At 41.1% G+C, this 109,421-nt stretch overlaps 4 protein-coding genes across 9 annotated transcripts; 2 read left to right on the plus strand and 2 right to left on the minus strand.

The window, feature by feature from the left end:
- Positions 1–11,158: 11,158 nt before the first annotated feature.
- On the minus strand, positions 11,159–19,171 carry LOC131217187 (uncharacterized). 2 transcript variants are annotated; one of them, XM_058211997.1, is made up of 4 exons: positions 18,823–19,165; positions 18,209–18,306; positions 11,657–11,724; positions 11,159–11,561 (listed from the first exon to the last, which is right to left on the minus strand). In XM_058211997.1, exons 1-3 carry the CDS (start codon positions 19,070–19,072, stop codon positions 11,671–11,673), a joined length of 402 nt encoding a protein of 133 aa, XP_058067980.1. In that variant the 5' UTR covers positions 19,073–19,165; the 3' UTR covers positions 11,159–11,561; positions 11,657–11,670. The 2 variants fall into 2 exon arrangements, with proteins under 2 accessions (XP_058067980.1, XP_058067981.1); XM_058211998.1 differs by lacking the exon at positions 18,209–18,306 and having other exon boundaries at positions 18,823–19,171.
- An 11,080-nt stretch (positions 19,172–30,251) lies between these two features.
- LOC131217188 (mediator of RNA polymerase II transcription subunit 21) lies at positions 30,252–50,705 on the minus strand. Of its 3 annotated transcripts, none has more exons than XM_058212002.1 (5): positions 50,547–50,705; positions 41,563–41,818; positions 34,910–34,987; positions 34,221–34,272; positions 30,252–30,506 (listed from the first exon to the last, which is right to left on the minus strand). In XM_058212002.1, exons 2-5 carry the CDS (start codon positions 41,767–41,769, stop codon positions 30,478–30,480), a joined length of 366 nt encoding a protein of 121 aa, XP_058067985.1. In that variant the 5' UTR covers positions 41,770–41,818; positions 50,547–50,705; the 3' UTR covers positions 30,252–30,477. The 3 variants fall into 3 exon arrangements, with proteins under 3 accessions (XP_058067985.1, XP_058067982.1, XP_058067983.1); XM_058211999.1 differs by having other exon boundaries at positions 30,252–30,511; XM_058212000.1 differs by having other exon boundaries at positions 30,252–30,511; positions 41,563–41,810; positions 50,547–50,704.
- A 10,649-nt stretch (positions 50,706–61,354) lies between these two features.
- Positions 61,355–103,271, plus strand: LOC131217189 (protein KAKU4-like). Of its 3 annotated transcripts, none has more exons than XM_058212003.1 (9): positions 61,355–61,675; positions 77,862–77,959; positions 78,165–78,280; positions 79,141–79,513; positions 97,807–97,989; positions 99,361–99,785; positions 100,135–100,277; positions 101,850–101,940; positions 102,467–103,271. In XM_058212003.1, exons 1-9 carry the CDS (start codon positions 61,432–61,434, stop codon positions 102,966–102,968), a joined length of 2,175 nt encoding a protein of 724 aa, XP_058067986.1. In that variant the 5' UTR covers positions 61,355–61,431; the 3' UTR covers positions 102,969–103,271. The 3 variants fall into 3 exon arrangements, with proteins under 3 accessions (XP_058067986.1, XP_058067987.1, XP_058067988.1); XM_058212004.1 differs by having other exon boundaries at positions 61,355–61,669; XM_058212005.1 differs by lacking the exon at positions 97,807–97,989.
- Positions 103,272–104,924: 1,653 nt separating this feature from the next.
- LOC131217190 (pentatricopeptide repeat-containing protein At2g18940, chloroplastic) lies at positions 104,925–107,823 on the plus strand. Its single transcript, XM_058212006.1, has one exon. It carries the CDS (start codon positions 105,063–105,065, stop codon positions 107,562–107,564), a length of 2,502 nt encoding a protein of 833 aa, XP_058067989.1. The 5' UTR covers positions 104,925–105,062; the 3' UTR covers positions 107,565–107,823.
- Positions 107,824–109,421: the final 1,598 nt, after the last annotated feature.

The raw sequence follows: 109,421 nt of genomic DNA on the forward strand, positions 1-109,421 counted from the left end.
AACTCCCACCACTAAAAACTTCACGGGGCCACCAAAACACTAGAAGGTTTTTAATGGTGGACATTCAATGACTTCTTTTTTCCATAGTGTGGTCCACCTGAGATTTAGATCTACCTCATTTTTAGCTTAAGCCCTGAAATTATCTTTCAAAATGGATGGACAGCGTGGATAAAACACATATATCATGGTGGGTCCACATAGCACCGATCACTAGCCACCTGGCTGGTGGCAGCATCACTGCCAAAACCGCGTCCTACCCAAATGAAAGTAGTGGGGTGCTTCCCAGACCATGGGGCCCACATTCATGTATGAGTTGCAACATTCATAAGTTTTTACACATCATCTTAAGTGTATGGTATAAAAAAAATGAAGAAGATATAAATCTCAAGTAGACCACGTCACAAGAAACAATAGACATTTAGCGCTTGTCGTTAAAAACTTCCTAAGGTCCATCATAATGATTTTTTGCCATCCAACTTGTTGATAAGATTAGAGAGGCTTGGATAAAGGTAAAACACAAATATCGGCGTGATTCAAAACTTTTTCAGCCCCCACAAAGTTTTTAATGGTTAATCACCACTGTTTTCTGTGATGCGGTCCACTTGAAATTTATATTTATTTCATTTCTGGGATCATGCCCTAAATTGAACTGTAAAAACTAATGAAGCGTCCTTTATATATAACACATGTGTCATATTCACCGTTCATCCATTTTCTCAAATTATTTGTGCATGAGCCCAAAAGCCAGTCAGATTCAAAATTCAATTGGACCACACCATAAAAAGTAAGTGTGACAATGATCTCACTGTTGAAATCTTCCTAGGGTGATCCACTGTTGCGCAGCACGCCAACAACGTAGTGAACCGAGATCTAATCTCCAGTCTCACCCACAAACGATAAACGATAAACAATAAGCAATATATACTAGAAATAGATCAAAGTAATCCAAACAAACTACAAGACAAGATATACGTGGAAAAACTCCAAATTAGGGTAAAAAACCATGGATGCAAACTTCCACTATGAAGAAAAACGAAGATTACAAGGCAATATACTAACCTCTCCTTTGAAAGTACATAGAAAACCCTTTGCCCACACCTTAAAATTATTTCCGATCATACCTAGAAAAGCCCTAGGGACCTCTATTTATAGTTTAGGCAACTTCCTTTCGCACCCTTACGAAAACTGACTCAAATTTCCGCAGTCCGCATCAAATCCGGAAACGACCGGTCGAGCAGACTACACGACCGGTCGAGTGGACCCCACGACCGATCGAGCATGGCCCACGACCAGTTGAGCACCTCGGACCCCAAAAATTGATGCTCGCTGGACTTTGAGTCGAGCCAATCTACAACTGCTCATGACTGGTGGTGTGGGCTCCATGATCGGTTGAGCAGGGGCCACGACCGGTCATGCGACTCCTTGATGTGGCTCCACATCTTAACAATCTCCCACTTGGAATCAGAGACACATCGCCATAAACCTTCGTCTTTTACATCCGGAGTGCACCACCTCCCCGTCTTTAAGCCTGAAGACTAATCAAAGCTGAATAGAGCTTCAGCTTCTCCCATGTGACCACCTTGGTAAGCATATCCGCAGGATTCTCACTTGTATAAATCTTCTCCAGAGCAATCGATCCATCTTCCAGTAACGAACGTATGAAGTGATATATGATGATAATAGGCTTGATCCTTGAATGAAAGGCTGAATTCTTAGCCAAGTGTATTGCACTCTGACTGTCACTGTACAGCTTGCAATCTGCTTGCTTCTTACTTAACTCTTCCATGAAACCTTGCATCCACACCATCTCCTTGCATGCTTCTATAGCCGCAACATATTCTGCTTCTATTGTACTAATATATACTATCTTTTGTAACTGAGAGACCCAACTGACTGCAGCACTATCCAGAGTAAAGACATAACTTGTAGTGCTCCTTCTGCTGTCAATATCTCCTGCCAAATCTAAATTCACGTAACCTTGTAGCTGATTTTCGATCCACCATAACACAACCCTACATCCTTGGTACCTATCAGGTATCTAAGAATCCACTTCACAGCTTCCCAATATTCATTCCCGGGGTTGTTCATGAACCTGCTAACAACTCCTACTGCTTGAGCAATGTCTGGTCTCGTGCTCACCATAGCATACATGAGACTCCCTATAGCTAATGCGTATGAGACTTTAGTCATGTAGTCCCGTTCCTCCTGCTTCTTTGCACCTTGCTCCTTAGATAACTTGAAGTGGTTGGCTAATGGAGTGCTAACTGGCTTAGCACCTCTCATATTGAATCGATCAAGTATCTTAGCTATATATTCTTTCTGTGACAAAATCAGCTTCTTGTTTTCACTGTCACGCTTTATCCTCATGTCCAGGATTTGCTAAATCCTTCATGGCAAATTCTCTAAACAGTTGTCTTTTAAGATCTGAGATGTCCTTCATGTTTGAACCGGCCATAAGTATATCATCAACGTACAGAAGAATGATGATGTACGACGTATCAAACTTCTTCAAATAACAACAGTGGTCTGCATGACATTTCCTAAAACCGTTTCCCGACATGAAACTGTCGAACTTCTTGTACCACTACCTTGGGGTTTATTTCAGGCCATATAGACTCTTTTTCAGTCTACACACCTTGTTCTCCTTTCGTGGTACCACGTATCCTTTCGGCTGATGCATATATATCTTTTCTTCAAGGTCCCCATGAAGAAAAACTGTCTTAACATCTAGCTGCTCTACACGTAAGTCCTCTGTAGCCACTATATTCAAGACCATACGAATCGTAAACATTTTCATCACAGGTGAAAATATTTCAGTGAAATCGATACCTGCCTTTTGTTGAAACCCTTTCACAACCAATCTAGCCTTGTACCATTTCGAACCATCATGCTCCTCCTTCAGTCTGTAAACTCACTTGTTATGAAGAGTTTTCTTACCCTTGGGTAGAGTGACTAGCTTTCATGTAAGATTAGATTCAAGAGAGTCCATCTCATCATCCATGACTTACTCCCACTTAATTCGTGTATCTGACTGTAATGCCTCTTCAAAACACTCTGGTTCACCATTATCTGTCAGCAATAGATAATGTAAGGAAGATAAGTATCAGACCGTGGGTCTCCTCTCCTGAGTAGACCTCCTCACAACCGGTGTATGCGGCTTTACCTCATAATGCTCATGTGCATGATCATCCTGTGGCGCTGTAACACCCGTGTTCGGTAACTCTTCCATCTCTACGAATTTCTTTTTCTCGGCCTTATTTTCCTGCACAATCTTTATGCATCACTTTTTCATTGAAGACTACGTCCTTGCTTCTGATGATTTTTTTTGTTTTCTGCATTCCAAAACCTGTAGCCAAAATCATGCTGCCCGTAGCCTATAAACGTGCACCTCATGGACTTCGCATCCAGCTTGTTTCTGTGCTTTGCATCAATATGAACATATGAAGTGCAACCGAACACTCTAAGATGTCCAAGGTTCACTTCTTTCCTAGTCCACGTTTCTTCTAGTAACCCATCATCCAATGGTGTTGAGGGACTTCTATTAATGAGATATCCAGCAGTATTCAAAGCATTTGCCCAAAAAGTTTTAGGCAACCCTGCATGTAACCTCATGTTCATGGCGCGCTCAAGGATGGTCTTGTTAATGCGCTCAGCCACACCATTCTGCTGTGGTGTCCTTGGAATCATTTTCTGATGTTTGATTCCATTTGTTGCACAATACTCCTCAAATCTCTTATCACAGTACTCTCCCCCATTATCAGATCTGAGACATTTTACCTATCTCGTTTTCTACTATAACTTTCCACTTCTTAAATACATCAAATACATTAGATTTATGTTTTAAGAAATAGACCCACAGTTTTCTACAAGCATCATCAATAAAGGAAACAAAATAACGTGAGCCACCAAGAGATAATACTTGTGCCGGTCCCCACACATCAGTGTGTATAAGCTCCAATAGATGCGTCTTTGGAGCGCGTCCCGTCTTCTTGAAACTTACCCTCTTCTGCTTACCATACACGCAGTCCTCGCAAAATTCCAAGTCAATAGACTTCAACCCTGGTAGTTTTCCTTTTGACAATAGTACTTTCATCCATTTCTCACTCATATGTCCCAACCTCTGATGCTATAACTGTCCATTCACTCCAGTTGATGCGACTGCGAGTGAACTATACGATCCTAAAGTCACGTACAAAGTACCTTCCTTCTTACATCGAGATATCACCAAGGCACCTTTTGTGATCTTATAGGAATCACTGGTGAATGTCGTCACATAACCAGTATCAGCCAACTGCCCCACTGAGATCAAGTTACATTTCAAACTCGGTACATGTCAGACATCCTTCAATTTCAAAGTCGTTCCGTCTTTCTAATTTATATGAACGTCCCCCTTTCCAACAATACTGCACGACTCATCATCACCCAGGTAGACTCTTCCGAAGTCACCTGATATATAATTACGCAGAACTTCCTTACATGAAGTGACATGAAACAAAACACCCAAGTTTATAACCCAAGACTCATTTCTCGCATCAAGAGACAATATCAACGCCTCTATGTCATTCTCCTCAGATAGATTCACTGAATCCTTTCTACCTTAGGAGCTTCCTTCTTGTTTCTTGAACGCCCTGCAATCACGTTTCATGTACCCCTTCTTGTCGTATTGCCAACACTCGTCTTTGTCTTTTGGTCCCTTAGACTTCTTCCTCGACTTAGAACGCCCATGTTTATTGTCTCATTTGTTCAGCGATCTTCCTATTCCTTCAATGTTTAAAGCATTTCCTGAAACTCCTGATGCCTTTCTTCTAGATTCTTCGCTGAGAATTAGACCGGCCACGTCATCAAATTTCAGCTTTGTCGACCCTGAGAAATTGCTCACAGTAATCACTAAACCATCTCAACTGTCTGGCAGACTGGACAAGATAAATAATGCCATAACCTCATCCTCAAAGACAATGCCAATAGATTCTAACTGGCTCGTGACTGTATTGACCTCGTTTAAATGTTTAGTCATGCTCCCACCATCTAACATCTTCATGTTAAATAGCTGTTTTATAAGATGAACCTAGTTGGACTCTGAGGGTTTTTCATACGTGGTGGCTAGGGTTTCCATTAATTCTTTTGTGGTTTTCATCTTGAATATATTGAAGGCGACGCTCTTGGACAAAGAGAGTCGGATTGTTCCTAAAGCCTTTCGATCTAATAAAAACCATTCATCATCTGTCATCTTCTTTAGTTTCTTCTCTTTTCCTCCTAGAGGAATATAGAGGTCATTCTGATACAGATAATCTTCCATCTGCATCTTCCAGAAGACAAAGTTTGAACCATCAAACTTCTCAATTTTAGTCTTCCCTTCTTCCGTCATCGCTCATAATAGAACTAAACCAATAGGTCTGTACCAGTTGTTGCGCAGCACGCCAACAACACAGTGAACCGAGATCCAATCTTCGGTCTCACCTACAAACGATAAACAATAAGCAATATAGACTAGAAATAGATCAAAGCAATCCAAACAAATCACAAGACAAGATATACGTGGAAAAACTCCAAACTAGGGTAAAAAACCATGGATGCAAACTTCCACTATGAAGAAAAACGAAGATTACAAGGCAATATACTAACCTCTCATTTAGAAGTAGATAGAAAACCCTTTACCCACACCTTAGAATTATTTCTCATTATACCTAGAAAAGCCCTAGGAACCCCTATTTATAGTTTAGGCAAATTCCTTTCACACCCTTGCGAGAACTGACTCAAATTTCCGCAGTCCGCATCAAATTCGGAAACAAATCTACGTAACTACGACTGGTCAAGTAAACTGCACGACCGGTCGAGCATAGCCCATGACCGGTCGAGTACCTCGGATCCCAAAAATTGATGCTCGCTGGACTTTGAGTTGAGCCAGTTTATGACTGCTCACGACTGGTCGTGTGGGCTCCACGACCGGTCGAGCAGGGGCCACGGCCGGTCGTGTGACCCCTTAATGTGGCTCCACATCTCAACATCCACTTAAGTCTTGGATGTACCTCATTTTTTAGTTCATACTCTAGAATGATCTAGCAAAATGGATGGTCAGTGTCGATAGAACCCATATATATCATGACGTGCCTCATGGAGCCCTCTCTAAATCAAAGAGAGCTTTGTTTGATTCCATTTTATTATTATTATTTTTTTAGTGGGGAGAGATAACATTAAATAAGAGTGACACATTCTTCAAAGAAAGAGTATAGAGGAAAATGCTTCTTATCTAAGAAAATGGGATTGATAAAAAAAATTATACACATGTGATGCATTTGGATGAATTGTTTTGTATGTAAGAAATCTGATCTATTAATTAGGTAAGGTCCCTTGTAAGTAGGTGAAGACATTTTTATTTTTATTTTTATTTTTTTGTGATTTATAATATGATATTGTTTTACAAAAAAATTGGACCGTTAAAAATCCATTCCAACGGTCCATATTTAGCTTACACGTGTGGTTGCAATGATGAGAACTATTTACTAATTTTTGGTAGATAAAATTTAATTAGTAGACTCTATTTTGATGAATGAGTTGCATCCTTAACACATTATTTCGATGACATTTATGTATGTCTTGATGTCACACATCCTCATGTGGTGCATTACATTGAATTGAAAAAGGAATTTGTGTTATTTAATACACACCTTAGTCCAACGCCTATTAAATAACACAAATTCCCCTTTCAATTCAATGTGTATGTACATTTAATACACGTTAGATTAATTTGAATGGTCCAACTAATTGTGTGATATATATATATATATATATATATATATATAGAGAGAGAGAGAGAGAGAGAGAGAGAGAGAGAGAGAGAGAGAGAGAGAGAGAGAGAAGGTTCTAGTCGAGCTCATAGGAACTTCCCATGAGGTCGAGCTGTGTGGGCCCCGAACATCTACCTCATCAGCCAAATGCACCATTCCATGGTGGGCTTGGGGCTTAAAAATCAAGTCTATCCGTGACTTGTGTGGACCACACCACATACAAAAGTTGAGAGGGGTTACCCTATAGCTCAAGTGGTAGATTGAGTGAAAGATACCACGTGTTGAAACTGAGGTCTTGGTATCAATTCCCTAGTGGGGGTAGCTAACACTGAAGTGTGAACTACTAGTGGGTGTACTAACAAGCTAACAAAAAAAAAAAAAAAAAAACATTCATAATCATTTGTTGGGCCCACTGGGATGTGGTTCACAAATCTAGCCCATCCATTATGTGTCCCACTTGGAGGAGGGATCAAACCGAGTTTCAGATGCATCCAAATTTCAGGTGGGCCCCACCAAGTGCTTTAAGTGATTTTAGATGATATGGCCCACCCGAGTTCCATATAGGGCTGGTTTTTGGGATATCCCATAATTTAAAGGGGACCCATCAAATGCATATTGTTGATTTTTGCCACGCATCACAATTACTATACATATCATCCAACCAAACCATTAGATGACACAAATTAAGCAACTTAAAAATCAAGCCCATCCATGATACATGCGGCCCATAACTAGTTAAACAATTTGGAGGGCAAGTTTCACCCTCATACTATTTCCATTCTTATGGTCCATTTGAATCATGGTTGGGGTTGGTTTTTCACACGTGGGCCTAAAACTAAGGCATTTACTTGATAGTCAGAGTAGATTTTTTAAATGCGTAACGGTGGGACCCACCGGAGGTGGAGCACCCCTTTCGTGAATGGCTTTCACGACTGTGTAGTTGTAAATGGCTTTCGCGTAACCTCAAATGGTGTCCTCCTGATTTTTGGTCGCATGTCAAGAAATGAACTCCTAGAATGAATGGACGGAGTCAATTTCTCACAAACATAGCGGTGGGTCCCACCTACCATCCTTGAGCAGGAACTTTGTATGAAAGGCTTTCGCAGGAAAATCCCGCTCCTCTTGTGGTGGGAATTAGACCGCAACAAGGTATCCTTCGGGATTTTTATTTATTTATTTATTTTTTATAATATTATTATTTTTTTAATTTTTATTTTGGGTTAGCTTGTTAGTACACACCCATGTCAGTACACACACTCCGTGATAGCCACCCCCACTAGGGATCGATACCAAGACCCCTCTCTCTCTCTCTCTCTCTCTCTCTCTCTCTCTCTCTATATATATATATATATATATATATATATATATATATATAAGGGCTTAAAAATCAAGTCAACCCGTGACTTGTGTGGGCCACACCACATACTAAAACATTTATAATAATTTGTTGTGCCTACCGAGATGTGGTTCACAAATCCAGCCCGATTATGTGTGTCCCCACTTGGATGAGGGGTTAGACCAAGTTTCAGATGCATCCAAATTTCAGGTGGGCCCCACCAAGTGCTTTTATATATTTTAGACATATCTTCATGTGATTTTAGATGGTATGGCCCACCTGAGTTCCATATACGGCTGATTTTTGGGATATCCCATAATTTAAAGGGGACCCATCAAATGCACGGTATTGATGGTCGACACGCATCACGGTGGGGCCCACACGGCTCGACCTCATGGGAAGTTCCCATGAGCTAGACCGCATGAAACCTTTTCCATATATATATATATGTGTGTGTGTGTGTGTGTGTGTGTGTGGGCCCCACCGTGATGTGTTTGCAAACATCAACACCATGCATTTGATGGGTCCCCTTTAGGTTATGGGATATCCCAACAATCAGTCATATACATAACTTAAGTGAGCCATACCATCTAAAATCATGTGAAGACATGTCTAAAACTTATAAAAGTACTTGGTATGGCTCAACTGTGTTTTGGATGCAGTTGAAACTTGGACTGACCCCTCATCCAAGTGGGACACACACGATGGATGGTCTCGATTTGTAAACCACATCTAGGTGGGTGCAATAAATGATTATGAATGTTTTAATGGGAGCGTAACCCTGTCAATTGTTTTAGGTGGTGTGGCCCACCTAAATCATAGATTGACTTGATTTTTAAGCCCATGGCCCACCATGGAATGGTACATTTGACTGATGGGGTAGACGTCTAACACACATTACGATGGGCTCACATAGCTCGATCTCATGGGAAGTTCCTATAAGGTGGACCACATAGTACCATATATATATATATATAGTCATGCTAACCGATGCACTAACGCACAAGCATGCTTTTGCACGTGTCATGGGCGTCCAATCCGAACGGTCCATGTGATGTGAAATCCCATGAAACCCTAAGGGACAAATTTTTGCCTTGATTTAAAATTCTAGTGGGCTGTAGCAAAGAGAAATGCAAATTAAGGGAGGAAACTATTTTCATTTTTCATGGCCCACCAAAGTTTTGGATCAAAGTAAAAATTGGACTCGGGGTTTCAGGAGGTGCTGCTTTACGTGGACCATTTGGATTTTGGAGTCACATTCGTATAATGAGTTCTCAAAAAAGTTCACAGGGTATATATATATATATATATATATATATATATATATATATATAGAGAGAGAGAGAGAGAGAGAGAGAGAGAGAGAGAGAGAGAGAGAGAGATATGCAATTTCGCATGAGAACTCGTGAGAACTTTTTCAGAACTCATCACAAGTGATGTGGGCTAAAAATTTGAACCATCCAAGTGATGCAGCACCCGTGAAACCTACGGCCCCACTTTCACTCAGACCCAAATTTTGGTAGGCCATGGAAAAAGGAAACAGTTTCCTCCCCTTGATTTATCTGTCTTTTTCCATGGCCCACCAAAATTTTGAATAAGAGTAAAAGTTGGGCACCGAAAGTTTTATGGGATGCTGCATCACATGGATGGTTCAGATTTTGGTCACACATCACGATGAGTTCTGAAAAAGTTCTCACGAGTTCTTGTGAGAATGGGTGCGTAGTGTGTGTGTGTGTGGGAGCGCGCGTGGTACCTGTGAGGATGAGTTGTGTGGCCCCACTGTGATGTGTGTCAAACATCTACCCCATCAGTCAAATGCACCATTCCATGGTGGGTCGTGGGCATAAAAAGAAAGTCAATCCATGACTTGGATAGGCCACACCACATACAACAGTTGAGAGGGATTAATCTCCCATTAAAATATCTATAATCATATATTGGGCCCACCAAGATGTATTTCACAAATCCAGCCCATCCATTGTGTGTCCTAATTGGATGAGGGGTCAGACTAAGTTTCAACTGCATCCAAAACTCAGATAGGTCCCACTAAGTGCTTTTATATGTTTTAGGCATGTCTTTGCATGGTATGGCCCACCTGAGTTGTGTATAAGTCTGATTTTTGGGATATCCCACAACTTGAAGGAGACCCACAAAATGCACGTTGTTGATGTTTGACACACATCACGATGGGAGGTGGGGGAACGGTACTATGAGGTCGACCTCACGGGAACTTCCCATGAGGTCAAGCTGTGGACCCCACCATGATGTGTGTCGAACATCGACACCATCAGTCAGATGCACCATTCAATGGTGGGCCACGGACTTAAAAATCAAGTCAATCCATGACTTGGGTGGGCCACACCACACACAACAGTTGAGAGGGGTTATCCACCCATTAAAACCTTCATAATCATTTATTGGGTCCACCGAGATGTGGCTCACAAACCAGCCTATCCATTGTGTGTGTCCTACTTGGATGAGAGGTCAGACCAAGTTTCAGCCGCATCCAAAACTCAGGTGGGCCCCACCAAATGCTTTGATTTATTTTAGGCATGTCTTCACATGGTTTTAGATGGTATGGCCCACATAAGTTCCTTATATGGCTGATTTTTGGGATATACCACAACCTAAAGGGGACCCATCAAATGCACGGTGTTGATGTTCAACACACATCATGGTGGGGCACACACAGGTGGACCTCATGGGAAGTTCCCATGAGGTCTACCTCATTGTACCATTTCCACACACACACGTGAAATTTCATGACATTCTGTTACAACCAAAGGCACTCTAAACCTTCATAAACTGGGAAATTATCCAGCATGAGATGCATTGAAAGATGGTGTGGATGTACTTTAACCAGTGTCCAACCAAGAATGGAGTGATGTGAAGTGGGCCCCACTCAAACTGGTATCCAATGGCGATAATGACAGTCCCACCATAGTGGCAACACCTCACATGGCTCAGGGTCTTCTAGTTACTAAGACAATTGCAAATGGCATTCCACTCGAAGAAAAATAGCAACAAACAAGAAAACTAAGCAAAGGCAATCTATGGCTTCATTCACATGTAAGTCCATATAATTTAAAACAAGCATTCTTCAAGATGAGAAGTGCCACAACAACTATTCTTGTCGTGGCTTTTGATTCAGAACAACAGCTTAACAAGCATCCAGCATTCAAGACAAGTACAAAATGCGGCCACCACGCGCTAATTCCAAAGTGAAAATATGCCGCACCCTGATCACCCGCTGCGGCATGATAGGTGGAATAGCAACAAGAATAAACAACAACATCAATCGACCCCCTGTGACCAGATTGGAGATCGCCTCCCACGCTTCCAAGTAAATCATAGACATGGCATTCATCAATTTAAGCCGTCTTAGATATATGATTTAATCATAAGAGGAAAGACCTTCTCGCCCTTGCTATATTAACATTCTGCAAAAGCCGGGGCGACCCATGTTCAGAAACTTGGAAATGAAAACAGTTTCGATCCCTGATATGCAAAACATGGATTTGAAAAGTACAAATACCATTCTGTTGTATGTTACACGCCCAGCCCTTTGCCTGACTGCTCTTTAGGCTTCCCAGCTTCTTTCTCCTGCAATGGATGACACCAAGTTATGCAACAGACTAAAATCATCCGATATCTCAATCTACCTATAAACATCATGAAATTACTTGAAAGTGAAAGGCCATGTATCATTATGTGTCATTTCAATATTATCAACGATATTTGGCAAACCAAAGATACCAGCGATATTTTGGTCTTTGTATGGTATAGAAGTTCCTTGGTGTCACTGATACCAGAAATACTTCCTAAAATACAATAAATTAAGGGGGAAAAAAAAATCCCAAAAACCAATAATAATTTTTTTTTAAAAAAATACCCATCATTTTTGTGGGATTCCCTCTTTTTTCTTTTTTTTTTCTTCGAGAATCAAACCTGGAATTTAGGGGAGAAATCTTGACTTGAAGTGGAAACAGGCTAAAACTCGAAGGTGAAAAAAAATCATAGAAACTTCAAATTTTTTTATGCAAATGTTAGCATGGATTGCAATGTCTATGCATGATTCTCATGCATTGACATGGAATTGTGCTGAATAAATCAACATTTGGGCGAGTGAATGGGAAAATTGGGGAAATCCTAATTTCCTAAATTTTTTTCTTGATCCATCAAGGTCTGGCCCTTACCCCCCCCCCCAAAAAAAAAAAAAAAAGAAGAAGAAAGAAAGAAAGAAAGAAAGAAAACACATGGTATAAGCTCCCTATAAAATAGAAACTTGCCATATAGTTGTTTTTTGCACTATTTTGATTCCTAAAAAATTGCTAGTCACTCCTTTCCATCTGGATTGTCTTGTACACTAATGGCAAATTTATCTGGATAATGATGAATGACAAACCGTGCATGGTGCCACTATCTGGACAAGGCTACCCAAATGAAACTTTTTGGGTAACCAAACAACCTCTAAGAGTTTGTAGAAGGATTTTAAAACAATTTCAAACTGGTTACAATTGCTCAGACTGCTTCATTGGAATTGCCAACAGCAAAAGATGGACAATTTGGTGTCTCCTTCACCATTACTCAGAACTCATCCACCCATGTTCCTAGGATTGCCTGATAAACTTCCATCCCATTAGGCTTCCACACGCCTGACTCCAGGAAGAACCCACCTAGCAAATCTTTGGGGTGGGCCACAAACAGACTCCTGACATCCAAACTTTTTCAAAGCCCCCTTAAGCCAACATGCTGGTGTTTGGCCTCTCTTTTATGACCAACCTCCAGTGCAACTCCTCGGAAGGCAATCATCTTCTGTGAACCCCCTCAGATAGGCCTGGAATTGTCAAGAAAGAGCCATAAAGGCACTTAATTCCTTGGAACCTGCTAAAGAACACAGTGCTGGATATAGAAGTGTCGACTCTTGTTTGACTTCTAATAGTAATAAACAACATCTCTGTAAACAAAGACAAAAAACTGCCATTGTAAACAAGAATGCAAGTTTGTATCCGTACGTGCAGCTACATAACAATGCATTCATGCATGAAACATGTATGCAGCGTTCATAGCATCGGTATCGTTACATGTATTGCTGGCTGGGGATATGAAAACATGTATGGATATGGCCAGTATTATTGCCAATACCCAGAAATGTATCACTAACCAAGAAAAACATGAGGAAAATGGTGGAATTTCTCAATGGAACTTCAGAAGATGCTGAAATACACATATTTGCATATTTAATAATCAAATAATTGCAAAAAAGATGGATACATGATAAGTTTTTCTTTAATGAGAGCCTAAAAGTACGTAACATTGACTTATGGAAACATTGGGGAAACATGGGGGAAATGGTAGAATTTCTCAATAATACTTCAGAAAATGCTAAAATACACATATTTGCATATTTAGGAATCAAATAATAGCAAAAAAGATGCATATATAATAGGTTCCCCTTTAATGGGGTCCTAAAAACATGACCCACTAACTCAGGAAATCATTGGGGAAACATGGGGAAAATGGTAGATCCATCATCCATCCAGCCATCCATGCACGCATATACATACATACAAACACACGTGCATGATCCATCCATCCAGCCATCCATGCATGCACATACATGCATACAACGACACATACATATATACACACATGCATGATCCATCCATCCATCCAAGCATGCATGTACACATACACACATACACATATGCATGCATCCAACCATCCATCTATCCATCCATCCATCCCTGCATGCATATACACATACATACATGCGTTTCATCATACAGCCATGCACTCATGAAAAATTTTGAAATGATTTTTTTTTTTTTAATAAATAGATTTTTGGCAATGTCAATACATTGGCAATATTATCAATAACATCGCGGATACATTGGCAATACAAGCACATTTGGAATTTATACAATTGAAAATATCGCTACTCATTGGTGTGGCACTTTGCGATATATCACTGATACCTGAAATTTATTATATCACCAGTGTTATCAGTATTTTCGGGCTGGCAATACCAATAATATCGGCAATATCATCGATAATATCAACAATACATGGAACAATGTGTATGTCCTTGACTGAGATGGGTATTACCCAACAAGAACATGCATGCTACCATGCATCAATACATACATTTTTCTTTGAAAGATAAATGAATTTATTAACAAAGGGAAAGAGATAACTTAAGAGAAGGGGTGCTATGAGTACATGGATAGCTTGTATTGATTTCAATACACATACATATGTCAATGCTCAAAATCACTGACCAGACCCAAGTCTCTAATTTATGCTAGATTATGTCAATGAATGCCTGTTGTCATCCATACAACAGAGACCAATGCAATAAGCAATGGAACATTTATGTCCACGCCTTGAATAGAAACAAATGGAAACAGCCACATGAGAAACACCACATCAGAAGACGGAGAGACTATTGTTAAGACCTCTAACACGAAGATGGGAAGACTATATATTAAGACTTAAAATATGGAGACAGAGAAACTATAATATATATTAAGACCAGTAACTCATCACAAATGCATTTGTGATTTCAAAGATATGTGAGTGCAATGTTCAAAAACACATAATCAGAGCCGGAACTCTTGTTTAAGCCATGGTTCAAAATCTCGACTTGATTCGATGGCCAGTCCGGTCGGATTGACTCGAAGATTCGATTGAGTCTTCACATGACTCGGCTCAATATTTAATAATAATTACATAAAATATTAATATTAGTGGTAGTAATAAACGTTTAGAAAGATCAAAAGAGCTAAAATATCATAACTTGACATCAGCACTAGTGCATTGGTTAAAGATCTTACCTCAGAAAAGGTGGGGTTTGAATCTCACTCACTGTCTGTTTACATTTTCTGAGAGAAAAAAAGGTTGGATGGGCCGAGTGACTCAGCTCAAGTCATTGCGAGTCGAGCTGCATTGACTAGCCAGTGAGTCAACTCAATGAGTCTCTCTCAAACTCGTCCAGGTCAAATTGAAGAGCAAGTTTCATACTGACCTGGCTTGAAATCTCACTGGTGCAAGTTGACTCTGCCAAGTTTCGATTCAAGTCAACGGGTTTTAGAACTACTGTTTAAGCCAGGTTACTCTCAGTCCTCATTTCAAGCTTGTTGGTAACGGGCTACAAAAGAGGAAGTTGATACCCTTAATCAAAACCATATCCAGACCATTTTACTCTACATCTTGGGAAGCAAATTGCAGGCCGTCGTTGGGTCTTTGAATCATGATCAAGACATTTCTAAAAACATAAGGCCCAGTTGGCAGTGAAGGGAAATTCTCACTCAAATAAGGTATTAACTAAGATGAGATTAAGCCATGCTCTGTTGCCAACATGACAACCATCCCAACCGTGTTGGCTCCAGTTGCTCTAAAGGAATGGGTTCAAAACTAGAAAACGCTCTCTTCATGGCAAATTAATGAGGAAGGCTGCTTCACTGGTTTTTTTCTATTTCCTCTCAAACAATGGCATGTCACTTCCAATGGCTCTATGTCACGGGCTCCTACTTGAGCCTTGGTGCAGATTAGGAGTATTTTAGCATGCAACTAGGTTGAAATGACTTGTAATTGGTAAGTCATTTCGGCATTGGCCGAATCGTATCTCGAAACTGATTTTTAAAATGTAGCTGCAAAAGGACTCTTTGTTGAAAGAATCACAGCCATTGATATCTCTAGATGTAGAAGCTGAATATGACCAACAATGCAAAAAACAGAGAAGAATGGAGGTGTCATAAACCTGTAACTGGTAAAGGCCTCAAATGCCAGGATTTATGTTCTCCAATATTGTGTTCATAAACCAATGATAATGTAAAGTTCTCTCCAATTAATGTGCATAAAGAATACAACTGATTTTCATTAAGTATAAACCCATCTCGCAACATACAGATTAGATAATTAAGAGAAATGCTTTAACCTTTTATAAACAAAAAAAAAAAAAAAAGAATTAAGAGAAACGCTCTAGTCATTCTAGTTGCATCTGTCATTTGGCAGGCCAATCGATTGATCTGTCTCAACTATCTATCAAGTCCAGGACACATTTTGTGGCCTACTATGCAAAAATCAAACTGATCAGATGATCCGATCCAATCCAATCACTGATTTGTCCTTCTGTAGCCATCCTTTCTTTGAGCCATACATCAGGTGGTTAGGATTGCCTGACAAAAGTGACTTTCATAAGCAATCTATGATGGGCTCCAACAAATAGATTGATGAAATTATTGACTGGACCTATTTCTGCTTAAATGATCTGGACCGTACAAATTAAAGGCTAATGATCAGATAGGTACGTATTTGCATGGTAGCGCATCAAATCTGTGTCAGACCTAAAGTACACTCTAGATCGAGCGATTGGATTATCTAAGTGTTCCATTGCAACTAGGAGCAGTATAACTTAATAGTGCTCTGAGAGCACCGGAGAATTTCTCAAGAATTAATAGTGAAGATTCTCATCCTTATCCGTGGTATAAGTGTTTGGGAGCAGATTCCATGCCGCAATGTCATTCTAAACATGTGGCACTCATGGATGAGATTGAAACTGTCCATTTCGTGCGTCCCTTAGTGAATGGGCCATGGTCCAAAAATCACAATGTTTCTAGCCATCTAATTGGTGGCAAAAAAATAACACTAAAATACAAAAACCAACAGGGTCTCCCATTAAGTGAGCAAAGGCTCATTTATTAGATGGTTAAGATAGTCCAACCAAAGAAAAATTTGGTTAAGGGTCAATCGACAGCCAAGACCAGAGGATATCTGGTTCCGCTTGTCATAAACATGTGCCACGTCAGTGGCACACAATCCGGAGGCACAAAATGTGTGCCTCCTAAGGCTGAACTCGCTCCTTATTTGTTTAACCCTTTAGTAACAATTTTGAGACACAAGGGCTCCTACTCCATTGTGGCAATAAGTTATTATAATGAATTTCATATTTGACACATCAATCAACATAAACTACCAACATACAATTCATGATCAAAGTAATATTTCAAACAAGGAATTCAACTACCAACATGATGATTGAATGGGTCAAAAGATTATAGAACCAGATGCATGCCTTTCAAAACGACGTCCAACTTCGTGCACACATCACTGACTTATGGATGCCAAAATGTACAACCAAAACTGGAGCTAGAACACCACACAACCCAGCGATGGGGTTTTAGTAAGGAAGATAACCCCAAGACAATGTAGTCAAAATATAGGATACATTCACAACACCAATTTACAAAGCACAAAATGGAAAGCATCACCGTTTCTTGTTGAAATATGTTATAACAGTCAGGATTACTTCAATACAAGCATCAAAGCATCACTCAAGCTCCAATATCAATTATTTCTAAACACGTCCTGCCAACAGATGCATATCAGGAGATTACGTTGGGACCCAAGGGTGCACGAACCACTGAGGCACCACCCACCCTTAAGATCCAGCCAGTTCACCAGGCAGGCCCCACCACATAGAACCCCTCAGATCCTCATCCCCAAAACCAGGAGAGTCCACAGATTAGGTCAGGTGGGCACACATGCACCACATACGTACAGAAGAAAAGGCCAATGATCCAAATTCAACATACACATGGCCGCTGTAATGAGTGAAAAAAGCCTGACTTCACTGGGCCCCACCTAAGAGTGGCCTATATATCCCACACATGTGCCATGCGTCCCAATATGTGAGACCATGCTGCATTCCTGTTTTGAATAATTAATCTACTAGATAGATTTTTCTTACATTCATGGCAAAGTATTAAACCAAAAGGATAAAATAGAACGCTTGCCAATTACTCCAAAAGAAATACCCAAAGCACAAAAGCATCATTGATTCCTTCGCTTCCAAGAACACTTACTACTACTTTCCAAAATCTTATCTACCAACCACTCTCACGCAAGTGGCAAAGAAACACATTGTGCAAATTCATGAAAAGAGAGCAGATAAATTCAGCAAAAACCTCATAAGATCAGAGAAGAATCACAAGTAGAATTCAGAATCAGATCCCAGAATACAAAATTCAAAAAACCAGAAAAAAAAAAAAGAAAAAAAAAAGGAAAAGTAGATGTTCAAACTCACTATTCCCTTGCTCTCGTAGTAATCGTTCAACGCCCATTGATACTTGGATTGATTCAAACCAAACCAGTCAGCCAAATACTCATCCACACTCGAATGCACTGCCGAAACCACATCAGAGCAAGATCAAAACCCTAGAAACCTCCTCTGCCCAAAAACCCAACTGACCTGCACAGCGACCACGCGAAATTGTATCCCGCAGGCACTCGCTGTTCAGCCCCGTGATCGGAACCATCCATCCGTCTGATGCAAAAACTTCACAGATCACATGAATGATCTAAACTTGAGTAGATTTTCGGGAAATAATGTGAACAATGTGAACCGTTTCTCTATCTAATGTAACCGTACATTTTCAGGCAATAATGGGATCCACTGGACAATCCAACCAACGAGATCCTCGCAGCATGGCCCATCCACAACGGCTCTCACTGGATAAACGGTTCTGATCACCACCGAAAGGGGCCAATGAACGGCGAACGGCCCAGCGGACTACAATTCCGAGTAGTCCGTCGGACCATCGTCCTCCTCCCAACCAACCCTAAAATCTCAAAAAACCCAGCCCAAGAAGGAAAAGAAAAGATAAAGACAAAAGTACCCCTAGATCAGCATGAAATTACCATCTTGCACTTTGGCGATCGCATTCCAGAAGAACCCAAGTCCTGATGAAGATCGGGCTACCGATGCTGGCTTCTCGAACTGCTGAGGCGGAGGTTGCACGGGCGGTGGCGTTTTCGGAGATTCCGCTGCATTTTGAGGGGGTTTTGGCGTTGACGGAGGGGTGATGAAAACGGTATATCTCCCCGCCTTGCCTATAACGGGGGGCGGTGTTGTAGAAGCCTCTCTCGTCGTTCTGGTAGAAGCTGCCATAGCGAAAGCTCGTTGTAGTAGAGAGGAGAAGAAGAACGGAAGGTGGGACAGTGGGAAAAGGGAAGATAGATGTTGGGTTTTTAAAACGAAGCATCTCATGCTCTGCATCTCTGTCTTCGTTTTTCTTGTATGGAAGTTTTGATACACTGCCGGATTATGTAAATCATACATACGCACACAGTCATTTGGTTCAATTTCAGCCGTCTATATCTAGATCAAAATCCTGAATGAATGAAAATAAGTGGAATTTTGGTATATATCAGAAGTAAGATTAAGATAAAAATTATTCAACGGTCTGAAATTATTTATAGATTTTTTTAGATTGATTGAAGGGTAGAATTGTCTAATCATTTTGATATTGTGTTTGTGGCCCAATTTAAAATATTTTAAGATATTTTAACTGTTTAGACGGTTTGGATTAGGTTTTTTTTATGTTATTTTTAGTTTTATTGAGTGCGTGAGTATTTTTATAATCATGTGGCAGCGTATGGTGAATGATACTCTGCTGTTCTTTTCTTTTTTTAAGTTGAAATCTGCCCCTGTTTTCTTCGGAAATATCAGAAATGGGTTTAGTTAGGCGTTGTACTTTTGTCTACGGGGAAATCATGGTACATGGGCTGCATCTTTGTAGGGTATACACGTGCTTCTATTTCTGATAAGTAGGGCCCATTTTTCGATAATCTTGGCCGTTCATTTGTTTTATGTCGTGGTGGATTGATAATCCCAGAACTTGTTAGCTTTGAAGGTTCTAGAAATTGATACTAGGACCTTTTGAAGTTGGATGTGGACTATCTTTCTGCTTCCATTAGATAATACGTACACACGTACCAACGGTCTGGATTTTCAAAATATTGGCGCACTTTAGAATTGAAACGCGTGTACACCGTACAAATATGCAGCCGTTTTTCGTTCCTGGGCGTGGGTTCGGTCGTGTCGGGACCTGATTGATTTCCTCTGGTCTTTTCTGTGGGGCCCACCTAGATGTATATGTTGTATATCTACGCCGTCCATCACTTTTTCCAGCTCATTTTATGTCCTGGCCCCAGAAATTTAGCAGATTAATTCTCAGGTGGACCACACCAATGGAAACAGTGGTATTGACAATTAAAAACTATTTGTGGGCCATAAAAGTTTTGGATCAAGCTGATATTTACTTTTTTTCCTTCATCCAGATCTTTGTAACACTTTAAACAGGTTGGATAGAAAATAAACGTTATGGTGGACCTTAAGAAGTTTTTAATGGTACGCTTTCAATAATCACTCTTTCCTGTGGTGCGGTCCACTGAAACTTTTACCTGCTTCATTTTTTTATCGATTATCTAAAATGAAATGGAAAACGGGATGGACGGTGTGGATATACAAAAAATATATCTATGTGGGTCCCACTGAAAACACCGGACGGAACTCGGTCCGGTCAGAACCTGACTGAATCCGCGCCCCTTTCATGCTCGGTTGAAGTGAGGAGATAAGAGGAGTAGGATTTGAAAATCCTACTTTCGATGCGCGTGCCATTTTGGTGACTTTGTATATCCGTCCATCAGGTGGTCACTAGAATATATGTTTATCGGATGGGCCGTCAAATCTATTAAGTGACCGATATTTGAAGAGATCATACGAATGTAGAAAGGAATGACCAATACACATTGAGCATACATGTGTGACCCACATAATTTCTGGATTAGAATGAGTTTCACTTCAAATGCCTGGAAGGTGGATATCATCTGATGAACGGACAAGATCTCATATCCAAGTGACACTTGGCATGTTTGACGAGAGTAGAATTTGTCATCCAACCCGCGCGTGTAGACACGCGAGGGCTATCAGTTGAAGTCTATTTGACTGATGACCTTGAAAATTGCTAAAATTACTCCCGACCATGAATCGTGCTTCCGGCATTTGCATGGGTATTTTAGTCATTGCAGTGGAAAAGTAGGAGAGCGCATCAGGTGTGGCCACGACTTTGCCGAATACAGTACTACCCAGACGGTGGAGTCCACTATGATGGATATATTGTATATCCATCCGTCAATCCGTTTTTAAATATCATTTCATGGATGATCCAAAAATAAAACAGATTAAAATCTCCGGAGGACCACTCCACAGAAAACAGCGGTGAATGACCATTACAAACTTCTTGTGGGCCACAAAATTTTTGGATCAAGCTGATATTTTTTCCTTTCATCTAGGTCTATGTGATATTTTAACAGTTTGGATGGAAAATAAACATAATGGTGGGCCCTATGATTTTTTAATAGTAAGCTTTCATTCACCACTGATTTCTATGTTATGGTGTAAATGAGATTTTGATCCGCTTAATTTTTTTTATCATGCACTAAAATTATCTGAAAAAGTGGTTTTATGGAGTGGATATACAATACATACATCAAATTGGCCCCACGTTAAGGGACGCACCGTGGTTAGTAAGGCCGTGGCCGCACCTAATCTTCTCACGAAAAGCAGATGCTTCGTTTTGTGCAGCGAGGAGCTGGAAAGTATGGCTTTACGCACTCACGCACACGTGTGCATGAGGCATATGTGTGATTCAATCTTAACCATCCAAATCATAGGAACGTTGTGATGGATCATGATACAAAAATTTACAATGATTAAGTTCTAAAAATATCAAATGAACAGTTGGATGAAAATATTCAGTGATCCAATACAATAATACAGAGTCTATTGATCCGAGATTAAGATTTTTCAGCTAATCATTCTAGGATTTACCAGTATTAAACTATGGCCCATAAATAGGACGGTCTGGATTGAGATTTAAATATGCCATTCGCAATGTGGATGTCTGCAAGGGTATGAATATGATAGTCAGTCTGCCGGAGTATCGTCGTTTTTTTTATCCGTTTTGAAAAGACCGGCTCCCTTCGAATGTTGAGCACTGTCTAATCCAACCGTCCAAATCGCTGAGCCGATTATTGATGAAAGATAAACGAATATTGCACTAAAAAATAATACTAACCATCTGATTTTTTTCCTTCAAACTTGACCGTTCATTATTTTATTTTTAACGATCCATTTGATAGCCATTGATTGGATGGTTAGAATTACCTGGTCAGTGTGATTATACATTCATGCTCCATCCACAATGGGACCCACAATTTGGATGGTCCGGATAAGTGATGGTGTGAGAGTAACGTACGAGTCAAGCGCTGATAAGACATGAGCCTGTCTACACTTCGTCGTGATGAACAGACTTGGGTTAGTCACGGCCACCAATGCACAGGTGTCCCGATATACAGAAAATCTGGACCGTTCATCCATTAAGGATTACTATTTATGGCCATAAAGAAAAACCTAACGGATCGATTTGTTTTGGCCTTCAAATGGACGATGGGATAAAATGGATGGACAGTTCACAGAAAGTTATAAATTAAACTATCAGAGTCATTCAGTCGATGAAAATTTTCTTCTTATGGATCATCCATATTAGATCCACTATTTGGACGGTTCGGATCCATCAATGAAATCGCAGATTTGTATGCGATCATCTGCAATTAACCTTCCTCCAAACTGAATAAAGGTATAAGAAGCATTTACTAAACAACGACTTCGGCGTAAGAATTAGGTGGAGAAAGTTCACATACAATGTTTCATTTTCTGCTGACGTGTCGCTTCACTGGATAATCGGAGCCGTGAAAATTGTTACGTATGCCATGATGATCACCTGGAGAAGAAACTGGAACCGTCCACTCATTTCTTACTCCACAAATGTACATCATGTTGAACCATCAGCTGTCCACTCATTTTCTGTCCACCATCTGCCAGAAAACCATTTCACGGCTAGGATTTTATAAATAACTAACACATTGGAGGAAAATAACCGTTGTATTTTAAAATTTCCATCCAACGTTCTACTTGAACATTTCTACCGTCCCACTAAAAGATCCCAGCCTTTGGATGGGAATCGTAGATGTATCTATTTTGAACTGTCCACATGTGAATATATAGGAGAGCCCCATCTTATTAACGGTCCGGATCACAGAAAGATGGGTCCCATGCACCGTATTCAGAGAAAAGCAAATCTAGTAGTTTTGAAATAGAATGGCATCATTGTAATTTTAAGAAAAATCAGGGGCGATATCCTGAACGGGCCTGTATTTGAAAAAAGACAAGGTTCTTCCTGTGGTCTCTCCCAGAATCTACAGGCTTCCGTTGTTTTTTTATTTTGTGTTCTCGGATGTGATATTTTATTGACGAAAGTGCCCACCGCTCCTCTTTTTCTAATCTCCAAGATGGTTAGGTGGGCCCCACAAGTACTGTGATGGACGGACCATGCTCATGCACTGACGAACACAAAGAGGGCTGCTGCTTTCACCCACGTGCGTAGTCCGGCCCTTCTCTAAATCCGAGCCGTCCATACAGGTGGGGCCCACCGTCTAGATGCCCTTACCCAGGATCAGGCTACTCACCCAAGTAAGACTGTTCTGTAACACTGGCAAACCTGATGAGCAGAACGGTCTGATTTTTCTATGGGCCCACCTGATTTTCAACGGCTAGTATACGCGTGAGAAATCAGCAGACCAAACATAAAAAGGTAATGGGATGCCCATACCAACGGACTCGGTTTCGGTAGTCACCATGATGTATGTGTTTTATCCAGGCGGTCCATCCATTTTGCTAGCTCATTTCAAGGTATGATTTAAAAAATGAGTCAGATCCAAATTTCAGGTGGACCATACCACAGGAAACAGTGGTGATTGAATGTCCACCGTCAAAAACTTTCTACGGCCCACTGTAATCTTTATTTTCCATCCAACACGTTGATTAGATCGCACGGACCTGCATGAAGGTAAACACAAATATCAGCTTGATCCAAAACCTTCGTGGCCCAAATTTAAAATTTTGATGGACGGCGTGGATAAAGCGCACGCATCATGGTGGGTCCACCGCATCGACCAGTACCACGTCCGTACTGTTGGGGTCACTACCGAGTCCGAGTCCCATCCCAACGTCTGTGTAGACGATGTTACTTCTATCCAGGCAATCCTCGGGTTGGGACCCATCTTGAGTAAGCCATGGCTCAGTAATAGAATGACGAATCCAATCCGTCCAATCAACGGTGCATGCATGGACGGGTAAAAAATAACTGGACACGCCCTGCAGCGTATGGTCCACTTCACGAGGGAGACCCCAACGCAAATAGGCCATGGACACACCTGATAATCCACATCAATGGCTCAAACAGCAGATTACAAAACTCACTTCAGTACTCCGCAGACTACTGAACTGAAACCCTTTACAAAAAGTCGAGGGTCCTTCTTTCCTTCTTTCTCAAATCTCAATCTCTTTTACGGAAAGAATGACTTCGATACTCTGGAGAGTGTGATAGATGATATGCAGGCATTTAGAAATAATTAAGAAACAGCATACGTGGCATAAAATTAAGTCAAAATAAAATTTAGATATTGTAGGTTCCAGTTTAGGTTTATGATAAATAAAAATTACACTTATTTGATTAACTGATAATTAGATTGGTGGACATTTATTGGACGGCCAAAAATCAAAACCATCCAATGGTCCTATTTCAATAAGTGTTGATGAATCGGAGGTTAGGATTGTTTAAACAGTATGATTTTGGAACCTTGAGTTAGAAACAGTGGTTTATACAATTTAGTCGGTTTAATTTGAGTTAATTTACTCCACGTTTACGAGTTCTGAGTGCCCGCGTATCAAGCGTCATTCGCTTCCCGAGCATCATGTAACTTCGCTTTTCTAAAGAATCCAAACGTGGCCGACTCGTATGTTAGTTCAACACCATTTAAAAAATGGTGGTGATTCTTCAATCGTATATATGGCATGGTTTTACGGCAATCCAAACCATATATATCTCTGAAACAATTGTGAAAATAAAAAATTACACAGATAAAATGATATGAAACATCTGATTTTCACTCAAAATTGAAACACACATAACTTTACTCCTATCAATTTTATAGTCATTAATTAGATGGTTAGGATTTCTTGGATCACAGCAATATTAGAGATATCTTCCATCCAGAATAGCACACACAATTTGGATGGTCTAGATAACTGTATGTAAGTGCCACGTGGGGAGGAGAGTCACCACTGTTTTAAATGTAGTACATCAACAAAGCGCAACGAAGGAACAAACCCCAAAGCAGATGTTTGGATAGGAAGGATAGCGTACTGAGTAACTTAGTACGCTAAAGGGTACTGAGTAAACTCTGTGGAGCCCACCGTGATATATGTATTTTATCCACTCCGTCCATCCATTTTAGAAGTTAATTTTAGGCCTTGAGTATAAAAATGAAGGATATCCAAAGCTCAAGTCAACCACACTAGAGGAAACAGTGTGAATTCAACGTCTACCGTTGAAAAATTCTTGAGAATCACAGAAGTTTTGGATCAAGCTGAACTTTGTGTTTTCACCTTCATCCATGTCTGCGTGATCTTATGAACAGGTTGGAAGAAAAATAAACATCACTGTGGACCCTAGAAAGGTTTCAACAGTGCAAATCATTATTCTCACTGTTTCTTGTGGTGTGGTCCACTTGAGCTTTGGATATGATTCAATTTTTGGATCATTCCCTAAAATGAGCTGTAAAAACGGATGGATGGTGTGGATAAACCAAATACAATCACAGTGGGCCCAACAAAGTTTACTAAGTAGGATAAAAGGTACTTGGTAACTCAGTACGCAATCCGAGTTCGGTTGGATAAATCCCAAAACCTAAAACCTAGGTTTTCCTTTGACGTTACGGTTTGTTTTGTTGGGATACTGTGTCTGTCTGATTTTCCATGTCCCATCAAAATCCCTTTTAAATTAAGTAATTAGTACTTTTTCATTTGTTACGAAGTTGGTGAGTAATTCCGCTTCTAAAACCACTCCAAGATTACCGGCTTAAATTTGTACGCCGACCATGATGTATATGATATATGACATATCCACGCCATTCATCCATTTTACCCTAACATTTTAGGGCATGACCTGAAAATAAGACAGATCTAATACCCAAAAGGAAACAGTAACCTTAACACGTGCACTATTGAAAGTTGTTTTCTTCATTTTGCACAATGTTTATTTGTCATCTAACCTGTTCATAAGGTCACACAAACATGAATAAAAGTAAAACACAAATATCAATTTAATCCAAAACTTCTGGTGACTTGAAGAAGATTTTAATAATATATATGATATGGTCTACTTGAACTTTGGATCTTCCTTATTTTTGGGTTCATGCTCTAATTTTGACTGACATAACGAATGGATTGTGTGGATAAGCCACATACATTAAAGTAGACTTCACGTTTATTTCATAACTTCTTTGTTTTAGGGTTCAAAAAGTAGGTGGTGTATGAGAAAATTGCCTTAATTACCTAAGTAAATAAATATTATCCATTTACAGGATAATTACCCGTTGACATGTAAAATCAAACTGACCTTAAATGAAACTGTGAATTTCAATAAACAACCATCACACTTCTTCGTAATTAAAATTTTTTTAATAAAAAAATATATATGTGAAATTTTTACTTACTATCCAGGCAAAAACTCAAAAAAAAATCCATGTTTTTCTTAATTTGAATTCATTTAATGGAATATATATATATATATATATATATATGACAATAGGGTGTCTTCATTCCTTTTGAAGGCGAGACTATTCCCCGTGGATGTACAAAGCCATGCACGAAAATATATGCAATTTTTAGTTACTATCCATACAAAAATTCAAAATAAAAATCCACGTTTTAATAATTTTCATGAAAATCGTCATTAAATAATTATTGCCTTTTCCCGTCTCTGGTCCTATTGTGTTGGGCCTATTTCCACTCCCAGATTGCATCTTAGATGATGATCTGAATCATTCATGTCATAGATTTTATTACATACAAACTATTGTAAGAAATGCTCATCGAACATATGATTCTCCATGGAAAATGAATATGAATATTAATAAGAAAATTGAAAAGTAATTCTTTTTAATGACTCACATATTAAAATCCAAGATTAAAGGTCAAGATCATCAATGAAAAATTATTATAATATCATAGTTTGTATATGCTAATAAGAATATGAACTGTTCAGATCAATCTAAAGATGATATCCGAGGGTGGAAAACAGCCTTGTACTGTTGCAAGAGGGCAGGGTACCCATCAATGCCCGATCTTAATAAAAGTCCAGGGACTGGATAATTTCAAATATTGTTAATCCCTTCTCCCCTTCAAAACACTTTTAACCGTCCAAAAGGTGGGCCACACCACAAAGACCACCTAGAGAAAAAACCGTACTAATCCACCTATTAGGTGGGCCATACTCGAACCCTAAGCCATGCTGTCCACAGTCCATTGATTTTAAGCGGACCAGCTGTTTTTCGGCTCAGGTGATCTCTATGATATGGCCCATCTTTTTAACGGCTCAGATGTTCCACGCAAGTGACGCACTTAAGGTTGCATCTGAACATCTCTCATTTTTTGAGTTGATTTTTAACCAGATTCAAAGCATTCATGAGAAAACATTGTCCACGTGTGACGTGCATAAGCGCATTTTAATATATATTAATTATATAGGATTCCTTCCCCCACAATACTTTAATACTCATTAATTCCATACTAATCATACTCGAAAGATCTAGATCTATATATTTTATATATGACCATACCTCACCTGACTTCATTGAATTGGACCACCCATCATGTGGGGCCCACCTTTTGGATCATCGTATCCGTTGATTCAATGTTTACTAAAAGGATGTTCATCTCCAATATATTAGAAAGGGTCTAAGCATCGATAGGAACTGTCCACCATATGGGGCCCACCATTGATTGTTCATCCTCCTTAAACCCATTTTGACCAGACAATCTTAACCATGCTATCAATGGCTTGAAAAACGGATGGTCCACTTGATTATATGGACCGCCCATCATAAGGGCCCACCTTTGTTGCCCTTCACCCTACTGTTCATCCCATCAATGCCTAGAGAAACAGAGGAACCATACATATTGATTACAATAGAAAAGGTCTAATTATTCATACGGATTGTTTATTACATTATCAGTGGCCCACCTTTGATTACACATCCCTCTTGAATGATCGCTTCAATCAGGCGAATATTAAAAGTGGATGATTCATATGCATACACTAGAAAATGTCTGGTCACTATTTTAAACAATCTATCATGCAGGACTCATCTTTGTTGCCTGCCACTCATTTGATCAAATGACCTTAACCATTTCATACATTGCTTGAAACCGTTCATCATGTAGGACACACCTTTGATAGTGGAGTTTGATGAGAGAAAAATGGACCATCAATGGAAGAACGCAGAGGGAAGCTAGGAGGATTGGTACATGACCACTAGATTTGTGGATTTCAAACCCCACCCATTTTCCCATGTAAATGGGTAAAAAAATATTTACACCGCCCCATGAAAAAACACATCTCAATCGTGGCAGAATGATGTATGTGTTGTGTCCACACCGTCCGTTGGTTTTGCCAGATCATTTTAGGGCATGAGCCCAAAAATGAGGCAGATATGTACCTCAAGTGGACCACACCACAGAAAGCAGTGGGGATTGAACACCTACCATTGAAAACTTCTTGGGGGCCACAGACATTTTGGATCAAGCTGATATTTGTATTTCCCCTTCATCCAGGTCTTTGTGACCTTATGAACAGGTTGGATGGCAAATAAACATCGTGGTGGGCCATATGAAGGTTTCAACTGTGGGCATCATTGTCTCCACTGCTTTCTGGTGGTGTGGTTCACTTGAGCTTGGGATCTGCCTCATTTTTGAGCTCATGCCCTAAAATGATATAAAAAAATGGATGGGCAGGTGTGGATATAACACATACACCACCGTGGACCCACAAATATTTGCCGCATTGACAAAACACTGACTACGATCCATGGGACTTTTTTTTTTGAAAGGTGAGAAACACACACTCTTACAGCCCCAAGCACATATGGTTCTTGAACCCATGACCCCAGAGTTGAAACACAGTCTACCATAAGTAAAGTCCCACTACGGTCCATGGGACTTGAAGTTCAAATACAACAAATGATCCATGCTCTACCAAACGGCTAGGTAATGTCATGAATGCATTAATGCAATACATGACTTCCAAAATCCACCTTCCAAACACACCCTTATGACTTGGACTCAGCTGGATCCAATCCAATTTGACACCACAAGTAACCCCAACTCGGACAAGTCGAATTGATTCAGACTCGAACCAGGACAAGTCAGTCAGAGTCTCCTAAAATTTAACCATGACCTGACATAAGCAGATTTTCTGGAGAAAATGGGCAGGAGTAGGTCCGGCTGGAGAGGTGGCTGGACTGATCCATCCATGAAAGAAAGGGGCAGGCAGAGCTTAAATCATTGATCTTGTTGGGTTCTGTTTTCTGTGAGCCCCAAGTGCCCAACAAGTTTAAAACAAAGTCACCCAACCTTTCTAATTTGTGATGGTTAAGACAACAGTCCACAACCCGACAACATCCAAAGTTCAGTCACTGGGATCTTCTGGTCCAGGAGATTTTTGGAGCATGGTGCAACCATGGTGGGGTGCGATAGACCAACAGTCAGGGTTACAGAGCGATGGGCTCCACCAATCAGAAATGAAATCCTACATGTACTTCAGTAAGACATGGGTCACACATCCTATAATTCCTCTTTAGGGGCATCATAAAGAGGAACTGCATCACATAGAAGACTTTCCACCTGGCTTTGACAGAAAAACATCCTGTCAAATGCAATTTCATGGGGCATCCAAATGCAGCCCTAGTATAAAAACTTGAAAAATCAACTCAATATCTAGACAGGTTGGGCTAACTCGAAGACCTGACTTGACTCAACTCTTTTTTTTCTTTTTCTTTTTTGAGAGGTGATATTTAAGAATTAAATTATAAATAAGATTTTACTAGTAATAGGTACTTAGAATGATATTGGTATGAAAAAGGACATCTAATTGCCAAAGCAACATTAGCTTGCTGGGAGACATTGTCCCAAAGTGCCAGGAGTGGTGAGTTTGAATCCTACCACCGAGTAGGCAAGCTGACTGAATGAATCATGCTGAGTCTGAATTAAGTCAAGCTCACCAACGAATTTTGTAGTGATTCGGTTCGATTTGCAGCCGAGTCGAGTTGACTTGGTCGGGTACCAAGTCAAGTTGCCGAGTTTTAGAACTATGAACAAGGCCTCAAAGACAATTCGAAATGCCATTTCCAAAGTATACAACACCATGTCAATCTTCACAAGAACATTAGGGAGAAAAAAGAAGAAGAGAATAACAAGAAAGAAGCAAGAATCACATCATTCTAGAGATTACCGTGGAGTCTGAACACTGATAAAATTCTGAAATCACGCCCACCGTACATGTCAATAATCAGTCAGGTTTCTTCAAGTTCAAACAGTTGTCTGCCGCTTGGTTAAACAGCTCCTGGACCTGCTTTAATTCCTGTTCTGGTAACAGAAACACCACACAATTCATTAGCTAAGTTGGAGTTGGTTCCTTGTCTTCCGTTCCCAATAAAATCAAAAGAACAAAAAAGCATGCCTGACCCTGCCTGTTCTTTTTTTAACAATTTAACTTTCTGAAAGGATAAAGAAGAGAATTCGTGAATTTCATTAAAGATGTTGGAAGCTTTGATCATTTGGAGTGCACTCCTTGGAAGCCCAACAAGTGTTTGGAGTCCCCTTGAATTATAAGCCTTCCGATTTTGGTTAAGGACTCTCAAGGACCTCCCTACATGCTTAAACCTCTGTGATATTTGAGTCCCACCACCCAGCCAGACCAGAGAGTTCTTCAAGCTATACTGTTCTCATCTCTACTCATCTTATCTTCCAAGCAATTCGGGGTTGGAGTAGACTGGGCCAAAGTTCTACAAATCCACTGCCCACCAGGCATCAACCTAACTGTTTTACCGGGCTTAGGCATGACCACGGCAGAGGCTATACTCACAACAGTTGTCTACGGACACGGTCCCACCCAGTACTAAACCCATGACCAACTAATACATGCAAGCAAAGGAGGGTAATGGAGAGGCAGTTGCAGACAAACCACTGAGTATGAGATACACATACACAGATGCAATTCCCTCGGACCCAATGGAGTCCAATCATCAACAAAGACCATTTGATGAGTGGTGTTGTAGATTGCACATGAACCAAAATAACAATGACTAGATAATCAAAGCCATATATGGGAAAGCAAAATGTATGGTATGAGTAAAAAACGTCTCACTTTTCTAGGTATATTTTTCCCCTTGCTAGTGCTTAACCTGTTGTACAATTCATCATATGCTTTTTACACTGGTCGTACTGCTTTTACTCCCTTTTTGTTACAGGTGCCCCAGCTGAGTCGCGGAACAGCCTAAATTTTGGCTTGACCTTTCATCTGGAATGGATGAAGTGTATGAATGGCCTTGATCATATATATACAACACGTGGATCCCCCAATCTAATCACCAATGGGTGTTTCCTCTCAATATGTTCCTTTTCTGTAGCCCATCTGAGTTTTGGATCCAACTGATTTTTGGGATCTGGAGGCTTAAGGTGACACATCTCATGGACGGCTTGGATTCCATGAACACATCACTGGGCCCGTGTCTGCCTGGTGCCACTGTAAGCTTACGCTGGTACCAGTACCACTCTCCCCATAATACTTACCCTTTGAAGTTCCACGTCTTATTCTTGGACAACTATTCTCACCTCCTCTTTACGGCTCTTAATGCACAGATCTAGGACCACTAGCCTATGTACCACAATCAGAAATTTACCTGGTATAACTTTACAATCCTTGGATTTTGACCCATCCAAGAAGGAAAAGGCCTATTTATATACGAGTGGTCTTCTCTCAAAAATTTCAAATGTCCATCTATCTTTTTAAAATAAGGTCTATTTATATACGAGTGGTCTTCTCTTAAAAAATTTCAAATATCCATCTATCTTTCTAAAATAAGTATCAGTTACTCAAGAATCATTGCAAACTCAAGATTCTTATCTCCCAACTTATTTTTATCCCAAACCCATATACCACACTCACCCACTCATAACTGCCACCTACTATCCTCTCGTAAATGTCCATTTAAGCTTCCAACTACATACCTTTACCCAATTGGTAAACCTTGTAATATCTCATCCAACATGTCACAAAACAGTATTTTAATACTTTCTTCTTGCTCCACCTGAGGTGCATGTGCACTAATGATATCATCACCTTACCAGAATCAATAACTGCTGTAAGTCCATCCCCCATTCTCTTAATCTCTTCTATCCTTCATATCTTTATCCACAAATACTCATTAGTGCATCCCCAATCTTTTTAGCATTATCTGTTTTCCGATTCATTTCCTCCAAGCTTATTCAGTCTACTTTTCATTGTATTCACCAACTCTACATTCTTACTTGACAACTATCCTTCCCATTCCTAGTATCATCTTTCAGCAACAATTTATAGCCATTGCCTCTTTTCCACTTCATTTCCTACAAGCTTATTAACTCTACTTGATGCAGGGACATGTGATGACCTAATCCTAGATGGATGTATAATCAGGTTAAAGAACGTTCAAATAAATACACGAATCAACTAACCGTTTCCAATCAAAGAAATTAGGTAAATTTCAACACAAAGATGAGGTCATTTCGTCAGGATCATGCCCCTTAGCACAAAATCACGTAAACAGTAAAAAGGGAGGACCTAGGGATATGAGGATATCTCAGATCTAGTATAAGTCAATCCACGGTCAAGTTTGGATCTGATTTTACTGACTAATCATCCCTCTTTTCTATTCAAACTAGAAAGGGATATCCAAAGATGAACAAAATGGGTGAAGAATGAAAGGTTCGAGATGAAGAAAGTACAGGTCCTTTTGTTATCAAAAAAAAAAAGGAGGATGATTCTTACTTTTTCCAGCACCTCGAAGATCTAGAATGAAGGAAACCTGAAATCGGGGTAGAATCCTCAACACCAAGGGTCAATCTTGAAACTCTAATCTCTTGAATAAAGAGGAATAAAAGATACAAATTTCTATTCATTCAATAAAAATGAAAATAGGGTTTTTCACAACGTATATATAAGCTATGGAAAAAGTAAAAGTACACTAAAGTCCCTGAAAACAAGAAAAATAACAATAAGACAAAAAAAATAAAGAAAGTGCATTAAAGCTCCTGAAACAAGGAAAAAAAATAAAACAAAAACACCTAAAACTAAAACACTTGTGTGATAGGGTGTGAAATCTGACCCATGGATCTATAGTTAAGGTGCAATCATGCCGCTCCTACACTCGTAGCGTGTCAGAAAATGGGTCCGATGGACCCAACGTCCATCCACATCAACTCCTCCGCTCTGATACTCTACCGATGACGCCTCCTCCTCTAGTACACTCTAAAGGGTGCACCACTGATGTCCACATCACTACTTTTCATTATATCCACATTCCGCCAACTCTACATTCTTACTTGAAAAAGTTCCCACATTTCGAGTGGTGAGAGACTACTACTTATTTGGCCTTTCTTACCAATTACAAACTATATATTAAAATAGTGTTGTCAAACCCACACATGCCTCAAAGTGTGTGGAAACCGACCGGTGCATTGGGTGATCATGGATGTCCACTCATCAGGCAAGTCATACATGAAGGTCGATTGTGGATTTCCATTGTTAACACACAAGTGATCTCCAAATGACTTGATCGGACGTGACTCTTGGGCAGGTTCTACAAACTGGGTCTGCCCAGTGCATGGCTCAGACGTCCAAAATACACACCAAGTTGGGGTGATTGGTCACATGACGAGGTACATGGGGACTTAGCGAAGCACACATCAAACTAGCGATGAAGGGGATCAAGGGCTTGATTGCTCAAAAAGGTCACTATGAAACCTTAGGTCAATCATGGGGGGAATTGAGGAGCTCCCTCATCACTTTGCACAATATGTGGAAATAATATTAAATCACAGCAAAGGCAAAATGAGGCATGAAATCTTTACCTATTGATAACAAGGGTTCTAAATGGGCCAGCCGCAACCAAACAAACTCAAAATATTTAATAGGTCCAGCCATATCGAGTTCAAAAACTGGGCCCAAACCAACACAGTCCATCATGTTGTCAACTTGATCACTAACTACACATTATTAACTAAACGTTCTGGAAGAAAAGACCAGAATGATCACCTGCATACTCCAATTGCTTCTGAAGCTCTTGTCCTACTGCTTCATTTTCCGCCTGTATATTTAGGAAAGTTCATATGAAGAGATTTTAAGTTCGAGCAAAATTATATTGGTAGGAAAAGGGCAGGTGTTGCATCTTATTTAACTTGAGGCAATAAACACTTAGGGTGCTTCTGGATGCACAATCCAATTGAATTGAATAATTAGTATAATAAGTAGAGAAAACCAAATTCTAATTTCCTTCCTCAAGCATTCCAGTCAAGTGGCTGGACTCCAAATTGCAATCATGTTACTTCAAGCTGGACTTGAAAAGGAACAAAACTGCAAGTTGAGGACGGCAACCTTCCCTGAGCACAATAGGAAGTATCTTAATTTTTTTTATATGTGAGCTGGACTCAAACCCGAGACCTCAATGTTGAAACATGCCGTCTACCATTGATCTATGGGCTCAAACTCGGGAAGTAACTTTGTCACTGCCTCTTCATTAAACTAGATGTTCATAATTCAATCCAATTGTGTATTCAGATGCAGCCTTAGGGTGCTTTTGGTTTACAAAATAGAAGCTAAAGTTTAGAATAGCTTCTATTTTTGTAAGAGAAGCTGCCAGAAGTAGCTTCTCGTGGTGTTACCAAATGCACCCTTAAACTTAACTCTGATAGGTCTAGTAAAAAGCAAAATATAGATCAGTGTACCTCGAGTTCTGCAATCCTTTTCAATTGTTCCTCCTCACCTCCCTCTGCCAATGGCAGTGCCGTGACAAGCACATCAAACTGCAAGTAAATGGGTACCTTTGCTCCATGAGTATGTTGAAGCTTTACATCATTCCAACATTAGTGTAATATCATTAAGTATTGGATGCTGTGAAATGCTTGACTGTCTTGGTACTCAGTAGTCTTATATTCTAATCACAGAGAGAAGTTATCACTACAGATTTTAGAAAGTGGGCTGCTTGATCAGCAATGCAACATGTAAGAGATGATTTTAACTAATGACTGAATCATTTGTGAGTAATGTCTAAAACTATTGATTTTAACTAACGAATCAATTATTTAAACCAAAGAATTAAAGAAATTATCTTCTTTGTAATCTTTCAGACTTGTATATAATGGTGTATCAGACCATTCTTTGATAAGAACGTCGTCTGTCAGCTTGACTTGTTGAAAGGCAACCAAATTGGCTTTAATTGAACACAAACCAAGCATAAAGGTGAAGCAAGTCTCACCACATTGAAATACAGCAAAAATAAGATTAAAACATGAGAAGAAGGAGAATGTTTACCCTTTTTCTTTTCTTTTTTTCCAATTTTCCCATAATGGTCACCAGTTTGATTCGTCAAATCCCACTCAAATCATTTGTTTTTGTTAAATCTGTCAAAACATAAAGTGGTTGTCTATGGAGTGTTAATTGGACCTTATTCTATGGGTCGTCTATGGAGTGTTAATTGGACCTTATTATATGGGTCGTCTATGGGGTTTGGGCACACTGCTTTTAAGACTTTAAGTCATTGCTGAAGCAAGAGGGGCATTCGTGTAATTTAACCTTTTTTATTAGTGAAGCCTAATAAAATATAAGAGAGGGGGCATGTGGAGGCTCTCAGCAGTGCAGCCATCCACCTCTCTTCTTCTCCCTTTTCCTCTTTTCTCTTCTCTTCTTTTCGTTAATTTCTCATCTTTCTTCTCTATTTCCTATTATAATATTTCTCTTTACACATTTCACATGTTATCAGAGCAAGGTTGAGAGTGATTTGGGTCCCAAATATTCTCTTTTCAAATCCCCAATTTCTAGATCAAGATTGGAGGATCTCCAAACCCTAGAGTGCTGATTGGACCTTAAGGAAATAGTCTTCCTTGTTGGCTTCATGCAGAAGACGACATGTTTTCTGTGTTGTTCTTCAAGTAAAGGGAATTGCTAAAAAAAGGGAGCATAGGAGCCTCGCCATGAAAATGAAAGCTGGCGGATTTTTCTATTAAGGTGATGCCTAAGTTGTTTTTCTTCTGTCACTTTGTGTTGGAAGAAGTATTTTGATAGTTTCATCTATCCGTTATGTTATGTGGAACATACGAATGATTGTGAAGTGAGTTCTAGTTGATGAGAGGCTGGAATTTTTATGTGGTATAGTTAAGAGGTGTGGCTGTGTATGAATGAAGTTATACAGTAGTGTTTTTCTGTATAAGTCGAAGTAAATCAGTTCAAAGGTGGCTATGGAGCTGAAAAGCGTGGTTAGTGGTCCTTGGGCACTAGGAGAATTGTTTGGACCATTGTTTAATGCAGCCATAACATCCATGAAGTTGAATGGGAAAAATTATCTTCACTGGGCTAAATCAGTTGAAGTATTTCTTTTAGCCCAAGAAAATGATTAATTCCTCACGGAATCTAAATCAAAGTAATCTGATTCTAGACATAGAGAGTGGATGCGTGATAATGCCCAGATCAGATCATGGCTATGAAACAGCAAGGAACCCTAGGTGCGCTCTAATTTGGTGTTCAAGAACACTACGAAAGATGTTTGGGATACCGTAAAAAAGATGTACTCCTCAAAGCAGAATATCTCACGGGTCTATCATTTGTATGAGAAGATTTTCTCATTCCAAAAGGGAGACAAGTCCCTTGGGGAGTATTTTGCTAAACTAACTAACATGTAGGAAGAGCTTTCGATATGCTCTCGTGAAGAAGCAGTTGAAGGATATAAAAGTGGTGAAACTTTTGTTGGGTTGGCAAAAGAATATCAGTCGTCTAAAGATCAAATTTTGAGTGGCAAGTCAATCCCTTCAGTTGTCGAAGTCTATGCTAGGCTTCAGAGAGTCTCTCTTGCAAATTACTCTGACAATGCTCATGTGAATGAGTCTGATTAGGTTGTATTGGCTTCTTCATCTAGTTTCACCATTGTATGTGAAAGCCGAGAGGTCGGATAGGTCATGGTATGTATCACGGTGGCGGAGGCGGTAGGTTGCCAATGGGAGGTAGAGGTGGCCGTGTTGGCAGAGGAGACCACATATGCACTCACTGCAATTGAACAAATCACAATGTGGACTTTTGTTGGGATCTCCATAAAAAGGCTTCGGAAGCTAATCAAACTCTTCTAGCAGACAATGTTTATGTTGACAATAGACCCACCACTTTTGCATCAAATGCTGGTGGTGATCAAATTAGTATAACACTATCACAAGAAAAATATATATAATTTCTCGTCCAGTGGCTCTATGTCCAACAATACTCCTTCCACTTCTACAACCACATTTCTCAAGCAGGTAAAACGTGCCTCTTGGCATCTCCTTCTCCCTAGGTCATCAATTTTAGTAAGTTTAATCATATCTGGTAATCACAGTTCCTTTTTTTCTTCCATCTCTCTAGAATTACAAACTCCTATTCCATACCTTACGAAAATGTCGAATATAGAGTATAAAACGTACTGGCTGAGTAAACGTCATAGAACTCATTTTATTTTTTTTAATCTACAGTCGATATTATGAGTGATATTCCACTTAAATGATTTCATTGTGATGTGTGGGGACCAGCTCGCGCCCCTAGTTTGTTAGGTTTTAATTACTTTATTCTTTAAAAGTTATCTCTTGGAACTCTCCAACCTATGTACAAAGTCAATGTATTATCCATTAGATATCGTGTGCTCATACACCTCAACAGAATGGGGTAGTTAAGCGCAAGAGTAGACATCTAATTGAGGTTACTCGTACTTTGTTATTAGAAATTAATATCCCACGATCTTATTGGGATTATGCAATTCTTACCACATGTCATTTCATAAATTAGATGCCCTCATCAATTTAAATGGCAAAACTCCATTCTTATGGTTATTCCTTGATCGACCAATATTTTCGGTGCCTCCCAAAGTGTTTGGTTGTATTTGCTTTGTCCATCTTCTTGGATGTGGTCAAGATAAACTTGCACCCCACTCAGTTAAATGCATTTTTCTGGGATTTCTCGTAATAAAAAAAGGTTAGTGATGATATTGTCCTTCACTCAAAAAACACTTTGTGACAGCTAATGTTACATTCTTTAAAAAAGTCCCTTTCTAAGGTAAAACCAAATGGATTGCAAAAGTCACACCCGTGGAAGTTCATTTACCTAATATTTTTCCTTCAAAATTTGTTGTTAAGAAATCACCACCTCAAAGGATGTCGTGAAAACATATTATTGAAAGAAGAGAAAAGACCAAGTAACACAGTCTATTCCCTTTCAATCCACACCATCGGCTACTACGCCTAATGAGGTTCTCACTCTTTCTGAGTCTACAAAAGTTATCAATAATCTTCCCATTGTGGTTCTATGTTTCTCATCCAATCTCTAACTTTGTTGCCTCTAACCACTTGTCTACAGATTATCAAAAATTTACTCTTGCTCGTCCAACGTATCTGTACCTAATTGACCTGCAATCAAGTAAGACACTAGCAAAGTGTAGATGTTTTTACACAGTAAAATATCTTCCTGATGGATCAATTGATCGTTACAAAACCAGGGTGATTGCCAAGGGGTACAATTTCGTTTATGGAGCATATTATCCAGATATCTTTTCATTGGTGGCCAAGCTTAATTCATTTCAAGTGGTTATATCTATAGTTGTAAATCGTGATTGACTCCTCTTTTAGCTAGATGTAAAGAATGCATTTCTACATAAAGAATTACACGAAGAAGTCTATATAGAGCAACCACCTAGGTATGTCACTCAGGGGAAGTCCATTAAAGTCTGCAAACTAAGCCTATATATGGATTGAAGCAATTGCCATGGGCCTTGAAAAATTCAATAGTGTGGTGGTGTCATATGGATTAAAGAGTAAAGTAGATCACTCTGTTTTCTAAAAACATGCTAAATTTGGCTATATTATACTTGTTGTGAATGTGAATGACATTATAATGACAGGTGATTACTTGGAGAGGGTATTGTGAAGATAAAGTCGCATCTTTAATCTTAATTTCAAATCAAAGATTTTGACCTTCTTCAATATTTCCAAGGCATTAAAGTAGTGAGATCCAAAGCTAGAATAAATCCATGTCACAGAAAATATATTTGTGACTTGTTGGAAGAAAAAGGCATGCTGGGTGCCAAACTTGCGATGACACTGATGGATCCCCATCACTTGAGCCTAAAGACAGACATTTATTGGCAGATCCTGGTATGTAAAGAGGATTTGTCGTTAACCTTATCTATTTGACCGTTACAGGACTAGATATTACTTTCTCTGTAAGCATTGTTAATCGATTTGTACAAAGTCCAAGAACACCCCATTTAATTGTAGTTGTGAGAATTCTCTAGTACTTGAAGGGTACGCCTAGGATAGGTATCCTGTTTGGGTTTCGTGGTTATCTCTAGATAGCAGGTTATTTCGATATAAGTTATGTAGGGTCAAGATATGACAGACAGTATACTAGTGGTTACCACACCTAAACAAGTAAGAAACAAAATGTGGTTGTCAGGTAAAGTGTTGAGGCAAAATATAGATCAATGGCACACACAACTTATAAACTTGTTTGGCTCATAATCTCTTAAAGAATTAGGGTTCGTTGTGCAAGGTCCAATGCTTTTTTTTTTGAAAGATCACTGAGATTTCATTAGAAAGGAAAAGAAGAAAACAAAGACAAGAAAAAAACAGGAAAAAAAAGAACAAAGACAAGGGAACCTTCCCGCAAAAGAGACGGGCCACCGAGAAGGTGGACCCTACAGCATTGATAAAAAGGAAAAATCAAAATTTCTAAGAGTCAAATCAGACGCAGCCCACTCTACAAGCAAACGTTTAGCATAAGCGGTAATACTGTTCACCGGTTTTGAGATGTTTTCAAAGCATCTGTTGTTTCTTTCTGTCCAAACTGCCCACCAGATTGCTAGAATCGACATTCTCCATAGACGCTTTAACCACTTGCCCAGGCTGACCCCATACCAGGCGTGAAGAAGGAGATCAACCGAGCCCGGAAGACACCAGCTAATCCTGAAGCAATGCAAAAAATCTGCCCACACGGACGCTATGAACGAACAGTGGAGGAGGAGATGATCGATAGTTTCCTCTCCCTTCATGCAGCAGAAGCAGATATTGACAATCGGCATTCCCCCTTTTTTTCAAATTATCAATCGTCAGAACTTTTTTTTTGCCCCACGAGCCAGCCGAACACCAGAAATTTTGTGGGGGGGCCCCACATCGCCAAATAAGGGAAGACGGAGGAGAAAGCGAGATAGGGGATATGGATAGCTTCTTATGTAGGGACTTAACAGAAAACACACCCAACTTATCCCATCTCCACTTGATATGATCAGCAGAAGAAGAATCCAGCTTGATACTCAAAAGAAGGTCCAATGCTTTTACATTGTGACAATCAAGCCGTTATTCGTATTGTCAACAATCCAATATTCCATGAGAGAACAAAGCATATAGTGGTTAATTGCCATTTCATTTGAGATAAGGTCTCTCAAAAGGAAATCCATACTTCGTATAACTCCTCCCAAACAGGTTGCAGATTTATTCACCAACATTCTTGGGAAGTCTCAATTTGAAAAAAACAAAAAAAATTATATCCAAGCTAGTCATGTTTGATATCATGGTTCAGCTTGAGGGTGAATCTTAAATCTGTCAAAACATAGTGGTAGCGTATGGAGTGTTAATTGGGCCTTATTGTATGGGTTTTGGTGGTATTTGGGTCCATTGCTTAAGACTTTGTCATTGCCTAAGCAAAGGGGCATAATTTCAATTTTACCTTTTTTATTACTGAAGCCCTAATAAAATATAAGAGAGGGGGCACGTGGAGGCTCTTAGTAGAATAGCAATCCACCTCTCTTCTTCTCCCTTTCCCTCTATTCACTTCTCTTCGTCTCCCTTATTTTCTCATCTTTGTGTCTCTATTTTCTGTTATAATATTTATTTCTCTTTTACGGATTTCATAGTTTTGTTCCCCAAAATAGGCATAGATCTAAGTCTAAAATGACTCTCTAAGCTTTCACCATGGTTGAAATGATGGGATTGGTGTGTGTGTGTGTGTGTGTGTGGGTTTTTTTTTTTGGGGGGGGGGGAGGGGGTGTCGTCTTTTTTCCTTAGGGTGGGCCATTTCAGCCCCATATTGCGTATCGTATTAGGCCGATATGGATATGATATGGCCGTACTGCCCAATACGATAACAATATTCAAAACCATGTCACCACCATTTAGAAAAATGGTGGAAATGCACATGGCAGTCTAGCCCATGATACAATATGTGCAACATTGCTAATCTGGGCAGGCAAAAGCAACCAAAGAACAGTCAAGAACTGAATCGTGGCTAATATTAGTATAAAAATACTGATTAATTGCTGATGTTCAAATATTTCACATTTTAAGACATCTACTAAAGTGCCGAAAGTTAAAACCTGCTTTGCAGCTTGAACGAGAGCAGCACTCATGGCCTTGGGTTGCTCTGCTACATTGATTGCATCCTCTGAGGATTTAGCAGCTGGTTCAGGATAATTTGCAGAAAGTCGAACTGGCGGGGCATCTCTTTGTAGCGTTCCAAAGGTATTGAAGGCAAGAGCTGCAACTGTGTTGACTTGTTCTTGCAGCTGAGAGATGATGTCCATGCTGTGAACTTAGCTTCAGATTTCTTCAGAAAGGGATATTCCTGTTGAACTAGGAAACATTTATATAATTAGTTTCTAACCGTAGGATGGTATTGCATTCTCATGATATTCAAGAAAGCAAGAACATTATAAATAGCCTTCCCAAAAAAAGAGAGTAATCATTTATATGGCTGGAAAACTTCCACTCATGTAGATAACTAAATTGCGCATTATGAAAACCTTGACATACATGTGCTGTAGCAGGAAAAGAAAATGCAATTTGATTGGATTGGTAATTCAAACAGAAAGGGGCCACATGGGAATAAGTGCTAGACAGGACCCGGTAAAAATTCAGCCTGGTTAGACTTGGAACCTGATCGCTGGTGAAATGATTCAATCACAAGATGTCATGAACAAGAACAACACAAATATTTAAAAGATCAGGTTTGAGATGGTGGATGACAAACTGCATCTTGGGAGTTCACAACTTCCAAGATGTTGTGAACTCCCAAGATGTATGTATGTACGTGTCTGTGTGCGGGCGCATGCATGGGCGCGAATGAGCTCATGTCTTGTACAAGATTAGATGACGGGAAAAAAATCACCATATGGAAGTGAAGAAGAAATTTGAGACTGGCATCATCAGACTTTCCATTTATCTTTTCAACAGGAACTTCTTAAAGTTCATCTTTTTTCTTTGTTCTTTTTTTCTTTTTCCTTTTTTTGCTTTTTAATCCCTGAAATTTTTAATCAAGGTTTTTGGGGTAGGTTTTTTTTTTTTTTTTTTTAAGTTACTTCAACTCAATAAGAGAATTTTCCCCTGTGATTAGGCTTGATTGCTACAAAGAAATACTCTAATTTTATTAGAGTCTCCAATTTGAAGCAAGTCATGAAAATACAAGGAGCCAAATGCTCTTAGAAATTTTACTCATGGATAGTAGGCAGAAATAGAGCCGGACACCAAGCCAAAACGTGCCAAGCTCGACTCGGTTCAGCCAGCAGCTTACCTCGGCTTGGCTCGGTCCTCGAGCCGTACTGGCCAGCTCGACTCGGCTTGGCTCGATCAGTAGCTCGAGCCGAGTTCGAGTTTCTACAGGAATTTTTAAATAAAAATAAAAATAAGGCATCATAGATGTCATCATCTGTTAGGACCTCAACCCCACTGTTCCAACCAGTTGAGTTAAAAGCTTAAGCTGTTGGCCAAAGACGGAACAATAGTTCTATAGCTAAGTCGGGAGATCGATAAATATCGGTGTAACGGTGCATTCACGGTTGGGGTGCTGGCCCATACCAACATCATCTATATTCTCATATGGGAAAAGCTAATGCCAATAAATAAAAACCCTAGAAAATGGACATATGTTCTTAAATCAGATTTTACAGATACGGACCAAAATAGATTTTACAAAAACCCTAGAAAATAGACATGCAGAAAAAAAAAAAATAATAATTTTACAAACTAATGAGACCAGATTGTAAAATCCATTCTTTTACAAACTCGTCTCTTAAATCCATTCTTTTAATTACACCAGATTGTAAAATCCATTCTTTTAATTACACCATATTGTAAAATCCATTCATTTTTGAATCTTGTTTATCCCAAAATAGAAAGAAAAAAAAAAAAAGAGGAAGAATCTCAAACCCAAAGCTGTTTTATTGAAAAACCATTAAAAAAAAATCTAATTAGACCAAATCAAAAATTGATTCCACCATCATCATGGGAAGAAGCCCTCAGCAGGAGACTTGTTAATCCACAAATGAAGGAAGCCCTAACCAGTGCATAGTGAGAGAGAGAGATCAGATGTCCTTTTGGCGGAGATAGCACAACCGGAGATGGAAGATGTTCGGTTGGATGGAGAGAAGAAGCCGCTCGGGGGATTTTTTGAGAGGGTAAATCCCTCACGTGAAACGTGCGAGAGAGAATTTCTCTCTCTAACTATTCTACTCATGCACGAAACCCCCTCTCGCACCAACAGCGCACTCGCATTTAATCTCTTCCGTCCATCCGATCTAAGTCGAGTCGAGTCGAGTTGGGGTCGAGCTTCCAGTTGAGTAGAGTTGAGCTTAGGCCAACTCGAGCTCGACTCGAAATTTTTTTGAGCTCAATTAACAGTTAGCTCGGCCCGAACCCAGCTTTCAAGCCAAGCCAAGTCAAGCTTATCCGAGCCGAGTCAAGCAAGTTAACCGAGCTAGCTCGGTTCATGTCCAACTCTAGGCAGAACAGCCCAAACTCAACCTTGATTGGAGAATGTGAAGAGAAGAGTAAATGACAACCATACATCTATAAACCAACTATGTAAAGATAAGTACAGTGGTGAGTTATGAGAAAGTTTATGGAAGGAAAAGAGGTCTACATAGATCTATCAATTCCACAAATGCAAGCAACCACAAAGGTTCCTCAGTCATAAATAGCAAGAAAAATCATTTAATGAAAACTTGCTCGTTAGTATCACTTCTAACATTCCATTTTAAGTCAAATTTTCACCACATGTTGTCCATGTTGTCAATCAATGCATGGCTACTCCTCGATGGACTTTTCATGGCATCTTTTAAAGATTTTTTGTGTTCTATTGTTGAAATCCCTCTTATAGACTATGACTTTCCAAATTGGACTGGCATTAAGCCCTTTTGGAAACACTTGCTCAAAAGGGGGTTTCCAAAAAGGGCAAGTTTCAAGCTTGCTTTCTCGATCAAGTCTACCAAAAACCAATAGGATTAGTTTTTGCTGAGTCAACATTCTAGCACCTATTTTGTTGGGTGGGATTTTTATTTTTTGAAAGGTAACTGAAATTTTATTAAGAAAAGCGTCGAAGTGGCACAAAGCTACAACCTAAAAAAGGAAAATTACAGTCTTTCAACCCTTCAATACATGAAGCCCATTCAATAACAAACCCTTCACTATCATGAAAACACGCTCGACATTATTGCTTGCATTTCAAAAGCATCTCCCATTCCTTTCTTCCCACATCACCCATAAGGCCGGCAACAAACTTAGATTCCATATTGCCCTCACCTACTTCCTAATCCCCACGCCATGCCAAAAGATGGCTACCAATTGAACTTAGCATATCCCATGAAATGCGAACACTCCTACAAATCACTCCAAACTTGGTATGTGATCAGAAACAAAATGAATAGACGATTAACCAATTCAATGTTTGCCATACACATTAGGTAACATAATTGCTCTTTTTTTCTTCTTTTCTTTTTCTTTTTAGAGAGAGAGAGAGAACATCATAGCTCGTTTCTGAAGATTATCAATAGTCAAGACCATTTCCCTTCCAACTAGCTAAGTAAAGGCCACAATCTTTGGGGGAGTTCGTAGGACCACACATACAGAATATGAACAATTCGGTCCACATTCGCGGCCCGCCCAATGAGTGTGCCGACCTGATTTATAGGCTGCCATCCATTCAACGATGGCCTGCTCGATGAACAGCCAGGTTCTCCACACGTGTGACTGATAAGAATAGACTTCCTTCTTCAGCCTATGGCTGTTGACAAGCCGAATGAAGAACGAAAATAGGTTCTCTTCGAGGGGAACCGGGTCCTCCAGACTTCTCATAAAGAGAGTTAATTTTTCCCATGTCCGTTTCTCATTCACTGGCTTGATTTAAATACACAAGAGCTTAACAACCTCCACTCACAAGTGGACTAATCTCCCTAAAAAGTAAACTAACCAACAACATATGCATTGATAGGTGGACTAAACAGAAATTAATATCTTTATTCCTTAGCAACCACCCTAACATCACTTGACTTGACTTATTCAAACCACAACTCATGTGCATATAACAATCCTTCCCCCTAGGGACCAACCTTGTCCTCAAGGTTGAAGTTTGAAAATTGTTCCCTAATAAATGTGTAAATCTCCCAAGTTGCTTCTTCAAGTGGAGAGTCCCATCATTGAATTAAAAGCTCAATTATCGCCCTGTTATTTTTCTTCAACATCCAGTGATCTAGAACCCACCTAGGCTCCTTGGTAATAGAGTCTTCGAACAACAAAGTACGCGGGGTTGTTTGTAATTGGACAACTGACCATATCTTCCGTTTGAGCTGAGACACTTGAAAGACTGGATGAACTTTGGACCCTTGAGGTAGATCAAGTTTGTAAGCAACTCGACCAATGCAGCGTAGAACTTGGCAAGGGCCATAGAACCTGGATGATAGTTTCATAGAACAACGTTGAGCAACAGTGCTTTGACGATAAGGTTGTAGCTTGAGATAGACCCAATCCCCTACTTCAAATTCACAATCTATACGATGAGAATCAACAAATTTCTTCATCTGATCCTATGCTTTGACAAGATTATCCTTGAGGATTTGTAGGACAATATCCACTTGTTGTAATTCAATCTCTACAACTTGTACCTTCGTCATACCTGGTATGTAACTCAGGAGTGACGGAGGAGAAATTCCATAGACAACCTCAAAGGGGGGTCTTCCTAGTTGCTGAATGGGTGGTTGTATTATATGACCACTCAACCCATGGAAGCCAACGAGTCCACTCCTTGGGCTTGTGGCTATAAAAACAACGCAAATACCCCTCAAGGCATCTATTCAAACTTCTTACTAGCCATCGGTTTGGGGATGATATGATGAGCTCATGCGTAGTTGGCTTCCTTACAAGCGAAATAACTCCTACCAAAAAGCATTGGTGAAGACCAGATCGCGGTCACTGACTATAGATAACAACATCCCATGGAGTTTAAATATGTGGTTCATGAAAGCTTGTGCAACTGATTTAGCCGAGTAAGGGTGTCTAAGTGCAACAAAATGAGCACACTTTGATAGTCGATCTATCACCGCAAGGATCATAGACTGATTCTGCGAGAGAGGAAGTCCTTCAATAAAGTCCATGGCAATGTCGGTCCAAATACGCTCCAGTATTGGCAAGGATTGGAGGAGACCCGTAGGAGGGAGATTCTCATATTTGTTTTGTTGACAGATGTTGTATTCCCTGATGAAGTCTTTTATTGACTTTCTCAATCCTGGTAAATAAAACTGGCACATGATTCTTTACAACATCTTATCATACCCCACATGACCAGCCATGGGAGAAGAATGCACCTCGAACATTACTTTTGATCTAGATTGAGCTGAACCGATGAATAGACGTCCTTTGTAAAATAGAAGCCCATCATGCATGTCATACCTCTGAGTATCCAGCTGGCCTTTGTTCCAAAGTTTAATAAGATCATGAGTGGTTGGATCATTGTGGTAATCCTTCCTGACTTCATCTAACCAATCAGAAACAGGCATGAATATGGCTTGGAGTTCCCCTGCCTCATGCCTTCTAAGATAAAGCATAAATTGCAACATTGTTAATTCCCTTCTTGTACTCCACTTTGTAATCATATCCCATGAATTTGATGAGCCATTTTTGCTGAGCTGGAGTGGCGATCTGTTGTTCCAGGAGATATCTTAAACTTTTGTGGTCGGTACGAATAATGAATCATCGACCAAGTAAATATGTTCTCCATTTTTTAACTCCATGAGCCAAGGCTAGCATTTCCTTTTCATATGTGGACAAAGCTAGACTTTTTCCTTGTAGTGCCTGGCTAGTGAAGGCAATCGGACAACCTTCTAGCATTAAAACTCCACCAATCCCTCCACTTGACGCATCACATTTTACAATAAAGGGTTTTGAGAAATCGGGTAAGGCAAGTACAGGTGGGCTTGTCATAGCTTCTTTAAGGCTTGCGAAAGTCTGGACCGCTCGCTCATTCCAACCAAAAGAGTCGTTCTTGAGCAAAGCGGTGAGTGGGCCTACGATCTTACCATAGCCTTTTATAAACTAGCAATAATAGCCTGTCAAACCCAAAAAACCTCGTAAGGCTTTCGGTGAGTTGGGTCTAGGCCAATTTAACATAGCTTGGATTTTCCCTGGCTCCACAGCTACTCCGGTATTGGATATTATATGTCCCAAGTACTCTACTTCCTATGGACCGAACCTACATTTGGAAATCCTTTCATACATCTGGCGGGCCCGCAAGATGTCCAAAACAATTGCCACCTGCCTTAAGTGTTCCTGTCATGTTTTACTTTATACAAGAATATCGTCAAAGAATACCAATACAAATTTCCGTAAGGACGAAAAATATCGTTCATGAAGCTTTGAAATATCAATGGCACATTAGTGAGCCCGAATGACATTAACATAAACTCATAATGCCCTTCGTGTGTCCAGAAGGCTGTTTTGGGAATGTCCCTTTCTGTAACATGGATTTGATGATACCCGGACCCTCAAGTCCAGCTTTGTGTAATAATGAGATTTATGAAGTTCATCAAACAGCTCATCAATGACTGGTATGGGGTATTTGTCCTTGATGGTCACTTTATTAGGGGCACGATAATCAATGCATAATCGCCAACTACAATTTGCCTTGCGTACTAAAAGTACCAGAGAGGAGTATGGGCTTGTACTCGGCTGAATTATGTCGGCTACCAACATTTTTCGAACCAGTCGCTCGATCTCATTTTTCTGATAGTGCAGGTAGCAGTAAGGCCTTACACTAACAGGTTGAGCCCCATTAATCAACAAAAATTGGTGGTCATGGGACCTAGGAGGTGGTAACCCCATGGGCTCTATAAAGACATCTTTATAGGTGTCCAAAAGAGTCTTCAACTCAGGTGCTAGTAGGGTTGGGCCAGATATGCCTTCCATGCTCTACACAAACGCAACACCATTCCCCACCCTACCTTCTTGGCTTTTTTATTAAAGGTGGGACCATCTACCAACTGGAGTGTCAATTGCATCATGCCCTTAATGGTATATTCATGTCCATTGACAATGAACTACATCCACATGTGGATGAAATAACATAAAACTGGCCCAAGAGTTTGTAACCAATGCGCTCTTAGAACCGCGTCGCATCTACCTAGAGGAAGTATATAGAAGTCAGTGGAGGCAATGAAGTATTGTAGTCGCAGTGATAGGCCCGTGCACTTGCCTTTTCTTTTTAGAGTCGAGCCAAGACGACTCCATGAAGCGCCGGATGGTGAAGAAAAATAACAGGGCGATAACCAAGCTTTTGATTAGCTTTTGATTCAATGGCAGGATTCTCCACCCGAAGAAGCGACTTGGGAGAGTTACAAATCTATTAGGAAACAATTTCCAAACTTCAACCTTGAGGCCAAGGTTAGTCCCTAGGGGGAAGGATTGTTATATGCACAGGAGTTGTGGTTTGAATAAGCCACGTATGGAATAAATCAAGTCAAGTAATGTTAATGTAGTTGCTAGGGAATAAGGATATTATTTTCTATTTAGTCCACCTGTCAGTGCATATGTTGCTAATTAGTTTACTTTTTATAGAAATTAGTCCACTTGTCAGTGGAAGCAATGAAGTCTTGCAGTCGCAGTGATAGGCCCGTGCACTTGTCTTAGCTCATCAGACAATCACCGTTGGCAACCATCACTTTAAATGAATCTCCAGTAGAAGCGACGATCCCAACCTTTTTTTATGGCAGCGGTGTCCACAAAGTTGTGGGTGCTACCGGAATCAATAAGTACAGTGACCGGGCTTTGATATAAGTATCCACAAACATGCATGGTTTGAGGAGTGGGTGAACCCGCTATAGCTTGAAGTGAAATTTCTGGTGGGTTGCTGGATTCATGGCCGATCTCCAACTCATTTGCAACCTTAGTGTTGTCGTCAGGAGTTGGCTCCCACGGTCCATCGATCAGGAAGAGCTTTTGGGCTTTGCAATGGTGCTCGGGGTGGTATTTTTCATTGCAATTGTAACAGAGTCCTCGATCGCGACACTCCTTAGCCTCAGCAGGTGTGAGCCGTTTAATGGGAGGCAACGGTGCCTTGGGCTCACTTTCTTTGATGGTCGTGGATGCCGATGGCTTTCTAAAGTCAGGTCGGCCTAAACAGCGTCGTGTAGCGACCTTTTCTTCTTGTAGTCGAGCTAAGGCTATGGCCTGCGTTAAGGTGGTGGATCGAAACATCTAGACATCCAAACGGATATCATCTCGTAGGCTGCATACAAAGCAACTAATAAGGAATGCTTCAGTCAGCCCATCTGTTTGATTGGCCGACTTTTTGAACTCGGTTTGGTACTCTTGCAATGAGGAAGTTTGGCAAAGCTTGGCGATGGCTCCAGCATGATTTTTATATTTGGTAGGCCCAAATCAGTCGTTCAAAGCCAGTAAGAACTCTCTCCAGGACACATAGATTTGCGATTTTTCATACCACTGATACCATTGCAAGCCATCACCGTACAAATGAAATGAGGCGATGGCTAATGGTTCCTCCGCTGGTGTGTGATGATAGGCGAAGAATTGTTCTGCTCGGTAGATCCACCCGGATGGGTCACCTCCTTCAAAGCTTGGGAAATTGAGCTTCACGGTTCTGGACTAGATGGATCCCGTGGACCCCGAATGGGAGGATCCACTAGTATCGCCGGGGGCTACAGTTTCCTTCCCCTTTTTTCAGAGAATTGGAAATCTTCTCATAGCGGCTATCGAGATGTGCGAGCCGCTGCATGATATCTGAAAGTGCCTGCTGAATGTTAGGATCTGCAGAAGCTTGGGAAGCTCGTGAATCGGCCATTCCAGCTGGCTTTGATACCAAAGTGATAGGATTATACTTCCTTCTTCGGCCTATGGCTGCTGACAAGCTGAATGAAGAACGAAAATAGGTTCTCTTCAAGGGGAACCAGGTCCTCCGAACTTTCTCATTTACCAAAATACCCCTCTCAGAGAGAATTACAAGCAGATGTGATGGAAAGAAAATGGAGGAAATAAAAAGAAAAAAGATGAACAAAAATGGAATTTAGAAAGAAGGAATTACCTGGTGAGCAGGAATCTTCAGCTAGAGCGAAGTCTCGAGCAGCTGAGGAAGGTATTATGGTAAATTCATGGATCTTTTTGGTTTATTTCTTTTTGGTTTCTCCTCCTCTCGTTTTGGTGGGAAATGAAAAAGCAAAAGAGGATTTATGTGAAGGCAGCCTTTCACGCTTGAATAATACCCAAACACGGACGCGGATTTCCTGGGAAAGCCTTTCGCAGGAAGTTCCTGCGCTGGAAAACTGGGTGGGGCCCAACGTGATGTTTTTAAGAAATCCATCCCGTACATCCATTTTCTGAGCTCATTTTAGTATTTCAGACCAAAAATAAGGAGGATCCAAGGCTCAAGTGGGCCGCACTAGAGTAAAAGGTGGGTAGCAAAATTCTTACCGTTGAAAACTTTCTGGAGTAGAAAGTGATGTTTACATGACATCCATACCATTGATAACGTAATTCCTACTTGGATTAACTGAAAACACAAATATTATCCTGATTCAAAACTTCTGTGGCCCACAAATATTTCAACTGTGTACCTTCAATAATTACATTTTAGGTCCACTTGAGTATTGGATACGGCTCATTTTTGGCCTATCATCCTAAAATATCTCGGAAAACGGATGGCCCGGGTGGATTTCTCAAAAACATCACTTTGGCCCCACCCAGGTTTCCAGCGCAGGAACTTCCTGCGAAAGGCTTTCGCAGGAAATCCGCGTCCAACAGAAATTGTACACGTGGCCTGTATTAACTTAAATTAAACCGCGTGATTATGCGAGGAGCCATCGTGATATTTGGGTTTTATCCAAACCGTCCATCCATTTTTTCATGTCATTTTAAGTTATAGGCCCAAAAATGAACCACATCCAATGTTCAAGTAGACCACAAAGTGGGGATTAAAATTTCCACTGTCCAAAAGTTCTTGGGGCCACGGAAGTTTTGGATCAGCAGATCAGATGTTACGCGGGTAACACCGTGGTGGGTGTTTCCTAGACTACGGGCCCACCCTTGATTTATTTTTAGTACATCTACACAGTTCATCAACTTTTTTAGCTCATTTTAAGGCATGATCCCAAAAAATGAAGGAAATCCAAATCTAAAGTAGACTACCCCACAATTTTAAAAAATGGTCATGGAATAAATGCCATTAAAAACATCACAATGCCCACGTAATCCTAACCTTTGATTGTGGGCACCCGAGCATTGTATATTTATCATTTAAAACTATCCAAAAAAAACTGTCCACCAATCCAATAGTCAACTGATCAGATAATCTTATTTTTTAGGTCTACGATACATTCGCACTGGGTTCCATATATTTGGGCGGCTTAGTTTAACTAATTTCTACAAGTGCCTGCCTATCTTCCACACACTCTGCCAGAGTATCAAATACTATGTAGATGATGATACACGGACACTTAAAAGTTACTATGAAATTGCATACCTGCCGTAAAATAGTTAAATTAAACTATTAAAATTATCCCCTCGATTTAGATGAACAGTGAACCCAAAATTACAGTTAATTGATTATCTTAGTGTTGTGGTGGTGGACTTCTATTGGAGGTTAAAAATGAAAATTATATCCCATGGACGTTTTTCAATAAACCAGAGCCCATGAATCAGAGGTTAGGAAGGGGTGTACGCAAACCGGGCAAGGCCGGTTAGCTTAGTCAACTCGATTCAAAAAAGCTCAATTCAACTCGGTTTGAAGCTGAATTTGAGTCGAGTCGAGCTCATTTTTTGAGCTAAAAAATGAGTTCGAGCTGAGTTCAAGTAGGCCCTACCTTGATTCGACTCACATCGAATCCAGCTCAAATTGAACTTGGATCGAACTAGTTCGATGACTCAGTTGCTTTGTCATTGATGTTGCTCACTAAGTGTTTGATAAAATGACTCAACGAAGTATGGCTGGTAGTAAGGAAGGTATGTATATGAAATAAATACCATTTTTTTTCTTGGTTTTTCTTGATTTTTATGTCGCTTAGGTGTTTGATAAAATACCTAAAAACTATTGCTTTTGTTTCACATACAGAGAAATTTTGTAAGTGCAGTCCAGTATGGAAATGCCTCAACGGCAAACTCGACCCGATCTAGCCCAAGCTGCTAACCAAGCCGAGCCGAGCCGGCCAATCAAGCTCGAGGATCGAGCCAAACCAAATTTAAACTGAGGTCAACCAGTGGCCGAGCCTAGTCGAGCTAAGGCTAGCTTGACTCAATTCAACTTGATGTACACCCATAGTTAGGATTGCACAATCAATCTGATTTTTGAATGTGAGCTCTAAAATTTAGTTTAATTTAAAGTAAATGTGCACCAGCTGCATAATTTCAAAGTGCCTGAGTATCAATACAACGTAACAAAGCATCAAAAAGTCCTGCGTGTCCAGCCATACCACATCCACCTGCGGGACCACACTTTCCACGTGACATCTTGACTGGGGTTGTCAATGGGGCGGGCTCGGCCAATAGCCCTATTTGCCAATGGACGTGGATTTCCTGCGAAAGCCTTTCGCAGGAAGTTCCTGTGCTAGGAACGCAGATGGGGTCCACCGTAATATTTGTTGGGAATCCACTCCGTCCATCCGTTTTGTGAGCTAATTTTAGGAGATTGTACCAAAATTGGATAGGATCCAAGATTCAAGTGGTCTGTACTAAAAGAAAAAGTATTTAGGGAAATTCCTACCGTTGAAACCTCCCTAGCTTCGACAATGATGTTTGCATGCCATCCATACCGTTGATAACATCATTCCTACTGGGATGAACTGAATACACAAATATTATCACGATTCAAAACTTCCGTGGCCCCACAAATATTTCAACTGTGGACGTTTAATTATCACGTTTTCGGAGCACTTGAGAATTGGATATGATTCATCTTTGGCCTCATGTCCTAAAATGAACTCACAAAATGTATGGACGGTGTAGATTTCTCACAAACATCCCAGTGGGCCCCACGTGCATTCCCGGTGCAGGAACTTCCTGCGAAAGGCTTTCTTAGGAAATTCGCGCCCTTTGCCAAAACTCAAGGCATTTGGCACAGTGAATGTGGAGCATTGGCTCGCCTGCAAAAGCATGCGAGCATGCCATTTATGAGATTAAGATAGCTTAGGTATTACTCCACTCGGACTAAACTTCCTTTTGTCATGATGTGGTAGGATTTAATTCGACAACAAGCTTTTATTAAAGATAAAGCTGGATTGACCAGGCTCCCCTAATATGGCATGATTTAATTGGACAGTGTGTCACTATCGACAATAGGGATCGGAAGAGTACGTAATTGAACAACTTTCAAATATTCTTTTACAGCAGAGAATTAAGCGAGGTCCTGATGTGATGAGATTTGATTTGACTGCCAACGTCCCTTCGAGTTAAGGGCATGCAAAGCATGTTTGAAAGTGATTCAATCAAACTTAAAAATAAAAATAAATAATAAAAATTAGCTTGTTAGTACACCCCACTGTCAGTTCACACTTCGCTATTAGCCACCCCCACTAGGGATTGATACCATGACCTCAGTGTTGAAACGAGGTATCTTTCACTTAGTCTACCGATTGAACACTTGCTTGACTGCCATCACACGGGATTGGACTAATTAAATCTTGCCATAGCGAGGGCCTCTCTTCCTACCTTTCACTAGCTATATATTTGACATCAGCTTGCCATTCCCTTAATTCTTATAACATTAGCAATGGAGGGAGACTGTCCCAACTTGGGCAGCACCCAACCCGCATCATAGTGAGGTATAGTAAATGTTCTTTAGCCCAAAATATAAATACTCTGATTGGGCACTACCCTGCTAGCACAAGGCTTGGTGCAATCATAATGCGCCTGGATCTTATTTGATGGCTTGGGCTCATGCTAAGCACATTCCAAAGTTTTTTAATTGTATTCATGTGGGTCCCATTTTGTCCGCATCCTTCCATCTAATCAAATTCCGCCCTGATACATGCAAGGATGGTAAGTAGAGTTGGGCATCGGTCCGGATTGGATCGGATTGGGTTCAACTTGATCCGATCGGAAATATCAAATGGTTTGACCTGAACTCGATTCGATCCGAAACCCGATACATGATTTGCCTGACCCGAACCGTGTTTGACTTGATCAGAAAAACCGAGTTGGATCAAGTTGGGTACGATTTAAATCGTATAAATTTAATCCAAATGTTTCATGTAATGTGGTCCACTTCAACCTTTAATATATACCATTTTTTTTTCAAGGCCTAAAATGATATGTCAAAATGGATGAACGACTTAGATAAAACATATACATCAGGGGTGGGCCCCACATGGCTCTGAAAGAGCTTTCCATCTACCGTATTCATGTTTTTACCAGACGTCGCCGTGCACTACAAGAAATCTCATGACTTGCTTTTCCAAATCGGATTGCGTACTTACTCAATACGCTTTTATCGTACTGAGTAAACTCAGTTGGGACCATTGTGAATGTATGTGGTTTATCCACACCGTCCATCCATTTTTTCGAATAATTTTAGGCATTGATCCCAAAATTGAAGTGAGTCCAAAACTTGAGTGGACCATGCCACAAGAAACAGTGTGGAATAATGATTTCCACCGTTGAAACCTTCCTAAGGCCCACAGTAATGTCTATTTTCCATCAAAGTTGTTCATATGATCACAAAGACATAAATGTAGAGAAAACACAAACATCTGCTTGATCCAAAACTTATGTGGCCTCTAGGAAATTAATGGTAGAGGTTCAATAATACTATTTCATGTGGTGTAGTCCACTTGAGCTTTAGATATACTTAATTTTTGGTCTCAAGCCCTAAATTTATCCGTTACCATGGATGAACAGAGTGGATAAAATAAATAAATAATTGTGGACCTCATAGAGTTTACTCAGTACGCTAAGGGTACTGAGTTACTCAGCACACAATCCGCTTCCTTGCTTTTCACGCAAGCACAGCTTGCAGCCTTGCGCAGTTCTGATTTTGTATCAACATGAGCACGTTCAGTGGGTCTAATCATGGGGTATATGTTATATCCAAACCGTCCATCTATTTGGTGAGCTCTTATTAAGGCTTGAGATGAAAAATAAGACAGATCTAACTATCAAGTGGACCACACAAATTATTTAACGGTGAAAATCATTCTCTGCTACTATTTGTGTTGTGGTCGAGATAATCTTTGGATATTATTCATTTTTTAGATAATGTTCTATAATGATCTCTAAAAATATATGAACGATTTAGATATAATAAATACATCATTGTGGGGCCCATATAACTTTGATCTTCTTTGAATCATTCGTACAGCTTGGAGCTCGAGGAGCACAAACGCCGTACTGGAAACGGATGGGCTACTCACTTACTCCCCCTACCACTAGCCAATGGCCCGTGGTCAATGCTCCGTGGGCCCCACCATGATATATGTGTTTCAACTATGCCCTCCATCTATTTTTATAGATCATTTTATCTTATTTAAAAAGATGAGGTATATAGAAATCTCAAGTGGACCACATTGTAAGAAACAGTGTTGAATGAACGTTGGGCATTAAAAATGTTTTGAAGGATATAAAAGTTTTTGATCAAGCTAATATTTATTGTTTCCTTTCATATGGGTTCTTATGACCTAATCAACAGATTAGAAGTCAAATAAACAGTACAGTGGACCTTGGGAGGATTATAATGGTGGATATCCAATCATTATTGTTTTCTTGTGGCGTGGTCCACCTGAGATTTATATCACTATCATTTTTTTTATGAAGCCCAAAAATGATACGTAAAATGGATGAACGGAATGAATGAAACACATACATCATGGTGGGGCCGGATCGGGTCGGACCGAATCGGATCGGTTTAAGTGGGTATAGATCCGAACTCGACCTGAAAATTTTTTGGATCCGGACTGCCCTACTTGATCCGCACCGATCCAGACCATCGAATCGGTTCAGATCGAGTCGGATTTGGTCGAATCGGGTCGGATCCACTGGATCGGCTCAGGATTGCCCAGCTCTAATTGATAAGAATAGACACGAGATTAACAAAAATAAGTTATAACTGCGATTGTGATCCAACATTCAACGTACATATCTGTCCCAGCTAATGGGCCAACCTACCAGACGACGTACTATATTCATATAGTACACCAGGGTCATGGGTACCTATGAGGACACGTGATGGGGGCACACCGTACAAACAATTTACCTCTACAGCTAGGGGTGTCAATGGGCAGGCACTGGCCTGCAAAATCAGAATTTTGAATAGCAACCCGAAATGGTTCAAACTCTGTGCCAAGACCAACCTCAGGCATAGCCCATTGATAGCCCTACAACGTCTGAACACTAGGATATTAGTTCGCCAAGGGCCTATTTGGATTCGTGTATAGTATTGTATTATATTATACTTGGGTACTGTTCATGTATATATTGGACGGTTTTCAAAATGCATCCAAATCAATCAGATACTAATCAATGTTTGGATAAGAGGTATTATTTGGCATAGTATACAATACGGTATATAAATCAATGTTTGGATATGACGTATTATGTCTGCGTATTGTACAATCTTAATTGGGTAGGGTGGCCTGTTTGACGTATGAAACTTTCTGATTTATAGCCTAGATGATTTTCACGTTGAAATGTATCAAATGAACGGTCCTGATCTTACACTGCATAGGTACTAGATATATTGTAATCGTGCAAATTTCAAACTTTCATCCACTGCCGAATACAGCGCAATGAGTACGAAATATTGACGGCAATAGAACCCACTGACAATACTCTACCATCGGTTCGAAAATTTGGCTGGAGTTTGTATTCACACGCATGGGATTCAACTCTTATTCATTCCAATCCAAACACGATAAATGCCAGATTAAAACTTATAATACGATACAATACATCCCAAAATGCGTATCCAAACAGGAATGCAAAAGGGAGGTGATAGGGTGCAACTATAAGAACCCCAAACTTAGCATAGCCATATCACTAAACTACACGGGGTGGGGTGACATCCAACTCGGGTCTGCCCAAAATGTAGGTCCTAGCATGGATGACCAATATCTCAAAAGTGGCATTTATTAGTCAATGTTACCCACCTGGTTTGAGGCTACTAAAACGATGGTGGAAAACGAAAGTAGACGATCAAATAATAGTGGGCTCAACTGTAGAAGAAGGTAATAAATTAATTGCTGCATGAATCCATGGTAGAACTATCTCTTTATCAGACATGAATTATATTTAGGATGGTGCTAAATATGCTGGTTCAGTGCCAATGAAAAAGCATCATGTGCTTTATTATAAACTTACAACTAAAAAGTAAAATAGTCATTTCATTTTAGGCAGGAAGGTTTTATTTTTCACTTGGGTCCTGCTCATGGAAGCTCGTGTCTTTCAATGGAGCTAGACTGGGTGCCATCCTTCAGAATGTAATCCACATCCTTCTTTATAAATTATAGTTCAATCAATGCACCTAAGAGAAGTGATCACAAGAGGACTTTTATTTGGCATAAAAGTCACATCCCAAATGGCTCCAAAATTGGAGGTATAATGTTGTGATCATAACAAGGTGTGGGTCACCATAATGTTTATGAGAAATCTGCCATGTTAGCTCACTTGCTCATGTTAGAACATCAATCCATAATCAAAGAGATCAAAAACTCAAGTGGGTCACATGACAATAAAAAAGTGTGGAAAAAAGTGCCTACATAGAAACTTTCCCAGGGTGTCCATGATATTTATATGCCATCCAAACAGTTCACGATATAAATATTTTAATATAAACAATTTCGCTCCAGAAGTTTCAATGCTTCAATGATGAGCATTGAATCCCTATATATATATTTTTTCTTTATGGTGCGGCTCACTTGAGTAATGGATTTACCTCATTTTCAGTGTCATACCCTTAATATTATGTTGAAATGAATAAACTCAATGGATGTCACATGATCATGCTAACAGGATCAGTGGCGTTTGCAGGCAGTCAGCATGGCTGGTAGGTTTAAATCCAACATATTCATTAGAAACAGACCATTATTAAGACACCTAGCCCAATAATTAGGTTAATCCACCAGTCGAAGGTACCACAGTTTGCAATACATACATGACACTTAAAAACTGCTTGTCTGAAGCTTTCTAACCCACCGAGCTCTAATATTGGGCCCACCTGAATAGACGAAATTAAATGTAGGAAAAACATGCTTGAAACAATCAATGAATGAATCGGATATTAGACCCGTGTGCCTCGCCACATTTGTGGAGGTGCACGACTCTACACATGTGCAACAGTTAACAAACCTTTCAACGAAAATATAAATCTTCAATTTTATAAGAACTTTTGAAAGTTTGTAGAAATGAAACGACCTTAAGAAATAGGTTCTAACATAAACATATAAAAATATTTTTTAATGACTATTAATTATTTAAATGGCTTAGCAAACATGAAAGTCTAAAAAAGTAAATTTTAAATTTCAAATAGACAGAAACAACACACTTTTTAAGCAAAGCAAGAAGCTACCTAGAGCCTGTCACAGACACCGTTGCAATCCCTTTTACTTTCTTTCCCTGATTCCCAGCAGGCTAAAGATGGAAATAATCGATTCTCCATATCTTCGTGGGTTGGGAGTGCGGATTGGGTGAGACCCCGGTTCCACCAGGTAAGTATGTGATTACATCCAGGCCGTCTATCCGTATTGAAAGCTTATTTTAAGGTATGATCCAAAAATGGACCGTGATGCAGGAAACAGTGGTGATCGACCATTAAAAACTTATTGTGAGCCATAAAATCTTTGGATCAAGATTATATTTGTTTGGTTTCTTCATATAGGTGTTTCTGACCTTATCAACAGGTTGGATGGCAAATAAACATTCCCGTGAAATGTATGAAGTTTTTAATGGTGAGGATTTAATCATGATTTTTTTTCCCGTGGTGTTGTTTACCTAGGACTTGGGTTAGCTCCATTTTTGGGATTATACCATAAGATGAGCTTTCAAAATGGTTGGACGGTGTGGATTTAAGGCACATACATAACTGTGAGCCCCGCAGTCAGGGGTCCTACCCACCTCGGGGGATCCAGCGTCTCACCTGATACGCCAGACACGTGGGATTGCACTTGTATATGACACACGTGTCAACTGGAGTACAAGCGTGCTAGATCCAATCACATGGCCACAGCTCTAGGTGTGTCCAAATTCGGGCATTCCCGATCATCCGCGGGAGAACACAATGCACGCCAAATGTGGAGCGTTGGCTGTCCACTTCACTTTGCACGTGTAGTTTAATTGCTCCGATGACCCTGATTTTACCTGGACCGTGGCCCCATGATGAACGGCTAAGATCTCTAAGGGCCCATTTGGCTGGGTGGATTGGAAGGGATTGGAAGTTAAATCCTGGGATTGGCCGGGCATGCTAACAGACTGGGTGATCTGATCCTGGGATATAGCAATCCCATGGATCTTAAGACAATCTACTGCCAACACGGTCATTACCTTTAAATCCCATCCAATCAAATATGCTTGGGACTTGTTTGGTTCAAGGGATTGGAAAGGATGGGGAGGTTTAATCTAGGATTGGCTGGGCATGCCAAATCAACTTGATATGACAATCCCGAGTTATAGCAATCCCATAGATCTTAAGACAATCTATTGGCAACACCATCATTGCCTTGAAATCCATGCCATCCATCCTAATACCATTCAATCCCTTCCAATCCACCTGTCCAAACGGGCCTTAACTTGCTTCTAAAGGCCTGTTTGGCTGAACAGATTGGGCAGTATTAGAGTAGATTGCACGGATTTCAAGGTAATGATAGCCGCATCAATGGATTGGTGCAAGATCTATGGGATTGCTATATCTCGGGATTGCTACACCAAGTCTGTTTGGCACGCCCGGCCAATCTCGGTATTAAACCTTCTAATCCCTTTCAATCCGTCGGAACTAAACACGTCCCAAGCAATTTTGAAGAGATTAGGGTAGATGGGATGGGATTTAAAGGTAACGATGGTGATGTCAGCAAATTGTCTTAAGATCAATGGGATTGCTATATCCCAGGATCAGGATCCCGTCCCTCTTTGGCACGCCTGGCCAATTCCGGGATTTATCTTCCAATCCCATCCAATCCCAACCAATCTGCCCGGCCAAACAGGCCCTAAGTCGCCCGGACATCCTCAAGGACACCTGCGCGAGTGCACTTTAGCATGGCTGTTGGCAGTTTTATCATCCAGAATAACCGCTGGCTCCACGCGACTCTATGTCATCCGTTCCTGGCTCACCCTTTTTAGCCTTTTTATTGAAAAAGGAGGCTGGTGTCCTCACGACTACTTGAAAGTGTAGTCCACCTTTTCAAACGGTTATTTCAATAAGTGGGCCCAGCGTACATCATCCAACGTCGTTAAGTACCCTGGGCCAGACAATCAGTTGGACTCATCTCGACCAAGATAAAAGGTCCAACTCTTCACAACCAGCAGGCAAAAATTCCATCAATAAAAATAAGTTATAGTTGTGTGAGGCCCACCGTGATTTGAAAGTGCCATCCATCCACTCCGTCCATTAGATGTGACTTGAATGTCAAACTTCAATTCCAAAAACAAACGTGATCCATAACTCGAGTGGGCCATACCAAACAGAACAACGAGGAACATTGGAGAGGGAAACATAAAAACTTCCAATAGAAAGTGGGTCCACCCTGACATGTACATCTCATCCAAACCATTCATCAAGTGCACCCCACCAAGATGAATGGACAAACTAAAACTCAAGGAATCTCAAATTTTAGAGGGCCACTAATGGGTGGGCCCCATAGAGGGTTGCCTAGAGGTGACTAAACTCTCGAGTGGTCCATCGGACTACTGAAACGAATCGTCCCAGACCGCCCTCAAAAACTGAAGAAAACGAAAGAGCCCGGATTTTCCACTTGTCTGCAAAATCTCTCCATCTCTCCATGTCTTCCTCGGTTCTCAGCCCGCGCCGTACGGACGCGACAGGTTCAGGCGGTAAAATCCTCCGAGGAAGGCGTACGGCATCCCGTCCTGTCTCTCCATATCTCCGCCCCAATCCGCCTCCTTCGCGGCCCCAAAACTCCACCTGGTTTTCCGGCCTCTTCTCCGGCGCCGGGAAACTGCTCTCCTCCGTCTTCCGCCCTTCGCCCTCTCCGCCGCTGTCGGAGTCCGCTTCATCAAGTTGCGGTCAGTTCCCCTTTATTCGACCCTTTTGGTTTTCATTTCGGTGGGATTTGCGCATTTTAGGGTTCGGTTTTGTCGGTTTTACGGTTTGGGATTTTCTTATTTTCTTTGGGATGCGGAAATTCAAGAAGCTGAGCTTTTTTTTAGCATACATGATCTTGTATTTGGATAAGGGCGCATTTAATTGCATCAAATATGATATTTCAGTCTAATTTGGTGCAGAATGTAATGAAAATTCATGATATTGGGTGCAAAAAAGAACCCCAAATTGTTTATTGGAACTTTTCTCCGATGGAGTTGGTCAGAATTCAAACTTTTAAGATTCAAACGAGTTGCAACTCGTCCAAGTTGAAGAGTTGGCCTCACTTGACCCAGTCACGACTAGACTCAGGACTGAACGAGTTGGTCCGAGTTACCTAGTCTTAAAACCATGATGGTAATTATGGTTACCGAAATGAGTAATTGTAGGGCCCAGATGCCTCATAGTGTGAATGGTTTGTCCTGATACAGATGGGGCTGATGATTTGGCAACCAGGACCACCAATCTGATTGGTCTAAAAGCTCACATTAGAAGAGAACTCGAGTATGAATAAGGACTTCATCATGCTAACCCGTTATCTAGTCAATGGGGTAGTCAACTAGATTATCTAGGATGATGGACCACAACATCAAGCTTGGTTTGAAACCTAGTGTATCATTACGAGCTTTCCTTTGGGCTGAGATTGTAATATGCGAATGGATCTCACAACACGAGGCTGGTTGAATCGTTAAAAAAAAAACAAACCATAAGGCTGGTTGAATGTCAAAAACATGTCTAATAGCCCAACTTCTTTGTTACAAGATGGAACTTTTGACCTTATATCGTTAACACCATCCACCCTACCCCGTTTGGCTCCAACCGAACGATGGACTCCTTTGGGTCAACACCTCTCATTTAAAGACAAATATTACCTTATTGATCCTTAATGCACATATACATCATGCTCTTTGGATCTAAGAATTGACAAGTATCCTCAGTTACCGTCACATTGGTGGAACACAACTAATTATACCCTAAATCCCTAGAAACTAGGATTCCATCCAATCCATTGCCTTTAATGGATAATCTCAATGCCCCTTGGACAAAGAGATGGGTAACTGAGCCATCCAGGTCACCATATTATAATATGTTTAGCCACTTTGCCGAGCTATAGACCCTTAGTTGTCTGGATAGGCACAATGCCTTGGGTTTGTTCAATGCCCCAGACTAGGATAGATAATGTGGGGAACATTTTCACACCGGGCTCGAGTGGGGTGGCACGTGAGATGCATGGGCACACTCAGGGTAGGTGGCCTGCGGAGCCCATGGATTTAGGGCCCGTGTGAGGCAGAACTCATGGATTTGGGGCATATGAGGGGGCATAACCCATGGATTTGGGGCCTGGGCTATGAGATAAAGGGATTAATTCGCCATGCTCTATTAGTTCGAGCTTTTAGAGCAAGTGGTTGATTGTCCCGCATCAATAGATTTGTAGGCCCATTAACCTACTATAGCTAATTAACATGCACATGACTATACGGTAGATTGAATGGACTTTATGAGTTAGAAATGGTTAGGTCTCACTCATCATATGTGAAAGATCAAAGATGCACTAATGATCTTTAAAAAAATGCACTGATGACTTGTCCATAACTAACAATTCACACAAACATATAACAAGATTTGCATAGATCCTAATGGAACGAACAAAACATTTATGTTTATAATGATCATATCGGCTGGTTATCATACCATCTAGCATGTTTAAGTATCTACTATAGTAGGCCCATTAACCTACTATAGCTAATTAACATGCACATGACTATACGGTAGATTGAATGGACTTTATGAGTTAGAAATGGTTAGGTCTCACTCATCATATGTGAAAGATCAAAGATGCACTAATGATCTTTAAAAAAATGCACTGATGACTTGTCCATAACTAACAATTCACACAAACATATAACAAGATTTGCATAGATCCTAATGGAACGAACAAAACATTTATGTTTATAATGATCATATCGGCTGGTTATCATACCATCTAGCATGTTTAAGTATCTAAAGATGCACTGTCACCATAGAGGAAAAAAGAGTCTTGTGGACAATACACAAACAAGCATGCTTAGGAGAAGCTATACATACAATGATAATGGGCTGAAATGCATGTAGTGGGCCCACTTTTTGGTAAATCCAATATGGCTAGAGATCCCTAGGTCTCAAGCGTGCATGTGGCTATGCATGCTACACTGTAGCAGTGGGCATGAAGGTCGTTGCATGAAAGAGTACAATACGAATACTTATGCTACATCATTGTGAAAACAGAGGTTAACACTTGCCACGAAGTCAGTTCTTGGGCGTCACAATACAATGTTTTTCTCAATAACAACAATGGGTTATCTAAATCAAGAGTGTTGACTAAAAATAGAGAATTCAGAATCGTCAAGTGTCTATGGATCGCTGCGGACCCGCTAACCACACATTATCTCCTTATGGGGTATTGCATTAGTGGGAGTTTATATAAACAAACATTATAATTGTGTACACATTCTAGTTGATATCAACTCTAGTTGACGATTATGTTTTTATGGTAATATACCTTTTGTTCATTGTTTTCATTTGTTGTGCATATATAAGGTAAATGAACATAATAGTTTGACTTTAGTGAGGTATAAGGCATTTCTTGGTAGAGATGGTAGGACTTCTTGAAAGTATGCTTGCGTGATTGCACTTAGCATGGAATTTTCATACCACACACCCATATTGTAAGGATTCATGTTGCTAAGCGTGCTCATATCAATGATCTGATTGCCATGGTTCCATATTAATAGTCTTAATGGGCGATGTTATTCATTGTAGTTCTCATGATCCATTATAAATATCTAGTAATGTTCAAACTCGTAAAAAAAATATTAGAGATGCCTAATCCATTATATAACACGACACCACATGACCCAAGTGAGTTAATGTTAGTAATTGACTCAAGTAATGAGTCGTATGAGGCATTTGTATCCAAAATCCCAGATTGTGGGTTTGGACGGTTCAGATCAACATGATCAGTGATCAGTGAACCCTACACTGATGTGGTCATATGAAACCATCATAGGGGGCTGGAGTACTGTACCATCTTTTGATAAAAGATGTATAATCGGCTGTGGTTGCTCTCTCTCTCTCTCTCTCTCTCTCTCTCTCTCTCTCTCTCTCGGGGAAGAGAGGCGTAGAGGGGAGGTATTGGTCTCATCTCTACTCACAATCTTGAGTCGGAAAAAGTTCCATCGATTAGATCTCATAAAGGTGAGAAGAAGCGGAAAAAGCGACTACTTTTATCATCTTCTCTGAGCTCTAGTTATTGTAGAACATGTACATGCAATTTTACCATTTTCCATCATTGGGTAATGGATGATCCTTTAGAGCCGAGCTGAGTTTTATAGTATCATGCAAATCTCGCATATATTGTTGTATTATATAGATAATTAAGTTTAGGTTGAATCACAAATCTATTCCATGGTTGAATTCATCAAACAGTCGTCCATCTAGTTGTCATCTTTGCGTCCTACTGATGGAGTTAACCATTGATGCCAACACTCAAATATGATAAGCATGCTCTCAATGGCTATGGATGCACGGTCGATGCTTTTCACAAAGGTGAAGGTCCAACCCACCTTTGATTTCAGCTTTCGCTAATTTTTCCTTTTTGGGCCGATGACCCTTTGTCTCATGACCAGTCATGTGATTTTGCAGCACAAGTTAATCTCTTGGAGAGATTCGTACAATTGTGGTATTTTATAATCATGGGACTCCTATTCTTAGTTGAGCAATTACAAAGATGTGATTACATTAACATCTTTTAGTTATGTTTCAACAAGATTCTAAGGTGACTTCAATACTGATGTCGTTCATGATGGGAATTTCCCTTGCAGCATTAATGTGACTAGGTTCGACTTTGAGCCTCATCATAGTTTTGGGCCTAGTCTTTTCTTTGGCTAAGTTGTCTCGTCTAAAGTTTACAGTTATCAATTGTGGTGTTTGTCCATTTTCTACCCAAAACTAAGGAGAGTTGTGATCATATCTAGTCCTTTTTAAAAAAAAAAAAAGCAACAAATTGAAAACTGCATTAATAAAAAACGGAAGGGAATACAAAGGAAAAGAAAAAAAGAAAAAAGCAAAAGAAAAGGGGGCAAAACTGCTAAGATAGCAGAAGAGCCCTAGCTACCTAAAAAGCTAAAATCATAATTTGTCAGGTCCTTAACATTAACAGCCCATTCGATCACCATCTTTTTCGCCCTAGAACCCATAGACCTAATGGTGGAAGACTTATCATTGAAACATCTCTTGTTCCTTTCTTACCAAACAGCCCACCAAATGACAAGGATGGCCATGCGCTAAATGACGGATTTGATCTTCCCAAGCTTGAGGCCATTCCAAGAGGATAGGAGCTCGACAGCTAGAGGTGGGCATCGGACCGAGTCGACTCGGATTTGGCCCAACCCGATCAGGTCTGGATTTTATATGTCCCAACTCGAACTCGGACAGAACCGGGACTGAGTCTGGGTCAGCTGACTCGGTCAGACCCGAACACGTGCTGGTCTGAACCGATCCAAGTTCGACTCGGTCAGAAAAACCGAGTCGGATCGGATTGTGCAAGGTTCGGATCCGATTACATTTTAATGGTGGGCCCCACAGAGCTTTGACATTAGCTGCGGCCTACAAATGTGTCAAGAGAGGCCAACCAAAATCGTGTCCCGCGCAAATTCCACAACACGGTGCTCATTGGTTGGTGATAGGTATGGACCATTCAGTGGTTCTTAGCATCGGCTAGTGAACCGTTGTGCAAAAATCAAACCACACCGTAGGCTGAAAGCTGCCATTTGGGATGATCCAATCGGTACAATCTGTTGCAGTGGTCCATTTATGTGGACCCACAAATGTACAGTCCAGATCATCAAGCTGTGGAACAATATGTATGGTAGATGGGCCACATAAATTTGTGTGTCCTTCAGAGTACTAAATTGTAACCTCTCAAATATTAAAAACATTGAAATAATATATAAAAATACATACTAAAAAAACAGCACTAATTAACTATAATTTTAGAATATGAATTAATTAAATTTATTAGAAATATACGGCCAGATTATGGCATAGTCGGCAAATTATCAATTTTTAATTTTTTTCTTCTAAAAATTATAAGAAAAAATCAGGCTATTTGACTCATCACGTGGGCCACAAAATAAAGTAAAAATCAGGCTATTTGACTCATTAGGTGGCATAGTCGGCAAATTACCATCCCTGCTGGCGGGTGTTGGGTCACCCGTCAAACCGCATCCGCGAAGTGGCTGAATCTGGAGTCGCTAAAGCGGCAAAACGCGAGCGTCGGTCGGCCGGTCGCACTTCGGTCCTTTTTGAGAAAGATCTCTCTCTCACTCGAATCTTCTTCTCTTCTGAGTCTCACCGAAGAAAAAAGATGGGCAGAAAGTTCTTCATCGGCGGCAACTGGAAATGTGTAAATCTCTCTCTCTCTCTCTCTCTCGGGCGGGAGAGTTTTGGGGAAAAAATCTCTCTCTCTGGCGGGAGAGTTTTGGGGAAAAAAGCTCTCTCTCTCTCTCTCTCTATGGGGCGGGAGAGTTTTGGGGAAAAAATGGGTAGGGTAAAAAGAGTTTTCGGTTTTGGGGAAAAAAAGGGTATTTATAGGTATACCTCTTCAGGTCGGGTCTGTTCGGGTCGGTTCGGATCCATTCAGTCCGGGTATTCGGACCGGATCTGTCCGGGTAGAGTGCTATCCGAACCTGATTCGAAATTAAATCGATCTGGCCGATCAGAATCGATCAGACCCGATCAGACTGTCGGTTCTGTTCGGAATGGTACCGAGTTGGGTTGAGTCGGGTCGGATCCACCGGATCGGGCCTAAGTTGCCCACCTCTATCGACAGCAGATTCAGGGGCACACTAAGAAACCGAAAAACTCTGACATAAATCAGTCCAAATTGGAGAAAAGTAAGAGCAATGAACCAGCAGATGACTTACAGATTCAGGCTCCCGCATACAACACAAACAAATATTAACGATATGCATGCCTCTTAGCCAGGTTGTCTATCGTAAGGATTCTATTGCGACCCGCGAGCCATCCGAAGCAAATGAATTTAGGAGGAACCGGGTATTTCCATATGAAGGGATTGGCGTCACAAAAAGTATGCGCTGCTGGATATATGAGCGTGTACAGGGACTTCACAGAGAAAGAGCCGGATTTGTCCAGAAACCACCCAAGATTGTTAGACTGATAAGTGAGGGGCATAGTCTTAGAAATGCAGTCCTGAAGGTCAGTAAATTCCTTAGCTTCTCCATCATTCGGATTCCTGATGCATCTAATATCCCAGACAGTTTGCGCAGACGATATGGAATAGCATCTGTTGATGCAGATATCTTTGTCGGGAGAGAGCCAGTAGATCTGAGGGAATTGGAATTTGAGCAGCTTTTCCCCCCACCCAAAGGTCTTGCCAAAACCGAATAGAGGACCCATTACCGAGGACATAGCTGCAGTTCTCAATCACCGGATTTTTAGCAGAAAGGACTCTTCTCCATATGTGCGAAGCCTTATAATAGGAGGAATCTTTCGGCCACTATCCACCATGGGATGAGCCATACTTCCCTTTAACAATCGAGGCCTATAACGTGTCCTTATATGTAGCAAATCTCCAAGCCCATTTCCCGAGCAATGCGGAATTCATAACTTTCAGGTTTTTAACGTTAGCACCTCCCTTCCTGAATAGTTTGCACACTCCAACAAATGGATCTTCCTCTGATTTTCCTTACCAAACCAAAGAAAATCCCTTCTGATTTTTTCAATCACCTTTAGAACCGTACCTGGACATCTAAACAAAGACATAAAATAGAGGGGAAGGCTAGAAAGAGCTGACTTGATCAGAGTCAAACGACCGCCCAGAGATAAATAGCGACATTTCCACGACGCCAGGCACTTGTGAAACTTGCTGATAACCCTGTCCCACATAGACTTCGGCGGGGGTCCTATGGTAAGGGGAAGGCCAACAAAAGACGTCGGAAACGAATCAACCTGACACCCGAGCGTAATTGCGAAGGATTGAATCGTCGGATATGGCACATTTATTCCAAGAATCTTCGATTTGCTCATGTTGATCCTGAGGCCAGAAACCGCTTCAAAACAGCGCAATGCGATGAGGAGGTTCCCGATGCAATCCGACGATGCCTCAGAGAAGATAAGGGTATCGTCAGCAAACTAAATATGGGTTAGGGGATCCAGGCATTGCAATGCCGCGAAGAAGACCTTGCACCTGCCCTCTGATCAGCATTTGAGACAACGCCTCACCAACAATTAAGAAGAGAAGGGGGGAGAGAGGATCCCCCTGACGCAACCCTCTCGAACTTTTAAAAAAACCCTTGGGAGATCCATTAAGGATAATAGAAAAGTGAGCAGAACCGATGCAAGCCTTAATCCACCTTCTCCATCTGATCGCGAAGCCCATTCGAGAAAGCATGTACAAAAGAAAACCCCAATCCACATGATCATAAGCCTTTACAACATCCAACTTGTAGAAAATACCTTTCGACTTAGACTTATGACAAGAATGGAGAACTTCATTAGCAATGAGAGCTCCATCTAGAATCTGTCTGCCTTTTATAAACGCATTTTTTTTAGTAGAGATGAGTCTTCCGATGACCTTTGAGAGGCGAGCATATAAAATTTTCGCAAGGATTTTGTAGGGATTCCCTATCAGACTGATCGGTCTGAATTGAGAAAAGGAGTTGGCCCCTGCCACATTCGGAATAAGAGAAATGAATGAAGCACCGAGGCCTTTTGAAAGTCTTCCTCTGGCATGAAATTTCTGCACGAACGACAGGACGTCATGGCGGACTGACTCCCAAAAGATCTGATAGAAACTCATCGGGAATCCATTTGGCCCTGGAGACTTGTCCCCACCTAAGGCATCAACGGCAGCCTTGACCTCATCTTCAGAGAATTGGGCCTCTAATAAGTAATAACTTAGCATCAGCCCTCTCCAAAGTATTAAAAGAAATATTATCTAGGCGCGGCCTTATCCAATTTTCATCTGTTAGGAGTTGTTTGAAATGAGAGATTGCAAGAACTTCTATCTCCGTTTTCTCCTCAATTCTGTTCCCATTATAAAAAATGCTGAGGATAGCCTTAGACCGGGCCTGTATATTAGCCATATTATTAAAAACACTTTGTATTTTTGTCACCGTTAGCGATCCATCTGATTCTGGATTTAATCCTCCAGGAGGCTTCTTCTTCAAGAGCTATGTTCTACAGGTCCTGAATTATGCTAATACGCCTGGACAGGGATTCAACTGTAAGCGGGGCAGTTTCTGACTCCAAGTCAATTCTCTGAAGGTTGGAAAGAAGGGCTTTGACTTTGGCCTCTCTCTTCTGAACTACCTGATGACGCTATTCCTTGATCTTGAACTTAAGAAGTCTAAGTTTACAGAGCAGCTTGTGGCTAGCATAACCTTCTACCTTGAAGCTTGACCACCAATCAACTATCTTTTGCCGGAGACCCTCTAATTGAAGCCAAGAGGAGTTAAACTTGAAAGGCTTCTGACCCCAGTTGTCGTCCTCCACAGTTAGAAGGATCGGACAATGATCAGACGTGGTCCTCGCAGAGCCATTTGCTGAACTTGAGGGAAGACCTTAATCCACTCAGGAGAAACGAGGAATCTGTTTAGACGGGTTTGAATAGGAGCCGCACGGCCATTGGTCGAGGTGAATTTGGTTCCTAACAGCGGCAAATCAATGAGCTGCTGATGTTGAATCCACTCGGAAAATTGAAGCATAACAGAAGATGGTCTTCTCTTTCTGGAATGATCTTTAACAAATCGAGTAATGTTGAAGTCACCAACCACGCAGTACGGCCCTATACAGGATTGTCTGACCTGGGTTAGCTCATCCCAAAAATCAGTCCTGACTACATCACCGATAGGCCCATAAACAACAGATAAAAGACATTGGAAAGGAGAGGACTTATCTTGAAGTTTAACTGTCATCGACCAGACGCCACAGGAGGAGAAAAGGAGATCCCACTTGGACGATTTCCAGGCAACAAGAATCCCCCCTGAAGTACCGACAGCATCCAAAGCAACCCACTTAGCATCATTCGCCCTCCACAAGGTAGCCAGCAAACTGTCCTTGAATTGGGAAACCTTAGTCTCTTGAAAACACACCACATTCAAATTACACCTACTAATGGAAGCTTTAATCAGACTCCTCTTATGTTTGGAGCCAACCCCCCTGACATTCCAAGAGATTATCTTCATTGGCTAACTACACTTCCCCGATTGCCCTGCCTCCTGGGTTTAGTTAATGCAGCTGAAATAAACCCAGGACTGGCTTCTAGACATTGCAATTCGCGACTACTGGAAATCTTTGCTAGATGTTTTCCTGCAGATCTGCATTTTTCAATGGGTCTGCCTCTATTCTCAATACACTGAAACAGAGCTACATAGTCTTCCAATCGGTCTCCAAATGACAAACCGAGGGATCTCCCAACCTTCCCGATGGCATCTCTTATCCATCGCTTGTTCTGAATCTTTGCCAACAGATCGGCCCTATTCCTTTCCGATGGATCTGGCTCGGCAATCATCTGCAGAGGTTCCGCCATTAACACGTCAGTAGAGAGGTTGTCTTGGAATAAAGTAATCTGGCCCAGCTCCGAGGCGTTAACAGATGGAAGGGAGGAGGTGGATGGAGAGGATGGACGAGATTGATACTCTGAAAGGCTGTCTTTCTCAGTAGAGTCAATGTCAGGATCAAAAGACGGACTCGGATTAGAAGACCGAACGGGAGTAAGAAGGAGATTGGGGGTTTTCCAGCTAAGAGCAGGAGATTCGAGATGGTTAGGGTAGGCAGGAATATTGGGGGGTAGGGTGGGGTTAGATGGAAAAGAGGCCGTCGGAAGCGATGCGGGGTTAACGTGTTGATGGACGGTTGAAAATGAAGGATCCGGTATCGGATCCAGACCCGGATATGAGGGCCCGCACGAGTATCGAGCCTTGGAAGGAGGGGCTTAGATATCTGTCACACGTCCCCAGGCAGGACTCGGGGGAGCAGCAGAGCGTGACACGTGTCCCACAAAGCGTGAAGAGGAGGGAGAGCGTGACGGTGCAATAAACTCCTTTGACAACGATTGATGACCTGGTTCAGTACCCGGCGTGTATTCGGAACTCTCGGATAAGCGGCCGCCTGCACATCCTTCGAAGCTAACTTCTCAGCAATCTCTCTACGCGTCAGTGGATCCGTCGTCCTTAACATAATAGTCGACGGACGAGATGAAGCAGGTAAAGGAGAAGTTGACCGCTGTGGCAGTAGGACACCACGTGTCTCCCGGACAGCGAGGGTACGATCCTCTCCGCTGCAGATGACAGAGAGATTGGCAGGCTTCTGCAATGGTGCTCCGCTGGAGTAGTGGCCTTGTACACCTTCTTTTGGTGTTAGCTGGTGGTTCTTTGTCGACGCCGGCGGAGGCCCTTCTCTGATGCGCCATGGGTCACCCCACCGAGGGAGCGGGTCGTCCTGGGCTTCTTTGATGACCAGGAATTCCAGAGAACGATCTTCAACCAACACCTTTACGGATGAAGGCGGCAAAACTCCCTTCTTCCTCCTAACTCTCACCCTGATGACGCCGACCTCCTCCCTGAGTTTCGTCAAGGAGTCCAATTCTAGATATGATCCCAGGTAGACAGCGACAGAAATGAAAAACTCGTCGAACCACAGTTCCAACGGAATTCCCCATATTTGAAACCATACATTTTCCATGCCAAATATGGAAAAGTCTTCTCACTTCATGACTCTGGCCACCGGACCTCCAGAATGAAGATGACCTGCCATCAACAACATTTCTAGATTAATTCTCGGACACACCTTAACCCAGAGTTCGTTATAGCCCAACGGTTTTATCTTGTAGTTGCCCGGCCGGAAGCCCGTAGTTTCAGCGATCCAGTCTTTCACCTGAGAGATAGAGGCACCTTTCTTACACAGAATGACAATCGTATCCTTTAGTTCGTCTCTAGCCCTTTGAAAATTCACCATATTTACTGAGATGGGGACATCTAGCTTAAGAGCAAGAGGATCGGGTGAGCTAGGGTCAAGGATAGGACTAAGCATAGGTTCGGACGATGGGGAGATACTGTGAGGAGAAGTCGAGGCATTGTTCAGAAGAACCTCCTTAAAAGAGGCAGGCGCCGAGGTGGTTGGATGAGGAGAGGAGAGAGTAGGGGGGTTAATGGGCTTGGGACGATACACCTTAGAAGCGGCATGGAGAGGCTTTTTTTTTTGGGGGTGTGTTAATGGCCCAGGGATAGTCTGCCAAACCTTCTCGCTCTGACCTGCTGCTTCGGCTGCAGCCATATTAGGATCATTATTCTCTACAATCTTCAAAGCTCTGGAATCCGACGAGTTCCCAGAGCCGGTCGTCTTCCCGGAGTTGATAGTGGAGCAGTCACCCCATCTTCGTGGAACGTTATCCATCGGCATTGTCATCTTCATAATGATTTTACTGTCTTTAAGATTTCTTCATTTATAATCACAATCTTCGTAACCATTCTACAATCTTCATATCTAGTCGATTTATTCACCCATAGAAGGTAATGCATGGTGAGACCTAGATGCAAGGAACACTTACAAAATAATGCTCCGATCCAATCTATAGGCCAAATTTCTAAGGACCATCAGTGACCGATGATAGAGAATGATAAAACTGCATGTACCTGTTTATGTCATTATTGAAGTTTAGAGAAGATGATGAACATTGCTAGTTCTTCCGTTGATTTTCACCCTTATGAGCTCCAAGCGATGGGGCTTTTTCCCGCTCGAGATTGTGAGTGGAGAGGAGATTGTGACTTCCTCTTTTGTAGACTTAATCATTGGTGGAATCTTTCCCATCGTTGAATTCCTCACCGATTGTCGTCTTCATGCCTCCCTCTCTTCCTCGATAGATAGCAACTGTATCCAATTATATATCTCGTAACAAGAAGTGGTATGATATTCCAACCTCCTATGATGGTTTTGTATGACCACATCAGTATGGGGCCTGCCGGTGGGTTATCATGTGTTCACAACCCCAAGTGTAGGGTCGTGATGTAGTAATAATCTCGGTAAGACCGAGGTCGAATCCACAGGGACTGAAACTTGTACATTTCTGAAATTAACTAGAAGTAGAACTAGAAGAAGATGTGAAACTAATTCTGAAGTATTTGAGAGAGTAATTGTGAATAGAATAATTAAAACTAAGAAATTAAAGGTGGGAACTAGGGTGCCAAGGATCCACTTGTAGTTATCAGGGAGCCCTCTTGCATGATTCAAGTAACACAATTAGAATTGGAGTCTTATCCTATCAAATTGGAAAATATATCAATAAAACCAAATCTGAACTTCCATTGACCTAATTCTCAATGAAGGAGAACTATGATAATTAGCAGGGATTCCATCACCAAACCATGCCCAGGAGACAATGGCAAACAACAAGATTTACCAATCCTATAATCTCAAAGTAGGAGAATTGTGAAGATTAGGAAGGATTCCATCACCCTACCATGCCCAAGGGACGATAGTGGACAACATAACTTACTAATTTCACAATCTCAAATAAGGAAAAGAAGATACTTAAAGCTATTACAGATCTACTGTTATTTGAGTCACAATAAACCATTAAAAACTGAGAGTATTCCTTAAATATCAAATTAGAATCTATGTAGTTCAACATAAACATGAATCAAAGCAATAAAAACATCCCATCATGCTACAAGCTTCACATCTTAGCCCTAGCTAAGAGGTTTAGCCAACCATAGACATGATTGGATCTAAAACCCTAGAAGAAAACATGAAAACAACTAAAGAAGAAGAAGAAAAACTCTTGGCGACGGCTTCTCCACCCTTTTGCTCCACTCCTTAAACCCTAGAAGATGCCTATGAACATCCTAGGGAGTCCTATTTATAGTTGTGGAAACTTTCGCACCTAGTTGGAAAACTTTAGAAATCGCCTCAAATTTACGCAGTTTGCTAAAATAGACTTCACTCTGCACAGTTTTCCAAAATAGACCTCACTCTGCGCAATTTCACAAAATGACCCAGAGTTTCAGAATATGTTTTTTCAGGACGATTTCAGGATTCCTTTTCTTCACTTCAAATCTTTGATTCTTCATTCCTCACTTGGTTTTCTTCGATCTTTGACATGTGAATTCTTCAATCTTGGTCTCCTAAGATCCATCCCTTGCCTTGGTGATTCTTGAGCATCAAATGCATGCTTTTAGCACCCTTTTCAATCCAAGCTCTTAAATTCACCTTGCAACACAAACATGAGTAAAATAAAACATTAAGCATTATCATGTTCATAAAACTAAGATATAAATGGGGGATAATCTGCAATATTTGACCCTCAACATCATGTTGACCCGAATTGTCCAAACCCATCATCTGGACATGGATGCCACATGTGGCCAATTACTTGGGTCAAATGCTAACAATTGGCCCTGCTATGGATGAGGGATGCCTAGAAGGAAGTAGGAAACGTGCTAAGAAAAGGAATTGGATTAAAAGTCAGGAAAGGAGACAAGGTGAAATTTTGGGAAGATATTTGGGTGAGTGAAGAGCCCTTTAGGTGAGCCTTACCTAGAGTCTATAGGGTGGCAACTACATAAGGGTCCCAAGTCCAGGATTTCCATGAAGTATTGTGTGGAAAACATCACTCTCCGAAGAAACCTTAAAAATGGCTAAACATGGTTATAAATATTGTCCAAAATTGAGTCAAATCTGTTTTGGTGGGCAATGAAATGAGCCATCCTAACAAAACGAACCGAAATGGAATGAGTTGGGGTGAGCCATACTGATTTTGGTCTCCAACCAAATTGCAGTCTGGAACTGCTGTTAAACCCATCTGGTGAAATGAAGGACCTGGCTAATGGAGAACCTTAATGATACCTTTATATTTGGACAAGGGGAGGACAAATGTATATGGAAATGGACAAATGCATTTGGATGGTGGCATCGTACAATCACACTTTGGACCACCTCAAACATTGATAGTGGGCTCCCAAGAATTATTTCACGCGTGAAAAGGAGGAAATGGTTCACCATTTTTTTGTCTATTGCATTGATGATCGGAAGATATGGGGTTGTTTTCTAAATCTCCATGAATTGGACTTTTAAAGAAATTCTTGGTGATGCTTTTATAAGTTGGGAGGAGCTTCATTTAAATAGAGGGTCAGGATTCTTTGGAGAATGCTTGCAATGGCTCTTTGTTGGAAAAGTTTGGAAGGAGAAAGAGAGAGCGAGACACAACCGGATATTTAACAGTCAGAAGAATTGAATGTAATCTTATGTGAACTGGGATATCCTCCGCTCTAGGGTTGAAGCATTCATTTGGATAGTGGCGGCAGACAAAATCCTCTTTGAACCCTCAAACATATGGAGCAATGGGTTCCCAAGTATTATTTCAGGTGTAGAAAGGAGAGAATGATTCACCATTTTTATTTTTCTTATTATTATTATTATTATTATTATTATTTTTTTTTTTTGCGTTTATCATAGCATGGCTCAGAAGATATGGGATTATTTTCTATATCTCTACAAATTGGACTTTGCAAGAAAATCTTGGTGATGTTTTTGCTAGTTGGGGAGGAGATTCATTTAAAGAGAGGATTAGGATTTGTTGGAGAATGCTTGGTGATGGCCCTTTCTTGGGAAGTTTAGAAGGAGAGACATATGTATATTTAAGAACCAGAAGGATAAAACATATCTTATAAACGACCAATGGCTCTCTGGCAAAAATCACCAATTGAATCAAAAGCCATCTCCAAAACTAGGCTATTGTCTGCTCTGAAATCCAGGAAATTTGGCATTGTACCTCTTTTATGATTGGTCTTTAGTGGTGAACAGTGAAGCTTCTTATCCCAAAATTATGCTGTGCTGGAGATGCCCACTGGGAGGGTGGCAGAAACAAAATTTTAATTGCTCCTCTCAAGGGAAACCCAGCATACACAGTTCGGGAGGTGTATTATGCGAAGACAAGGGCAATACCATTTTCACCTTTACCAGGCCTGCAAGGAGGGGTGATGCAACGAAAGCTTAAGCTCTTGCCTTAAGTGAAGGGCTGAGGTTATTAGAGGAAATAAGTATTCCAATGCTGTAATTGTTGAAGGTGATCCCTTGAATATTGTAAATTTTTTGTAAACGGTCATTTGAAGCTGTGGAAGCTCACACTCAAGCTTGATGAAATTCGCCTCATCACCCTGAGGCTAAAAATATCAACATTTTGAGAAGATAATATGTATTGAAGGGCTGAAGGGGGAAGTCCTAGAACAAAGTCAGAAGTGGGATACCCATGCTCTGGCTAGCTTATTAGCTGTGGAGTTAGCATCTCTAGCAACTTGGGAAAATGAAATGTTTAAACGATTCACAAGATATCACACTTCACTAAAAATAAAAGATACACCATGGCTCAGGGCCTGATCTACTCGGGAAACATATCATTGGCCCACATTGGCAGAATGGGGTTTGGGGTTGCCAATGTTCTAGCTCAAGGAGGGTCTCCCTCTACTCTCTGATTATAGGGAATTCATTCCCCCTTGATGTTTCTTTTCTTCTTTTGAACAAAAAAAATTTCGCATTGATTCTAAAGAAAGATCCCAGCAATCCATTCTGGCATTTTTTTTCCTGTGCTGTTCCTGTATCTTTTTTATCAAGCATGTACCTGTGCCATGTAGCATGACACTATTCATGTCCCAATGCATTGGGCCTCTATAATTTATCTGTTGAAATTGTTCAAATTTCATACATCGATGATGGGGTGAGGTGTGTGGACATGTGATTTTGAAATTGTATGAAAGAACAGAGGTAGACCACAGTGCGGGTCTGCCACTGCTTACTAAATAATGGCAACTCATCCACAGAGAACATTGCATATATGTATGTCATCAATCCAGGCCATCCAAAAATCTGTGCTCTTTGTGGAAGAGCAGCATAGCACTCAACTCCATTACCAGAAAATCACAATCATTCAATTCAATTATATGGATGCTTGAAAAGAAAAACTAGCGATCTAAACTCAACGGAATATCAAGTGTTTAAGAATATGTTGATTTTCAGCTTTGAGCTTCTTTACGCTAAAGTTGTAGTCTGTTTGTGCAGAGGACGACGATGACGACGACGACGACGACGACAATGATGATAGGGATAATGATGATGACATTCTTTCCAAAGCGGTTGAGGAATTGGATCAAGCAAATGTATGTCCTTTAAAATAAAAATAAAAATTATAGCAAACTGCTGCATCGAGTGATTAAAAAAGTAATATTGTGATATTGGCTGCATGTTTTTGGGTCATTATGCACTCTTGCAGATGCCATTCAATTTTCAGTACTTCCTAGCTGGAAGGAATTAGAAGGGACAGTTTCAATGGTGGGTCTGCTGACTTTGGTTATATATTTGCAGAATGGAATGGCACCAGTGTCAAATGAAGACTGTGCAATTGTGACACAACCGGCAGCGCAAAAGAGTGAAGCCAAACTTGCAATTGAACAGTTACTTCGTCAGGAGACATTTTCAAGGTAGATGAGAATTCAACTCTCTCTCTCTACCTCGTAATTGAAATTGGGTGTTTCACATCCAGGCTCATTGAGTGTTATTTTATCCCCCGGGTTAGGAGTTCCTACATTTCATGGGTGTTTTGAGTTGAACTGGAGTGCCCATGTTAGGCACTGGCAATATCCATGTGAAATTTCATGGTGCAACCATGAAAAACATGCTATTCTTTTTGTAAAATATGCACATATGCCCTCTTTTTTGTCTGCATTTTAGTGGTTTTGCTGATTCTGTAGGAGTTTTCTTGATGAGAATACAGGGGATCTTTCCATTCTGTTACCAATGTCATACATGCACTTTGTTTGCTCCTTGAGATTATCATGACTAAAAAGGACCGACTCCTTGCTGAGAACACCAGACAGGTGCACATTACCTGCAGGTGAATATGGGCCATGTGTGTGGCATTTCTTACTATCACCCATATATGTGCTCCATTTCTGAGATTAGCATGCTCAAGTAACCTGACTGCATCATCCAATTCTCAAGTAGAATAATTTTTTGCAGATTGCATAGACATCTGAGTGCGCCTCTCACACAGAACTAGTTCCATTTCTGCAGTTTTGTTTAGAAAACCCAGTGATAGTTATTTTCTTCTGGACCTGAAGTAGCAAACTAGCAAGAACTTTATATTAGAATCTAAGACCATCTTGTTAAACTTGTTCTTCTGGCTAAAGCTATATCCTTGTTTAGAGTCTTTTGGTGTATTTCTTTTTCACATTGCTTAGCAATGAATCACTTTCTTACAGAAAAGTCCATCTAGTAGTCTGCTTCGGTTATGATTCAAGTATTCAAGTTCTGAAAAGACTTTCTCATTTTGCTTCACCAGGGATGAGTGCTTAGAACTAACAAAGCTAATTCAATCGCGAGTTGTAGACTCTCCTACCACAGGAGGTGAGGATGCAACAGGAAAGGGGCTGCATGACAGAAATTTAAGGAGTGATGTTGCTTCTCCAGAAGCTCCAGTAGCTTGGAGATCATTGTCTCAAACAAGAAAAACAAGCGAGGCATTTCCTTATTCTGCCGGTCTATTGGCCGCTCTTTCTCCCAGTGCCTCTGCACTCCAAGCGCATTCGCCTGATGTTCGCGATACTGCCATTATGGAGGCAAGGAAATGGTTGGAGGAGAAAAAGATGGAACAAAGTTCAAATTCAGAGCGAGACCATGGACCCTGCGCTTTAAACACTGCCATGCTGCCATGTGTTAGTGCTTTCTCCTTTGATCTCTTAATTTGCTTAATCATTTTGTGCATAAGACTTGCATTTTGATGCTCTAGTCTTTTATTTATATTGCTTGTGATACCATCATTGGAGAATGATCAGCTTATTTTCTTTTTTTTTGGCTGTTTTTTTCCTTCTTTATTTCAAATACATATCCATGTGTAGATTCTGAAGTTAATAGTTCAAGTTTTGATGTTGGATATTTAACTTGAGTTGATTAAACATAAAGTCATAATACCATTCCTCTCCTTTGGTTGGCTGGTCCATGTAATGACTTCACACCCCCGTAGGTCAAGGTCTAGGACTTGGTGCCATCATCATCAAAAACATGGAAGTCATAACATTTTAGTTGAGCAATATTTTATTGAACTATGTAGCCTTGCTCTAAGCCTCTAACAATTAATAATTTGATACTTTATAGCCTTTAATAGTTAATGAGAAGTACCAAGAATGACTATCACTGGAGGAGAGAGACATTATAATCTCTATTTTCTAAATTAGGTTATACCAGTGTTCAAATTATCGGCGATATTATCGAAATATCGCCGATAATATCGGTGTCGCCAGTGCAACGACACCGAAACCCCAATATTTCGTGTCGCTTCCAGGTATCGCCGAAATCTCGCCGATATTATCGGTATTTTCGATATCATGCCGATATGTTACTGTTCCCACCAACCACGGGTGGGAACTGTAGCCAACAACCCACTTTTATCGATAAAAGGGGTGGTTGTCGGCGAGAAAATCACAAAAAAAGATTAAAAAAATACCCGTTTTTGCGCCCGGATTTGGAGGAAGACGCGAATTCAGCTACTGTTGAGTGCAAATCGGCATTTCCGGTAAGATCAACCCCGAAAATTTCTTCTTCTTTTTTTTCCGTCCAAAAATCTTCTGCAGCTTCTTGATTCCACTAGCGGGCGGAGATATTGTTCGAAATTAGAGGGTTCTTTTGATTTGGGATGAGGGAGAAGGATTTTCGGGCTGGAAATCCGGGGAAATCGGTGGGAACAGATAAAATTTTGAAAATTTTCGAACAGGAGAGGGATTTTAGGGGTTTTTATCGCAATTTGGGGATCGGGGCGTGAATGGGGATTGCGTACGTGGTTACTCAATAGGGACTTATTGTACCGAGTACACTGTGTTGGGCCCACAGAGAATGTATCTTGTATATCCATGCGGTCCATCCATTTTTCCATATTATTTTAGGGGTTGAGACCAAAATTTAAGTGTACCAAAAGATCAAGTGGACCACACCATTGGAAACAGTTTGAATAATAACTTCCACTGTTAAAACTTTTCTAGGGCCCACAGTGATGTTTATTTCTCATCCAAGCTGTTCATAAGATCACACAGACATGGATGAAGGGAAAAAACAAATAGAAGTTTGATCTAAAACTTCTGTGGCCCCTAAGATATTTTCAACCGTAAATGTTCAATTCATACTGTTTCTTATCGTGTGGTCTACTTAAGGTTTGGATATGCTTGGTTTTTAAATTAAAAATATAAAATTACCTGTTAAAATGGATGGATGGAGTGGATGGAATACATAAATCATGGTGGACCCCACAGGTGAGCCTGGACGGTGCAGACGGTCTTCAAAAGACACCCCACCACGGCTATGAGGGTGCAGGTCGGTGCTTGTGGGCCCACCATGATGTATCTGTTGTATCCATGCTTTCCATTAATTTTGAAATATTATTTTAGAGCTTTATGCAAAAAATGAGTTAGATCTAAAACTCAGGTGGACCACACCATGGGAAAACAGTAGTGATTGGATATCCACCATTTAAATCCTCCTAAGGCCCACTGTACTGTTTATTTGACATCCAATTTGTTAATTAGCTCATAAAGACTCAGATGAAGGGAAAAAACAAAGATCAGGTTTTTCCAAAACCTGTATGGCCCCCAGAAAGATTTTAATGGTCAAAGTTCATTCAACACTATTTCTTGTAATGTGGTCCAATTGAGATTGGGATATATCTCTTTTTTTTTTTGTATCATAAAATTATCTACAAAAATAGATGGACGGCATGGATGAAACACATACCTCGTGGTGGGGTCCACAGAGCATGGCAGGGGAGTAGCCAAATCCGTTTCTGCCGTGCGCGTGGATCAGGGACGCGGATTTCCTATGGAAGCCTTTCCTCCTGTTCCAGCGCTGTAAGCTCAGGTGGGCCCCACTGTGATGGTTGTGAGAAATCCTCTCCGTCCATTCTTTTTGTGATTTTATTTTAGGACTAGTTTGAAAAAATGAATGGTATCCAAAGCTCAAGTGAGCCGTACTAAAGGAAAATGTAGTTTGGAAAATTCCTACCGTTTAAACCTTCTTGGGTTCAACAATGATGTTTAGATGTCATCCATACCGTTAATAACATCATTACTATTGGGATGAACTGAAAACAAATATATTGGCATGAATCAAAACTTCTGTGCCCCACGAATATTTCAACTGTGGATGTTTAATTATCACGTTTGAGGCTCACTTGAGCTTTAGATATGGTTCATTTTTGGCATCATGTCCTAAAATGAACTCACAAAACGGATGGATGGGGAGGATTTTTCACAAACATCACAGTGGGCCCCAGCAGTGGGGACAGTGATCCACCGTTCAAAACTTCTTAGGGGCACAGAAGTTTCCGATCAAGCTTATATTTTTGTTTTCACGTCATCTATCTCTATGTTTACTCATGAAGAGGCTGGATCTAAAAAATACATAATGGTGGGCCTTATATATGTTTCAACGGTGGGTGTGACTGATCCCACAATTTTCTGCGATGGGTCCACTTGAACTTCAGATCTATCCACTCTGTATAACGGTGGGCCAATTGTAAAAGGAGTAATGGACAAGATCATCAATAATGTTAATGGTTCGCTTGGATACACCATTTGGACAGCTAGGATCATTCCATTAATGTCATTTTGGGATTAGGGTCGTTACCACCGTGGATGAATCAACCCCAATTTAGAGAATGTGGTGAACTACCACCATACTCTTGCCGAATTGATATTTGAATAGGTCATGGCATTTTTCCTGTGGTGATGGGTCATCCACATTCCAATATACATGTTGCATAGATTCTGTCCCAATGGTGGTCCCCATTGTTGATCGACCATTGACTGAAATAAGACTACGTTTGATCTTAACCATCTGATTTTGCTGATTGAATATCTGACTGATAACAGATGCATTTTTGAACTGTCCATTTTGTAACCATCAATCAACAGTTAGAATCGTTTAATCTTTATGATATTTGGGCTATGCTCCATCCACCACGGGCCTAACAAATTGGATGGTCTGGATAACATTCAGAAATGCCACATCTTTGGAAATGAGTCACCCCATTCGAAAACTATCACTCTGCTGATATGTGGCCCCACCTGTGGGCTTTTAAATTTATATGTTTCATTTTTTTATCCAGTACTCTATAATTAAATATAAAAATAGATGAACGGCATGGATATAGAATAAATACATCAAGTTGGGCCCGACAATCAAGACCGCTCTTTCGTGGATGAGGCTGGGGCCGCACATGCACATGCATTCATAAAGTAAAATCCAACCCGTCCATCCTATAAAACTGTGAATTTTACTCCAAATTTCTAAAAATCAAGATGATCAATTAATTAAATGGGCTACACCAGAGGGAACAAATTGGGAGATAACATCCACCCTTTATTTACATGGACCCATCATGTTGTATGTATAAATCACAATAGGCCACATAAAGTTGATCTGAACTGCCACGGGATCCGGACAATGATTATGAGCTACCTCGTCACTTTATGTGGGGATGAAACATGGCCAGAAATGTTTATTTTTTTCAATTCATTTACTTTTGCACATCTTAATTGTTGTAAGCTTGCATTTGTATTATATAAATTAATTTTGGTTACTATTTGAGTGATTTCTTATGACAAAGCATACTTTTTGGCCCCCATTAAATGGAAACTTTTAATTTAATGCATTCTTTTTGTAAAATTTTCATTCCTGAATATGTAAATATGTGTATATAGGCATGTCCTGAAGTTTCACTAAAAAATTCCATCATTTCCCCCATATTTCCCCATTTTTCCCTGCATTTCTGGTTATCGGCGATATTATCGGCGATAACGATATTATATCTTTATCTCCGGCCAGCGAAACTTGTAGCGATACTGACAACTCGAACACTGGGTTATACAATACTAAATCTAGAAAATACACTGAGATTATAATTTATCTGAATGGTTCTGTAGGCCACCCTTGGGATTTGGTCTTCCCAATCTAAAAAAATTCTTATAAGATTTTTTTTAAAAAAAGGCAACCGATTTTTTTAAGCACAAAAAAGAAAAAGAAAAAAAAAGGGCCAAAGTGACCATCTTGTTTCTCCATAGCCAGCCAGATACAAAGTACATGAGCTCATGATGCACTCAAGGGGAGCCTGACGAACCCCACTCCCACAAAAAAGAATGCAAGTCACCAATAGACTTGTTGAGAGGCCAAGTGATGCCGAACCTTTCGAGAAAGAAGTTCCAAATATCTCTTGCTACTGTGCAGTGGATGAGAAGGTGATGAGATGATTCTTCCTCTTTCCTACACATGACACGCATGCTGGGAAAGGACATGTTTTGCTTCTTTATATTGTCCAACATTATGATTTTATTAGCCACAACAGTCCGTGCAAAATCCTTATATCTAAGAGGCATTGGAGCTTTCCGCAGTTGGCAGGAGGGGGAGAATAACCAATATTCGTTGTCAACACCGAGTAGAATGATCTCTCTAAGAAGCCACCATTAGACGTCTACCTCAAAAAATTCCAAATCCTTTGATGAACTATCAACGTGCACATTGGTTTTTTTGAGAAGTAACTGAAATTTATTAAGCCGCCAAAAGACGGAAAAGAATACACAAGAAAATTAGGAAAAAAGTCAGTCGGAGATATCAGCAGACATAGCTGATTTAACATATACGCCCCACTTTGAAACACCAACTTTGACCAAATGAATGATCTCCGCAACTGAAATATCTTTGTTTTGAAAGCAACGACTGTTACGAGCACTCCGAATGTGCGAAAATATGCCCATTGCTACAAGGCACCATACAACTTTTCTGTCTCTACCCACTACACCTCCATGCTAGGCCCACAAGAGTTGATCAACTGACTTGGGCATTACTCATGATATATGGAATAAATTGAGAAAATACTCACAGACTTTTAAAGCAAATGACAATGGATAAAGATGTGATTTATCAATTCTGCATCCCTCATAAACATCAAACAAATGTTTGGAAGGATAAGAGATTGCCTTTGCAAGTTATCTATAGTTAATACTCTTTTTCTTCCCATAAGCCAAACAAAGGCCACGATTCTTGGAGGGGCTCCGTCTGAAGGAAAGGGAAGGAAGAAGGCGACGTCGGCTTAGTGATCAAGCTATAGAATGAGCACACTAAGAAAGACCCGGAACTATGAATTGATGAGGACATCTGAGCACCATTCAGAGTATGCCAGACGAGGAGGAGAGCTTTGGCCCCAGTTCCGGCATCTCTATGGTTGGATGATCATTATATGGGGCCCGAATCGATTACATAGCCGTGTTGGAAGACTCCACATACATGTTCATGCATCTTTGAAGACCCCATACCCAACGTTGTTAAATGCAACCGCATATTTGCATATGCAATCACATATGCGAATTCCCATATGCATATCGCATATGCCATTGCAGTGCATATGCGATCGCATATGCCAAATGTGCGAGGATATGCGATCGCATATCTGCCAACTGTTGGCACATTATTTTGTTTGTTTATTTTTTATTTTTGCAAAAAATCAAACTTTCCTAAGTAGTGTAACTTTGTAACTATAAGTTGCATAAGTATATTGTTGAATGTAACTTAGTGTTAGTGTAACTAAGTTGTAAATTGTAACTTATAACTAGTGTTAGTGTTATAATGTATAAATAATAAACATTAAGATGTAACTTTAAAATTGTATTTGTACAATAAATAGCTTATTGGTTGTTTTGTTACCTAACTATACCGTTGAATGTTGAATTTGATGTACTTCATTCATTTTTCTAACAAGTCACAAACTAACTTTATATATGTAAAATTACTATATTAGTTATCTATTGACTTAGGGAAGCTTCTCCTAAGTTCTTATATTTTTCTACATTTTTTTTTCAATTTTTCTCCTTATTTTTTTTTCAAAATAAATAAATAAATAAATTATGTGACTGCATATGCGATTGTGCGATCACATATGTGCACAAGCATATCCGATCGCACAGAACTGCATATGCGGTTTGACAACATTGCCCATACCTTCTTTTATTTTATTTTTAACACACACACACACCACCACACACGCATGCCATAGTGGGATTTCACCACCTATGGGTACTCGAACCCTTGACCAGGTGTTGAAATTCCTAAGAGTCTACCACCGAAGCAAGAGCAAGGACCCTTGAAGACCCTATATCTAGAAGATGCATGTGGGCTATATATATGAGCTTATTGGATGCATCTAGACTGTTGGATTGAGTGAATGCTTTCATCGAACCGTTGGATTTCGACCGTTGGATCATCTAGACTATCGATCATTAGGCCATCTTGGTCGTAAGCATCATGGGACATACATCATGAGACATTATGATGAGGACATCGTGCACACGCACGCCCGCACACCACCACCCCTACGCACGTACGTATGCAGGAGGACCCCACCATCGATCTGGCTCGATGACGACGTCCAGGGAGGGCCTCCTAGCTAGAAGACAAGTTTTTGTTCAGAAAAGTGGCCCGATAGTCAAGAAAAGCCCACCATGGGATCTCATGATCGTGGCCCACTCGTCGGATTGGTTTTATATTTTAAGTTTTGCTTATTGTTATTATTTAGAACATCGTGAACGCTTTAAATTTCCTTGTTTGATTTTTATTTTAGTTTACTTTATCGCCAAGTAATAGGTGTAGCACATGGTGCGAGTTTTTGGGTATAGGGTTCTCCCTATAAATAGGCACCCTTTGTAGTTCTTTTCATTCATTGAAGTTAATAAAAAATTCCTGCTTTATTTTTCTGCTCTCTTCGTGAGTTGTGGAAGAATTCAAAAGTGGGTGCGAAGCCCTCCCTTTTCGAAGGGCTAACTACGGTGGCGCGAAGCCACATCAATCCCAATTCACCCCCATCTTCCATCATCTTTTTTTTCAGTGCATCAAACCAGTGCGAAAAGGTACAAGCTCAATGCCAACCTTTTTCGGCCCGCAGGCGAGCTGAAACTTCGGCGGAGCACCACGCACAAACCGTACATCGGATCGAGCTGAAATTTGGAGGTTTTGGAGTCCATCCCTGGCCGACCAGGGCCAAGGTGGCCTTTTTCTGAATAGTGGGCCCCACACACGTGCGGCCGGGATCACACGCACGTCCGTTTGGGCCATTGTTGTTGTCCACACGCGGGATCATCTTTTGGCTCAGGTTTTTATCCTCTTTTATCCTCTCATAGTCATTTTTTCATGAATCCTAACCTTATATTACATGATCCCTAATTGATTTGCCCCTTTTTATCACCTTAGGGTTCCTTGAATTGAAATTAGGGAATCCCTTGGATTAGGGACTGATTTTTATGCATGAGTAGTTGATTTTATTTCCCTTTGACATTGTTTAGTTTATAATTTTATTGGTCCAGTCTATGTCGGCTTGGACCCGCATAGATTCCCCTTTAATTGAATGTTTGGATTTTCATGTGGGATGTGGAATTTGTGTGATTGTTTCTGAATTGGTGTGATCTAAGCCTGCAATCTTGCATATCATATTTAATTTTCCATGTCCTGCATCAAATTTGGTATCAAAGCCTAGGGTTCTTATAGGGGAATTCACCACATATTTAGGGTTTAGTTTGTTTGAGTCCTTCATGCATTCAGTCCATCATATATAGCTGAATTTTAGTAACAGTGTGTAGTCTTCTTCATATAGAGTCTCGTAGGGTCATTTAGTTTTTAGACGCATATAGTTGTCATAGCAGGTCCTTAGGTTGAGCAAGTCAGTGTATGCCCACACGTACGGGTTGCGGCTTCGGTTTGCACCCCACACTAAACATGGAGCAACTACAAGAAACAGTGGCCAAGTTAGCCCAGCAAGTTGAGTCCTTGAATAAGCATTTGGAACAACACATAGATAAACATCTCGAAGAAATAGAGGCCTCCTTCAGGGCAAACCCCACCACTGGGGAGAATGCCCAATCTCAGGTAGTTGGTCGGGAGGTTAGACCAAGGAATGGAGGCGGCCAAGGAGCTGGTCATGGGCGCGTACTTGTGCACCCACCCCGTGAGGGACATCATGATCAATATGACCCAGATGCACAACTCCTTAAGGGAGTTAGGGTAGATGCTCCTACTTTTGATGGTCACTTGGACCCTAAAGCTTTTTTAGATTGGTTGGCGGATATGGACCACTATTTTGAGTGGTATGATATGTCGGATGCTCGACGAGTCCGATTCGCCAAGATGAAGCTTGTGGGTCAAGCAAAGAGGTTTTGGGCGACGGTTGAGCGAAAAAAAGAAAGCGAGGGAACTTCCAATAGTCCATTGGGGAGAAATGAAAGAAACGTTGAAAGAGAAGTACCTCCCTTTCTCTTATCGCATGCGGTTGATTGAGTGGCAGTCTCTTCGACAGGGTTCCATGAGTGTTGCTGACTATATTGAGAAATTCGAAGAGTACTCGACCCGCTGTGAGGTTGATGAGGACCCCGTACTCACCCTTGCTCGTTTTAAAATGGGCCTCCGTCCTGACATTAGGAGAGAATTGCTCGCCAAAGACATAGACACTATCGAACAGTTGTACCAATTAGTGTTAGATGTCGAGCAATACCTTAAAGCATCTGTGGGAAGGCGGTTTGACTTTCGCGAATCTGGTACTAAGGCCAATCCCTCTGGGGCTAGACCTAACACGGGATTCCAAAACAAACCTTCCCCTAATGTTCAACCCAGACCTAAGGATGATAAGGGTAAAGAGATTGTCGGGTCTAGTTCACGTGGAAGTGGGGCCACTAGGTGTTTTAGGTGTCAGGGGTTTGGTCACTTTGCTCACCAGTGCGGCACGAGAGAGGGCACCAAAGTACTCTTATTGATGGACAAGTAGAAGTAGTGCCCCCAGAGAGTGATAGTGAGGAGGAGGAATATGAGCCAGTCGGAACCCCTAGTGATGAGGAAGAGGGAGCACAAGAGTCTTTGACCCTCGCAATTGTGCGTTGCGCCCTAGCTCAAGCCAAGAACACTGATGACTGGCGCCGCAACACGATCTTCTACACTTATGCAAAATGTGGGGAAAAGAGCTGTAAGATGATCGTGGATAGTGGTAGTTGTGCCAACGTGGCATCCACTAGCACTGTGAGTCGTTTGGGCTTGAAGCTGGAAGCCCATCCTCAGCCCTATAGAGTCTCCTGGGTTGATGAAACATCCATTCCAGTCTCGCACCGCTGTCTTGTCCCTATTCAGTTCGGATCTTATAAAGACACAATTTGGTGTGATGTTGTTCCTATGGATGTGGGCCATGTCATTCTGGGTAGGCCGTGGCTCTATGACAGGGATGTTACCATATTTGGTCGTTCAAATGTGTATACATTCTGGTTTGAGGGCAAGAAGGTCAAGCTAAATCCTCTACCACCCAAGAATACAACTGGAAAAGAGTTCACCACACAGAGTGGTGTGAGCGGCCCAAAAGAAGTGAAGGAGTCGAAGTCCAAGTCCAAACCACTTCATATTTTGAATGCCAAAGACTTTGAGCGAGAGACGGAGGCGGACTCGATGATATACGCCCTTGTGGCTAGGGAGAGTACCAGATACTAGCGTAGAGTTACCCACTGAGGCCATTCAGGTAGTACATGAGTTTCGTGATGTTTTTCCTGATGATTTACCGAATGAGCTTCCCTCTATGAGGGATATACAGTATGCCATTGATTTAATCCCTAGGGCAACTCTACCAAACCTCCCACATTACAGAATGAACCCGAAGGAGCACGCTGAGTTGAAGAGGCAGATTGATGAACTCCTAGAGAAGGGTTTCATTCGAGAGAGCATGAGTCCGTGTGCCGTGCCCGCCCTTCTTACACCTAAGAAGGATGGCACATGGAGGATGTGCGTTGATAGTAGGGCCATCAACAAAAGTACAATCAAGTATCGATTTCCCATACCGCGTCTTGATGACATGCTAGATATGATGGCTAATGCTACTATCTTCTCAAAAATCGACCTCAAAAGTGGGTATCACCAAATCCGTATACGCCCTGGTGATGAGTGGAAGACGGCCTTCAAGACGAAGGATGGGCTATATGAGTGGCTAGTTATGCCTTTTGGGTTAACTAATGCCCCAAGCACTTTCATGCGTGTGATGACCCAAGTGTTGAGACCCTTCATGGGGAAGTTCCTGGTCGTATACTTTGATGATATCTTGATTTATAGCATGACTAAGGAGCAACACCTCAACCATTTGAGGCAGGTTTGTGGGATCCTTAGGGCCGAGAAGTTGTACGCCAACCTAAAGAAGTGCGCGTTCTTGTCTAGTAGTGTGATCTTCTTAGGTTTTATTGTGTCAGCTGAGGGCGTATCGGCGGATCCCGAGAAGGTCAAGGCCATCGTTAATTGGCCTGAACCCCGCAATATTCATGAGGTGCGCAGCTTTCATGGCTTAGCCACTTTTTATAGGCGGTTCATTCGAGGCTTCAGTTCCATTGTGGCTCCCATCACGGACTGCATAAAAAAGGGAGAGTTTCAATGGACAAAGGCCGCCTCGAAGGCCTTCAAGGAGATAAAGGTCAAGATGACCGAAGCTCCAGTTATGCGAATTTCAGATTTTTCAAAAGCTTTTGAAGTCGCATGTGACGCGTCAGGAGTCGGTATAGGAGGAGTACTTAGCCAGGAAGGGCACCTTGTCGCCTTTTTTAGTGAGAAATTGAATGAGGCGAAGCAAAGATATTCCACCTATGACAAGGAATTCTACGCGGTAGTGCAATCACTACGCCATTGGCGACATTACCTATTACCGCAAGAATTCGTCTTGTTCTCAGATCACGAGGCCTTAAAATACTTAAACTCTTATAAGAAATTAAGCCCCAGGCACGCTAAGTGGGTTCAATTCCTTCAAGAGTACACTTTTGTGCTTAAGCACAAGGCCGGTGTAGAGAATAAGCCTGTCGATGCGTTGAGTCGTCGAGTCGCATTACTCAACTCCAAGAAAGTTTAAGTTACGGGCCTTGAGCGCATCAAAGAAGAGTATTCTGAGTGCCCAGATTTTGGAGTTGTGTATACGTCTTTATTAGAGAGTCCATCAGGAGCTAACAGTGAGTATTTGATTTTGGACGGATATTTGTTTAGGAGTGACCGCTTGTGCATACCACGCATCTCCCTTCGCGATTTTCTTGTCTGGGAGTTACATTCAGGGGGGGTAGCAGGTCATTTCGGTCGTGACAAGACCATTGCCCTAGTGGAGGATAGATTTCATTGGCCAAGCCTCAAACGGGACGTGGCCAAAATTATAGGGCAATGTCGTACTTGTCAACTGGCAAAGCAAAGGAAACAGAATACAGGATTATATACACCTTTGCCAGTCCCATTCATCCCTTGGCAGGACATCAGTATGGACTTCATGCTTGGACTTCCAAAGACTATTCGAAAGCATGACTCCATATTCGTTGTCGTGGACCGTTTCTCTAAAATGGCCCACTTCATTCCTTGTTCTAAGACCTCCGACGCCTCTCATGTTGCCAAGCTATTCTTTAGTGAGGTTGTCAAACTGCATGGGTTACCAAAAACCATAGTGTCTGACCGTGACGTGAGATTTATGAGTTACTTTTGGAAGACACTATGGCACATGATGAATACTAGGCTCCAGTTTTCTTCTGCTTACCACCCTCAGACCGATGGCCAGACTGAGGTGGTTAATAGGAGCCTAGGGAGTTTACTTCGATGTTTAGTGGGGGAGGATACCAGGACATGGGACGCCGTACTACCCATAGCCGAGTTTGCATATAATAGTTCTGTCAATAGGTCCACAGGTCTAAGTCCTTTTGAAGTCGTTACTGGTTATAAGCCTAGGAAACCTATTAATCTTATCCCCATGTCATTGTCTCATAGGCCATCAGAGTCTGCAAAGTCTTTTGCGCATCACATACATTCATTGCATTAAGAAATCAGGCGAAAAATCACTACTAGTAATGAGCATTACAAACTTTCTGCAGACCTACATAGACGTTTCAAAGAGTTCAATATTGGGGACTCTGTGATGGTCCGTATCAGGCCCGAGCGGTACCCTCCAGGGGCCATTCGTAAGTTACACGCGCGTAGCGCTGGGCCCTTCAAAATTATAAAGCGAAACGGTCTCAATGCGTATGAGGTAGATCTTTCACCTTCCATGGGAATTAGTTCCACATTCAACGTGGAGGATCTAGTTGCTTTTCAGGGACCCACTGATACTTTGTCCAGCCCTTCGCCCACCCATCCTGATGTCCCAACCTTACCCTTTGATCCATGGCCTCTTCCTGACCTTTTATCTCAGCCTCTGCCTTCCATACTTAGCCTTCACACACCCAGAGAGGAAATAAAGGATATCTTGGACCATGAGATAATTTCCACGTCGGATGGCGGGTTTCAGAAATACCTAGTTAAATGGAAGTCACGCCCAACTTCGGACAGCACGTGGCTCACTGAGGAGGAGTTTCAGAGACTTGATCCAGACATCCTAGAGCGGTTCAGGAGTTTTATTTCGCCAGTGGCGAAATCTTCGCAGCCGGGGAGAGTTGATGAGGACATCGTGCACACGCACGCCCGCACACCAACACCCCTACGCACGTACGTACGCAGAAGGAGGACCCCATCATCGATCTGGCTCGATGACGACGTCCAGAGAGGGCCTCCTAGCTAGAAGACAAGTTTTTGTTCAGAAAAGTGGCCCGATAGTCAAGAAAAGCCCACCATAGGATCTCATGATCGTGGCCCACTCGTCGGATTGGTTTTATATTTTAAGTTTTGCTTGTTGTTATTATTTAGAACATCGTGAACGCTTTAGATTTCCTTGTTTGATTTTTATTTTAGTTTACTTCATCGCCAAGTAATAGGTGTCGCACATGGTGCGAGTTTTTCGGTATAGGGTTCTCCCTATAAATAGGCACCCTTTGTAGTTCTTTTCATTCATTGAAGTTAATAAAAAATTCCTGCTTTATTTTTCTGCTCTCTTCGTGAGTTGTGGAAGAATTCAAAAGTGGGTGCGAAGCCCTCCCTTTTCGAAGGGCTAACTACCGTGGTGCGAAGCCACATCGATCCCAATTCACCCCCATCTTCCATCATCTTTTTTTTTCCATCTTCCCCCACCATCCGTACTTTGAATTTGTCCTTTTGTTGCATCAGATTTCTTCATTAAAGCAGGTTTTCAGATTTCGGCCCGCAGGCGAGCTGAAACTTCGGCGGAGCACCACGCACAAACCGTACATCGGATCGAGCTGAAATTTGGAGGTTTTGGAGTCCATCCCTGGCTGACCAGGGCCAAGGTGGCCTTTTTCTGAATAGTGGGCCCCACACACGTGCGGCCGGGATCACACGCACGTCCGTTTGGGCCATTGTTGTTGTCCACACGCGGGATCATCTTTTGGCTCAGGTTTTTATCCTCTTTTATCCTCTCATAGTCATTTTTTCATGAATCCTAACCTTATATTACATGATCCCTAATTGATTTGCCCCTTTTTATCACCTTAGGGTTCCTTGAATTGAAATTAGGGAATCCCTTGGATTAGGGACTGATTTTTATGCATGAGTAGTTGATTTTATTTCCCTTTGACATTGTTTAGTTTATAATTTTATTGGTCCAGTCCTAGCCTGTGTCGGCTTGGACCCGCATAGATTCCCCTTTAATTGAATGTTTGGATTTTCATGTGGGATGTGGAATTTGTGTGATTGTTTCTGAATTGGTGTGATCTAAGCCTGCAATCTTGCATATCATATTTAATTTTCCATGTCCTGCATCACATTAGTTTGATTATTTCCTTATTTATTTTATTTATTTTGTGGGTTGTTTTCTATTTTAGTTGATTCAGGGGGGTATTTTGGATATTTTAGAATCATAAGGGTATTTTTGTAAAAACACCCCAATTAGTGTATTAAGGGGTGGGTGTGTGAACCTTGGAGCATTATTATGCATTGAATGAAATTTCTCTCTTTTGCTTTTGAGCAACAAGAAAACCTCCTGTGAATAGAGATGGTGTGAAGCCATGGAGTGATTCCACTTATCTTTCTTTCTTATTCTCTTAGGCCTTATTTGGATTCAATGAAAATGAAGGAAATGAAAGAAGGTTTCTTGTGAACCCCTCTTGCCAACTGTTTGGGATACTGAATTGGTCGGAAATTGTAGGAAACCGGATTTCCAATGCACTAAATTGTACTGAATATTCTCCTAAAAATTCTCCCTTCCCTTCGGAAATGAGATTTCCTTTCCCATGCTTTCCTTATCTTATTTAATAACGCTTGACGCAACCTATTTGTGCCACTCATCAAAATTTCCATCAACGGTAGAGGAACAACCGCATGTTGCACCATCTGCCCCTAAGCGAGCGCATCGTTGGGCCTAAAGATCTCCATCACACTAGCTCCACCTCCGTTAGATTCCTTTGACAAGCCAGGCTGGAGAAGATTACATTAGCAGATGGGCTAGACTATCTTGACCATTCATTGGACATTTTGGTGCGGATTGTTGCTTTGTTGGCTAAGATAGGGCTGCGGATGGTGAGAATAGTTGATAGACGATTAAGATCCATAAGGTGGTGGATTATGATGGATGGAGAAGTAGGAACTATCATTCTAGCCTAATTGGTGCTCGCGGCAAAATGGTTGTGTGCAAGATCTCAATTGCTTATTGGGCAAGCCCTACTGTGTAGATATCTTGGCCCAAAAGTCTAGCTAGTCTGCTGTTTGGTGGGCCACATGATTTTTGTTTATAGAAAAAGTAATGACTAACACATATTCAAAGTGCAGGTGTGGTCCACAAGGTGTTCCAAAACGATAATGGTGGCCGTAACGGCCACCACCGTTACCATTATGATACGGGCCATAACGGTCGTTACGGACCTCGTATCACCCGTAATGGCCCTTTTTTATTTTTTGAAGAAAAGTGTAACGGGGCCATTACAGGGCCTTTATGGCTTGTTTTTTCTGTAACGACCATTTTGACCCCCTAACGCGGAACGGTTATGACCGTTGCCTTTATGCAACGGCCGTTACGTAACCAATTTTGAATATTTTGGTGGTCCACCTAATAAGGAGACCAGTCCAATATTTTAGCCAGGGCATCTACACAGTGGGGCCTACCCAAGAGCACCCAGGACGTCCTACACAATGACAAGTGGTAACAGACTCGTGCCATTCATCTATATTACTCTTGCAATCAAAAGAAAATGAATGGTTTGAGGGAGTGACCACACCATAATCCAATCTATCTACATGCATATCAATCTAGAGTTCGAGCTTGGGTCAGCTAGTGGCCGAGCCGAGTCAAGCTGAGGCTAGCTCGACTCGGTTCAACTCGATGTACACCCCTACTTGGTGGACATGATAGCTTTCCAAACATTTGAAGAGCGATGGAGAGATGAAGTTTTTATGCTCCAATCACTCGTCTAAGTGCCATATTTGGAAACAATAATCTCCCTCCATAGCTTACCCGCTTCAGATATGAATTTCTAGTGCCACTTTCTAAGAAGAGTGACATTCATAAGATGTAAACATTTCAGTCTGGCTCCTCCTTTGCTGACCGGTTTGTAGACTTCGTCCCATTTGAGTAAGTGAAATCCTCTCTCCTCATCTTATCAAGCCTATATCACCGATTTTTGGCATTCGAAGAGAGACAAGAAGTATACTGCCATATTGGAGAAGGTTGTTTTGATAAAAAGTTAGGCAGCCACCCAAGGAGAGATATCGGCGCTTTTGACTGGATAAATTCCTCTTGATTCTTTTCATTCCCCCCCCCCCCCCCAAAAAAAAAAAAGAAAAAAAAAAGGAAGTGGCGGAGCTTGTTGGAAGAAATAAAATCCTTACCAATCTTAGAAGGAGAGGCATGGTGCTACATAATGTCTGCCTCTTATGCCTAAACAACAAAGAATCAATGGATCACATCTTTCTCCACTGTCGGCTTATCGTTGACATTTGGTGGAGCGTGCTTTGCCTTGCGGGTGTGACCTGGACCATGCCTTCCTTGATTAGCTATTCTGCTCTTGGCACGTGGAATCTGGTGGAACATTAGGCAAAAGAAAATGATGTTGCATCCTGCTAATTGTCATTTGGGATGTCTGGGCGGAGAGATAATCGAGTTTTTAGGAATCAAAGCCTATCCTTGGCAGCTATATTCTTTAAGGTTTTCATTTTGTTTAGGGATTGGGCATTGTGAGTTTTTAGGTTGTCTGGGGTGTGACTTTTGTTCTCTCTCCCCCTCTTCTTTTTCTGTTTGTTATATTGATGAAGGACACATAATTTAATGCTAGCACGCAACGTGGAGATTATGAAAGAGTCCATGAAGTAATTCAATTAACAAAAGATGCTAACATACCAATTAATTAAGAATAAACAATATGAAATAAAATTTGATTCGACTTAAATCACATGACCACATGCTAAGAAATCACATAAATCAATTAAAATGAGGACCGATGGAAGGATAGAACTTCCAATTTAGCATAGGCACGTTCCACACTCAATGGACATATTTGTAAGTTTTATGGTTAGGGTTAGGAAAGTGGAAAATATGAAATTAGGAAAATTAGGGTTCATTAGAATTGGGGATTTTGGAATTAGGGTTTTTAGAAATTGGAGAAAATATGAAATTGAAGATCTAGGTTTTAGAAGATTGTAATGGGAAGGAAAAGAGGAAGACAAGAGAAGAAGAAGAAGAATACATTTCAAAGAAGAGAGAGGAAGGATGTAAGAAGAAGAATACCTTTCGAAGATAAGGAAGAGGAAGGATGTACCTTGGGGAATCCACCATCAAACAAGTTTGTACCCTTTCACAATTCAATTGGAAGGGAGGGTTTTTTTTTTTTTTCCTTTAAACCTTAGAAAACAATGAGGAAAATTCCTTCACACAAGAGAGCTTTTCTTTTCTTTTTTTCTTCTCAAATCTCCACTAGGGTTGTAACTCCACCCCCCCTGTGCTTTTATAATTAAAAATTCTGAATTAAAATTCAGCATAATTACAACTATGCCACTCACTTAAGTAAAGTGGCCTATCATCCAAAATAAGAAAACTAAAACGTATATTATCAATCTCAACTATCAAATAATTCTAAAAAAAATAAAATAAAATAAGCAAGATTAAAGTCCAAGGGGCCCAAATGTAAAAGATTTGGTGGCCAGATGGCCTGATTGACAAGATCCAACGGTTGGATCGACACGAAATAGAAATCCTACGACTAAAATGATCTCCTAAGCAACTCACATGCATCATCCCAAGGTGGGGTCTTCCTGATGCACGTCCAATGCCTGTGGGGTCTTTAAAATGGCCCGACGGGCCCCATTTGAAACTCGTCTCCCATCCACAAATAAAGTTGCGCTGATGTGGGTGGTTGTCTCCATATATGGTACACTTGAGTAGGTCCTCTGATGTCCCCATCATGAGAGAGAGAGAGAGAGAGAGAGAGAGAGAGAGAGAGAGAGCTTCTGCTCCTTTTGCCAGTTTCTTGCTTTGCTTATCTTTCAAAAAAAAAAACACCTACTTTTTTCGATCGACTTGGCAAAAACCATTTTGATTGGTTTTTGCTAAGTCGGCGTTTTAGCGTCTATTTTGTCGAGTGCGAGAGTAGATAGGGGGTTTCAATTTGCTTAAACCCAAGCAAAAAAGAAGAAATTCACACATTTTGACAATATTGTCGTTGGTTATATATTGCTGTAGTTTCATACAAATACATTGTCACCATGCATTAAACATGTTGTCATCTAAGCAATATTAAAGATAGACACACATTTGAAATACCTTCAGTATAGTTGAAAGTTTTGGGTCCATTTTACTTCTACTATGCCAAGCATAAAATTTTAGATGGGGATATGACATGATTCATATAAAATGTTGCATCTTACTTAAGGATTCTTTCTGGCTATCCTTTTGTCCAGTGCTAAACTTATGTTTCTACAATTTTTTTATTGGAAAAAAATGGGAAATGATACTTATGTTTCTACATTTACATTGGAAAGTTTGATCATAAAAAGTATTACCCATTCATTTCCTTAGATCTGTTTCCAACTGCTAATGTTAGTTGTTGCCAAATCTCTTCTCCAGGTTAGTGAAGGTGAAGTGAGTTCACCTGTGGATGTAGCAAGATCATTCATGCGAGCCCAACCGCCATGTGCATCTCCATCTTTGAGCAATGCGAGATTCAATACCCCACCACCAATTGGTCCACAACTGTCCAAGGATGAATCACCATATACAATTGTCACTCGTTCTTTGACCTCATCCAATGTACTTTCTAGGACTTCTGTCTTGGATTATTCTTTTTAATTTACCTTTACATGTTTTGAATTATTCTTTTACATTTTACTGTTTCTATTGCTATTGCTATCCATCTCTAGTAAATGGCATTTGTTTTTGAGCTAAAGAGTAGAAATCTGTGGTGTTTCCAGATTAATTTATGCAGCTTGGCTGACTCTCTATGCGGGTTTTAGTGACAATTTCATAATGTTGGATTTCTCAGTTGACAATCTAAGCCCCGATGCTTTGCTAGTGCTGAACTGATAATGAAATATCTATTTCTTCTTTTGATGGTTTCAAAAGATGAGACCTTATTTTTGAAAATTCTAGAGTTTCTCGCTTTTCTTAAACTCCATAAAATCCCAGATAAGCACATTCTCCATAAAGCTTCCTTGTGTCCTTTGAACAGCCTACCAAGCCATTCAACCACCACTCATCATGTGGAATTATTGAAAGCCCATGCCGCTGCGAATAGGGAGAGAGAAATCGCACACTTCCCTAGCCACGCCACCTTGCAATGGAAGAATAGATGATTTACCAATTCCTCAGCTTTCTTGCACATGACACACATGTTGGGAAGGCTATCTTCCTTTTCTCTAGGTTAAACATCAATTTCTCTTTCAAGTCATTTTGGCTTAGTTTCTAGGATGAACCTTGTTTCGTTATGGTGATCTGAAAATCCAACTTTTTTCTGAATTATTTGTTGCTTTCCTGTTGCATGCCATGCTTTATAATCTCTCCTTTTAAAGATAATGTTAAATTTACCTTTCAAAAGAAAAAGAAAAAAAAAGAAAAGAAAAGAAAAGAAAAGATAATGGTAAGTTTACTAAAGAAATCAAAGCGGGAACAAATTCTTGATACAAAGGGATTCACAGAGAACCCTCATTCGCTAACGGTTTAGCTGTACTTTTCCTCTCAAGGCTGCCATGCTCATTCTTTTCTAAATTTATAATAGAATTCTGCTAGAGGTGCTTGCCATTGGTTGCTTTCCCTTCTGGTTGCCACTTCCGGTTCACCACATGGTGTCCAGGCTCATCTAGTTGGTGCTACTGTGGATGGGTCACATGGAAAAATCCCATTGATTGGAGATACTAACCATCCACCCAGAGAGGTGTTAAGATATCTGGTCAGGGGAATTTTACACCTGACCCGTCCATGGTGGGACCTACCAGATGAATGGTCTGGATCACAATGTGTCAAGGCACAAGAGACAGTTGATCATGGGAGGGCAAAAGGGATGAAATATGCTAGCAAACCTCTCGTAGTAGAAGTGGCACCAATTTTTTGAAGGAAAAAAAAACATTTTGAGACAAGGTACTGAAATCTGTTTTCAATGACACTTTACATGAAACTTGTGCACAGGTACTCAAAAGGAACTCTCTTGCCATTGGTTCATGGGATATCACTGAGGAAAGTCGAAGAGTTCGTCTTAAGCCAACTGACGATATGCTAGAACCTCCTGCAGTCAGGCAAATTGATTCATCTACAACGATCTCAGAACATAAAATGGTCCAAAGCCCAGCAGCTGCTGATAAAAGAGAAGTGGTCGGTATAACCAATGATTCAAATTCTCTGCCACCTGCAAAGTCAGTAGATGCATCTGCGGACTTGCCTGCAGAATCATCTGTGGGTCGAGACGGGATTCTTCACTCTTCTGCTGAAAAATCTGTGGAAGTGAATCCCTCAGTGACTGATGGTGTCGATAACATGACTGAAAACCAGGTTCTTGTCATAAACATCTCAGGCTCTGAACCGAAAGTCATGACATCAGAAGAAGCCAACCCAAGGTTAGTGTCCCCCCCCCCCCCCCAAAAAAAACAAAAAAAAAAAAAACAATCAGAAGCTGTTATCTCAGTCTATGATACTATAATAAAATTATATGGGATTTTACATGTGCTCGAGTTGCGGATAGTTTTGATTTTTTTTTTTTTTTTCTCCTCTTTCCCTTTTCTTATTTTTTTGAAAGGTAAGAATCTATTAAAAGAAGTCAGCAAGAGCCACCAAACCAACTACACAGACTCAAAAAATAAAATAAAATAAAATACAGTGATGCTACTCATCTAGTTCAGAAATCAGTTTTGAACATGTCACATGGAAGGTCATACAGGTCTACTCATTTAGTTCTTTTTATCTCAGTGATGCTGGTGGTGTCGCTGACTACAATGATGCTCATGCTTCTGTCCAAGAGATAGGTTCTCAGGTGGGGAAAACTGTACAAGATAAGAGCCATTCAGAACCACATCAGCTATCTGGTCTCAAAGAAACATCTTCTACACATGGTATGTTGCAGATTCTCAAGTTTACTTTGTGGAATCATTCTTTGGCATCTTTATGCACGATCTATTGGTGATTACCATCTCCTTTGTGCTGCACCTTTCCCCTCTCTTGAAGCACAATGAAAACTATAGCCGTGATTGATGAGGATGTGTATAGTGTCTTGAGGCACCCGGTTTGCACAGATGGGGCCTATGGCTTGATGCAGAATGTTGACCCAATAGGCCTCACTGTGGATGGGGGATCCCCCCACCCACCCACCCACACACACACACACAGAGAGAAAGAGAAAACTCACCTGCACCAAAAAAGAAGAAGAAGAAGGCCCTGCTATGAACTGGTGCATTAGGGCACTAATCATGTCCGATGCATCAGGAACCTATAACACCTCAACATTAAAAGGCTGGGCATCAGCAGCTATGTGCCTTAGTTTCTCAGTACCTATGAACCATCTGAGCTGGCTTTCCATCATTTTCTCTGGTTTCTTAGTAGCTAACTAGCTATGAACCATCTGAGTTGGCCCTCCATTTTCTCTACTATTGGGGCTACTCATAGGCTCTTTTTCAGAAACATCATTCTTGATTCTATCCTTGTTTCTCGGCATCGATCTCCTTCACCATCCTTTAAAATGCCACCAAAACTCCCCACTTATGACATTGGCAGATCGAAGAAAAGTTAATGTTGCCTCCGAATTGGACCTTGGTTATTCTAGATTTTTTGCTGCCACTGACTGCACCCGTATTTGCCATATTGTTTAGCTGTTTGTAAGTTAGAGTCGAACCCCAAACCTTTGTAAGCTTCATGAACTTTGATTGTGCTTGGACTAGAAAATTTGGCTGGCAGTATACTGATATCTACTATATATGATGCAAGTAGCTACGGAAAATTTTACCCATGCAATGAACTTTGGTTTTTAAAAGGACATTGGAAGGGATATCCAACATATGAAAGGGTATTTACATAATCTGGATGTCTCTGTATCTTTAACCGAGGGCATTTCTGCCATGTTACAAATTTTTTGTGTGAGTAGCCCGAACCCCCGGCCCCCCCCCCCCCCCATGCATAGCCTGCACTTACCATGCATGTGCACTAGGCTTGGCAAGCTCTCTTTGTTGATGCTGTGCTTGTATGCTTCTTCCATATAATTCATTGCAGTGCACGCTTCTGATGAGAAATGATCTGGCATGGTACATCGGGATAACTAGTGTACTGGCATGTCTGGTCTGGCCAAGTGGGTGCATGGTTAGATGATCTGGCCATGATTAGTGTCACATCTGAAAGTACTCCCAAATCTCCTCAATTTAAGTGGAACTCATCATATGCTTTGCATTTGGGGCAGTGCAGAACATTGAAATGCGCCGTTGAGTTCGTTCAGGTTTTCCACTTTTTCAATCAAGAGGTATAAGCATTCCAGGTCCTGCTTCATCCATCGTATCAGTTGTGGTCCGGGGGCTGCTCATCCAATCTGCCACTAAAAGTGGAATTTCGATCACACTAACATATCTGCTGTCTTATATTTTGTCTGCTGATAAGTGTGTTTTCTCATTCCTGAATTGAACCTCCGAACATTTTTGCAGATTCTAGGTTGCCGGGTGCAGAAATTCAGATGCAGAAAGAAGCAAATGGATCAGAAGGCGGAAACGATGCTAATGGTTCTTTCAAATCCAGGTAACCTATAAAAGACTGGCTACCTGATCCATCCAATGCATTGCCTGGCACTCATGAGAATTTGTTGGGTCCTTAGCCTCAGCATATGCATGGTCACTGAGGTGCAGGATTCCATACTTGTGGGGACTATGGTTCAGTGTCTTAGACGGTTAAATTGATGGCCCCCACAGGGGATTGGTGATGCCTCGACAATTTTCTTATTGTAATAAAATCCTTTAAAAAAAAAGTTAAAAAAAAAAAAAAAAAAAAAAAACAGATACAGCAACTGTCTGGTTCAACAGAAACTAGTCAGAAGGATTGAAGGTTACTTTTGGGGAATCCTTCGTCCATGGTGCATCCCATCAAATCACCAGTCTTCATCACCTTAACTTGGGCCCTACATGCACAAAATCCTGCACCTCAGCAATGTGTGTGTGTGTGTGTGTGTGTCTATATATATATATATATATATATATATATATATATGCTGGGAGGTGCAAATAATTCCTCGTATTCGACTAAACGCAACATTCCATTTATCTGTCAGTTCGTCTGCAGAAATGAAGGGAGATTTGGGTATGAAACCATCAGTAAAGATAGACCAGAATTCAATAGGTCTGAGTCATGCTGTGTTGGCCACCGGAAAATTGGCAGAAACCTGGGAGCTTTCGAGTGAAGTATCCATGGAATTCCCTGTGACTACAGAAACGAACAATATTGCAGATGGAGTGGATAACGGTACTACTGGCAATAAGCAGGAAGAGGCTCTGCCCACCAAACATCGGCCAGGACCAAGATCAAATTCAAGCCGTGGAAGGTCAGGGAAGTTGACCACGGTCAAGCCAGATGGGCTGCTGCAGTCTGAATCTCAACCAAGTCGAAGCCGTAGCCGAGCAGGGAAGCCGAGCAAATCTGAAGCAGATGAGCCACCAAAGGCCGAAACTCGAACAAATCCAAGCCGCGGCCTGAAAAGGAAATCGAGTGCAGGAGCCATGAAGCTGGGAACAAGAGCGGGATCTGCCAGAAGAGGCAGGGCAAGGGGTAAATGATGGGGCTGTCTCTTGGCAATGTTGTACTAATTATTGTATACCACTTAGGTAGTTAGAAATGTAATCGGCTGTTTTACCACGTAGGAATGTAATCGGCTGTTTTCCTTGGTTAGCTTGGGAAACATGGGTCACGGGTGCATGTCTACTTAGGAAGTTAGTAACACCATTTGTAAGTTGTAATTGGCTGTTTTTTCCTTTGTTAGCCCTGCAAAACATGGGGCACACTTGCATGTCCACAGGCTGTTTGTTGTTTATTTCTTTATGTTGTAACTATATATCACAATATTCGAGTTTTATTTCTTAGGTTGCAGGATTTAAAGACATTATTTCATTTTTAGATGCTGTAGAGAGGGGGAAAAATCCTCATTCATGGTTTCTGAAATGTGAGGAAATCTCTCTAAATGTTGAGCATTCGATAAGGGTCATTTGGATGCCTGTAAATTCTTGAGTTGTAAAGGGATCATAGGTAATCGGATTGCAGGCTGTTTGAATATACTTGCATTTGCCTATAAACACATTACAGCGTTTTAGCTGTAATCTGAAAACTGGCAAAAAGCCATGTTTCAGATTATCGGTGAAGTTTTTGTATTTAAAAAGACATTACATGTAATAGAACACAACGGTTGATACACACTTGCGATATGTGGGGCCCACTGTAATGTGTATAATATATCCAATTTGTCTATCATGTGCTTCTTTCAATGCTCTGTTATGGTCCAAAAAAACAACTTGATTGATCATCAGACCACTAGAGAGAAAAGGATGGGAGATCTACCTTTAAAAAAATTTCAATTGCATTTGGGGCCATTGTGATGGGCGGAGGACATCCAATTTGTCTAGTGTGTGTGAGCTTTGCTGCTCTCCTAATCCCCCCTTAAAAAAAATCAAGTCCAAGTTCTTTTTATGTGATTTGCTGATTTTAGCAGGATTTACCACCTTAAGTTCTATATGGTGTGAATACCTACTTTATGTGTAATAAACACTTTATAAGTTAGCCAAACACATCTATTTGCCTGCAAACAAATCGTCACTTAAAAGCCAAACTAAATAGCATTCATATAACTTGTGCTTGAAATTCTTTTCAGGCATAAAGCGTTTATTACTTAAAAAGTTTGCAGGCATCCAAACGATCCTAATAGAAGAGGCTTATATTTCCAAATTGGATCTTTGGAGTTTAAACAATCGAAGATTCGATTAAAGTACTGCTTAACAACCCGAGAGTTGCCAAGTTGGCCAAAACCACATTGTTGAGGCTGTGTTTTGACACACCAGTAAATTAAATTGAAATTAGTATTTAGTAAGTGCCATTGGACTTCCCAATCGAATTCATCGTACTGATCAACTTCATGGAGATCCCATTGCATTCCAGAGGCTCTAAATAATCAGATCGTAATCACCTTCCTTTGTATCTAGTGGCATTGAATCTACGAGGGACATGCATCCAAATTGCAATTACAAAGAAGGTAGAGGTTATTTATTTCTGCTCCATTGTGCTAAATATTGTGATTTAATTCAATAATGCATCCAAACGCAGCCTGAAATTGAACTCCCAAAACAAAAGTGAAATTATGGAAATTTGTAAATACTGTTCAAGTAAACAGGGAATATACATGAGTTAATGACCCCATCAACTGTGTGGAAACCAATATTTAAATATTTTCCTGTCCTCTACAAACTCGTCACTCATGGCCCAGTTTTAAAAAAACATGGACCTTACATTTTCAAGGAAAATCTTCACCGTTCTTCACTGGCAGCCTCTAAATAGACGGTTAATAAAAAAACATGCAGCAAAGGTCCAAATGGGAATCCCTGATCTTGGAGAGTTTTGGGGCGTGTACCATCCACAGTCAAACGACTCAAACCCACCACATCAACGGTCCGGATTGATTTCTTATGATGACCAAATCACCCTCTCCCAATCACCCACGTAGCATTTGCACTCATCATCAGAATACGCAGTCAAATGAAGACCAAGCATGTAAAGATTAGATTCACAATACCTCTCTCTCTCTATCTCCAATCTCTTCCCTCCATTCAAAAATCCCCCAAAACCCATAATCTCTCTCTCTCTCTCTCTCTCTCTCATCCAATCCAATGGAAGGAGCTTTCTTACCAAATCGCCCTCCCTTCCCAACCCCACCCACAAAATCAACAACCCCACCACCCCAACGGTTGAAATTCAACCCCTCTAATGTTCCTCTCCCTCCTCCTGCATCTCCTTCCTCCTTCCCTCTTGATTCCCTCCTCCAACAACTCCTCCATCTTTCCTCAATACCCACCCAAAACCATACCTCCTTACACCTCTCCTCAATCTCCCAGCCCCCTAAAACACCCCTTCTCAAAACACCCAACCCAATCCCATTTCCCCCATTCAATGAAAAATACACAAAACAAGAGAATTCTGCTGATTCGACCGACACCCATCTTGGGTTCCTTTCCAAAACAGGTAAGTCCATTCTCAACTCCATCATCAAACACCCCATATCCAGTCTCAATCCGTTTCTTGATTCTCTAAAATCTGACATTCTCGGGGTCGATTTTGTCGGCCTCTTGAAGGGGTTAGAGCTTTCGGGTAATTGGGAGAAGGCACTCTTCCTGTTCGAATGGGCCGCTTCTTTCGATCCGAATGAATTGAGACCTGTTTTGGATAATGAGGCGATCGAAGTCATTGTTAGAGTCTTGGGCCGAGAGTCGCAGCATTCCATCGCTTCAAAGCTGTTCGATAGAATTCCCATCGAGGACTACTCTCTTGATGTCCGGGCATACACGACCCTGCTCCATGCATATGCTCGGACGGGCAAGTACGAGCGGGCCATTGCCTTGTTTGACCATATGAAGGAGAAGGGCCTCTCTCCTACTCTGGTCACCTACAATGTCGTCCTCGATGTGTATGGGAAGATGGGTCGGTCTTGGAATCGGATTTTGAGTCTTTTGGATGAGATGGGAAGGGGAGGATTCGAATACGATGAGTTCACATGTAGTACAGTTATATCCGCCTGTGGAAGAGAAGGGTTGTGTGAGGAAGCGTCAAAGTTCTTCAACGGATTGAAATCCCGGGGCTATGCTCCAGGAATTGTGACGTACAATGCGCTACTGCATGTATATGGGCGGGCGGGGAATTATACGGAGGCGTTGAGTGTTTTGAAGGAAATGGAGGAGAATGGCTGCCCTCCGGACTCTGTGACTTACAATGAGCTTGTCGCTGCATATACAAGAGCCGGGTTCTATGAAGAAGGGGCTGCTGTCATTGATACAATGACTAGTCGAGGAATCTTGCCAAATGCCGTCACATACACGACTGTGATAAATGCTTATGGCAAAGCTGGGAAAGAAGATAAGGCATTGGATTTGTTCAATCAGATGAAGAAATCAGGCTGTGTGCCTAACGTCTGCACATATAATGCCGTTCTTGGATTGCTCGGGAAGAAATCGCGGTCTGAAGATATGGTGGAGATTCTTGGACAGATGAAGTCTGATGGGTGTGTCCCGAATCGAGTCACATGGAACACAATGCTGGCAATGTGTGGCAACAAGGGCATGCATAAATACGTGAACCGGGTATTTCGGGAGATGAAGAACTGCGGGTTCGATCCAGATCGTGACACATTCAATACGTTAATCAGTGCATACGGACGGTGCGGGTCTGGCGTTGATGCTTCAAAGATGTATGATGAAATGATTAGAGCGGGTTTTAGTCCCTGCGTTACCACCTACAATGCACTTTTGAATGCATTGGCCAGGAAAGGCGATTGGGGCGCAGCTGAATCCATCATAGCAGACATGAAGAGCAAGGGCTTCAAGCCCAGCGAGACGTCATATTCGTTGATGTTGCATTGCTACGCAAAGGGCGGGCATGTCGAAGGGATAGAAGCAATCGAGGTGGAAATCTACAACGGCCGCATTTTTCCAAGCTGGATGCTGTTGAGGACCCTTGTTCTAGTGAATTTCAAGTGTAGAGTGCTGCAGGGCATGGAGAAGGCATTCAAGGAGCTGAAGCGGAATGGATACAAACCCGATTTGGTCATTTTCAATTCGATGCTTTCCATCTATGCAAAAAACAGAATGTATGATCGGGCCCACGAAATGCTATCCTCGATTAGGGAGGCGGGCCTACAACCGGATCTCGTCACCTACAACAGCTTGATGGACATGTATGCAAGAGGCAGGGAGTGTTGGAAGGCGGATGAGATCCTCAAAAGTCTGCAAAGCTCCGGTGGAAACCCTGACATTGTATCCTACAACACCGTAATAAATGCGTTCTGCAAGCAAGGTCTCATGCAAGAGGCCTTGAGAATCCTATCAGAGATGACAGCAGCGGGGATCCGCCCGTGCATTGTCACCTACAACACTTTCGTGGCAGGGTATGCGAGCCGTGGGTTGTTTGTGGAAGCACATGACGTGATAAGCTACATGATACAGCATGGTTGTAGTCCCAACGAGCTAACCTACAAGACGGTGGTTGACGGGTATTGTAAAGCAAACCAATACGAAGATGCCCTGGATTATGTATCGAGAATTAGGGATGTAGATTCTTCTTTCAATGATCACTCGGTCCGCAGGCTAGCGGCCCGCGTAAGAGAGAATTTCGAATCTTAGCCTTGGTTGGGTGTGGACATTACATTCTGAGCAAGATTGTGGAATGGCATTTGACAGTGAATACAGGTACTAGCTTGAATTTTGGAGCTGACTATTGTAAGATAACTTTCTATATATGCATTGCATTATATTATGTTGTTACAGCTACATGCCTTTGTCATGTGCTTTGAAACAGAGCGGGGGTCACAGTATTTTGTTTGTTTCAACTGCGAATTGTACACATGAGTTTGTTGATTTTCACCAGATTATTGTGACGAGAGTCGGGCAGTATGCTTGTAGTTTAGATTTTGCAAGCTCCACATTCAGGTAAGAGAACTCAAGGCTTGGATCTTCCAATCTGGTAGGTTTTTGGCGAATGGGGCCATCCATGCTGTAGGCCCATGGGGTCAATGGTTCAGATCATGAACCATAGGCTGGACTTAGCCTAGACTCTGGCGCTTATCGCATGGGCTGGACCATGCTTCAGCATGGCCTGATCCCAGTTGCAACCCCGACATCGGAAACAGTCACTGCCTGGGCAAAACGGGACCTGATCGATCATTTGCAGCATCCTGCAAGCTGCACATCAGACCCCTTACAATCATAAACATAGTATCAACAAGTTTGGCCCGTAATAGTTGGCCCGGGGCACAATCAATTTTTGGGCTAGGACCAACTATGTTAGGTCCATGCTAAGCTCAGGCGTATGGCCTTATATAATGTCAGCCCAGACAGAACCCATGTCAACCACATTTGCCATTGCCCATCACCAACCACCCCACCTGTGCCCTTCTTTTTCAAGCATCCTATGTGCTGATCTTCCACACGTGTCACCACTCATCATCAAGTGCCTCATGTGTCAATGGGTCATGTGTGCTAGAGCAATGACATCTTCAAGTGCTCCATGTGCCACATGGGCATCATGTACCATCAATCATTTTCAAGTGCCCCACATGTGCCATTGTACTATATACTACAATTCACATTCAAAGGCCCTACATGGACAACCATAGCCTCACATGTGACCACAATCCATGATATCACACGTGCCATGTTCCATCTTCAAGCGATTTTTCTGCAAAAAAAAAAAAAAAAATCCAATTTGGAAATTGGTAATCTTACTAAAAAAACACAAGGAGAAACTACTTTTCCTTTCTCCCAAGGTTCCTAGGATATTTAGGGGGCGTTTGGATCCCAAGTTGTTAGCTTATCTTGATTTCTACTTTGTTAAACTGAAGTGATTAAGTAGCTTATCTTGATCATAAACCAAACTTATCTCAAATAAGTTACTTATCAACTGCTGTAAGTAGAAAAAGTAGCTTATTTGGTGGTATCCAAACGGGCCCTTAACGTCACCCATTTCAAGTGTTTTTCAACTAATGCAAACAGCCTGCTTGGTAAAAGGAGAAGGTGACATTTTCTTTAAGAGTTATTTTCCAAGAAGGGATTTAGAGGCACCTGCTGCCATGCCTCACTGGAGTTTCCACACAAGCTGAAGCATCCCTTGTGATGTGGGCACCAGTATCACCCATGGACAATACAACAGTATCAGCCTGTATCGATCAGGAAAAGGCTGAAGAAGGGCTACATGAGGTGGCATCGGTTCTGAACCATATAATACCAGGTACGCTGATTAATACCTTGGTAGGGCTGAAAAAAAAATAAAATTCATACTATATTTTCTATGAAAACACATTACTGTAAACTGTTTTCCAACAGAAAGAGAACTCTCAATCAGGAGATTATTTCCCAACCCAAAACTTTCCAAGTTCCCAAACAGGCCCATGGGAAAGTCATGAATTTTAAAGATTTCCCTGCTAAAAACCACAATAGTGTTTTCATAAACAGCATTTGCAGTACTTTCTTTTCTTTTATTTT

This window comes from Magnolia sinica, chromosome 10 (genome assembly GCF_029962835.1).
Source record: "Magnolia sinica isolate HGM2019 chromosome 10, MsV1, whole genome shotgun sequence".
Taxonomy (NCBI): domain Eukaryota; kingdom Viridiplantae; phylum Streptophyta; class Magnoliopsida; order Magnoliales; family Magnoliaceae; genus Magnolia; species Magnolia sinica.

Excerpts from the sequence above, each read along its gene's own strand:
- LOC131217187 (XM_058211998.1), bottom strand. The coding sequence starts at position 19,166 with ATGCTTCGTTTTAAAAACCCAACATCTATCTTCCCTTTTCCCACTGTC. Across the intron at positions 11,725-18,822 it reads GATCGCCAAAGTGCAAGATG|GAGAAAGAAGCTGGGAAGCC; the intron begins GTAATTTCATGC and ends CATCCATTGCAG.
- LOC131217188 (XM_058211999.1), bottom strand. The coding sequence starts at position 41,769 with ATGGACATCATCTCTCAGCTGCAAGAACAAGTCAACACAGTTGCAGCT. Across the intron at positions 34,273-34,909 it reads AAAGGATTGCAGAACTCGAG|GCGGAAAATGAAGCAGTAGG; the intron begins GTACACTGATCT and ends CTAAATATACAG. Across the intron at positions 30,512-34,220 it reads GAAGCAATTGGAGTATGCAG|AACAGGAATTAAAGCAGGTC; the intron begins GTGATCATTCTG and ends TTCTGTTACCAG.
- LOC131217189 (XM_058212003.1), top strand. The coding sequence starts at position 61,432 with ATGTCTTCCTCGGTTCTCAGCCCGCGCCGTACGGACGCGACAGGTTCA. Across the intron at positions 77,960-78,164 it reads AGGAATTGGATCAAGCAAAT|AATGGAATGGCACCAGTGTC; the intron begins GTATGTCCTTTA and ends ATATATTTGCAG. Across the intron at positions 78,281-79,140 it reads CGTCAGGAGACATTTTCAAG|GGATGAGTGCTTAGAACTAA; the intron begins GTAGATGAGAAT and ends TTGCTTCACCAG.
- LOC131217190 (XM_058212006.1), top strand. The coding sequence starts at position 105,063 with ATGGAAGGAGCTTTCTTACCAAATCGCCCTCCCTTCCCAACCCCACCC.